This window comes from Hippopotamus amphibius, chromosome 9, assembly GCF_030028045.1.
Source record: "Hippopotamus amphibius kiboko isolate mHipAmp2 chromosome 9, mHipAmp2.hap2, whole genome shotgun sequence".
NCBI lineage: Eukaryota > Metazoa > Chordata > Mammalia > Artiodactyla > Hippopotamidae > Hippopotamus > Hippopotamus amphibius.
Window position 1 is genome coordinate 129,665,540 of NC_080194.1, and position 108,312 is coordinate 129,773,851.

The 108,312-nt window shown below is 38.4% G+C and overlaps 1 protein-coding gene across 7 annotated transcripts; it reads left to right on the forward strand.

Moving 5' to 3' along the window:
- Positions 1-11,726: 11,726 nt before the first annotated feature.
- Positions 11,727-90,292, forward strand: ATF7IP2 (activating transcription factor 7 interacting protein 2). 7 transcript variants are annotated; one of them, XM_057748455.1, is made up of 14 exons: positions 11,758-12,116; positions 12,946-13,096; positions 13,184-13,299; positions 14,258-14,306; positions 27,687-28,537; positions 29,588-29,712; positions 33,442-33,576; positions 34,134-34,232; positions 37,594-37,754; positions 64,081-64,151; positions 65,175-65,236; positions 65,670-65,739; positions 88,083-88,168; positions 88,734-90,292. In XM_057748455.1, exons 5-14 carry the CDS (start codon positions 27,697-27,699, stop codon positions 89,145-89,147), a joined length of 2,064 nt encoding a protein of 687 aa, XP_057604438.1. In that variant the 5' UTR covers positions 11,758-12,116; positions 12,946-13,096; positions 13,184-13,299; positions 14,258-14,306; positions 27,687-27,696; the 3' UTR covers positions 89,148-90,292. The 7 variants fall into 7 exon arrangements, with proteins under 7 accessions (XP_057604436.1, XP_057604440.1, XP_057604437.1 ...); XM_057748453.1 differs by lacking the exon at positions 14,258-14,306 and having other exon boundaries at positions 11,727-11,807; XM_057748454.1 differs by lacking the exon at positions 14,258-14,306 and having other exon boundaries at positions 11,755-12,116.
- The last annotated feature ends 18,020 nt before the right edge of the window (positions 90,293-108,312 follow it).

The following is a 108,312-nucleotide window of genomic DNA, read 5'->3' on the forward strand; positions in this document are numbered from 1 at the left end:
TGTACCACGACTACTGAGCCTGTGCTCTAGAGCCCTCAAGCTACAACTACTGAGCCCATGTGCCACAACTACTGAAGTCCACGTGCCTAGAGCCTGTGCTCCACAACAAGAGAAGCCACCATAATGAGAAACCCTTGTACCTTTGCAACTAGAGAGAGCCCACATGCAGCAACAAAGACCCAACACAGGCAATAAATAAATAAATAAATTAAATTAAATTAAATTAAATTAAAAATCTTAAAAAAAAGAGAGAGGTAAAATTTAATTCCCCACCTCTTGAATGTGGGAAAGTACAGCTCCAGGTTAAGCTGTACTTTCCTGCTCAGAACTGGAATCAACTATTTTTCTAGGAAGCTCTAGTTTCTTGGAGTGGGAAATAACACATAGACTGAACCCTGGAGGAGTCCATTACCATTAGATTAGTCATTATTTCTTGGCTTTTTCAGTGGGGAAAGTTAGAAATACATATTTCTTTTGTTTTCAAAAGCAAAAATAGATTATGAATTCACAGTGTACAAAAAAAGAGTTATTTGTATGAAGGTGCTCTCATTGCGTAGATGAACATGCATTTTCCTATTTTCTTTTTTTTTCAATTGCCTTTTTAAAATTTAGTTGCTAAGGACACACCATCAAATAATTTTTTTCTCTTGGTAATGAATCTTCTATTTTAGTTGGAAAGACAGAAACAATTATCCTCTCTTTTTCTAATATAGTTACTTCTCTCTGAATCATTCAAATTAAATTGAGCTGTTGCATAACCAAAATTAGTATCTTTTTTTGGTCTAGCTAAATATTTTTAAAATAATATTTTTGAGACAGAAAAGTAAAAAGAACAAAAATATTCTATAATCTCAGTCCTCAGAGGATCACTATTAATATTTTTAATAAAAATTATACATATGCATGTCAGAGTGTTAACTGCTCATGGATTGGAAGACTGAATATTATGGTGTCAATTTTCTGTGTATTCAACACAATCAAAATCAACATTTCTGCAGTTTTTTTATGTAAAGTGACAAGTGGATTCTATAATTTACATGGAAATGAGAAGGGCCTAGAATAGGCAAAACAATTTTGAAAAAGAAGAACAAAGTTGGAGGATTTACACCCTCTGAATTAGAGGCCTACTATGAAGCCACAGTAATCAAAACCATGCGATATTGGCATGAGGATAAATATATAAACCAATAGAAACAAATAGTGAGTCCAGAAATAGTTATGTATATGGTTAAATTGCTTTTTGATAAATATGCCAAATAACTGAAAGAGGGAAAGAATAGTCTTTTCAACAAATGTTACTGAGACAACAAGAAAAACAGTATGAACAAAAAAATGAACGTTGATCCTAACTTCACACCATCAACCAAAATTAACTCAACATTGATCTAGATTTAAATATAAAAGCTATAGCTATAAAATGTCTAAAAGAAAACATGGGTGTGAACCACTGCAAAGTTGGTTGCCAGGGCTCAGCAAACTATGGACTGCTGACCAAATCTGAGCCACTACCTGTTTTTGTAAATAAAATTTACACCGACACGTTTACTCAATTATATATTACCTGTTGTTTTGCTTTCACACTACACTAGCTGACCTGATTAATTGTAACAGAGACCCAGTAAAAGAAGACTTTTGCCAACCCTTAAAGTCAAGCATATGCTTATTACATGCCTTCCCATGTGGAAAAGAAACACATGATCTCTGAAAGCCTTGTGCACAAATGTTCAGAGCAACTTTATAGACATAATCAGCAAAACCAGAAATAACCAAGATGCCCATCAGTGGCTGAACGGATAAACAAAGTGTGGCCCATCTATACAATAAAACTCTACTTCTCACTAAAAAGGAAAAAAACTACTAAACACAAAGCAAGATGGTTGGATCTTAAAAACGTTGTGTTGAATGAAAGATATAAAAGAGCATATACTGTGTAATTCCACTTATATGAAATTCTAGAATAGGCACAGTAATATATCTTGATTAAAAGCAGATAAGGAGTTTCTTAGGGCTGAGGATCAGAGGTTGGGAGTGATTACAAAGGACACAGTGAATTTTGGGGGGTGATCTTGACCGTGATGATAGTTACATTTCTCAGAACTCACTGTTTGCTTAAATGTGTGCATTTTATTTTATGCAATTTTTATACCCATGAAGTTGATTTTGAAGTAAAAAAGAAAAATATTTTCTTTTTGATATTTTTTTTATTTTATTATTTATTTGGCTACACCAGGTATTTGTTGTGGCACGTGAGATCTTCATTGAGGCATACGGGATCTTTTTTCTTTTTTTTTTAGTTGTGGCACATGAACTCTTAGTTGCAACATGTGGGATCTAGTTCCCTGGGCAGGGATCGAACCCGAGCTCCCAGTATTGGGAGTGTGGAGTCTTAGCCACTGGACTACCAGGGAAGTCCCGAAAAAGATTTTTGATGAATCAAATTTGAACTCATAGAATAGAAACAAATATTAAAGCAACGTCTCACTTTAGGACAACATTGCAATAATCTGTGCAGAAATGGACCACAGGTCTGAAGCCTACCACTGACATAAGCATCTTGGAGACTAACCCTTGATCCCATTAAGTAAATGTGGATCAGGAATGTGCTGAGTTGGTTTGTGCTTGTTACCAACTGACCAGCATAAAGTCATGTAAATGTGTTGGCTTGTGCTGTATAGATTTCCCATCAACACGCTGGAGACCAGAGACTTGTGATAAGCATATGATAAATGAGCAGACATATAAACATAAGTCTACCCTCTAGGGGAATAAAAAAACTTATACAGACTCTCAAATCAGGGGGTGGGAAATCATCTGTGGCCTGCAGAGTCCTCACTCTAATTGGGCGTTATCATCCACAGCCATTCAACCACTGGGGAAGTCCAGGGAACCAGAACCAAGTACCTTTACCTGTTTACATATTATCGCCCTGTGGATGTTTCCATACATAAACTTTGTTACTAGAGTGTAGGTTTTTTGTTTCATTACAGAAAGTAATCAGAGATAAGAAGTGGAGGTCAAGTAGGCGAAATAAGTATTTTCTAAGAGACAGAACACTCTCAGGAGGGAAGGTTGAGTTCCTCCTGGCAAGCTGCTTATATGGGGTGTGAAAATGATTGGGCAGAATATTCATTGAGGAGGGTTTGGTGGGTAATTTCATGGGTTTTGTCCCAGCTCCACCTTCCAGAGGGGAGGAAGAGATTTTGTCCTTAGTTGGTCTTCTCTGGGTGTCTCATGGTGTCAGTACATGATGGGTACTGCTCTGGTTGCAATGCTAATTCTATTGAAATGAGGGTATAATGAGCAACAGGTTACTTTTGAAAAGAAAAATTTTTATTGGAGTATAATCGCTTTACAGTATTGTGTTAGTTTTTGCTGTACAACAAAGTGAATCAGCTATATGTACACATATATATCCCCATATCCCCTTCCTCTTGAGCCTCCCTCCCAACCTCCCTATCCCACCCCTTCAGGTCTTCACAAAGCATCAAGTTGGTCTCCCTGTGCTCTGTAGTAACTTCCCACTAGCCATCTATTTTACATTTGGTAGTGTGTATATATCAATGGTACTCTCTTACTACGTCCCAGCTTCCCCCCCCACCCCATCCCCACCCCCGGTGTCCTCAAGTCCCTTCTCTACATCTGCATCTCTATTCCTGCCCTGCCACTAGGTTCATCAATAAAAAGGTTACTTTCTGATGCTGGAGATTCCCACTGTTCTTTGTTTGCCTCTAGGACCCCTGTCATCACAAAATGTATGGTTTCCTGTCACATGACTCGTGCCTCGCTTCCCTGCCGAACTGCCTGCTCTACAGCTTTACCATCAATGACACCTTATATTCTGTAACACGATCTGTGGGCATCTCTTAACCACATCACAGTCCCCAACTCTGATAACCATGTGGTATAAATCCCCCAAAACTAAACCTTTGACAAGAGTGGAATAATTTCAGAGTTGGCAGACTGAGTGCATTCTAATGTATATTAGCTCTTAATATTTCAATTGCTAAATAGACACGTAGTCCTTTATCAAGATTAGACTTGCAACATGTATGTTTCATTGTCTGCAAATTCATCAGGAGAGCCTAAAGTAGGAAAATGTCATGGTCCTAGTAGCCTTCACCAGCTTCCGTTTTCTCACTGTTCTGTAGGCTGGGAAGTCAAGATGACAGCACCAGCAGATTTCGTGTCTGGCAAAGCCCTACTTCCTGGTTCATAGACGGCTATCTTCTGTGTCCTTACAAAGCAGAAAGAGCAAGATAGGGCCCTCTGGGGATTATTTTATAAATGCTCTTTATTATGTTGAGGATTTCTCTTCTATTCCTAGTTTGTAAGAGTTTTTGTGATGAGAAGGTGATGGATTTTTCTCAAATGCCTTTTCTGCATCTATTACGTGATCAAGCGGTTGGTTGTTTTCTCTTCATTCTGTAAATGTGATGCTTTACATTCATTGATTTTTTTATGTTGAACCATCTTTGCATTCCTGGGATAAATGCCAGTTGGTTATGGTGTCTCATCCTTTTAATATTCTGCTAGATTTGGTTTGCTTATATTTTGCTGAGGATTTTGCATTTACATTAATAAGGTATATTGGCCTGTAGTTTTCTTTTCCTATGCTGTCTTTATTTGGCTTTGGTACCACAGTAGTTCTAGCTTAGCATGAGCTAAAGCATGTTCCACATCTATTTTGGGGGAAGAGTTTAAGAAAGATTGGTGTTAATTCTTCTTTAAATAAGTGGTAGAATTCATCACCAAATCTATCTTGTCCTGGTCTTTTCTCTTTGGGGAGGTTTTTTATTATTGATTCAATTTGCTTACTTCTTAGGCCTATTCAGATTTTCTATTTCTTGAGTCAGTTTTGGTAGTTTGTGGATTTTTATGAAGTTTTCCATTTCATCTAGGTTATCTAATTTGTTGGCATTACAGTTTTTCATAGTGTTCTCTTATAATCCTTTTTATTTCTATGTGGACAAAGAATGCTGCCAGCCTTATCAGTAAACAAAGGATGTTGTGACCATCAAGCCATCACTACAGGCACCCCAGAAGCTGTAACTTGAGAGGATTCAGGATGGAGAAAAACAGTATATTGGCCATAGATAGTTAAGGTGGATATCAAAGGAATAATTTCATTAAGCTCAGACTTCTGCAACTCCCCATTCTTGGAATGTGCTAAATTCATTAACTTGAGCTGTCTGAGGTTTTTTTTTTTTAGTTGGCTGTTGTTGGGTCTCCATTGCTGTGTGCAGGCTTTCTCTAGTTGCAGAGAGCAGGTGCTACTCTTCGTTGTGGTGCATGGGCTTCTCATTGAAGTGGCTTCTCTTGTTGCAGAGCACAGGCTCTAGAGCACAGGCTTAGTGGTTGTGGCACACGGGCTTAGTTGCTTCACAGCATGTGGGATCTTCCCAGCCCAGGGCTTAAACCTGTGTCCCCTACATCGGCAGGCACATTCTTAACCACTGCACCACTAGGGAAGCCCTGTCTGGTTTTTCTTGAATTAACAGTAAATTTTGATGTTTTACTATTTGGTATTTTGTGAAAAATCCTATGTATCCTGGATCTTCCCTTATCTCTTTGGAAAAGTCCATCAGAGCTATCTGAGAGGCTGTATCCAGGCTTAAGTCCTCAGTAAAGCCCCAAATAAAACATACTTCTCAACTTTCAGATTGTACATTTTTTTCCAGTCAACTTCTATAAGGGTAGTAGTAATATTCCCACAATCATTCCTGATTTTAGTAATGTTAGCTTTATTTTTTCCTTGATCAGTTTAGCTAAAGATTTGTCAATGTTGTTGACCTTTCTAAGTAACCAATTTTTTTTTTTACTCTGTTGATTTTCTCTATTTTCTGTTGATTTTCTAGTCTCTATTTCCTCTATCTCTTCTCCAATTTTTATTCTTCCCTTCCTTCTGTTGACTTTTGGTTAGGTTTAAGAACTTTCTCTAGCTCCTTAAAGTGTAAAGTTCAGTTATTTATTTAAAATATTTTATCTCTTTTAAAGTAGGATTTTACAGCTATAGATTTCTCTTGGAGCACTGTTTTTGCTGCATCCCATAAGTTTTGGTATATTGTGTTCTCATTTTCATTTGTCTCAAAGTATTTTCTGATCTCCCTTGTGATTTCTTCTTTGGCTCACTGGTTGCTTAAGAACATGTTAAGTTCAACATGCATCTGAATTTTCCACTTTTCCTTCTGTTACTGATTTCTAATTTTATTCCATGTGACCAGAGCATATATTTTCTGTGATTTCAAACTTTTTAAATGTTTTTAAACTTGTATTGTGGCCTAACATATGGTCTGTTTCGTAGAATTGTTCCTGAAGCACTTGAGAAAAATGTCTAGTCTGCTGTTTTTGTGTGGAATGTCCTGTATGTGTCTGTTAAATCTGGTTGGTTTATACTATTGTTCAAGTCTTTTATTTCTTCATTGCTTTTCAGATTAGTTGTTCTATCCATTGTTGAAAGTGGGGTATTAAAGCCTTCAACAATTATTGTAGAATTATCTGTTTCTCCCTTCAATACTGTCAATTTCTGCTTCATATATTTTTAGCTCTGTTGTTAGGTGTGAATATGTTTATAATTGTTATATATTCTTGAAGGATCGACCCTTTTGTCAAATGCAATGGCCTTCTTTTTCTCTTGTAACAGTTTTTGACTAAAAAAACTATTTGTCTGACATTACTATAGCCACCCACCTCTCGTTTGGTTACTAATTGGCATGAAATATTTATTTTTATCTTTTTCATTTTCAACCTACTCGTGTCTTTGGATCTAAGGTTTGTCTCTTATAGAGAGGATATAGTGAGATCATGGTTGTTTTTTTTTAATCTATTTTGTCAATCTATCTCCTTTTTTAATCAGAGAGTTTAATCCATTTACATTGAAAATAGTTATTGTTAAGGAATGCCTTCTCTATTATTTTGACATTTGTTTTCTGTCTTTTTTTCCCCCTTTAGTTGCTCCTCAATTTTTCTGTTACTCCCTTCTTCTGTCTTTACATTTTTCTTTTTTAAATGGTGTACCATTTTTATTCTTTTATCATTTCCTGTGAACGTTTTAAGTTATTTTCTTAGGGGTTACTTTGGGGGATTACAATTAGACTCTTACACTTATAACAATCTATTTTGTATTAATACCACTTTAACTTCAATGGTATACAGAAACCCTGCTCTTTTACAGCTCTTTCCCTCCCCTCCCCTGTGTGTTTTTGTTATCACAAGTTTCATCTTTACACATTGACTTTACTTAAAGTCAACTTATTTGTAGCTGTTAATCATATCTACAAAATACTTTCACAGGAACATCTTTTATAGTGTTTGACCAAACAACTGTGTACCATAGCCTTGCCAAGTTGACAGATAAAATTTAACCATCACAACAATCACACCAACAAAAAAATTCTTCAGGATAATAGTTTTAACCCATGACTAAATGTTGTATTCATAATCAGCAATTATGTTTTTGTCTGTAATTTCCCTTAAATAAAATTTAGTTGTTCTATTTTGATTTATGCTAATACAAATGATACTATAAATGATAGGTTGAAAAACTCCTTCTGACTGAATTCATTCATTTGCTTTCATTTTATGAACTTTTAATGAGCATTTATTATGTACCAGATAATGGAAATAGGACTATATAATGATAATGAGAGGGTGGCAATGATGATTTCATTAGTAATAGTAGTTTTAAACTTTTATTAAGTACATACTGTGGGCCTGGCATGTCTTATTTAATATGATACGTAAAAGATCAGTCACTGATCTCAAGATGCTCATAATCAGTGGGAAAAGACAAATGAAAAAGGGAACAACACAGTATAGGCATAATGCTGTGGATAAAGATGGAACCACTTGACTTAACATGTGAATAGACATCAGCCAGGTGAAGAAGAGGAAAAAGACTTTTCCAAATAGTTGGAGCAATTATGCAACAAATGAAAATTCCCAAGTCTTGATTTAATATGGTATTATTCTCTCAATAATAATAGAGACTTTGGAAAGGCTGGAGATCAAGGAGATAGAAATAAGAATGGTTAGGTAGGCAGGCGTTACTTCTCTGGAAAATTACCACAAAAGTGTTTTCTCTCTCTGCAATTTCAGGCTTCCAGACTTCTCCTATGGCTTTTCAAAAAGATGCAATAAAGACTGGTATAAAATAAACTGTCTAACCCCAGAGATGTTTTTCATAGTTGACAGTGCTGAGAATTATATATAATCCCAAGTTCTTATGTTATAAAGTACTTTGTGGCTGCTAAAACTTCTCAATAGAGAGAGTAGTGACAGTGTGTATGTTTTCAAGATAGGAACGATGATGATAGGTTTGGAAAAAGGTAGAATAAATTGGCATTTGGTAGTGTCAATTTGGTAATCACATGAATAACCCTTTAGATAATATAGTAAATTTATTGAGCACATACTGTGTGTTCAATATTCAGCACTTTACATGGATTTATCCATGTAATTTAATCCACACAACAATCTAAGAGGCTACTTTTTACTCTATGTCACACATTATTGGTAATTTCACTTTACAGATGAGGAAACTGAGGCATGAAGAAGTCTATCAGTAGGGTTCAATTGTGAAAATAGAAACTGCTTCAGATATTTCAAGCATAATGGGATTTAGGACAGAGAATTAGGTGCTTAAAAGCCTTTGGAAGGGCTGAAGGAGCTACTGTCACATTTGTGCCACTACTTCTATGGTTGGTCCAGAGGACAGAGAAGTTGCTGCCACTGCCACTCAGAAGCCAGAAAAGTTCAGAAAAGCACTGTTGACAGTTATAGCTACTGAGACAGGGACTGGCAGGGAAGCAAGCCAAAGTCCAAGCAAAAAACACTGAGCAATAATTTATGTCTTTCTGCCACTTTCCAGATCTCAGGAAGTACATTCCAAAATGTAAATGAATCCAGAACACTGGTGGTAAGGGCATCTGGGAAATGTAGTTCCCAGGATTCCAGTATGCCTTGGGGAGAGCTAAGAAGAGTATGAGAATGAATGCTATTATTAGTTTTCTATTTTTGTCATAAACAATTACCACAAACTTAGTGGCTTAAAACAATACCCATTCATTATCCTACAGCTCTATAATTCAGAAGCCTAATGAACTCAGCTGGGAGCGCTGTTTAGGGTCTCATAAGACTGGAATCAAGGTGTCAACCAGCCAACACTCTGGGAAGGAATCTGCTTCCAGGCTTGTTCCAGGTTGTGGGCCGAGTTCATTCCTTTCGTGTGGTTTTCAAATGGTTCCTTCCATCTTCAATCCAGTACCCATGGGTTGGGTCCTCCTGATGTATGAAATCTTTATGAATTTCCTTTCTGCTGCATCTCCCTGACCTATTATTTTGCCTCTAGGGGGTTCACCTGGAAAACCCAGGCTAATCCCTCTATCTTAAGGTGAGTTGTTTAGTAACCTTAATTATATTTGCAAAATCCCTTTTGCCAATAATGTAACATAACCATGAGAGGAATACCAGGGGACAAAGATCATGGGAGCCAAAATTCTGCCTACCACAATTCTCATTGGAAGAAAATAAACATCAAACAAAAAGATTCCAACACAAAAGGCTAAGAGATTTGCTGAAGATCATCCATGTTATTCAGCTTTATCAATTTTAATAATAATACCTACAGCATACCAAGTGTCTACTATAAGTCTGGAAATATGCAAGGAGGTGTATCCCTACTATCCCATGTATTTTTTTAAATCAAATATAGACAATATTTTATAACTATAGAGTTTAACCTTTAAAAATTGTGAATCACTATATTGTACACCTATAACATTTAATACTGTAAATCAATTATACTTCAATAAAAATAAATAACATAAAAATCAAATAGCAAATTGAGAGACTTTGTGGTACTTCATGTATTGCATTATGAGAAATAATTTAAATAACATGGATAAGTGCTTAGTGCTGTGCCCGGGACAATTAAGAACTCAATAAATCATTTGTTTTAGAGACAAGATCATTGCTGCTCTGAGAGGTGGCCTAACTTGCCCAAGACTACATGGCTAATAAGTGACCCAGCATAATCTTGAATACAGATTATCCAATCTTAAATGTGGAAATAAATGGGAAAAATGCATACAATGAACTTAATTGACATAATACCCAGTAAGAATCGATTGTTATTAAAACGGCACACAAGATACCCAATCACCCCAAATAGACATGGCATTTCTAAAGGCTACTTCCTGTTGACTGAATTAAGCCTAAATTCCTCATTTGGCTCCAATTTACTTGCCTCACACTCCCTCCCACAGCAACCTTCTCTCTCAGCAACCCTATATATACCCTATATATACAATTACATTCAAAATTGTTATTTTCTTAAGTGATCAGATTTGTGGTTACCAGGGGAGTGGGGGGGGGGGGAGCTCAGAGGGAAGCATCAGGAATCAGATGAAGCCAGTCAAAAGGTACAAATTTCCAGTTATAAGATAAATAAAGTTATAAGATAAAGGATGTAACATAACAATGTTAAACACAATTAACACTGATGTATGTTACACATGAACGTTGTTAGAGTAAATCCTAAGATTTCTCATCACACAAAAATTTTTTTTTCTATTTCTTTAACTTCGTATTTATATATGATGGATGTTCACTAAAATTATTGTGATAATCACCTTGTGCCATATGTAAGTCAAATCATGCTGCACACGTTAAACTTACACAGCGCTGTATGTCAATTATATCTCAATAAAACCATGAGAAAAAATTATTTTATGAAACAAAAAAATTGCAGATTGGCAATGATTTACATTTTTGCCAATTTCTCTAGCATTCCATGCAGAACAGCTGGATTTTCCTGTTTGTTTCTGTAGTCAATCTGTTGCAAAAGACATGTCAATTTTCTAGAAGCTTCTGGAAAATTCTACTGAACACTCTCGAGACTATGAGAATGAAAAAGGCCAATAACATCTTCCTATTGTTATGAAAATAGTAGTGACCTTGTAGACCTCCAGGGATCCCTGGGCCATATTTTGGGAACAAACTGGGTTAGAATATGTTATTCCGTGAATGAGCTATGTGTCCCACCTTGACTGATTTTTCTCTTGGTCAGTAGTTACTAGTACAAGGCAGGCAGCTCTACCCTCCGCAACGAGGAGGCCTTCATCAAACTAGTTGGGGATATTTCCTACACCAGGCACAGCGAGGGTAACTATTCAGTGAATGCAGGATAATCACCAAAAGCGTGGTTATTCGGCAGCAGGGTGGGTCTCATGAAGTCTGACGGAGCCTAGCGTGGCAGGTCACTGGGACGGTTTAGGAAGCTAGAGAAAACACAACAGGCCACGACCACTCGCCTGGGTCGCAAAATTTAAGGAGTTGTCACAAAACTCCGAAATCGAGATTAATGATATTTTACTGCAGTATTTAAAAAATCTAAATGGGGTGGCCAAAGCTTGCAGACGAGCCTCCTGTTTTTGTAAACATAGTCTTTTTAATAGTGATTTTTGGAAAACTTTCAGTCGCTCAAGGGAAAGGCCCACCTCAGGCGCATAGTCGCGCGACCGGCGGGTAACTCCAACCCGCTGACAAAAAAACGCGCGCCTAGATGCGAACTCTCCCCACCCCTCAGCCGGCCTCCACTTCCCCACGGCCTTCTCCCCTCCCCCTCCATCCGGTGATCTCTGATTGGCTGGGCTGCCGCAAGTGCGCGCTGCCATTGGCTGAAAGTCCATCGTGGGTGGGCGCAAGGGAGGCTTACTTCAGCCGGTCCGCGCAGAAGCGTTATTGTGCTTGGCGGTTGCTGCTCGTGGCGGTTGTGTGGAGAGAAAGCGGCTAGCGCGGCGCCGCTCTAGGTACGTTGGGGCCGGGCGAGAGCTCGGCGCGAGCGGCGGTGGGCCGGGACGGCGGTTTCTCAGGCGCCGCGTGCCTCTCTGAGGGCCGGCTCCGGGAAGGTTCGGAGCGCCGCGCGAGCCGGGCGGTTGCGGCAGGGTTGACTCAGAGGTGTCCGCGGAGTCGCTGGGGCTCCGACCCGGCCGGGAAGACGGCGGCGAAGGGTGAAAGGACGCGTCTCCACCCGCTGTCGGAGCGGGTGGCGGGCGGCGGCTCGTGCGAGTTGGGGCCGCGGAGGGCCGTTGCCTCGGGGTTTGGTACTCGCGGAGTAAGTAAGTACACGCCTGGGACCCGACCGGGGTACTTTTACAACCTAACGGAGAAAATGTAGTCGTCCCCCGCCCCGCCTCCCAACTTTGGGATTCCTTTGCCAAATTTTGAGGAATTGTTTTAGTTATAATTTATCTGAAGAAACCGGGTGCCAGAACAGTTAAATGGTCTTCACCAGGCGGCGGGGAGGCTTTCCTTGATGTCTATTTTATGTAGAAGTCACTAGAACATCAGGGAAAATAGAAAGTCTGAGCCTTATGCACAGATGCCTTTTTAAATGAAAGCACCTGGAGGACAAACGTGTAACGTACACCTGTGGAGCTCGCCAGTGTAGGGATGCTGTGATTGAAGGATGAAAGCTGTGTACCGGCAGGCGTGGTTCTTTAACACAGTTTATTTTTGAGTAAGTTTAAAAAAAAAACCAAAAATCACTTCCTGCTTCTCGCCCCTCCCCCACCTACTTTCCCCAGTTTTGGCAAGTTCAAGAACCTGTCGTGTGCAGAGGAAGCAATTATTTTGCTTTGTCTCTCTGACTAAAACCTTGAAGTGCTTGAAAAGTGACTTCCGCCTTTCCGTATTACTGTGTTGAAGATGAAGTTTCCAGCGTTGTAAGCCAGCACGTGTTGCTTGTTTTTGTGACGAGCTAGTATTTACTGCTCTGAAGACTCATAGATGGTCAAGACGTAGAAAAAGATGATCGTACTGAATAATTCATTATAAATAAAATGTTAAAATTAGAAGAATTATGTGAAATCCACTTAAACGGGCTGTTATGCTAGATTGGGATTTAATACTCTTTTCATTATGATTTTGCCATATATTTACTTGTAGCCAGTAAATGACCGGAGACATAACTATTTGCAAAACAAATGGGGAAGAACATTCAAGATAAAGATAATTTGTGTCACAGGAAAGCTATTGAAAATACAAAAATGAAACGTCTGGCTGAAGGACTAATTACACTGAATTCAACTCTTGTGAAGTACGTCGTCTTAGTTTGTTCATCCTTCAATACATTTTTGGAAATGTTGAGTCTGACCCTAATCAAATTAATCTACTGAATTCTCAGTCTTATCTGCAGATTTGTACAGACTACATCCAGAGATTGACTTCTGCCTCAACAGAAATGCATGAACAGTATCTTATTGGAAATGATTTGCGTCTTTTAAGAACTGGTGTATCTAGGTACATCTTGAATTTTCTGCTCTGCTTATCGACTCTTGTACTTCACCTCAACCTTCAATTCTGCTGTATTTCCTTGTTACTTAATATCTTGAATTCTGGTATGAAAATATTGCATGATCCCTGCATCTTTGTCTGTGCATATCATGTAGTTCTCTTATAGTGGGTGTGTATGGATGTATTCATTTGATGTAATCAAACTTTAAATAATATATTGGATAGTTGTTAAAAATAAAAATGAACTTTATGATTTTAAATGCACAAGAGTATTCTCATTAAGCTGAGTGAGATTATATTAAATATAAAATACAAAGAAACATATTCTTAGTCTGTCTCATATTCTTACATATTTTAAATACTTATTCTGTTCTTTGAGGCTTATTTAAACCTCGACCCATACCATTTAGTATCTACTAAATGTGGTACCTTTGGAGGTTCTACTGTATAGTGCTGCTGCTATGAAAAAGCTATGGTAAAGCTACGGCAAAAGTTGCTGAGGCCTCTTCTGGTACTCTTTATCAAGGAAAACAGTAACCCTGGGTGGCTTTCCAGAGATTTGTTTTTATAAGTTGAGTGTTTATTTAAGCAGCATTTTATAAAACTTCTACATGAAAGGCATCTCACTGATGATATAAAAATAAGACACATCTCTGCCCACAAAGATCATGACTGAAATGTATATTTCTAATAGGAAATTCAGATAAGGGAGTAGTTCTCTTGGGGGAGGGCTTTCTCTGAAGAGATGATCTTTAAATGTGACCTTGAAGGAGTGGGGAATAAGTGGTATATGACAGTTGTGATGAATTTGAAGAAAAAAAAAAGTGAAGGATAGGTTTATAGGAAATTCAGAGATAAAATTTGATAGTTTTAGGGAAAAGGAAATATTAAAGATAATGCAATCGTGATTCTCTACCTGGTTATGTATTTGCTTCTAACAACTCACGTGTTGATTTAATTACAGATGTGATGAAAACATGTATAGGGTATAGAAAAGAGCTAAATCCTTACCTGTAAGTATAAGACCTTGATAGTGGCTGAAATTTGTAACTCAAGAAATACTACTGTGAACATATTTTAAAATACTACGATTTAAAAAGAAAATTAGTTGAAAGTGATTGCTACTAGGCATTGAATGTTTTCACAAGCAATTACTTTATTTCATCTTGAGCATTATATACTGCTTAATTTTATACTATTACATCAAAATTTTTTTAAGTATAAGCAAGATTCTACTAGCACTTAGAAGATGCTAATGCTGCTGGTCTGTGGACTACACTTAGAGTAGTAAGGATTAGTTCATGCTCATTATAAGATTGTCACCTGGCACAAGTTGGTTATGTTTTGTCCTTTTATTGACCATTATATATCCCTTACAGGTAACCTTGTTACTTCATAATATCTGATTTGTACTTGTGATATGAGATTTCATTGAGTCTTAAGATCCTGGGTTTAAATACTGGCTCTGAACTGTGTTTTTTTTGTTTGTTTTTTGAACAGGTTAAACAAGCTAACTTAGATTTGTTTTGGTGTAAATGTAAAATATAACAGTAATTGTGCTTTGTTTAGGATTTATAATGTATTAAGGTAATATCTCAAGAAGAAGCATCACTAGAGATAGACATTTTGTAATCAGGAAAACTGGTCCACCACCAGCAATAGAGAAAATAAACTCAATCAGTACGTACCCATGCCTTCAAACTTTGTAAGGGGGAGAGACAGTGATTCAGTTAAAAGAAATAGATAAGTCCACAATTGTAGTGGATCACTCTGAATACACTCCTGTTTTAATAGCTAGAAGATTATGAACAACACAGCTAAGAAATTTGAAGTAGTTGGCATTGACAGAATTAACACTGTAACTGATAGTGTTGGAATACATGTTTTGCTTTAATATGTGTGGAGCTTTTGGAAAAATTGGCCATGAAACTAGCCTCAACAAATATTACAGGATTGAAGTTATTCAGAGGATATTCTCTGATTACAGTGGAATTAAATGAAGATAACCTCCAATAACAAAAATGCAACTCAGAAACCTGCAATTGCCTGGAAATTAATGTATTTCTAAATAATGCACAGATCATAGAAGGAATTACAATGGAAATTAGAAAGTATTTTAAACGAAGTGATAATCAAGAGGGCTTATCAGAATTTGTGAGATTCAACCACAGAAGGACTTAGAGGAAATTTTGTAGTTTTAAATACAAAACAAAAAACAAGGGACTGAAAGTTAAAGATCTGACTTTTTATCTCAAGCTGGAACAAAAATCAAGCCTGAAGAAAATTGAATCATAAAGTGAACAGGAAATGATGAAATGGAACACTACATACAGTGGAGAGTCAGGAAAGTCAGAAGTCAGTGCTTTGGGGAAAGTATTAATTTTTTATTTATTTTATTTATTTTTATTTTTTATTTTTTTGGCCATACAACATGTGGGATCTTAGGTCCCCGCTCAGGGATTGAACCTACACCTGCTGAATTGGAAGTGCAGAGTCTGAACCACTGGACCGTCAGGGAAGTTCCTGAAAGTATTGATTAAATGGGTAAATTTCTAGTAAGAGTGACCAAGAAAAACAAAACTCATTACTAATATCAAGAATAAAAAAAGACACCACTACAGATCTTTCAGATATTACAAATTAGAGAATATTATGAAGAACTTTATAAATTTGAAATCTGTTAAATTTTGAAGTTTTGTGTGAAAAGACAAAATTAACAGAAAAAGATAAAATATGAATGATTCCTATATCTATTTTAAAAAATTCAACCATAATTGAAAACCTTTATCACTAAGTTAACTGTAAGCCCAGATGGCATTATGAAGAATTATTTCTAATATTTAAGGACAGAGTAATACTGTTTGCAAACACAAACTCTTCAGAGAATAGAAAAAGTCTTTCCAGTTTTTATATGAAGCCAGAATAACCCTGATTTCAAAACCTGATAAAGGAAAAGAATGACTCATCTTTCTCATAACATTGATACAAAGTCCTAAACAAAATGTTAGCAAGTTGAATACAGGAACATGAAGCAAAAAATATGTGCATATTTTATGTTGAATGAGGTTTATTTCAGAAATAACCTAGGCTTTATATTTTAAGAGCTTAACAAATATGATGCAAGTTAATTGAAAAAATGCGATTATATGATCATCTAAATGTATATGAAAAGGATAAAATTGAAAATGCATTAATGATAAAATCTTTGGGAATAGAAAGGTATTTTATTAACTGGTATAGATCATCTGCAAAAGGTATGCAAAAATCATATTTAGTGGTGGTTGTGAAACCCCACATCCTCTTCAAGATTGGTAATGAGAGAGGGATGCCTGCTAACAGTGTATCTATTCATAGCATACTGGAGGTTCTAACTAATGCAGTAAGAAAGAATAAATGAAATAAGGATCAGCAAGAAAAATTATGATATTACATAGAAAGTTCAAAAGAATTTATTTGGTTTATTAAGTGAATTTAATGAATTGTATTTCTATATGATACCAGGCAGAAAAATGAAATTTTAAAATGCTATAGAGAGAGCATTAAAAAATGAATACCTGTGGCAGTAAAGGAATAGAGGAACAAAAGACATGAGATATATAAAACAAATTAAAATGGCAGCCATAAATCCAAGTATATCAATATTAATGTCAAATGTGAATGGATTAAACAATCCAGTCAAATACCAGATTGTCAGACTAGAGGGAAAATAGCATCCAAGTATATGCTGTTTCTAGGAGACACACTTAGATCAAAAGATACAATTATGTTGAAAGTAAAAGTATAGGGAAAAAAATGCAAATAGCAACCATAAAGAAACTAGAGTAGTTATACTAATTTCATACAAAATAGACTTGAAAATAAATATTAGAGGTAAAGAGGGACATTTTATAATAAAAGATTCAGTCCCTTAATAAGTTATAACATTTACAAACATGCCACTAATAACAGCACCAAGGGACTTCCTGGGTGGCATAGTGGTTAAGAATCTGCCTGCCAGTGTAGGGGACATGGGTTCAATCCTTGGTTTGGGAAGACCCCACATGCCGTGAAGCAACAAAGTCTGTGCACCACAACTACTGAGCCTGTGCTCTGGAGCCCGTGAGCCACAGCTACTGAGCCCACGTGCCACAAATATTGAAGCCCACATGCCTAGAGCCTGTGCTCATCAACAAGAGAAGCCACTGCAATGAGAAGCCTGTGTACCACAACAAAGAGTAGCCCCTCAGTGCAACTAGAGAAAGGCCTATGCAGCCAATAAATAAATAGCAATGAAGAGCCAATGCAACCAATAAATAAATAAATTTGTATATATAAAAAATAACAGCACCAAAATATATGAAGCAAACATTGACAAGAATAGAACAGGGAAGTAGAAAATTCAGCAATAATAGTTGGAGATGTCATTACAACACTTTCATAATGGAAAACTGGTGAAAGATCAATTAGAAAAGACTTGAATAACACTGTAAATCAGTTAGACCTAAGAAGCATCTTTTGAATACTCAGCCAAACAAAAGCAGAATATATTCTTCTTAAATGTACATAGAGAAATTTCCAAAATAGACATTATACTAGGCTATAAAACAACACAATTTAAAGGACTGAAGTCACAACAAAATACATTCTCTGACCACAGTGGAATGAAATTAGGACTTAAGAAATGCACAGATATGTGGAAATTAAACAACACACACCTAATTAACCAGTGGGTCAAAGAAATCCCGAGTAAAGTTAGAAAATACTTTGACATTAATGAAAATGACGTACAAAACATTTTGAGTGTTATTAAAGCTTTTCTTAGAAGGAAATTTGTAGTGATAAATGCCTGTTTAAAATTAAGAAGACTTCAGATCAATAAACTTTTAACCTTAATACAAAAAGAGGAAACTAAACCTAAGCAGAATGAAGGAAATAAGAATTAGAGGATGTCCCTGATGGCACAGTGGTTAAGAATCTGCCAGCAAAGCAGGGGACACAGGTTCAAACCCTGGGCTAGGAAGATCCTACATGCCATGGAGCAACCAAGCCCACGCACCACAACTACTGAGCTTGCACTGTAGAGCCCACATGTCACAACTACTGAAGTGCATGTGCTCTAGGGCCTGCATGCCTAGAGCCCATGCTCCCCAACAAGAGAAGCCACTGCACTGAGAAGCCCACACACTGCAACAAAGAGTAGCCCCCACTCACCACAACTAGAGAAAGCCTGCATGCAGCAACAGAGACCCAAATGCAGCCAAAAACAAAACAATAAAAAAGAAATGAGTGGATATTATTAATAAAATGAAGAAAGAAAAAAGAGGAAATGAAAACTTGTTTTTTAGAAAATCAACAAAATTGACAAACCTTTGCCTAGAGTGACCATGAAAAAGACTCAAATTACTGAAATCTGGAATGAAGGGATGCATTACTACTGATCTTGCAGAAGTAAAAAACATTATAAGAGACTCCTATAGAACGATTCACTTATATACCAATCAATTAAGTAGATGAACTAGGCAAATTCTAAAGACGCAAATGAACAAAACTGACTCAAGGAGAAATAGAAAATCTGAAAAGCAAGTAAAGAGATTGAATTAGAACACAAAGGAAAACCCAGTATCAGATGATTTTATTGTTGAATTCTACCAAATATTTAAAGGTACCAACTGTTTTACAAATTCTTCCAACAAATAGAAGAGGAAGGCACACTGTCCTGATCATCAAGGCCAGTATTACCTGATAACAAAATCAAAGACATTATAAGAAAAGTACAGAACAATCTCTCATGAATATAGATGCAAAAATTGTCAATAAAATACTGGCAAGTTGAATCCAACAACATCATGACCATGTGGGATTTATCCCAGGAATGCAAGGTTGGTTTCACATCCGAAATTATATAATTGCCATATCAATTATATTAATTGCCATATCAGTAGAATAGAGAACAAAGCCATATGATTATGTTAACACTGAAAAACATATTCTGACAAAAACCCAAGATTCTTTCATGATAAAAAAAAAAATGAAAGAAGTAGGTATAGTTGGGAAATTTTTTAACCTGATAAAGGGTGCCTTGTGAAAAATCCACAGTTAACATCATACATAATGATTAAGGACTGAAGGTTTTCCTCCTAAATCAGGTACAAGGATGTCCACTCTTGCCACTTCTATTCTACATTGTAGAGGGTCTAGTCAGGACAGTTAGGCAAGAAAATGGAATAGATTGGAAAGGAAGAAATAAAACTGTTGACAAATGACATGATTTTGTATGGAGAAAATCCTAAGGAATCCACAAAACTGTTTTGAGATGAAAACAAGATCACTAGTGTTTTAGAATACAAGATAAATATGCAAAATTCTATTGTATTTCTATACACTTGCAGTGAAAAATTTTAAGAGTTCATTAACAATAGTATCAAAAAGAATACAGAACTTTAACTCTGAAAAGTAAACATTTTTGAAAGAAATTAAATGTCTAAATAAATGGAAAGACATCCCATGTTCAAGGATCAGAACACTAGATACACTCAAGTGTACATTGATCTAAAGATTCAACACAGTCCCTATTAAAGTTCTAGCTAGCTTCTTTGCAGAAATTGTTAATCTGGTCCTAAAATTCATAGAGATATTCAAAGAACTCAGAATAGCCAAACAGTATTGAACATTGAGGACTCACACATCCTGAATTCAAAACTTACTAGAAAGCTATAATAATCAAGACAGTGTGGTACTGGCATAAGGACATACCTATATATCAGTGGGATAAAATTGAGAATCCAAAAATAAACCTTCACATTTATGTGGGCAATTGGTTTTTGATGAGAGTGACAAAACAATTCAATGGGGAGAAGGAATGGCCTTTTCAAAAGATGCTGGAATAGCTGTGTGTCCACATGCAAAAGAACAAATGTGAACTCCTCCCTCACTCTATTATTAACACACATAAAAGGTCAAAATGGATCATAAATCTTCTTGACCTTGGATTAGGCAATGATATTTTTAGGTATGACACCAAAAACACAAGCAACAAATGAAAAAGTAAATTGGGCTTTATCAAAATTTAAAACTTTAGTTTCTCAAAGTAAATACCATCAAGAAATTGAAAAGACTCACAAAATGTGAGGAAAAGTTTGAGAATCATGTCTGATAGGCACTGACATCTAGAATATATAAAGATCTCTTACAAATCAACAAAAGTCAACCCAATTTTGAAGTGGACAGACGAGCTGAATAGTCATTTCTCCAGAAATGATATACCAGTGGCTAATAAGCTCATGAAAAGGTGCTCGTCATCATTAGCCATAAGGGCAATGCAAATTAAAATGACAATGAGGTCCTCACTCACACCAAGATGGCTATACTAAAACAGACAAATGATAATCAGTGTTGATGGATGAAGAGGTGCTAGAATTGGATCCCTTATACTTTCCTGGTATGAATGTAAATTGGTCCAGACCTTTTGGAAAACAGTCTCTTTCTCAGAAGATTAAATGTAGAGTTATTGTATTATCAGTAATTCCATTCTTAGGCGTATACCCAAGAGAAATGAAAACCTGTTCACACAAAAATTTGTACATGGATGTTTGTAGCATTATTCATAATAGCCAAATTTGGTTCTTCAGCAGGTTTTGAATATCAAAATTTTTCTTGAAAGTACAGTTTACTCTTAAACAACGAGTTTCGACTATGCAGATCCACTTATGTGGATGTTTTTCAACAGTAAATACTATAGTGCTACATGATCTGCAGTTGTTGAACCTGCTGATGGGGAACTGTGGATATGAAAGCGTCACAACTGCATATGTGGAGGGCCGACTGTAAGTTATACGTGGAGTTTCAACTGCATGAAGAGTTGGCAACCTAAACCCTGTGTTGTTCAAGGATCTACTCGTGTGTGTGTATCTGTATAAATATAATGTGAAAGTAAAGTAAAACCTGGGATATAAAATTCTAAATTTAATGAAAAGAAGTCTCTTTACCTCAATGGTTAATGAAATGTTGGCTGAAAAATGCTTTTAGAAAATGTTTAGGGACTCCCCTGGTGGTGCAGTGGTTAAGAATCTGCCTGCCAACACAGGGGACACAGTTTCAATCCCTGGGCCAGGAAGATCCCATGTGCCACAGAGCAACTAAGCCTGTGAGCCACAACTACTGAGCCTGTGCTCTAGCCTGCATGCCACAACTACTGAAGCCTATATGCATACAGCCCATGCTCCACAACAAGAGAAGCCACAGCAACGAGAAGCCCATGCACTGCAAGGAAGGGTAGCTTCTACTCACCACAACTAGAGAAAGCTCCACGCACAGCAACAAAGACCCAACACAGTCAATAAAGAAATTAGTAAATAAATAAATAAATTTATTTTGAAAAAAAAAATTTGAATATATTAGACTCCATGGAACTGTAAAGTGTCTGTAGACCTTAAAAAATAGGACATTTTCATACTAAAATGACATGGAGGTAACATAAATAACAAAATGTAAAACATAACAGCAATGTTATAAAAATCAGAGGGCATAAAACCAAATGTAAAGTAAAGCTTTGTGTTATTTACAATAAATGTAATTGGATTAAATTCTCCTATTAAAAGACAGATTCATTAGTTTAAGATATCTTTAATAAGTTTTACAAGAGACATCTAAAACAAATGGACAACAGTATTCAGCATGAGTTACATCATCAGATAAAATAGAATAAAAGGAACAGATTAGATTATGTTTTTAAAGTTTAAAATTAGCAGGATGCTTTCAAACAATTACAGGCATGCCTTGTTTTATTGTGCTTCTCTTTATTGTGCTTCGCAGATACTGTTTTTTACAAATTGAAGAGTTATGACAACCATGTGTTGAGTGAGTCTGTGGTCACCATTTATCTAACAGCCTTTGCTCACTTGTGTGTCTGTCACATTTTGGTAATTCTTACAATATTTCAAACCTTTTCATTATTATATTTGCTATGGTGATCAGTGATCTTTGATGTTCCTGTTGAAATTGGCATTTTTTGGGGAATACAGTATTTTAAAGTTAAGGCATGTACATTGTTCTTTTAGTCTGTTGTACACTACACTACAGCATAAATAGCTTTTTTATGCACTGGGAAACCAGAAACTTCCTGTGACTCACTTTTTTGCAGTATCTGCAGTGGTCTGGGACCAAACCTGCAGTATCTCTTAGGTATGCCAGTATACATCTGAGGGAAGAGCAAAATTAGATCCCTTCCTCTAATTATATCCTAAAATCTAGATGAATTGAGGACATAAATTATAACTGACAGATCTTTAAGACTTGAAAAAGTGTACATGACCTGTCTTTCCAACCTTGTGCTGCAGGACAGTACCATGATTCCAAAGAGCTCTGTGAAATGTGGCTTACTTGCAGCAAAGCATTCAAGCTGGTTGAAAAGTCAGGATCCTGATGCCAGCGATCCCCCAATTAGACTGAGTTATTACTTTTTATGCTCCCAGTAATAAATTAAATTTCACTCAACTTCTCTATAACATGTAAACTATTTCTTCACCTTTTAGGCAGTTACCAGTACAGTTAACCCTTAGAACAACACAGGTTAGGGGTGCTGACCCTCCACAGTCAGAAATCCCCATATAACTTTATAGTTGGCCCTCAGTATCTCTGGTTCTACATCCTCAGATTCAACCAACTGTGGATGAATCTGGTAGTACTGAGTATAAGTGAACTCACTCATTTCAAACCCATGTTGTTCAAGAGTCAGCTGTACGTAACTTCTCTGAGCCTTTTATAAGTTTTAATTGTACCCTTAAGCATTTTGATGCAGAGCTTTTCCTGGTGAAGTACCTCTCCTCAGTGTCTTAAGTTTTATCAGCTACAAGTTGCACACTGTTATGACCAAGTATAATGTTGTTTATAAACTTTATGAATAATTCACTCTGAGAAATCATGGCTATTATATATTCATTCTGAGTTCTGCATTCCTGTTATATATTTTTATCCTTGTGCAGCCATGGTGTAGCTCCATGTCCTCCAGTAAAGTAGATCAGAAAGCTTCTCTACCACCAGTAGGCCTCACTGTTTCACACATTATCATGGGGTAGGGAAGAATTTCTCAAAGAAGAGAGATTAAGTTTTGGTATAAAAGAAAATGGATAAATTTGTCTGTATTAAATTTAGGAAGAGTGAAGACAAATCACAGAATAAGCACATATACATATAACTCATATGACAAAGGATTATTCATATACATAATATATTCATAGTTTATTGAGTTCTTGAGAAAAGACAACCCAGTAGAAAAAAATGAGCAAGACACACCAGGAATTTTGCAGACAAGGAAACATGTATAGCCAGCAAACATGAAAAAAATGCCAGTAATTAGGGGAATGCAAATTAAGACAGTGAGATACATATCTATATCCAACTAGATTGGTAAAAAAATTAACTCTGGCAATACCAAGGGCTCAAAAGGATGTGAATAATGGTAACTTTTACACATTTCTTTTAGGGATGTAAATTGGTACAGCTGCTTTGGAAAATAATTTGGCTCTCCTGAGAAGTTTAAAATTTGTGTAACTTATTGTTACCCAACAAATCCATTCAAGAAATGCTTACAGATATACACCTTGAAACAAAAATATTCACAGCAGCAATGTTAGTAAGAAAAACAAAAATGAAAAAACTGGAAATGACTCAAATTACTTCGTAGGTAACTGAATAAACAAATTTTGTTTTACTGACCCAATGGGTTATTATAATGCCATGAAAATGTATGAAATATTTCTACACATAACCATATGCATGAATTTGGGGGATATGAGTGAAAAAACAAGTATTAGAAAACTGTATAGTTTGCTCAAAAACAAGTATAATTAAACTACATTGTTTACACATAACATTTTTAATGAAACTATAATTTGCAAAAGGCAATAAAAGTATAAACTCAAAAATCAGGATACAGATTACCTCAGGATGGAGATGGAGGGGGAAGTGGCACAGTATGGGGAAACATAAGGGTAAATGCAAGTTACTAGTAGTATTTGGTTGAATGGTGGGTGGTTCAGACATATTACAGTATTTTCAGTGTGTTGTTATGCTTCATAATTAACATATATTATGTCTTTTTTTATGCATAAAATGTAGAGGCATATTTATCTCAAAGTTTTTAGAGCTTTTCATTAGTTTGGGCCTTTTCCAAAGGCTATGAGAAGGACCACAGCAATGTGTTCACGTGGTTGGTGCTCACAAGATTTACAAAAGGAATAAGATATTTTAACTGTAATCATTTAAGACTGCTATCTCTCTTCATCTTGATTTCTCCTTACCTTTGCTTTACCTGGCAGTAGAATGGCTTCAGGCATTTTGTGATTGGGGATATACTTAGTGTGGCTTTAATAGGATACATTTGTGGCTCACAATCACTTTTGAGTGTAGGCAATTATTGACTGTCAGCTTGATTGTAACAGGAATGTGTTCTGTGGTGCCTGGCACCTGAAACATGTGAGTAGTGAAGAAGCCAGGAATTGTAATTTATGAAGCCAGAAGATAGGAAAAAATTTTCCAATTATTTGATGTTTAAAATTTTTACTATGGGATTTAGTTCTCATAGATTTCCACTCAAAAGAGAACTTTTCTCCTGTTAGAAATATACTCAATAACATAGCACATTCAATTAGAAATTCACCCTATGCTTTTTTTTGATAGGACTTCTGCCTTTTTTTTTTTTTTTTTTAATTTGTTAACAGGGTAGATCTCTTTTTTTAATTAATTTGTTTTTCATTATTGGCTGCGTTGGGTCTTCGTTGCTGTGCGGGGTTTCTCTAGTTGTGGCGAGCAGGGGCTACTCTTCCTTGTGATGCACAGGCTTCTCCTTGCAGTGGCTTCTCTTGTTGCAGAACATGGGTTCTAGGTGCACGGGCTTCAGTAGTTGTGGCTCGTGAGCTCTAGAGCTCAGACTCAGTAGCTGTGGCACACGGGCTTAGTTGCTCCGCAGCATGTGGGATCTTCCTGGACCAGGGCTCAAACCTGTGTCCCCTGCATTGACAGGCGGATTCTTAACCACTGTGCCACCAGGGGAAGTCCTCTGCCTTTCAAATAAAATAAAAATTTTTGTGTTTTTATAGGGCACAAAGCTGTAGCAGTATCAATAAGAATTTATGTCTTTAGGTGAAGTTGATTGTTTTATGCATCCTGATTTTTTTTATTTAAAAAGTAATCAACCCAGAGCGGATTGTGGCATATTCAATTGATAAAATACTGTACTGTACAGCAATGAGAAAGAATGATCTGCTATTAAACAGCATGCATGAATCTCACATACCATAAGAAAGAGTGAAAGAAGCTAGACACTAAAGTACTTACTATACAATTTCATTTATATAAAATATAAAAACTGGCGTAAACTCATTTATGATTTTAGAAGGCAGGATGGTGATCACCCCTGGGAGAGGGGAAGCCAGTGACTAGAAGGAAAAATATGAGGAGACTTCTGGGGGACTGGAATTATTCTCTCTCTCTTTTTATTCTTTTATTTCTATAGCTCTTTTTTTTCAGACTTCATTTTTTTAGAGTAGGTTTAGACTCACAGCAAAATTGAGAAAATACAGCGATTTCTCATATATCCCCCCGACCCCCACATGCATAACCTCCCCTGTTATGACTATCCCCCACCAGAGTGGTATATTTCTTATAATTGATGAACCTATGGATCATCATTCTTTTCTTGATCTAGATTCTAGTTAAATGGGTGTATTCAGCTTGTGAAAATTCTTTTAACTGAACACATATGATATGTGCACTTTTCTGTAGGTACTTCAGTAAAATGTTTGAAAAAGAAAAAAAAACCCAAAATAAAAAAGTTAAAAATTTATCAGCCTGGCTAGAGAGAAGACTTGGTTTGTCCTTGGGGAATAATACAAAAATTGTATTAATGGAAAGGCAATCAAATATGTAGCCATAGGGAAAATAGAATTCTATGTTGTATCAGGCCCTTAATTAAAGTGTGCTATTTTTCTGGGTTTTCTGATTTTTATGTATACATAACAGGTTTCTTTTTTTAATTAATTAAATTATTTATTTATTTATTGGCTGCATTGGGTCTTTGATGCTGCACACGGGCTTTCTCTAGTTGTGGCAAGCCAGGGCTACTCTTCATTGTGGTGGGCAGGCTCCTCATTGCAGTGGCTTCTGCTGTTGTGGAGCACAGGCTCTAGGCGCATGGGCTTCAGTAGTTGCAGCACACAGGCTCAGTAGTTGAGGCTCACCAGCTCTAGAGCACAGACTCAGTAGTTGTGGTGCATGGGCTTAGCTGCTCCCTGGCATGTGGAATCTTCCCGGAGGAGGGATTGAACCCGTGTCCACTGCATTGGCAGGCGGATTCTGAACCACTGCTCCACCTAGTAAGTCCCATGACATGTTTCTGAAATTTGAATTTGTGATTTTTATTCTTCTAAATAAATATTCACTCAGCCTTCAGGTCTCACAAATCCTTTAACTGTTCCTGATCAAATGCTGTATTGAATGAAAAGAATATAGTAACTGAAAGCTTCAAATAAGAAAATAGATAAGGATAAATCAAAAAGTTATTCAGGTAGCTCTGACAGGGTTATTTGCACCTTAAAAGGTCTTAGAGTCTCTCTTTGAGTTTACTAAGTGCTCTATAGTTTGTTAGGTAGCTAGTCTATCATGTATTTATATATATATAGTGTGTATATATATACTATATATTTTTTTGCTTATATAATGCATTTGTTTGCCTTGTAATTTGCCAGTTTTCCTTTTAAACCATTTACCTACCTATGGTTCACATCAGACTCAATGTGGATACGGAGAGAGAAATACTAAAATTTTTCCCTGCTGTGTAGTAGATTTTTCTTAAATTAACAGAAATAATTCAGAATTAAGAATGTAAACCTAACTCGGCTTTGTTATTTGAACTAGCATCACGTTATGTATTTTAGTGCTCATTTCATATTGATGACTGTTGAGAATTACTCCTGCAGTACCATTAATTTGGAATTTTGAACATTAGGAAAACTTTAAAAAGGTAGCATGGTATGTGGAAAATGGAATGTTCCACACAAAACATTATTCTTTGTTTTTTGAAGAAATGCAACTTAATCTTTAGATCACCTAAAGCATGGCCTGCTTGGATTATTTACATCAGAACTTAATGGTGATAGTAGTGAGGTGATATAACAAAAAGTGGCCAGATCAGACTTAGTATCAAATAGAGGCTTACAGGCAGTATAAATTTTGACTTTATATAGTTAGAGTTATAGGACAAAATTAAAATTGTCAATGACACAGATGGAAATGGGTATGAATTCTCAATAAAAATAATTAAATCTGGAAAGATAGTCAACATTATTTTAATATTGCAAATAAATGTTAATTTTTTTCTGCTAGAGAAATGCATTTAAATATGTTATCTTAAATTCTAGGATATGAAAGATGGCGAGTCCAGATAGAAGTAAACGGAAGATTTTAAAAGCCAAAAAAACAATGCCTGCAAGTTGCCGGAAGCAAGCAAAGATCCTCAATAAGTTAAAGAATGCTGAAGCACTAAAAACAGCAGCAATTGGGAGTAATGTGTCAAGTGGTAATCAGAATTCAAGTACTGGTGTCATAAGTAGCAAATGTGGACATTCTGAAAATGATACTTCCTCATTGGACTCTTTCAAAAATTCAGTATGTGCCCCAAAAAGTAAAGTATTTTCTCAGAATTTAATAAAACCACTAGAAATTGTTGATTCAGAAACAAGATTGGAATACACTGAAGAACAAGTTGTGTACCCTTATGAGAAGCCAAGTAAAACAATAGAATCTCCCAGGAAACTCTTTACACAAAAGGCAAAGGATTCACAAAACACTTCTGAAAACCATCTTGAATGTCAGGCAAGTGTAACAAGATCCTTTTTTGAACATGAAGAGGATTGTAATCTGAAATCCATTTGCTGTCCATCCAGTGTATTGAGTGGTGTAGGTCAAATGTCAAAGTCTACAATAACCAATACCTTGGATGATAAGAGAATTGACAAGATAGTTTCCTATTTAGAAACAAACTCCAATTCTGAGTTACATGATAAAAGGCAAAAAGACATTTTAAGTTCAGATACCCATTTTGTGCCTGTTGATAAAACACCTAAGTTGGTGAGTTCAGTCATTTCCAGTAACTTTGCTGCTGACATTTTGAAAAGTGAAGAATCCTGTAGAACCTGTCATTCCAGCATTTTAAGTTGTGAAATTACAGATGCAAAGTGGCTGTCCTCACTTGACACTGATAGTAATGACAGTAAGTGCATACTTATGTATCTCTTGGAGAAATTAAAATAGTTATTTTGCTTTGGGGGATTTTATAATCCCAGAAACAGTAGAGTACATATAGACAGGAAAACAGTAAATGATGACAGTGATTCTTTCAGAGTAACTTGTTTCTGAACCATTCTTGGTGGGGGAGGGGGATTGGTATCTTTTATGTCCAAAGGGAAGTAAATTCTGGCAAGGAAGGAATCCATCACTTTCCTTTGAGAGTACAACAAAATCAGAAGGTGGTTTACAGAAATTGTTTGGTTCATTTCATTTACACCTTTTCCTTTTTTGAAGTTTTATTAAATTAATAAGGAGGCTAGTTGAAAGAGAGAGTGGGTTTTTTTTAAATAGTTGGTGAACCCATTTCTGTCTATAGGATTGACCTGTGTATCACATGTCAAGGATAAGCTGGTAGATAACAAGAATACATACATACAGGTTTGTGTGTAGAGTGAGAAACCAAATAATTAACCAATGAAGTTCTAGGGTTATAAAGTCATTAGAATAGCATAAGTAAATTTCACTAAAAGTAGTATATTTTATTTGTAGGTTAATGAAATACAAGAAGAAATTGATTTCATAGGATAAATTGTATTTGTTTTCTTGTCTATGCTACAGAGTGATCATTTAACAAGGTGAATTTAAATTGCTTAAAAATAATAGTAGGATCACCTATTAAAAATATGTAGGACTGCCTAAGTAACTATTTATAAAAATAATGTAAGACCACTTAAGTAACTCTAAACAGAAGATCAAATGCTATAATTTATTCAGTTTTTGTTAGTATTAAATAAGTATTAAGTGTGTATTAAATAAGGTGGAAGGAAAGTATATCTGCGACCAGGACTAAGATATTCTTTTTTTTTTTTAAGAATTAGTTTGTCCGAATTTTTTATACAATGACATTTTCTAAAAACTGCTGCCATGGTCACATTTTAGTTTTTAAGTTTGCTTAGGGGTCCCTAAATTAGAGAATTCCCATTTCCTTCATTAGAAGGAATATTTTTATCTCTGATGTTTCCATCTCCCCAAGGCCATAATCAGAAGAAGAGGATGTTTTCAGAAAACAAGGAAAATGTTAAGCGTGTGAAAACTTCAGAGCAAATTAATGAAAATATTTCTGTAGCTCTGGAAAAGCAAACAGCATTGCTGGAACAGGTAAAATATTGGGCTTAAATATTTGCTTCTGAAACTTTTGATTAGTAAAAAATGGTAAAAGTTAATTGATCTACACAGTGAGTACAAACAACTTTCATGAGGCAGATTTGGTATATAAAAACTGAATTAGCAGGTGGAGGTATTAGGGGAAAATAATTATTTACATCACCAAAACATTTCAAGATCCTTGTAAATGATCCTATGCAGAGTAACCTACAGAATCATGTGAAGGTAGAGTGCTATGGTAGAGAATGGACTTTTCAGTCAATATTAATGCTCAAATCTCTTCAAGTCAGACACTACACGACCTTGAGCTTTGTCTCTTTTGTACTGGTCATGGGAGTTCTTTGATCTGCAGCTATAGACGGTTGTTGTCACAATTGACCACTACTTCATAGACCCAGGCAACTCAGAAGTCATTAAAAAGTGCTGCTACATTCAGGTTTACTTGCCCTAATTTCCAAGTTTACATAGATATGTTGCATTATCTGACATTTTGCCTTTATAGCATCATTAAGTATATTTTTCCTTGTTGCCCCATTTCATCTCATTGTACTACAGTTTCCATACATATCTGATCAACTCTGAGTTTAAATGTAATGAGCTTCAATTTTAGTAGAGCCTATATCAGGACTTGTTTTGAGGATCATGTTTTGCTATTTTATTACCACTGAAATGCCCCAACTGAAAGTCATTATGTGATAGATTAATACCTGTCATCAACTATAATGGACCAAAATGTTCCCATCCAAACTATCCTGCTGTTTCAGAAACAAAAACACTGTTTCTAAAACAGACCATTACATTTACATAGTTACATTCACATAATAAATGGAAACCCTTTGAAAGACTCATGCAGAATCAACTTAAAAGGTGAGTGGACACTTCCCCTTTCTACCTCTTATTTTCTTCTGCAAGACCAAAGGAGACATTAATGAAAAAATATGTAAATATTCTGTTGTTTGCAGGGATGGGGTAGTGGAATTATGTTAAGCATGGATTTGGTTTAAGAGGTTGGGGCTTGTGGCTGTGTTATTCCCAGTGATTAGTAGCTGAATTCAGAAATAAGTTCTGATATGGACATATAAAGACACAGTTTGAACATTTTAATTTCACTGGCATGGAAAAATCAAGGTTTTCATTCACTGCTGTTACCCATCTCACAAAATACTTGGTCCAAGTTGACACAGAGTATGGTCCTTCCCAGTGAGGTTTAAGGAATGCAGTTTACTTGTTATCCTCCCTCACCACTACCACCAGAAGTTTCTTGTATTGTCCAGAAGATAGCGTGGGTTTTAGCGAATTCCTTTTATCCGTCTCTCAGTAACTAGCTCTTCCTCACTTGACATTTTAATTCCTATTTAAACAGTTAACTCCCTAAATCACGTTTGTTTTTCTTGTTTGAATCCCAGTGGAATAAGGCCTTTCATTCTGACATTGTTCTTCCCTGAGAGAGTCCCAGAGCTTTGACTCTTTTTGTTGTTGTTATTGTTTTGCTTTTTTGTTTTGTTTTGTTTTATGCTCTTTATTGGAATATAATTGCTTTACACTGTTGGTTTCAGAAGGATCTTGGCCTGGTTGATTGCAATTAAATTACTGAAGTAGAGGGGATTTTCTTAAGTCCAAGTTATTCACCCTACCCACCATTGTAGAAAGTTGAGGCAGATAGGGAATATATATATGTAGTTGCCAGTCTTTCTCCAAACTTTAGGCCACTTTGCCTACCATCTGCAAATTGTAGCTAGGACTTCATTTGTTTCCATAACTTTAGACACTTTACCATTGGCAGAAGACACTTATGAGGTATTTGGTGGAGGTCATTGTGTCTTTCTTTTGTTTGAGAAAAATGTCTGCTCTACACTAGAGGAATCATGCCTTGGTGGGCAATTAGTCCAAAATAACCAGGTTTTAAGAGTCTGCCTCCATCTGAATTACTGGAAATACTTGTAAATTGTGGTGTCTTGAGCTTACTAATAATTGTTTTAAGCTTCTCTTTTCTCATACTTACCTGATAAGAATCATTAGCGGTGCCTGTTAAATATATAACTTTGCAGGCCTCTTTTCAGGAAATTATTTGGTGAATCAGGGTAGGGCCTAGAAATTTGTGATTTTAACAAGTATTCTATGTGATTCTTCCTCACCAGGGAAGTTTGACGAACACTGTGTGGTTTTTGCTTCTTAGCAAAACAGTATTTCCATATTCAAAACAGTTAGATATGTTTTTCCAAGATTCATCAGGGTATGAGCTTCACGTATTGATGCCAGCCAGTGAACTGGCAAGCATGCAATAATTCATAAAAACCACACGCGGGTGACAGGTAATGGCTGTCAGTAAAAATAGTATGAGTTTCTGAGCATTTATTTACATAATATATATATTTTGAGCAGTTATTAATTTAATCAGATATTTAAAAGTTGTTAGAGTAGAAATGAAAATTATGTCTAATAATGTTGAAACACTGCTGAAGGAATGTTAATGAAGCATCATAGAAGAAATCGAGTAGACGATAATGTGGAAGAGCAAGAACAATTGGGAATGAGAAGGAAAAACCTTGGGAATAATCAAATAAAATTACTGAATATGACATCATCCAGGTGACATCAGTATAAAAGAGTTTAACCTAGAAACTGTGTGTTCAATTTTGAGCACCAAGGAACAAGATATTATGGGAAGATATAAATATTACTAATAAGTACCTTAAATATATCATGACAGGCTTTGTTATTAAGAGAGACTAGCTCCTCCATTGTGAAAGTTGCTTTAAGGAGCATATACATTGAGCAAACACCTGCAGTGGATATTTCTGAATTTGTGGCTCAGCAGAGCTTTTTGTATCAGTGGGCATTGAGATTAATTATGCTCCCTGAAAATAGGCCAATCTATTTTCTAAAAACCAGCCAGATAATGAAATTCATTAATGTTTCATGTGCTAACTACTATAATCTGATAGAATAGCATGCATTATGCCAGATAGCATTAGTCACATAATTGTCCTAGCTTCTTTCAATTTTAACAGTAAGAAAGTCATTCCCCCCCCTCCCCCCCCAAAAAAAAACTAAGTAAAGGAGATTATCTTGCATATTTATTTCCTTCATTTCAATTCATTGTTTTCCATTTTATGGAGCTCGTATGCATATTATCTTTTTATGTTCTTTTGAAATCCTATGAGCGTCACTTGTTCAACATTGTATGACATCTACCCATTTGCGGACCACGCAAATGAAGCTCAGAGATGCTGTGACTTCCTAAAAGTCATATAGCTTGTTAATGGAAGGGTCTAGCCTCAGATTTTCATAGTAAGCTTTATATCTACTACAGATCAACCTGTCATTTTCACTGGGCTCTGGTTTTCAGATAAGTGGAGTCCCTTTTCATAGAATACTGGTTTCAGTTATGGTCACTAAAAAGTATAAATGGGGTATATATAGGCTTTTATTGTTCCTTTAATTTGCATTATGGAATTCAACTACTAAAACTGTGTAGGAAACTAAAATTAGCACTAGGAGAAATTTAATTTCTAACTTACCCATATATTTAAATATTAGATGTGTTCGGAATTTGCTATTTAACTTTTATAAAACATTGGTATAGTAATATAAATATATAAAGTACCTTTTATTAGTTACAATAAATCCAGAATAAAGCAAAGCTGTTTTTAAGAAGTAGAAAATAAAATTGCTTTTAAATTTGAAACGTGGGGTGTTTTGGTTTTTATTTTAAAATTCTAGGTCAAACATTTGATTCGACAGGAGATCTGTAGTATAAATTACAAACTATTTGATAACAAACTGAAAGAATTGACTGAACGCATTGGGAAGACACAGTGCAGGAATAAACATGAAGCAATAGCTGATGAACTCTTCGTAAGTTTCTAATTTCATTTGATTTCATTTGAGTCCTTTTAAAAAGTAGAATTTAATGATATTTTACATGTTAGGAAAGGAAAACAATAACATTGGACCCAAATCTGATCCCTGGCCACAACCTGATGTACTATACCATAAGTAATAGAATTTATTGTATCTCAGCTATATTGGCCCTTGAGAAATACTTTCTATAACAGCCATTCTGTATAAATTCAAAATATATTCTGTATTAGAGCTTGTATAACCTGTTTCAAGTTTTCTTTAGGTTTTTTGTTTTGTTTTGTTTTACTCTTCTAGGGTTACTTGCTGATTGGTGTTTCTACCAACATTAATTTTATTGTGAACTGATTAGAAGTTTAATTCTTTTTATCTTCCATTCTTGAACCTCTTACACTAGCATCAAACCTGATTTAAATGTTTGGCTTACATAAGAATTTCTCATTTATTTGATGGATGCCTAAGTCTCACAAAACTATGTTGGCAGATAGTTTTCTCTCCATCTCTATATGATATTTTGTACTCTGGTTTTGTGTTTATTTGTTTTTCTCTTCTAGGCAAGAATAGCAAAAGTTCAAAGACGTATTAAAACAGCAGCGTCATCTCACAGCAATTGTGCAGAATCAAACGCGGTATCCAGCAGTACAGCTTGTAAGGTTGGTATAAACGTATAGGAGTTTTAATAACTTACTTGACCCACATTATAAGTAGTTGGATTATAAGAGCAGAGTATACTTCCAAACGAAGACACAGGCTTAGAAGACAATAAATTTATACTTCGAATGTTCCTGTGACTCTATCTCTGGAGAAGATACCCTCAGACAGCCAAAAGTAAATGCCACTTGTGTTTCTTTCATGAAGTGAGTAGAGAGGTGATTTGTGATTGCCTAGACTGTCTCCCTCCCCACCATTTTATCATGATGAAGAATATCAAGCATACACAGAAAAGCTGAGAGAATTTTACAGTGAATGCTTGTATAGTCAACGTCTAACTTCCACCTTTACTATTTTAATATGTTTATTTTTGTCATGTCTTTGTCAATCTACTCATCCCCTAAGCCATCTTTATATTTGGTACATTCACAAGTACTAATGTATTTTGTATCAAAATACACTTTGCAGTGTATACTTGCAAAATATTTCAGCATGGGTATAATTAATTAGTTTAGTATCTGTTTATAATTTTTAAATAAAATTTAAAATATAAGTTTTTTATATAAAATTTAAAATCTTAAATTATTCACTGAATTTTTTTTTTATTCCTTTTAGTATCATATTTGCACTAGCCTTAATAAATCAATTGGGGAGCATTTTCTTTCCTGTTTTCTGAAAGTTTATGTATGGTTTTTATTACTTCCTTAAATGTTTGATAGACTCCACTTCTGAAAACTATCTGGGCAAGGAGCTTTCTTTGTAGGAAGACTTCTTCCTGAAAATGTGATTCTTTAATAGGTATAAAGCAATTCAGATTTTCCTGTTTCGTTTTGTGTATTAGTTTTGTAAGTTATCTTAGCAAGGAGTTTGTCCCTTGTTGACTTTGTTGGCTTATTGATAAAATTCCCTTGTCCTTTTAGTATTTGTAGATCTGTAGCAATATACTGTATTTCATTTCTGATGCTAGTATAATCTATGTTTTCTTTTTTTCTTGATCAGTCTTACTTTGGATATAATTTTTTCTTCTTTTTCCAGCTTCTTAAGAGAGAAAGAACATTAGTTTTTAACCTTCTTTTCTACCAGAAAACATTTAAAGCTATAAATTTTCTTCTAAGCACTGCTCTTTCTAAGCATCTTCTTAGTGCTTACTTATACTGTGTACTTCTCAGTGTAGAGAGTATAATATAATCTGTATTATATTGTATTTTTGTTTTCCATCAGTTAAAAATGATTTCTAATTTCTCTTGTGGTATTGTTCTTTGACTCATGGGTTATTTAGAAGGATATTTTTAATTTCCAAACATTTCTAGGTATCTTATTTTTATTGATATCTAATTTCATTTTGGTCAGAGAACACACTACATAAAATTTCAATCTTGAGAGTTATTGACACTTATAGCCCAAGATATGCCTTCCCTTGGTGAATGTTCCATGTACACTTGAAAAGAATATTGGGTGTCATATTCTATAAATGTCACTACTGTGCTAGTTGTGTCAAGATGGTTGATAGTGGTGAATCATGGACCCCAAAAGATGTTCATGACCTAATCCCCAGAAGCTGTAAGTATCTTACTTAATGCGCTAAAAGAAGCTTATGGATGGGAAGATTATCCTGGTGGGCTCAATATAATTACAAGGATCCTTATAAAAAGGAGTCAGAAAGGTTAAAGACAGAAGATGGAGATGGGACAATGAAAGCAGAGGTTGGATGAGTGCACTGAAGACAGAGGCAAGGGCTACAAGCCAAGGAATGCTGCCAGCTTCAAGAAGCTGGAAAAAAGGAAACAGATTCTCCCCTGAAGCCTCCAGAAGGGATGCAGCCCTGCTAACAACTTGATCTTAATGAAACTGATTTCAAACTTCTGGCCTTCCGAAGTATGACAGAATAAATTTTTGTTATTTTAAACCACCCAGTTTGTGGTAATTTGTTATCACAGCCTCGGGAAACTAATACAGAATGTGGTACCAGGAAATATATGGCATGCTGTTATAACAAATACCTAAAAATGTGGAAGTGGATTTGGGACAGTAGAGGCTGGAAGAATACTGAGGAGCGTGAATTTTTCAAAAGCCTGGATTGCCTTGAACAGACTCTTAGTATTACAGAAATATAGATGTTAAAGTCTGCAAGTGAAAGCTTAGGAGGAAATGAGGAATGCCTTAGAGAAAGCCTATATAGTCTAAGAGAATACCTAAATCTTCACAAACAAACGGTTGGTAGAAATACGGACATTTAAAAGCACTGTTGGGACTTCCTAGGTGGCACAGCGGAAAAGAATCCGCGTGCCACTGCAGGGGGACACGGGTTCGAGCTCTGCCCTGGGAAGATTCCACATGCCACGGAGCAACTAAGCCCGTGCGCCACAACTATAGAGCCTGTGCTCTAGAGCCCATGAGCCACAACTATTGAGCTCATGTGCCGCCACTATTGAAGCCCACGCGCCTAGGGTCCGTGCTCCACAACAAGAGAAGCCATTACAATGAGGAGCCCCGCGCACCACAATGAAGAGGAGCCCCCACTCTCAGCAACTAGAGAAAGCTGGTGTGCAGCAATGAAGACCCAATGCAGATAATAAATACATAAAATAAATAAATAAATTAAAAAAAAAAAATAAAAGCACTGTTGGTGAGGACTCAAATGAGGAACATGTTACTGGAAACTGGGGGAGGGGAGGGGGTTCTTGTTACATAGTGGCAGGAAGCTTAGCTGAAATATGACCTACAGTGATATGGAAAGCAGAATTTGTAAGTGATAAACTTGCATTTTTATTAGACTGACGAGATTTTTGAGCAGAGTATTAAAGGTTTTGCTTGGTTTCTTGCTCCTTACAGTAAAATGTGAGAAAGAAGAGATAAATTGAAGGAGAAACTTTAGTAAAAAGGAACCAGGATTTGATTTAGGAAATTCTTAGCCTGTCCAAAACTCATCAACTAGAAGAGCAAGTTGGAAAATTGATTTATTTCTCGTCTTCACTCTGATTAGAAGTAAAACAAAAGTAAAAGTTTCCTTGTTAAAGTCTAATGTTTATTAGTTCCTAAACTTTAGTATAATAGGAATAAAATGTTATCTAAGTACTTACGTATTTGTTTCTGCTTCTTTCCATTCAACCTAGGAAGTTGATTTGTGCTGTCATTACTTCCATTTCTTTTGAAGTATTTTTTTTGATTCATTTTGGCAGAGTAACTGCAGTCATGGTCATCAGCCATTGATATACATATAACTTAATGTATGTTTTACCATATGTATGCAAGAATATTTTGAGAACACTTTCCAAGTGGAATTTTAACCTATCATCAATTTTGTGTGGAAAAGCACAATTGGTAACCCTCCCCTCAACTGCTTTTTCCTTACCCAATTAACAGGTTGCAAATTCAGAGACTATGAACTTGGATCAGAATCCAGAGTCAGTTAATAGTCCACAGGAAAGAAAAACTTCTGTGAATTCTGAACCTTCTCACCCTTCAGGAAAAGCAAGTGAAAAGATTAATTTGTCACGGGAACATAATGAGGCTGTTTCTAAAAGGTAGGCATTTCTATAAAAATGCATAAACTTATCTAAATATGTTTGTAAACACATATACTCTTCTCAAGCATAAAATAGCTTAAAGCTTCATATTTATATGCACACTGTTTTTGGCCATTCTGAAGGAATTGGTTGTCTAAAGCTTTTATTGTTTCAACTGTACTAAATAACATTTTGAATTGGTTAGGTGATCAGGTTTTTCACTGTGATGCTTTCCATCTTTGGTATGGCAACTGGATCACTCCAGTAGTTTCCACTTCCACACATGGAAGAATCAAAGCCCTGTGAAACAGTGGTTTTAAAAAATTACACAGAAAAGTAAGATTAGGGAAAAAAGTGTCTAAAATTAGTTCCCTGCATGTTGAAAGTAGTATTATGAAAACTTCAAACTAGAGTGAATAGTTTAACTTATTCGTCTGGTTGATCACAAAGCAGCTGAGACACCTAATCTCCAATCTAGCCTAATAAAAGATTTGGGGCTAGTAGGGAAGGAATAGTTTAGTTTAACAAAGAAGCTTGATTGGGGATCCTGGCGTTCAAGGGTAGGGGGGTGGGGACATTTTAATGAATTCTTTTCACTGGTGATTCTCAACAGTTATGGAGCTTTATAATATTATTTATTCTTAACATTCACTCCTTAAAACATCATATGGTTTTGCTTTGATATGTTCAATTATACCTCAGCTTTTAAAAAGAAGAAAATATATAACCAAAAATAAGTGAATTAAATGATGGCTATTATTTGAAGAACATTACCCTTTCCCCCAAATAACTGTGCATACTCAAGGATGCTGTACACCCAAAGAGAAGCATTACAGATCTACAACCATTTACAGGAGATTCTTGGTATTTGGAAATTCACGTGCAGTTCTGACTCTTCAGAAGAAGCCCTAATATTCCATGATATCGAGGCCTGCATTTTAGTTTTGAGCCAGGACGCTGCTGTGAGGAAGGCATTTATTTAGTTGACAAAGGAAAGAGTCACATTTCAGTGAGTCTTTATTGTTACTACTTATCAATGCCTGTGCTGAAACTCATAAAATGACAAAAAAGAAAAATAAAATCCTGTTGATGATAGTGAAAAAGTGAAGAGTCTGCCATTAAAATAACATTTTATAGACTGATATGTTAAGTTTATCAGTGGCTTATATCCATGATGTGAACAATTCATCTCATGCTCTGTAATGAAGGAAGAATGTGCAATTTATGAAACTGTTTCAAGCAGCACTGTCAGCCCATGGTGAGTGTGAGAATAGGTGTCACAAATGTGTAACTTGACCCTGATGACTAGGTTCAGTGGTGAATTCTGTAAAACATTTAAGAAAGAAACAATACCAGTTTTAAACAAACTATTCCAAAGAATAAAAAAAGAGGGAATATTCTTCAGTTCATTTTGTGAGACTAGATACTAAAATTTAGTGTAACATACTTTGATAATAAAAATCAATTTTAAAATTTTACAGAAATGGAAGATTACAGTTTACTTGTACCCACAGAATGGATGCAGATATCCTAAACAAGAGACTGGTAAACCAAATTCAACAATCTAAAAGTTGAGTTTGTTCCAGGAATGCTGCAACATTGGTTTAACAATAACAAGTCAACTTCTGTAATGTGCCAGGAGAAGAATCATCATTAGCTCAAAATAGATGTAGGATATGATAAAATATATGTTTATGATTAAAAAGAAATTCTTGACAAACTTGGGAAAGAAGGTAACTTCTTTAATCTGATAAAGAGTATCTGTAAAAACCCTAAAACAAATCTGATGGTGAAATATTGGAAATATTCCCTTTGAGATAAAAAGAGAAGGATGCCTGCTGTTACCAGTTTAACGTTATACTGGATAATGCAAAAATGCAAAAAAAAAAAAAAAAAAAGAAAGAAAGAAAAGTAAAAATATAAAAGATTCAACAAGAAGGAAAAGTATTATTACTATTCTTAGATAATTGGGGGTATATATGTAGGAAATCCAAAGGAGCTTACAGATAAACTATTAGGATTAATAAATTTAGCAAAATTGCCAAGCTCAAATATATAAGAAATCAATTGTATTCCTATATATGAGATGTAAAAAATTAGGAAATGAAAATTTTTTGAACATATAATAATATTAAACATATCAAGTACCTAGATATACAATTAACAAGGCATGTAATAATTCTGAAGAAAACTACAAAACTTTGAGATATCAAATAAGAATTCATTGGAGAAACATACTGTGTTTATGGTTTGGACAATGCAGTATTATAAAATGCTTTTACTTTTGTTCAAATTAATTTATAGAGGACAATTACAGTCAGTTTCCCAGTGTGTAATTTTATGGAACTTAAGCTGATTTCATTCTAAAATGTATATATAAATGCAACAGGTTAAGAGGCCAAGATACCCTTTAAGTAGAGAAACAGAATGGAAGGAATTTGCCATCAGATGGCAGGACGTTATGAAACTGCAGTAGTTAAGATAATGTGATATTGGCAAGTGCTAAACAAATAGAGCTGTGTAACAGAGTCTGGAAACCTATGCATATATGTATATGTGATTTGTGTCGGAGATTGTATGGCAGATCATTTGGGAAATGATTGACTTTAGTAAATTCATATTGCTATTCATATTGTGGGAAATATAAAAGAAGTTGGATCCCTGAGTCAGGCTATACATCAGTCTCAAGTGAATTAAGGAACTAAATATCTAAAGGAAAATTATAAATCTTTTAGAAGGTAACAAAATATCTTCATGAACTTCGGATAAGGAAAGATATCTTAAGACAAATACACTTGCCATAAAAGAAAAAATTGATCAATTTTACCACATTAAAACTAGAAACTTCTCAAAAGGCACTATAAAGATAGTGAGAAGACAGGCCATCAAGTGGGAGAAGATACTCGCAGCACATATAACTTATAGAGGACTAGTACCCAGAATATATATAAAGAACTTCAACAAATCATTGAGTAAAAGCCAGATAATGCAAAAGAAAAATGGGCAAAAGACTTGTACATCTACTTCACAAAAGAGGAATTCCAAATGGCCAATAAACACATGAAAAGGTACTTATCTTCACTAGTAATCAGGGAAATGCAAATTAAAACCACAATGAGATACCATTTCATATCAGGTAAGGAAAAGTAAAACATTTTAAAATCTGACAATACCAGGTAATGGTGAGGTTTTGAAATAAAGGGAATTGGTTTTATTTAATATTTTATTATTGGGTGAGTAAATTGGTATAGTACTTGAGAAAAAATTTGTCATTACATAGAAATATTGAAGATCTGAATATCCTTTGATCTAGCAGTCCTGTCTCTTGATATATACCCTAGCTAGAGACACGTTCACATGTGCAGTAGGACATATGCGAGGGTGTCAAAAATTATCTGCACTCCAGTTATATTAAAACTTCTGTTGGCTGCACCTGTTGGCTGCACTGTCTTAGCGCTTTCCGTTCAAGGCTGCTGTCTCCCCAGTCACTGCTGTGCAGTTGTGAATGTGTTACATCAGTTCATTTGTAACTGTGCTGTGAGCAAAAATGGATGCCCCACTTGTGATGTACATGAAAGAACAGCAGTGTGCAATGATTCATTTTTTTGTGGTCTGAAGGTATACCTGGTGCCATTATTTATCTGAGACTTTGTGCACAGTATGGAGAAAGTGTTTTGTCATGAAGAAGTATGTATGAATGGATAGAGAAGCTCAAGGAAGATCTCACAGTGTTAGCCATCAAGAAGGAACTGGGCACCCGTCCACATAAAGACATGAAGACAGCAGTGCTTTTGTGGCTTGCAGCTCAGCCTAAAACATTTTTTAATGAGGGAATATGAAAGCTTGTTGACAGATGGACAAAGTGTATTGAAAAGCAAGGAGATGATGTCAAAAATTGGTGTATTTGTCTTTTCTAAAAGTTAATTAGAATAAATTCTACAGCCAGAGTGCGGATAATTTTTGACTCACCCTCATATATAGGAATGTTCATCAGCAGCATTGTCCACAATAGCCAAAAACCAGAAGGAAAAATGTCTATCTACAGTTGAAAAGAAGAATAATTGCTGTAAATCCATATGGTAGAATTCTGTACATTAACAAAAATGAAGGAACTACAGTCACATGAAACAGTATGAGTTACTCCCGCAAAAAATATTGGAAGGCAGCAGACACAAGGAATATTATGGTTCCATTCAAATGAAGTTTAAAAATAGCCAGCAAAGAGTACATTATTTATGAATTCAAAGCTAGATGGTAAATCTAAAGAGTAAAACAAGGGGATTAGTACCACAAATGCTATTTATGGAGGAGATTTATGATTCAAGATAGAGGCACGTGGGTTTCTGAAGTGCTGATAATTTAAAATGTATTTATCTGAGTGGTGGTTACATGGATGCTTGCTTTTTAATTATTTATTAAGCTGAACATGTATTTTTAATCCAATTTGAAAATAATTATTGGAAATTTTAGATTATGTTTAATGTAATTTTACTGATATATGTGGGTTTATAATGATAATCTTAATACTTGTTTTCTCTTTGTCCCATTATTTTGTGGCCCTTTTCCCTTGTCTGTGCCTGTCTTTTTCTCTACTTATTTTAGCCTTCTTTTGGATTTTTTTTCCCATTCCCCATTACCTCATTAATTATACATCTTTCATTGTACCTTTAGAAGTTATCCTAAGGGTTATGATATGGATTCTTGACTCTAACATTAGAGTCTAATATGAATTGCTACTTGTACTATTTTATAGGCAGTGCTTGACCGTAGAACACGTTTAACTCCATTTACTGCTCCCTTCCATTGTTTGTTTCATGCATTTAAGTTTTACAGTATTTTAAATCTCATAAGACAACCTCATTACTTTGTACAGTCATTCATTTAGAATTACCTACACACGGTTGACTCTTGAACAACAAGGGTTTGAACTGCTCAGGTCTACTTACATACATGGATTTTTTTCAATAAATATAGTACCTGTAAACAAATAAGAATTTCTTTTTCACATTTTCTTTTCCTATTCTTTTTGTCTGCGTTGGGTCTTCGTTGCTACACACGGGCTTTCTCTAGTTGCAGTGAGCGTGGTCTACTCTTAGTTGCAGAGTGCAGGCTTCTCATTGCGATGGCTTCTCTTACTACAGAGCATGGGCTCTAGGCACATAGGCTTCAGTAGTTGCCGCACGCAGGCTTCAGTGGTTGCAGCACATGGGTTCAGTAGTTGTGGCTCACAGGCTTAGTTGCTCTGCGGCCTATGGGATCTTCCTGGACCAGGGATCAAACCCGTGTCCCCTGCGTTGGCAGGCGGATTCTTAACCACTGCGCCACAAGGGAAGTCCCTTCGTTTCGTTTTTGATCTAGTGTTAGTAATACATATAACGTCTATGGTGTTTGTATCATGTAGGACAGTATTGATATAGGTACTAACAGACGATTCATCTTGTAAACAGACAGTGTAAATTTACAGTATTAATAAATACCAGACAGTACTGTAACTGTATTTTCCTTATGATTTTCTTAATGTTTTCTTTTTTCTACCTTTATTGTAAGAATACAGTATGTGATATATATAACATACAAAATACGTGTTAATTTTGTTACCAGTAAGCCTTCTGGTTAACAGTAGGCCGTTACTAGTTTTGGGGGGAGTCAAAAGTTATACTTGGGTTTTCAACTGAGAGGGGGGTGGGCACCCCTTATTATGCAAGGGTCAACTGTATTTACCTTTTCTGTTGCTCTTTATTTCTTCCTATATTCCCATCTAGGATGATTTTTCTTCTGCCGGAAGAATTCCATTTATTATTTATTTTTTAAATTCTGTTCAGGATAGATTGTTTTTATTTGTCGGGAAATAACTTCATTTTCTCTTTTTTTTTAAATTAATTTATTTATTGGCTGCATTGGGTCTTTGTTGCTGCATACGAGCTTTGTCTAGTTGCAGTGAGTGAGAGCTACTTTTTCTTGTGGCGTGTGGGCTTCTCAGTGCAGTGGCTTCTCTTGTTGCAGAACACAGGCTCTAGGCACATGGGCTTCAGTAGTTGTGGCACACAGGCTCAATAGTTGAGGCTCACGAGCTCTAGAGCACAGGCTCAATAGTTGTGGCACAGGGGCTTAATTGCTCCACTTAGTTGCTCTGCAGCATGTGGGATCTTCCTGGAGCGGGGATCGAACCTGTGTCCCCTGCATTGGCAGGCAGATTCTTAACCACTGTGCCACCGAGGATGTCCCTCTCTTTATTTTTAAAGGATATTTCAACATGGATATTGAATTATAGGTTGGCATTTAATTTTATCACTTTCAAGATGTAATTACGTTCTTTTCTGACTTTTATAATTTCTGTTGAAAAGTTAGATATCCATTTTATTGTTCCTTCTTTGAGGGTAGTGCCTGTATTTCTCTAGCTGCTCTCAAGATAGTCTCTATATCTTTGATTTTCACCAGTATATTCTGTGATGCTTGGAGGTGGGGTTAATTTATCCTGATTGGGGCTCATAGTTCTTGAATCTGTGACTTCATGTCTTTTATTATCTTTGGGAAATTCTTGGCTATTATCTTTTTAGATATTGCTTCTGTGCCATTCTGTCTCTTCTCCCCTTTTGGTATTCCAATTACACTCTTCTCTGTACACTCCATCTTTTTTGTTCTCCATGCTTTTGTCTGGATATTTTCTACTATTTTCTAGTTTTTTAATTCTCTCTTCAGCTGCATCCAAGTGACTGTTAAACTCAGGTATTTAGTTCTTAGTTTCAGTTTGTTTAATTTTTCAGTCTCCTCTTCCCACTGGATCCATTTTTATACATTCATGTCTTCTGGTGAAATTCTTCATCTTGTAATCCACATGTTGAACATTTTAATCACTTATTTTCTGATTTAATTCTTATGGGTCACTTTGAGCTCTGTTTCTACTATTTACTAAACAGGTCATCTTTACCCTATTACTTACTACACTTACTAATCTTGGATATTATGTATTGAAAATTTTGGAGGCTCTAAATAATATCTTTTATCAGAGTAGATTCACCCTGTATTCTGGCAGGTGTCAGAGAGAGGGGACACAGCCCCTTTATTGAAGGTTTTAAAATATGCCCATGAGTTCTTTGATAGTCCTCCCATTAAAAGGTGGAGCCCTGTTGCTGGCTTGGGCGATACTTAATGACAGCAAATAGAATACAAAAGTGGCAAAGTGACAGTATGTAACTAAATCATAAAAGCCATTGTAGCTTCCTTGTTTTCTCTTGGATTGCTTGCTTGCTCTGGGGCAAGTTCCCATGATAATGTGGGAACAGCATAGGTTACTTGAGGACGTCAGGTTTCTTGAGGACATCAAACAGCCTGTGCAGTCCCACATGGTGAGGCACCCTGCCATCAACCTTGTGAGTAAGCTGTTTTGGAAGCAGAACCTGCCACCCCAGTCATGTCTTCTGATGACTGTAGCCCTGCCAACATCCTGACTGCAACCTCATGAGAAATCCTGAGCTGAAACCCCCCAACTAAACAGTTTCCTACTTCTTTTCCCACAGAAACTGTGAGATAATAAACGTTTATTTTTTTAAAGCCATTATGTTTTGGGATAAATTGTTATAGCAATAGGTGAATAGTACAATGTTTCAATCCAATTAGGAACTGAGTAGAACTGAGGCTTATTTGTAGTCTTTATGAGACTCAATTTATTCTGATTTTCCTTCATTCCTTTGGTCTAGCTGATCTTTGATATTCCAGTTTTTGTCTCCCCAATACAGTTCACTCTGATGTTAGCCACTTTCTTCTTGGCTTCTTAGGATTTTTGTATGGCTTAGTTGGCAGATGCCTTGAGAGGACATCAGTGGCAAGTGTCTTGCCCACTTCTCTCTGGGATCTTAGTTCTTTAAGTCCTGGCTTCCATCACAGCTTTCTAATGTCTTCAAATAGATATTTCAATTTTTCTTTCTTTACTTAAAAATTTTTTTTTAATATAGCTTCTTAAATTGTTCATGTGTGGGGCCTCCACCATAGCTATTCTATGTAGCAATTTATATATGTAAATTTTCTATACATTTGGTTTTTAAATGTTTTTAAATATTTAAGAAATGAACTTTATAGAAAGGAAAAAGCAACATGTTGTTCTGTCTATTGTTATAACTCTAGAGAAAGCCAGAAGGCTGTATAATTGTTTCTTCTGATACCCCAAGTGTTGAAGAAATTAGTGCCACTACTAACTTTCTATGTCTGTAGTAATGGTTTGATTTAGAAATTTAAGCATTTTATTTTTAGAATGTGAACAAAATGGTAAAGGCAGTAACAGCTGAGCTGAAGAAGCTCATAGAAGAGAAGGCTTATGGACAAGAACACATATTTGATGAAGAAGGAACTTGCTTAAATAGGAAGAAAATGCCTTTATATGCAATCATGTCCAAAGATGAAAAGTAAACATCAAGGTTTAAGGCACCCAAGAACAGACCACTTCACCAGTGTTGATGGAATGAAACATTAATATTGTCTAAAAAATGTCTTACATTAAACTTCATGTGAAGAAACGTTTACAGAGATACAAAGGAGAAAAAAGTAGTTACCAGCCATAGTATTATAAGAAATTTTCCACTGTTTTGCATGTGCTCCTTCCTACTCATTATTAACACTTATTTAATCTTACACTTATTAGATGTCCCTCTTTAACAGATGAGGAAACCAAGTTTCCTGCCTTCAAAACACTCAGCTGGTAAATGGCAGAGTCAGGATTTTGACCCAGACAATTCCATCATGTATTGAACTATGTACTATATTATAACATTACCTGGAGAATTTTAGTTACTAATATTAGACACAGAAGTTTTTCTCCAAGGTAGAATACAAGTAGAAAAATAGGTACATCTAGAAGACCATGAAAATAATCAGTGTCCTCAGTTTTCCTCCCAAATATGGTTCATTAAAAAAAAGAGCCATCATTGGAAGCAGTCAGTGGAACAGTTTCATGAGAGTTACATATCATTAAATGCACATGGAATTCCAATTTTTAGTATGTAGATGTATAGATGAATATCTCAGGATAAGCATTAGCAGCTTTACATACATACATACACACATAATTTTTAAAATAAATTGACATACAATACCCACTGAAAACTGCACAAACAGTAAATGTATAGCTTGGTGAATTTTGACAAAGTAAACACATTTTGTAAATATCACCCAGATCAAAAAAGACAACACCAGTGGCATCTGTTTTGCCTCATGCGCTCTCCCGTCCCACCCCACCACACTGACTTCGGTAAACATCATCCTAACTTCTAAGACCATAAGTTGTTTTTGTTTCCTTTTCACCTTTTTTTTTTAATTTATTTTTTTATTTTTTTACTTTTTTGGGGGTACACCAGGTTCAATCATCTGTTTTTATACACATATCCCCGTATTCCCTCCCTTCCTTGACTCCCCCCCCCTCGAGTCCCCCCCACCCTCCCTGCCCCAGTCCTCTAAGGCATCTTCCATCCTCGAGTTGGACTCCCTTTATTATACAACTTCCCACTGACTATCTTACAGTTGGTAGTATATATATGTCTGTGCTACTCTCTCGCTTCGTCTCAGTTTCCCCTTCACCCCACGCCCCCTCCCATACCTCGAGTTCTCCAGTCCATTCTCTGTATCTGCATCCTTATTCTTGTCACTGAGTTCATCAGTACCATTTTTAGATTCCGTAGATGTGAGTTAGCATACAATATTTGTCCTTCTCTTTCTGACTTACTTCACTATGTATGACAGATTGTAGTTCTATCCACCTCATGACATATAGCTCCATCTCATCCCTTTTTACAGCTGAGTAATATTCCATTGTATATATATGCCACATCTTCTGTATCCGTTCATTTGTTGATGGGCATTTAGGTTGCTTCCATGTCCTGGCTATTGTAAATAGTGCTGCAATAAACATGATGGTACAAGTTTCTTTTGGGATTATGGTTTTCTTTGGGTATATGCCCAGGAGTGGGATGACTGGATCATATGGTAGTTCTATTTGTAGTTTTTTAAGGAACCTCCAAATTGTTTTCCATAGTGGCTGTACCAACTTACAGTCCCACCAACAGTGCAGGAGAGTTCCCTTTTCTCCACACCCTCTCCAACATTTGTTGTTTCCAGACTTTGTGATGATGGCCATTCTGATTGGTGTGAGGTGATACCTCATTGTGGCTTTGACTTGCATTTCTCTGATGATGAGTGATGTTGAGCATCTTTTCATGTGCTTGTTGGCCATCTGTATGTCTTCTTTGGAGAAATGTCTATTTAGGTCTTCTGCTCATTTGTGGATTGGGTTATTTGCTTTTTTGGTATTAAGCTGCATGAGCTGCTTGTATATTTTGGAGGTTAATCCTTTGTCCGTTGTTTCATAGGCAATTATTTTTTCCCATTCTGAGGGTTGCCTTTTAGTCTTGTTTATGGTTTCTTTTGCTGTGCAAAAGCTTTTAAGTTTCATGAGGTCCCATTCGTTTATTCTTGATTTTATTTCCCTGATTCTAGGAGGTGGGTCAAAAAGGATCTTGCTTTGATGGATGTCATAGAGTGTTCTGCCTATGTTTTCCTCTAGGAGTTTTATAGTATCTGGCCTTACCTTTAGGTCTTTAATCCACTTGGAGTTTATTTTTGTGTATGGTGTTAGAAAGTGTTCTAATTTCATTCTTTGACATATTTCTGTCCAATTTTCCCAGCACCACTTATTGAAGAGGCTGTCTTTTTTCCATTGTATACTCGTGCCTCCTTTGTCAAAGATAAGGTGCCCATATGTGTTTGGGCTTACTTCTGAGTTCTCTATTCTATTCCATTGATCGTCCTTTCTGTTTTTGTGCCAGTACCATACTGTCTTGATCACTATGGCCTTGTAGTATAGTTTGAAGTCAGGAAGCCTGATTCCACCAACTCCATTTTTCCTTCTCAAGATTGCTTTGGCTATTCGGGGTCTTTTGCATTTCCATACCAATCGTAAGATTTCTTGTTCTAGTTCTGTGAAAAATGCCATTGGTAATTTGATCGGGATTGCATTGAATCTGTAAATTGCTTTGGGTAGTACAGACATTTTCACTATGTTGATTCTTCCAATCCAGGAACATGGTATGTCCCTCCATATGTTTGTGTCGTCTTTGATTTCTTTCATCAATGTCTTAAAGTTTTCTGCATACAGATCTTTTGCCTCCTTAGGCAGGTTTATTCCTAGGTATTTTATTCTTTTGGTTGTAATGGTGGATGGGAGAGTTTCCTTAATTTCTCTTTCTGCTCTTCCATTGTTAGTGTATAGGAATGCAAGAGATTTCTGTGCATTAATTTTGTATCCTGCTACTTTACTAAACTCATCAATTAGTGCTAGCAGTTTTCTGGTAGAGTCTTTAGGGTTTTCTATATATAATATCATGTCATCTGCAAAGAGTGACAATTTTACTTCTTCTTTTCCAATTTGGATTCCTTTTATTTCTTTGTCTTCTCTGATTGCTGTGGCTAAAACTTCCAAAACTATGTTGAATAATAGTGGTGAGAGTGAACACCCTTGTCTTGTTCCTGTTTTTAGGGGGAATTCTTCCAGTTTTTCTCCATTGAGAACAATGTTGGCTTTTGGTTTTGCATATATGGTTTTTATTATGTTGAGGTAATTTCCTTCTATGCCCATTTTCTGGAGAGCTTTTATCATAAATGGATGTTGAACTTTGTCAAAAGCTTTTTCTGCATCTATTGAAATGATCATATGGTTTTTATCCTTCAATTTGTTGATATGATGTATCACGTTGATTGATTTGCGTATATTGAAGAATCCTTGCATCCCAGGGATAAACCCCACTTGATCATGGTGTATGATTTTTTAAATGTGCTGTTGGAGTCTGTTAGCTAGTATTTTGTTGAGGATTTTTGCATCTATATTCATCAGTGATATTGGTCTGTAGTTTTCTTTTTTTGTGACATCTTTGCCTGGTTTTGGTATCAGGGTGATGGTAGCCTCGTAGAATGAGTTTGGGAGTGTTCCTCCTTCTGCAATATTTTGGAAGAGTTTGAGAAGGATAGGTGTTAGCTCTTCTCTAAATGTTTGATAGAATTCGCCCGTGAACCCACCTGGTCCTGGGCTTTTGTGTGTTGGGAGATTTTTAATCACTGCCTCAATTTCCGTACTTGTGATTGGTCTGTTCATGGTTTCTATTTCTTCCTGGTTCAGTCTTGGAAGATTGTATTTTTCTAAGAATGTATCCATTTCTTCCAGGTTATCCAATTGATTGGCATATAGTTGCTTGTAGTAGTCTCTCATGATCTTTTGTATTTCTGAGGTGTCCGTTGTGACTTCTCCTTTTTCATTTCTAATTCTGTTGATTTGCATCTTCTCCCTTTTTTTCTTGATGAGTCTGGCTAATGGTTTATCAATTTTGTTAATCTTCTCAAAGAACCAGCTTTTAGTTTAATTTATTTTTGCTATGGTTTCCTTCCTTTCTTTTTCATTTATTTCTGCTCTGATCTTTATGATTTCTTTCCTTCTGCTTACTTTGGGGTTTCTTTATTCTTCTTTCTCTAGTTGTTTTAGGTGTAAGGTTAGGTTGTTTATTCGGTAATTTTCTTGTTTCTTAAGGTAGGACTGTATTGCTATAAACTTCCCTCTTAGAACTGCTTTTGCTGCATCCCATAGGTTTTGGGTTGTTGTGTTTTCGTTGTCATTTGTTTCTAGATATTTTTTGATTTCCTCCTTGATTTCTTTAGTGATTCCTTGGTTGTTTAAGAGTGAATTGTTTAGCCTCCATGTGTTTGTATTTTTTGCAGTTTTTTTCCTGTAATTGATATCTAGTCTCATGGCGTTGTGGTCTGAGAAGATGCTTGATATGATTTCAATTTTCTTGAATTTGCTGAGGTTTGATTTGTGACCCAAGATGTGATCTATCCTGGAAAATGTTCCGTGTGCACTTGAGAAGAAAGTGTAGTCTGTCGTTTTTGGATGGAATGTCCTATAAATATCAATGAAGTCGAGATGGTCTAATGTGTCATTTAAAGCTTGTGTGTCTTTATTTATTTTCTGTTTGGATGATCTGTCCATTGATGTAAGTGGGGTGTTCAAGTCTCCCACTATTATTGTGTTACTGTCGATGTCCCCTTTTATAGCTGTTAGCATTTGCCTTATGTATTGAGGTGCTCCTATATTGGGGGCATAGATATTTACCATTGTGATATGTTCTTCTTGAATGGATCCCTTGATCATTATGTAGTGTCCTTCCTTGTCTCTTTTAATAGTCTTTACTTTCAAGTCTAATTTGTCTGATATGAGTATTGCTACTCCAGCTTTCTTTTGACTTCCATTTGCATGGAATATCTTTTTCCATCCCTTTACTTTCAGTCTATATGTATGCCTTGGTCTGAAGTGGGTTTCTTGTAGGCAGCATATAGAAGGGTCTTGTTTTTGTATCCATTCAGCCAGTCTGTGTCTTTTGGTTGGAGCATTTAATCCATTTACATTTAAAGTGATTATTGACATGTGTGTTCCAATGACCATTTTCTGTATTGTTTTGGGTTTGTATTTGTAGGTGTTTTCCTTTTCTTGTGTTTCCTACTTAGAGAAGTTCCTTTAGCACTTGTTGTAAGGCTGGTTTGGTGGTGCTGAATTCTCTTAATTTTTGCTTGTCTGGAAAGCTTTTGATTTCTCCCTCAAATCTGAATGAGATTCTTGCTGGGTAGAGTATTCTTGGCTGTAGGTTTCTCTCTTTCAGGACTTTCAGTATATCCTGCCATTCCCTTCTGGCCTGCAGAGTTTCTGTAGAAAGGTCAGCTGTTATCCTTATGGGTTTTTCCTTATATGTTGTTTGTTGCTTTTCTCTTGCTGCTTTTAATATTTTTCCTTTGTGTTTAATTGTCGTTAGTTTGATTAATATGTGTCTTGGTGTATTTCTCCTTGGGTTTATTCTGTATGGGACTCTCTGTGCTTCTTGGACTTGGTTAATGATTTCCTTTCCCATGTTGGGGAAGTTTTCCACTAGAACCTCTTCAAATATTTTCTCAGACCCTTTCTTGTTTTCTTCTTCTTCTGGGATGCCTATAATTCGAATGTTGGTACGTTTAAGGTTATCACTGAGGTCTCTGAGACTGTCTTCTAGTCTTTTTATTCTTTTTTCTTTTTCCTGCTCTGTGGCAGTTATTTCTCCCATTCTATCTTCCAACTCACTTATTCGTTCTTCTGCCTCAGTCATTCTGCTGGTTATAGCATCTAGAGTATTTTTAATTTCAGTTATTTTGTTATCCATTGCTGTTTGTTTTTCTGAGTTCTTATGAACTGTTTCTTGTACTTTCTCTATTTTGTTATCGAGATTTTGTATCATTTTTACTATCATTACTCTAAATTCTTTTTCAGGCATTTTTCCTATTTCCTCTTCATTTATTTGGTCTTGTGGGTTTTTTTCCTGCTCCTTTGCCTGCATGGTGTTCCTTTGTTTCCTCATGGTTGTGCAAACTTTTGGGGTTGCTTGTCCTGGCGATAGAGGTGTTTATAGAAGACTGTCCAAGCCTCAGACTAATGTCCAAGTATTGGATTAAACGAATATTAAGTCTAGGGAACACATACATGTATAAGACACACAATTACTGAATCCGTTAGGACATAAGGCTCTAGAAAGACCTGACAGAACCCCAGTGTGCTATCAGATATTCAAAGAGAAACCCAGCAGAAATTGACAACTGAAACAGAACAAATCAGAGACAAAAGCAAAAGCAAACAAACAACAAATAACACCCTACACATACAAACATCAATCCAGGGAGATTTTGTAAGCTAGGATCAAATATAGAAAAGAGCTGGAGTACCACCAGAGAGAATGGAGATTCTCAGAATGTAATTAGACAACTGTACTAAGAACTAAGATAAAGACAAAAGCTTAATATTAAATACCAAGGCAGTGCGTCATCTGGAGAATAGAGCAAGGAGTCTGAGCAGATCGATAGTGTTGCTTATAAGTATGTTAAGATAAAATAAACTTAAAAAGGCTGGAAGAAAGGGGAACAGAAGAGCGTAACGTGGTTGGAAATATGCAAATATAAAGAAAGGAATAGAAATGTATAAAAGATAGGGATGAAAGGAAAGTATGAGAGATATATTGTCCATACTACCAAAAACTTAGCTAGATATAGAAGTATATAAAAAGGCAAAAAACAAAGAAACAAAAAAAAACAAAAAAAAAAGAATAAAAAAATATCATTAAAAAATTATGTTATAAAACTTGCAGATCCCTTAGGGCTAAGAGCGTATTTAATAAATCAAAAAATAAAAAATAAAAAATATCGTTAAAAAATTATGTTATAAAACTTGTAGATCCCTTAGGGCTAAGATCGTATTTAATAAATCAAAAAAAAAAAAAAAAGAGAGAGAGAAAGAAAAAAAAAAAAAAAATCCAGAACTGATCCCAGAATGGACCAGTTCAATAGGTATTGATACTACTATTTCTGTTTCCTTAGCGTCTCAGCTGTAAGTGTCCTTCTCCTTGCCTTGGGTTTTTTTTTTTGCGTTATTCTGTGACCAGCAGAGGTTCCTTTATTGTTCGTCTGTAAGCGTCGGTGTGTGGGGAGGGAGAGGGTACAATAGTGGCTCCTTCTCCTGGGAGTGAGTGAGCAGTGGCGCACTGTTGTTTCAGTCAGGCTTGGAGGTGCCTGTTGCACAGGGCGCTGGTGGCTCAGGCGTAAACAGAAAGTCTTAGAGTTGGGCCTCTCTCGGGTTTTTTTTCTTTTTGATGCTGTTGTTTTTTTTTTTTTTTTTCTCTCGGCAGCCTCTCTGCTGCTGGCATTGCAAGGGGTTTTAATCTAGCCCCGCCCGAGTGTCTGAGGGTGCTTGTTATCCCTGAGCGCCTTAGGTGGCCCGCAGGGCGTCTCTCCACTGCCTGTTGCAGAGGCGCCAAAAGAGAGGGAGAGGCTACTTGCGCGGCTCCTCCCCCCTGCCCTTGAGCCTGCAGCCTCCAGCCGCCATCATGGCCAGGCAGCTCTCAGGGACGGGCACTCCTCTCCGCGGACCTCCTCCCTCCTGTCCTCTCGGTCCGTCACCCTACCGGCAACAATGTTTCTCACCCTGACCCAGCTCCCCGGTTCCCACGCTCCTGCTCCTGGACCCTCCGTTCAGCCGCGGATCGATGTCTCGGTCCGGGAACGCTGAGCTGCGCTGCGGACCCTCCGTATGTTTCTCACTCCCTCCCGTCTGCCACAACTCCGCCGCTTCACCCTCTTTGAGCCCTCGTAGATGCCTCCCTACCGGCTATGTCGGGCTCCCCGCAGCCCTTTCTGGTGTCCGAGGCCGTCTGCTGGTGTTCAGCTGGTTCTCTGTGGGAATTACTGCGTCCTTCCGTGCATTCCCAATGCATCTGTGGAGAGGGATTCACTCCACGTCTCTCTACTTCACCGCCATCTTTTCTCTCCCCTCCTTTTCACCTTTATATAATCGGAATCATACTTAATGAACTCTTTGGTGTCTTGCCCCTTTTTTGCCCAACTTTATGTGTTGAGAGATTCATCCGTGCTGTTGCTTAGCAACAATAATTTGATCATTCTCATTGCTATATAATGTCCATCATATGAATATACCACCACTTATTCCATTCACAACTGAACTGTTGATGGGCATCTAAGTTATTTGCAGATTGGAGAAATTATGATTAGTGCTGCTATGAACATTCCTTTATGTGTCTGTTGGTGAATGTACACATATGCATTTCTGTTGGACTTTTGACTGAAAGTGGAATTTGTAGGTCATAGAGTATGTGTATTTTACTAAACACTTTACCAAGTAAGTTGTACCAAGTTACACTCCCAATGAGAATATGTGAAATTTTTGTTATTCTGTATCCTTGTCAACACTTGGTATTATCTGTTTGCACTTTAGCCACACTGATATATTTATAGCATCACATACAGGCATGCCTTGTTTCATTGTGCTTTGCTTTATTTTGCTTCACAGATATTGTGGGGTTTGTTTTCTTTTTTTTTTCTTTTTCCTTTTTTGTCTTTCTTTCTTTCTTTCTTTTTTTTTTTTTTTACAAATTGAAGGTTTATGGCAACCATGCATCAAGCAAGTCTTTTGGCACCATTTTTCCAATAGCATTTGCTCACTTTGTGTCTTTGTGTCACATTTTGGCAATTTTCACAATATTTCAAATTTTTCCATTATTATATTTGCCATGGTGATCTGTGATCAGTGATCTTTGATGTCACTATTGTATTTATTTTGAGTTGCCACAAACCACACCCATATAAGACAGCAAACTTAATAAATGTGTGCATCCTGACTGCTCCACTGACCCCATCTGTCTCCCTCTCCTCAGGCCTCCCTACTTCCTGAGACATAACAATATTGAAATTAGGCCAATTAATAACCATACAACGGTGTATAAGTGTTTAAGTGATAGGAAAACCCACACATGTCTCACTTTAAGTCAAAAGCTAGAAATGATTAAGCTTAGAGAGGAGGGCATGTTGAAAGGTGAGCCAGGCCAAAAGCTAGGCCTCTTGCACCAAATAGTTAGCCAAGTCGTGAATGCAAAGGAAAAGTTCTTGAAGGAAATTAAAAGTGAACATGTGAATGATGAGAAGGCGAAATAGCCTTATTGCTGATATAAAGAAAGTTTTAGTGGCCTGGATATAAGATCAAACCAACCACAACATCCGCTTAAGCCAAAGCCTAATCCAGAGCAAGGCTCTTTAACTTTTCAGTTCTACAAAGGCTTAGAGTGGTGAGGAGGAAGCTGCAGAAAAAAAAGTTTGCAAAGATTCGTTCATGAGGTTTAAAGCCATCTCCATAACATAAAAGCGCAAGGTGAAGCAGCAAGTGCTGATGCAGAAGTTGCAGCAAGCTATCCAGAAGATCTACCAAAGATAATTAGTGAATGTGGTTACATTAAATAAAAGATTTTTCAGTGTAGATGAATCAACCTTATATTGCAAGAAGATATCATCTAGAGCTTTCATAACTGTAGAGAAGTCAGTGCCTGGCTTCAGAACTTCAAAGGACAGGCTAACTCTCTTTTCGAGGGCTAATGCAACTGGTGACTTTTAAGTTGAAGCCATTGCTCATTTACCATTCCAAAAATCTTAGGGCCCTTAAGAATTATGTTATATCTACTTTGCCTGTGCTACATAAGTAGAACAGCAATGCCTGGCTGACAGCATATTGAGGCTTGAATTACTGAATATTTTACTCAACTGAATGTTTGAGACCTACTGCTCAGGAAACAGATTCGTCTCAAAAATTTCCTGCTCATTGACAATGCGCCTGGCCACCCAAGAGCTCTGATGGAGATATACAATGGGATTAATGTTGTTTTCATGGCTGCTAACACAGCATCCTTTCTGCAGCCTGTGGATCAAAGAGTAATTTCAACTTTCAAGTTTATTATTTTAAGTATTTTGTAACGCTACTGCTGCCATAAACGGTGATTCCACCAATGGATCTGAGCAAAGTAATTTGAAACCCTTCTGGAAAGGATTCACCATTCTAGATACATTAAGACCCTTCATGATTTATAGCAAGAGGTCAAAAGATCAACATTAACAGAAGTTTGGAAGATGTTGATTCTAACCTTCATGGATGACTGAGGGATTCAATACTTCAGTGGAGGAAGTAACTGCAAATATGGTAGAAATAGCAGGAGAACTAGGATTAGAAGTGGAGCCTGAGGATAACTGAATTACTGCAATCTCATGATAAACTTTAACGGATGAGCAAAGAAAGAGGTTTCTTGAGATGGAATCTATTCTTGATGAAGATCCTGTGAAGACTGTTGAAGTGACAGCAAAGGATTTAGAATATTACATAAACTTAGTTGGGTTTAAGAAGATTGATTCCAATTTTGAAGGAAGATTTACTGTGGGTAAAAAGCTATCAAACAACATTGCATGCTACAGAAAAACCAATCACTTATGAAAGGATGAGTTAATTCATGCAGCAGATATCATTGTTTTCTTACTGAAGGCTCAGATGATGGTTAGCATTTTTCAGCAATAAAATATTTTTAAATTAAGGTATGTACATTGTTTTTTTAGACATAGTGCTATTGCACATTTAATAGACTACTGTATACTATACAGCACAGTATAGTAAACATAACTTATATGCATTGGGAAATCAAAATTTCATGTGATTCACTTTATTAAGATGTTTGCTTAATATTGCCATGGTCTGGAATCCAACCTGCAATCTCTCTGAGGTATGCCTGTATTAGTTTTAATTTGTTTCCTTCTAATAATGAAATTAAGCACCTTAAAATGTTTGTCATTTGGATATCTTCTTTCATAAAGTTCCTCTAAGACTTTTGCATGTTTTCCTTTTGAGTTGCCTGTCTTTAAGTTTTTTGTCAGATATATTTACCACAAATAATCTTTTCCCATTCCAAGTCTTTCCACTTTCATAATAGTGCCTTCTTAATTGACTCTTCTTAATTTCATTGGTCTTTTTTTCATAGATTATACTTTTCTGATGAATGTTCCATCTGGTTTTAATTATTTTCTCCATCTTCCCTCAGTATTCTTAAAACTACTCGTCATTGTTTGTTTGTTTTAGTCCTTTTTTTTAACTCCAGTATCTCAACCATCAGTGTATATGTTTTTATTGTTTTTCTCTGTTTCCACTCATTGATTCTGTCTGTTAATGTGCTTGATAATTTCCGAAGTATTGGTTAGGCTCTGAATAATATCTTCCTATAGACAAGATTTATTCTGTCCTCTGGCAGATAGAGTAGGGCCTGGTCACCTAATCTGCTCAGGGAATGGTATAAATTCAGGCCTGTTGTTATTTTGGTAAGTCACCTTCTATATCTAGTTTACTCTGGCTTTTAAGATATAGCCCTCAATGGATTCCAACTGAAAGCTTGGAGTGTTCACCTGGGCCTCTCCACCTTGGTGGCTTCTAAATCTTTACCTTACATCCTCAGCCCAAAATTCCAATGAAATTGCCAAAAATTTCACTCTGCATTTTAAACTCTTTCTGCTTAATGTCTTAGACTCCTAAATAACATTATATTTGATATACTATAGCAGCAAATAAAGATATTAAAAACATTAGAAATGTAAAAATTTTAAATGAAGAATTTTGAGATTGATAAGAGATTTTGACTATAGTGTAAAGAACTTCTGAAAAGAATTGCTTATAATTTTCTTGTAGTTAAGCAACAAAATAAATACAGCTATTAGTCTTTCATCCACTATTTGACTATTATTGAATACTAGTAGAAAAAAGTGTATACAAAATAAACTTTGTAAGTTTTGTTAGAGGCCTGAAATGAATAGAAGAGTAAAATACTATTGATAAAATTTAGATCTGAACCTTTTTTCGTTAATTGAGCTTAGAAATAATAGCTTTTTTCAGAATTTCTTATTGATAAATTTGATATGGAAAAATTATTGAATTAAATCTGTGTTTAAAAGTGTACATGAAAAAGTTGATTTCACAAAATGGAAATCAATGTGTGGGAAATGTTTCCTTTTGCTCATGAAGTATTAACTGCTATATGAATTGTTCTTTTGCTATAAACAACCAGAAAACTAGACTAAAGAAAAAGAAATGTTCAGACATTCAACAGGGAACACAAAACTATGATCCCTGTGAGAAAGGAAACAAATGAAATGCACCCTACTATTGTGCCAGCTCTGCCTAGAGGCATTTCCCAAGTTGAAAAGCAAGGGTGCGAGGAGCCCAAACAATCTGGTGGTCTTGGTGCATTTAGATCAGATATTGGAGAATCTGAGTTATCTAGAATTTGTGAGGCAGAGCAATGAAGAGGGGTAACTGCATAAAGGTAGAGCTCTGGAGATCTGCAAAGAGAACCCCTTGAATCATTGGCTGAATACAGATCTGCACGTGCAAGGGTGAAACTACAAGAGGCTGGGGTAAGAACCATTGAAAAAAAGAAGGCCAAACATTTTTTTGGAGATTGCACAGGGCTAGGAACATTTTGCTTTCTCACTGGCTATAATGAAGAGACTTTATCATGGACCAACAGGTAGAATCTTTGGATGGGTATAGCTGTAAGGGGGCTAAATTAGTTCTAGACTAAAAGACTTCAGTGGACCTACGCCCAAAAGCTAAAAGGACTCAAAGGAGTCAAGCTAATCCTAGGAAATTTAACTGTATGCCAGAACAAAGTCCAACACTCTCTGATGGAATGAAACAGCATTGTAAATTTTACAATGTCTGACATCTAATAAAAAACTACCAGGCATGCAAAATATGAAAAATACAACCCATAACAAGGAGAAAACCAAAATGATCGAAACAGAACTAGAATTAGTATGGTTGTTGGACTTAGCAGACAACAACATAAAATAGCAATTATCAATATATTCTTCACATTCCAACAACATAGAGGAAAATGTCAACATGATGAGAGAAATGGAAGATAAAAAAAAAAAGACCCAGATTGTACTTGTAAAGATAAGAAAGACAATAACTAAAGTGAAAAGTACATGGATAGGATTAATAACAGAATAAATAATTATTAGCTTTTTTAAAATAAGTGAAATAGCATTAGAAACTGTTCAAACAAAAGCATGGGGAGAAAAAGACTCACAAAAAATGAACAGAGAATCAGAGACTTGTAGAACAGTATCAAGCAGTCTAATGTGTATGTGTGTGTGTATTTATCATTGAAGTCATCACTAGGCAGGGAGCAGGCAGGGGGACAGGAAAATATATCTAAAATTTTTCCAAATTTGATGAAAATTCTAAACTCATAAATAGAAGAAAGAAAGGTTAACAAACCTAAGCAGAAGAAGCATAAAGGAAAAGCACATTATAACCAGATTGCTAAAAATCAATGGTGACAAGAAAATCTTAAAAAAGCAGCCAGAGAGAAAAGACACATTACATAGAAAGGAACAAAAAATTAGACAAGAATTCTCACTGTAAACTATTCAAACTTTAGAGATGTCGAAAAGAAGACATTTCTAAAGTGCTGAAATGGAGAGACACCTCTAAATCATTAAAAGAGAAACCGTCTACAGTTTCTAGAGTTCTGCACTGAGTGAAAATATCTTTCAGACGTGTACAAGAAAATCAACTTTTTCACACTAAGAGAAAGTGAAAGAATACATCAGCAGCAAGCCTGCACTACAAGGAATGTTCAAGGAGTTTCTTCAGGTAGAAGGAAAGTAATACCAGATGGAAATCTGGATCTGTGCAAAGGTAAAGTAATGAAGAATGCTGGAAATTATAAATATGTGGATAAATATAAAATCTTTTTTTGTGTTTCTACATAGGGTATATATGTGTGTATATATCACTATTCCTCTATACTATGTGGTGTGTGTATTGTCTGTTACATATATATAACTTTCTCTATAGTATTTCTGTGTATAGGCAACAAATAGTTGGTATTTTAAATTTTAAATTAATACCATTTACAATAATAGCAAAGAATATGATAGACATAGTGGTAAATTACCAAAATATATATAAGACCTAACTTCAAAACTACAAATTAGACTTCAGGTTTCTGGTCCAGCAGGTAAGGTGTCATCACAGCATACTAACAAGTAAAAAGCTAAACAAGGGAAAAAAAAACAACAACACTCTTCTTTGCTCCATCAGAGAAGTAAGGGCATTAAAGCAAACTACTGCCCCTCCAAATTGGAGAGAGAAACAGGAGGCTGAAATGGAGAATCGAAACGTCCTGGAACTGCAGCAGAAACCTCCACAGCAACCACTGCTGGGATAGGGAAACCTAAATTGTAATTGCTGGAGGTTCAGAGTGGATAAATCACAGAGATAAAAACTCCAAGGTGGGGGGAGTGTCCAGGTTTTCAGGGCAGGGAAGCACAATTTTGTGAGTTTTACCTCTAGGAGCTTTACTGATCTTCACAGTGGATATTGGAGAAAAATCCTCTCGTGCTTCCAGCAGGGGGCAAGGTAAAAAGAAGCTTTTGAAATACACCAGAGCACTCTGTTCTTAACAAGGCCTGCTCAAGGGAGAAACTATCAATATTACCAGAGATTAACCTACCTGGGGGAAAGGAAATATCTAACACCTGCTCCCTCTAGCCTTCCACATGGAGGAAGAGAAATACCAAACTCTAGCTCCCTCTAGCCATCCTGTTCCACCTAAGAGGGGTGTGGAGACTGAGATACGTTAGTGACTTTCACCCTCTAGGGGCACAAGCTCACTAAAAGACTGAGACCTAGTCTTAGGACTAGTGGAATGCTTCCCCTTCCCCCACATTTTACCACTACATTACTAAAGGCCTGTTTACCATAGTTCTTTTTACCTAGTACACCATGGCTACCTTTCAACAAAAAATTACAAGACAAACTGAAAAGCAAAAAACATGATTTGAAGAGACTGAGCAAGCATTAGAACCAGAGTCAGACATTGCAGGAATGTTCAAATTACCAGACCGGGAATTTTTTTAAACTATAATTAATATGCTTTAATGGAAAAAGTAGACAATGCCAGAACTGGTAGGTAAGGTAAGAAGAGAAATGGAAATTCTAAGAAAGAGTGCTTGCGATCAAAAGTACTGACAGAATTGAAGAAAGCCTTTGATGGGCTCATTAGTAGGCTAGGCATAGCTGAGGAAAGAATCACTGACCTTAAGTATATGACAATAGAAACTTCCAAAACAGAAAACCAAAGAGAGAGAGAAAAAAAACGCAGCAACCCAGAATATCCAAAAACTTGGGACAACTACAAAGGCCGTTACATATGCCTAATGGGAATTCCAGAAGGATAAAAGAAAGGAACAAAAGCAATATTTGAAGTAACAGTGACTAAGAATTTCTCCCAAATTAATGTTTAAGGCACCAAGCCACAGATCCAGGAAGCTCAGAGGACACCAAGCAAGATAAATACCAGAAAAAGTACACCTAGACATAATCATATTTAAACTTCAGAAAATCAAAGCTAAAATCTTGAAAGAAGCCAAGGGAAAAACACCTTACTTAGAGAGGAAACAAAGGTAAGACTCACATCCAACTTCTCCTTAGAAACTATGCAAACAAGAAGAAAGTAGAGTGAAATATTTAAAGTGTTGAGAAAACAGAACTTAGCAACCTCAAATTCTTTACACTGTGAAATTATCCTTCAAAAGTGAAGGAAAAATAAAGACTTCTTCAGACAGACAAAAATTTAGGGTATTAGTTGCCAGTAGATCTGCCTTGCAGGAAATGTTAAAAATTCTTCACAGAGAAGGAAAATGATATGTCAGAAAATCAGATCTATATAAAGAAAAGGAAGATCATCAGAGAAGGAAAGAGTGAAGATAAAATAGAACCTTTTATTTTTCTTATTAATTGGTTTAGCTGACAAGACTGTTCAAATTAATAGCAACAATGTATTTGATTATGTATTCTTGTGTGTGTGTGTGTGCTCACACACTTATATGTAAGTGAAATGAATGGCAGCAATGATTCAAGGAATGGGAAAAAGGAATTAGGAATATTTTATTATTATAAGGTACTTGTACTACTTGTATAGTATTCTTTGACAATTGACTTGGATTAGTTGTCAATGTATATTGCAAATACTAAATATAGAAGTATCATGTGCCAGAAAAGGAGAGAAAAATGGAATCATATAAAATGTAGTTTTATTCATAATTGCCAAAACTTGGAAGCAACCAGGATGTCCTTCAATAAGTGAATGGATAAACAAATGTGGTACATTCAGACAATGGAATACTATTTAGTGCTAAAAAAAAAAATGGAGCTTTTAAGCTATGAAAAGACATGGAGGAAACTTAAGTGTATATTATTAAGTGAAAGAAGCCAATCTGAGAAGGCTGTATATTGTATGATTTCAACTGTATGACATTCTAGAAAAGGCAAAACTGTGGAGATAGTCAAATGTTGCCAGAGGTTAGTGGGGAGGGATGAAAAGGCAGAGCACTGGGGATTTTTAGGGTAGTGATACTATATTATACTGTAATGGCGGATACATGTCATTCTACATTTGTCAAAATCCACAGAATGTGCTAACACTAAGAGTGAATGTTATAGTAAACTATGAACTTTAGGGATAATGATGTTGTTAGCGTAGTTTCATCAGTTTTAACAAGAATACTACTGTGGTAAAGTATTTTGTGGGAGGTTGTGTGTGGGAGGCGATGGGGGTATATGGGAAAACACTGTACTTTCTACTCAATTTTGCTATAAACCTAAAACTGCTATTAAAAAGTTAATAATAATAGTGCTATGAAAAATTAAAGGAGATATAAATATATGGTGAGATAATGCCATGTTTACAAATCAGAAAATTCATTGTTAATGTCACTTCACTCAAATTGTTCTGTATATTTAATGCAGTCTTAATCAAAATCCTAGCATCCTTTTCTGTAGAAAGTAACAAACTGATTAAACGCTTACGTGAAATGCAGAAGACCTTGAAGATGAAAACAGTGTTATAAAAGAACAGTGTTGGGAGATATACACTACCTGAGTTCAAGACTTACTATAAAGCTATACTAATTAAGAGAATGGTGCTGGCATAAGGATAGAAATATAAATGAATGGACAAATTAGAAAGTATACATAGAGTCCATTGGTTTTCAACAAAGATGCCAAGGTAATTTAATGGGGAAGAGAGAGTCATTTCAACAAATGTTGCTGGAATAACCAGAAGGGAAAAGTGAATCTCAGCTCTTACACCATATACAAAAATAACTTGAAATGGATCATAGACCAAATACAAAAACTAAAAATTAAAAATGTATAAGAAAATGGTACAACCCTGTGTGTAGAAAATTCACATAGCAAATTATATAGGCTTACTGAAATTTGTATCAAGGTTTTCTTAACATAAATTCTGATTTTAAATACCAAATTCAAAAAAGTGAAGTCCGGGTCAAATGGGAGCAAAAGACAGTCTTCTGACTCAAAATATTCTGTAGCCATAATCAGCGTCATTTAGCATCATTACCTCAGTTTAGTAAATGTGTGGTAGATATTGCCACTATAGTGATATAATGTAGAGTAGTGGCAGAATTAATTTGTTAATATCTTTATTTTATATAGTTCTACATCTGTAACAGTTTTAATCAGTTTCTCTTATACATTGTTTCATTTTCATGAAGGCAAGTATATGTGCTAGAGTGACATAAATTTTGTACATTTATGTATCTTCTATACTTACAGATGATACATTTGGATTCATTGTAAATGGATCTCTACTAAATTTTAAGCATCTGTGTTTATTGTATATCATGAACTTCTGGTCATATAAATAATTGGTTATACACAGGGTTTCTTGGGTACTTGGTTTTATCATCTTCATTCTGCACCCTCCCCCCAGTTGTTAGATTAAAACATATCAGTTATAAAATGTTAAATTAGAGGAATTATAACCATTAAATTGCATGTCTCAGCATAATAATGTGTGTTTATTTTATTTTTTCATTTATTTCATTATAGTAACGATGATGTCATGTTGATTTCTGCGGAAAATCCTAATTTGACAACTCCAATTACATCAAATCTAACAGGTATCTTAAGTTGATTAAAATGTGACCTATCAAGTCAGATAGCTTCAAATCAGTATTTGTTTAAAATAGAGAATTGAATATTATCTTTTAATAAAATAATTTTAATTTTACTCTCAAAAATATTTAATTTATATCTGATTAATATTACCTGAATAAACAAATGATTGCTTAATAAAATTGGTTTCTTTTTAACCTCATGTTTATCAATTTGTGGACTTTTGTTTCTTTACTGTGTTTAATGGCTTTGTAAATTACCTTTCATATCTGTTATTTGCACTTGTTTGCTGTGGGCTTGTGGGTAGTAGTGATGGTTTATTTTTTATTTATCTTTTGTTTTATCTATCATGTTATCTTATAGTTTACCTAAGATTTAAAGTTTGGCTAATTTTTAATATCTTTGATTTTTTTTTTAACTTGTAAAAATAATCTTTTGTTACTCTTTAGAGTTTCTCATTACGTTTATGTAAAAATCTTTAACCTTAGATTTCCACCTTTCCCTTAAAATAGCCATCTTGTTGGCTCATAATTTATCCTTCAAAATTCCCCATTTCCTTTTCATTTTTACTATATATTAGAGAATTTAATTTGCATCTTAATTTCAGAAAGCTTTGTCTCCGGTTATATAGCTACTTAATTGCCCCCATGATTTGGGCTGTTAAGATTGTGAATCAAATAGTTAAGGGATATTAAGCATTTATCTGAGACTTTTACTGGTTCTATGAAGAATCCTCTTCAGCCATCTTAGGTGGTCTAGTCCAAAGATACTATGAATAAAAAATATATATATTTCCAAGTTTATTTCCTGAAATGCTATAGTAGTTTACAAATAGATACTCAGAAAAGAGTTACTAATATAGTTGTAAACCTACAGAAGGACAAAATCTTTTGAACCAAAATTAGATTTTGCTTTTTAAATTAGCATCCCCACTGTTGTTGTTTCAGCATTCGCATATTGTAAAGTCTGTAAATATTTAATAGTTAATAAACTTGTCAAATGTTCATATTTTCATAATTTTCTTTTAGATACTGGAAAAATTACATCAGGAAATTCTAACAATTCACCTGGTACTGAAACTGAAGCTATGGTAGGTACTAAATATTGTCTCCGAATGTTGTTTATTTGAATATGTTAGTTCTAGGAATTTTAGTGTTGCTACGTGTTGGATGACTCATCTTTGTCATTCATTCTTTGGGAGATTCTTTCTCTGAGAAATTAATGTCTGACTAGTTAGCATGACCAGGTTCCAGTCCAGCTTAAACATTAAAAAGCAAACAGCTAATGATAAACATATTTCACAACCATATTTATTACCAAATTAACTCATTTAGACTCTACCTAGTCACATTCACAGAAACCATATAGTATTTCACGAGCTTCTCTTTCATAGTGGAGTTAAAGCATAAGATTTATAGACTCTTCAATTCCTAGCTTCTAAATGGTAATTTTAAATGGTATGTTTTATTTTTAAAAAACATCTTCTGTTGAAGCAAAATCTTATTTTTTTAATAAATTTTCAGGCTGTAGAGAAGAAGAAGCTTGATTCTGTGATTGATCTGACAAAAGAAGGGCTGTCAAACTGCAACACAGGTAAAGGATTTGTCTTTTTCAAAAAAGAAGGAAGGATAACAACTCAAAATATATTTGATCCACTTATGAAGTTTTCTGTGTGTGTTAGTGTGTGTATATTAATGGCTCCATGCAATTTTATCACATGTAGATTTGTGTGACTGCCACCACAAATTACACAACTGTTCTATCACTACAAGGTTCCCTTATGCTACCCCTTTATAAGATTTTTTTAGGGTTTGCCTCCAGTCTCTAAACCCTGGCAACCAAATCTGTTCCTCACTATTATAATTATATACTATCTCCTGGATGTTATAAATGTGATAGAAAAGGTATTCTTCTGAGATTGGCTTCTTTCATTTAGCATAATTTCCCCCAAGGGTCATCCAAGTTGTTAAGTGTTCCTTTTTATTGCTGAGTAGTATTCCATGTTGTGGGTATATAATAGTTTATCCATTCACTCAATGAAAGACATCTGGGTTGCTTGGGACTATTAGAAATCTCTTTTCTACCTGTGAGACACACCTTTTTACTTAACCATAACAATAGTGGCTGTGAGAGGATGCTAGATGAAAATGTAGGAGAGTGACAGCAGTGTGCTCTTCCTCAGATTTTAACAAAAAGAAGTAAAATAGTCTTCTGGGGCTGGTAATCAATTATAAGGTTTCATCTCTTAATTGCACTTGAATGTTTATGCACTCTTTTGATGAAATATTTGAATTCCACTTATTAGCATTAGTAAATTATGTAATATTAAAAAATGGAGATTACTATAGGAACTATATAGTCCAGTTCATTCTCAACTGCAGATCCAAACAAAGGTTGGAACCATTGGAATCTTCAGGCACCTCGTGATAGAATTAAAAAACCCTTCAGTTTCCAATTTCATGAAGATTAGAATAAACTGAAAAATGAATTGGAGTCCATAATGAAGTAATCATTAATGATTAACAATTTTAATGTTAATTTTAACAATTAAGATTACTAAATATTTTTAAACTACATGATACAGGATTCGAGATGCAGAAGTAAAAAGTAAGAACACGGATTCATTCAGTGCTTGATAAAATGAGTTTTACCTGTAATGGGGTTGAGGTGGGGGCGAGGGGTGTTTCACTTTGAAATTGAGCAATTGGAAAGATAGATCATGCTAATTCAGGATGCTAACTCATGGTGATGTGAATGTGAATTTGTCTTGTCGAATGTTCAGTTCTAAATAAGGGTATAGTAAGTTAGTCACATCAAACTTGGACCATTTCCTTTATTCCCAGGCTTCATGAATGGTATCACCAACTCATCTAGTTTCTCAAGCCAGAAGCGTCACTTTTGACTCATAGATATGCCTCGTTTCACTATCTAGTCAGTTTTCAAGTTGTCATCAGTTGTCTCCTGAAAAGCTAACAGATCTAGTCCATATAGTTCCTTATTTCAGAAATCTATCATTTTTAGTCTATTGCCGTAACTTAATAACTATTATTTCTGCCCTAATTTATTGCTTTTAAAGAATCTTCTAAGTTGCCACTACAATATTATTTCCTGTATACAAATCTGGTTATGTTTTTGTCTTTAGGAAAAAATCCAAATTCTTTAACAAGATATGCAGAATTCTTAATGACTTATACCCTGAAAACTTGTCTAGGTTTATCTTCTACAAATTCCTTACGTCTGCCTTAATAGCTTCTCAGTAGATAGTGCTTCTTCTCTCCTTGTCAACACTACATATGCCTTTCTCTTTGCCAGGAATGCTCTCCCCTCTGTACCTCTCCAGGCTTATCTGATGACCATACTTCTCATCCTTCAGTATTCAGTTTGGACACTTACGTCAAACTGTTCCTTCCAGGCAGAAATTGACATTCTTTGCTCTCCTTACCCTTGGTATTTTGTGCATGCCTATATTATACCTTCATTTCATTGTTTCTGTACATATCTGTCTTCCTAAAAGTACTTGAAATTCTTTTCAGCAACATCAATATTTTTCATAATCTGTATGTTTTCATCTGTTTAACACAGTGTTTGGCAAACAGTATACTTTCCAAAAAAAAAAAATATTGAATTAACGCCTATTTTCCACTAAATAGTTTTAAAGGAAATGTAAGTTTATATATTGTGAATGGGAGTAGAAATTAATTTCTCTGGAAGACATTTTGTCAGCATCAAAACTTTACATATATGCAAGCCTTGTGACTCAATTCTTTGAATAGTTACCTGAAGAAACTAAAGTATAGGGGAAATATGAAAATGTTCATTGCAGTGCTTATTCATGAAAAAACTTTGGAAACCCTTAAATTTCTATAAATAAGGGATTAATTGCAAAAAATAGATTTATATGGTGCAGTTATGTTCAACAACTAAAAATAATGTCAAAGAAGTATGTGTATTGATGTAAACGTGTTAATAACAAGAGAAAAAAGTTATGAAACTGTATATGTAGAGCCATGGTGGAGTAAATGGGATCAGACTTAACTTTTCTGCAGTAAACAGGTAGAAAACTAAACAAGCTAAAAGAAATAAGATATAAGAAAAAAATTTTCAGATATTGTAGTACACGACTGCAGTCCCTGAGAAATGAATGAGAGGAGCCCTATGGGCTGTCCCAGCTTTCTTCCTAAATTGCGGTGCACTGATAGAGATCCCAAGCAGAGAATGACTATCTTGCTGAGGTAAAGAGACAGAGATTGGCATTCAGAGAGGCTGAGGCAACTGGAATGAGGGAAAGAGTACTATCAGGTGAGGAAGCCACTTGGAAGAAGTGCTCCAAGAGGTTAGCATAGGAGTCCTCTTGAGTCTTTGCTGAAATATTAAGTCACACATACATAGTGTGAAATTGCATGAATCTGGGCAAAGAATGACTGGAGAGCTTTATGCTAAACAATTTCCAGAGCTCAAACAGCAGTGGCAGATTCTTAATACATGGGTATAAACTCATCTTAGAGCAAAGGCAACTCTAGCCTTGCCCTAATAAAACTGAACCCAGTGGCTTATCACACAAAGCCCACTTTCTCTTCAAAGAAGACAACAGAATTCAACACACAACCATGTAAAATTCATAATATCTGTATCTGGTTTTCAAAAGTCACAAAATACGAGGAAGAAAAATGGAATCCGTAACCAAGAGAAAAATCAGTCAAAAGAAACAAACTTAGAAATAACAGATGACAAAGAAATTGGTTCAAGATAGTGGAGTAAAAGTGTGCTCACTCCCTTGTGCAAGAACACCAGAATCACAACTAAATGCTGAACAATAATCTATAGGAAGGCACTGGAACTCACCAAAAAAGATACCCCACATCCAAAGACAAAGGAGAAGCAGCAGTGAGATGGTAGGAGGGGTGCAATCACAATAAAATCAAATCCCATAACTGCTGTATGGGCAACTCAGAAACTGGAGAGCAATTATACCACAGAAGTCTACCCACTGGAGTGAAAGTTCTGAGCCCCACATCAGGCCTCCCAACCTGCAGGTTTGGCAACAGCAGGAGGAATCCCCAGAGAATCAGACTTTTGAGACCAGCAGGATGTGATTGCAGGACTTCCACAGGACTGGGGGAAACAGAGATTCCGCTCTTGGAGGGCACACACAAAGTAGTGTGCGTACCAGGACCCAGGGCAAAGGAGCAGTGACCCAATAGGAGACTGAACCAGACCTACCTGCTAGTGTTGGAGGCTCTCCTACAGTCTGTGGCTGTGGCTCACCATGGGGACAAGGACACTGGCAGCAGAAGTTCTGGGAAGGACTCATTGGCATGAGCCCTCCTGGAGTTTGCCATTTGCCCCACCAGAGAGCCTGTAGGCTCCAGTGCTGGGTCGCCTGAGGCCAAACAAACACCAGGGTGGGAACACAGCCCCACCCATTGGCAGACAAGCAGATTAAAGTGTCGCTGAGCTCCACCCACCAAATCGGATTAAAGTTTTACTGAGCTCCGCCCACCCAGCCCAACCCACCATCAGTCCCTCCCATAAGGAAGCACCCACAAGCCTCTAGACAGCTTCTTCCACAAGAGGGCAGACAGCAGAATCAAGCAGTATCAGCAGTATTTCATCTTGTGGAACTGAAAATCAGCCACAGAAAGACACAGAAAATGAAAAGGCAAAACACTTTGTACCGGATGAAGGGACAAGATAAAACACCAGAAAAACAACTAAATGAAGATGAGATAGGCACTCTTCCGGAAAAAGAATTCTGAATAATGATGGTGAAGATGATCCAGGACTTTGAAAAAAGATTGGATGCAAAGATCGAAAAGTTGCAAGAAAAGTTTACCAAAGACCTAGAAGAAGTAAAGCACAAACAAACAGATATGCAACACAATAACTGAAATGAAAAATACACTGAAAGGAACCAATATCAGATTAACTGAGGCAGAAGGGCGAGTAAGTGAGCTGGAAGACAGAATGGTGATAATTACTGTTGCAGAAAAAAATAAAGAAAAAAGAATGAAAAAAACTGAAGGCAGCCTAAGAGACCTCTGGGACAACGTTAAACACACCAACATTCGCATTATAGGGGTCCCAGAAGGAGAAGAGAGACAGAAAGGACCAAAGAAAATACTGGAAGAGATTATAACTGAAAACTTCCCTAACATGGGAAAGGAAATAGCTCCCCAAGTCCAGGAAGCACAGAGAGTCCCAGGCAGGATAAACCCAAGGAGAAACACACCAAGACATATAGTAGTCAAACTGACAAAAATTAAAGACAGAGAAATGTTATTAAAAGCAACAAGGGAAAAATGACAAATAACACACAAGGGAACTCTCATAAGGGTAACAGCTGATTTCTCAGCAGAAACTCTGCAAGCCAGAAGGAAGTGGCACGATATATTTAAAGAGATGAAAGGGAAGAACCTTCAACCAAGAATACTCTACCCAGGAAGGATCTCATTCAGATTCGATGGAGAAATCAAAAGCTTTACAGACAAGCAACAGCTAAGAGAATTCAGCACCACCAAACCAGCCCTACAACAAATGCTAAAGGAACTTCTCTAAGTGAGAAATGTAAGAGAAGAAAAGGACCTATAGAAACAAAAACAAAACAATTAAGAAAACAGTAATAGGAACATACATATCAATAATTACCTTGAATGTAAATGGGCTAAGTGCCCCAACCAAAAGACACAGGCTGGCTGAATGGATACAAAAACAAGACCCATATATATGCTGTCTACAAGAGAATCAGACTTTTAAGGCCAGCAGGATATGATTTCAGGACTTCCACAGGACTGGGGGAAACAGAGACTCCACTCTTAGAGGGCACACACAAAGTAGTGTGCACATCAGGATGCAGGGGCAAGGAGCAGTGACCCAATAGGAGACTGAATCAGATTTACCTGCTAGTGTTGGAGGCTCTCCTGCAAGGAGTGGCTGTGGCTCACCATGGGGACAAGGACACTGGCAGCAGAAGTTCTGGGAAGGACTCATTGGCATGAACCCTCCTGGAGTTTGCCATTTGCCCCACCAAAGAGCCTGTAGGCTCCAGTGCTGGGTCGCCTCAGGCCAAACAACCAGCAGGGAGGGAACTCAACCCCACCTGTCCGCAGACAAGTCTATTAAAGTTTTACTTAGCTCTGCCCACCAGAGCAACACCCAGCTCTACTCAACACTAGTCTCTCCCATCAGGAAGCGTGCAGACACCTCTTAGATAGCCTCATCCACCAGAGAGCAGACAGCAGTAGCAAAAAGAACTATAATCCTGCAGCTTGTGGAACAAAAACTACAATCACACAAAGATAGACAAAATGAAAAGGGAGAGGACCATGTACCAGATGAAGGAACAAGATAAAACCCCAGAAAAACAACTAAATGAAGTGGAGATGGAAGCCTTCCAGAAAAATAATTCAGAATGATAGGGGAGATGAACCAGGACCTCAGAAAAAGATTGGCTGCAAAGATTGAAAAGATGCAAGAAAAGTTTAACGAAGAACTAGAAGAATTAAAGAAAAAGACAGAGATAAGCAATACAGTAACTGGAATGAAAAATACATAGAAGGAATCAATAGCAGAATAACTGAGGCAGAGGAATGGATAAGTGACCTGGAAGACAGAATGGTGGAAATTACTGCTGCAGAACAGAATAAAGAAAAAAGAATGAAAAGAAATGAAGACAGCCTAAGAGACTTCTGAGACAACATTAAACACACCAACATTCACATTATAGGGGTCCCAGAAGGAGAAGAGAGACAGAAAGGACCAAAGAAAATATTTGAAGAGATTATAGTTGAAAACTTCCCTAACATGGGAACAAAAACAGCCACCCAAGTCCAGGAAGCACAGAGTCCCAGGCAGGTTAAACCCGAGGAGAAACATGCCAAGACACATACATACTAGTTAAATTGATGAAAACTAAAGACAGAGAAAAGTTATTAAAAGCAACAAGGGAAAAACGACAAATAACGTACAAGGGAACTCCCATAAGGTTAACAGCTGATTTCTGAGCAGAAACTGCAAGCCAGAAGGGAGTGGCACGACACATTTAAAGTGATGACAGGGAAGAACCTACAACCAAGAATACTCTACCCAGCAAGGATCTCATTGAGATTTGATGGAGAAATCAAAAGCTTTACAGACAGGCAACAGCTAAGAGAATTCAGCACCACCAAACCAGCCCTACGACAAATGTTAAAGGAACTTCTCTAAGTGGGAAACACAAGAGAAGAAAAGGACCTACAAAAACAAACCCAGAACAATTTTAAAAAATGGTAATAGGAACATACATATCAATAATTACCTTAGATGTGAATGGATTAAATGCTCCAACCAAAAGACACAGACTGGCTGAATGGATGCAAAAACAAGACCTGTATATATGCTGTCTACAAGAGAACCACTTCACACCAAGGGACACATACAGACTGAAAGTGAGAGGATGAGAAAATATATTCCATGAAAGTGGAAATCAAAAGAAATCTGGAGTAGCAATACTCATATCAGATAAAATAGACTTTAAAATAAAGACTGTTCCAAGAGACAAGGAGGGACACTACATAATGATCAAGGGATCAATCCAAGAAGATATAAATTATATATGCACCCAATATAGGAGCATCTCAATACATAATGCGAAAGCTAACAGCTATAAAAGAGGAAATCAACCTCTTTTAACACAGTAATAGTGGGGGACTTTAACACCTCACTTACACCAATGCACAGATCATCCAGACAGAAAATTAATAAGGAAACACAAGGTTTAAATGACACAATAGACCAGATAGATTTAATTGATATTTATGAAACAGCCCACCTGAAAACAGCAGATTATACTTTCTTTTCAAGTGCACATGGAACATTTTCCAGGATAGATCACATCTTGGGTCACAAATCAAGCCTTGGTAAATTTAAGAAAATTGAAATTGCATCAAGCGTCTTTTCCAACCACAACACTATGAGATTAGAAATAAATTACTAGAAAAAAAAAAAAAAACACAAACACATGGAGACTAAACAATATGCTACTGAATAACCAAGAGATCATTGAAGAAATCAAAGAGGAAATAAAAAAATACCTAGAGAGAAAGGACAAGGAAAACATGATGAACCAAAACCTATGGGATGAAGCAAAAGCCGTTCTAAGAGAAGTTTATAGCAATACAGTTCTACCTCAAGAAACAAGAAAAATCCCAGATAACCTTACACCTAAAGAAACTAGAGAAAGAAGAACAAATAAAACCCAAAGTTAGTAAAAGGAAAGAAATCATAAAGATCAGAGCAGAAATAAGTGAAATAGAAACAAAGAAAACAGTAGCAAAGATCAATAAAACTAAAAGCTGATTCTTTGAGAAGATAAACAAAATTGATAAACCTTTAGCCTGACTCATCAAGGAAAAGAGGGAGAGGACTCAAATCAATAAAATTAGAAATGAAACAGGAGAAGTTACAACGGACACCACAGAAATACAAAACATCATAAGAGACTACTGCAAGCAAATACATGCCAAAAAAAATGGACAATCTGAAAGAAATGGACAAATTCTTAGAAAGGTATAACCTTTCAAGACTGAACCAGGAAGAAATAGAAAATATGAACAGACCAATCACAAGCACTGAAATTGAAATTGTGATTAAAAATCTCCCAACAGGGACTTCCCTAGTGGCGCAGTGATGAAGAATCCGCCTGCCAGTGCAGGGGACAGGGGTTCGAGCCCTGGTCTGGGAGGATCCCACATGCCACGGAGCAACTGAGCCCATGACCACAACTACTGAGCCTGTGCTCTAGAGCCCGTGAGTCACAACTACTGAGCCTGTGTGCCATCACTACTGAAGCCCCTGTGCCTAGAGCCTGTGCTCCACAACAAGAGAAGCCACCACAGTGAGAAGCCTGAGCACCACAATGAAGAGTAGCCCCCACTAGCGGCAACTAGAGGAAGCCCACACACAGCAACAAAGACCCAACTCAGCCAAAAATAAATAAATTAATTAATTAATTACAATCTTCCAACATACAAAAGTCCAGGACCAGATGGCTTCACAGGTGAATTCCATCAGACATTTAGAGAAGACCTAACACATCCTCCTCAAACCCTTCCAAAAACTTTCAGAGGAAGGAACACTCCCAAATTCATTCTACAAGGCCACCATCACCCTTATACCAAAACCAGACAAAGATACTACAAAAAACAATATCACTGATCAACATAGATGCAAAAATCCTCATCAAAATACTAGCAAACAGAATCCAACAACACATTAAAAGTATCATACACCATGATCAAGTGGGATTTATCCCAGTGATGCAAGTATTCAATATATGCAAATTAGTCAGTGACACCCCATATTAACTAAATGAAGAATAAACCACATGATCATCTCAATAGATGCAGAAAAAGCTTTTGACAAAATTCAGCACCAACGTATGATAAAAATCTCTCCAGAAATTGGGCATAGAGGGAACCTACCTCAACATAATAAAGGCCATATGTGACAAACCCACAGCAAACATCACTCTCAATGGTAAAAAACTGAAAGCATTTCCTCTAAAATCAGGAACAAGACAAGGATGTCCACGCTTCTTCAACATAGTTTTGGAAGTCCTAGCCACAGTAATCAGAGAAGAAAAAGAAATAAAAGTAATACAAATTGGAAAAGAAGAAATAAAACTGTCATTGTTTGCAGATGACATGATACTATACATTGACAATCCTAAAGATGCCACCAGAAAACTACTTGAGCTAATCAGTGAATTTGGTAAAGTTGCAGAATACAAAATTAACACACAGAAATCTCTTGTATTCCTACACACTAACAACGAAAGATCAGAAAGAGGAAGAAACAATCCAATTTGCCATTGCAACAAAAAGAATAAAATACCTAGGAATAAACGTATCTAAGAAGGTAAAAGACCTGTACTCAGAAAATTATAAGATACTGATTAAAAGAAATCAAAGATGACACAAACAGATGGAGAGATATACCGTGCTCTTGGATTTGAAGAATCAATATTGTGAAAATGACTCTACTACCCAAAGCAATCTACAGATTCAGTGCAATCCCTATCAAATTACCAATGGCATTTTTTACAGAACTAGAACAAAAAATCCTAAAATTTGTATAGAAACACAAAAGACCCCGAATAGCCAAAGCAATCTTTAGAGAAAAAAAAATGGAGCTGGAGGAATCAGACTCCCTGACTTCAGACTATACTACAGAGCTACAGTTACCAAGATAATATGGTACTGGCACAAAAACAGAAATATAGATCAATGGAACAGGATAGAAAGCCCAGAGATAAATCCATGCACCTATGGTCAACTAATCTATGACAAAGGAGGCAAGGATATACAATGGGGAAAATACAGTTTCTTCAGTAAGTGGTGCTGGGAAAACTGGACAGCTGCATGTAAAAGAATGAAATTAGAACACTCCCTAACACCATACACAAAAATGAATGCAGAAGAGATTAAAGACCTAAATGTAAGGCCAGACACTATAAAACTCTTAGAGGAAAACATAGCAAGAACACTGACATAAATCACAGCAAGATTTTGTTGACCAACCTCCTAGAGTAATGGAAATAAAAACAAAAATAAACAAATAGGACCTAATGAAACTTAAAGGGTTTTGCACACCAAAGGAAACTATAAACAAGACAAAAAGACAACCCTCAGAATGGGAGAAAATATTTGCAAACAAATCAACAGACAAAGGATTAATTTCCAAAATATATAAACAGTTCATGCAGCTCAATATCAAGAAAACAAACAACCTAATGAAAAAATGGGTGGAAGACCTAAATAGACATTTCTTCAAAGAAGACATACAGATGGCCAAAAGGCACATGAAAAGCTGCTCAACATCACCAATTATTAGAGAAATGCATATCAAAACTACAGTGGGGTATCACCTCACACTGGTTAGAAAGGGCATCATCAGAAAATCTACAAACAATAAATGCTGGAGAGGATGTGGAGAAAAGGGAACCCTCTTGCACTGTTGGTGGGAGTGTAAATTGATACAGCCACTATGGAGAACAGTACGGAGGTTCCTTAAGAAACTAAACATAGAATCCATGTGACCCAGCAATCCCACTACTGGGCATATACCCAGAGAAAACCATAATTCAAAAATACACATGCACCCCAATATTCATTGCAGCACCATTTACAATAGCTAGGTCATGGAAGCAACCTAAATGTCCATCAACAGATGAATGGATAAAGAAAAGGTGGTACATATATACAATGAAATATTATTCAGCCATAAAAATGAATGAAATTGGGTGATTTGTAGAGACATAGATGGACCTAGAGACTGTCATACAGAGTGAAGTAAGTCAGAAAGAGAAAAACATATATCATATATTAAGGCATATGTGTGAAATCTAGAAAAATGGTACAGATCAACCGATTTGCAAGGCAGAAATAGAGACACAAACATGGACACCAAGGGGGGAAAGTGGGGGGTGGTGTGTGTTGTGGGATAAATTGGGAGATTGGGATTGACATATATACACTAATATGTATAAAGTAGAAGACTAATAAAAAATATCAAACTTTACACTTTAAATGTATGCAGTTTATTGTTTACAAAAATGACAGATGACAGAATTAACAGAAAAGGACTTCAAAAAAACTGATAGAAATATATTCAAAGGTTTAAAGGAAAACAGGAACATAATAGAAATAAAAGATATAAAAGAATCAAGTGAAATAAGAAAATATTTAAAGTTCATTGAATGGAGTAAATAGCATATTAAACAAGACAAAAGAAAAACTGGTATACTGGAAGAAATATTACCTGACCATATAGTTTGGAAAGGAGCTATCCAAATTAAGGAAAGAATATGAAAAAAAGAAAAAGTAAAAAAAGGCTTAGGAAAAAGGAATCAGACCTTTAGTAAACTGTGGGACAATAGCAAATGGTCTAACATACATGTATGGTCAAAATTTTTCATATTTAGTGGAAAGTACAAGCCCACCATAACCAAGAACTTCAATACACTCCAAGCAGAATAAATACAAGGGCAACCATATAAAGGAACATCATAATCAATTCCCGAAAACCAGTGATTAAGAGAAACAACTTTAGAGCGATCAGAAACACATGATATATATATGTAGGATATACAGAGAAGAACAAAGAATGCACAGTTTTCTCAATTGGAACTATGCAAAACAAATCAAATGACATCATTAAAAGTCTGAGGGAAAATAGTTGTCAGCCTAAAATTCTATATCCAGTTAATACATCTTTCAAAAATGAAAGCAAAATTAAGACTTTTTCAGATATACAACAGTTGTTGCCAGCAGACCTTCACTGTCAAAAATAAAGGAAGTTCTTCAAGCAAAGGGAAGATATCAGATGGAAAGTGGATCCGCAAAAAGGAATGTAACACTATATTGTGGAGTTTAAGTTATTAAAGATACTAGATACCTACATACAGCAATGCCTAGAGCAATATTTTTTTTAAGTGGAAGTATGGGTAATAGACCAACAGTGGAGGTAAAATGGAATTCTTTAAATATTCAATCCAGGAGAAGCCACAAAAGAAGCAAAGAACAAATGACACTAAATAGAAAACAAATTGCAAGATGGTAGATTTAAACCTGACTATATTGATAGAGTAAGTATAGCAGGTCTAAATATTCCATTAAAAAGCACATATTGCTGGACTGGATAACAACACAAGACCCAACTATATGACAACTACATGATGTACATTAAATATAAATATATGGATAGGTTAAAATTAAAAGGATGTAAGAAGATAAGCCATGCAAAAACATGCAAACACTAATCATAAGAAAGCTAGAGTGACTATATTATTATCAGATAGACTTCCAGAACAAGGAACTTTACTGGGACTAAAGAGGGCTGTTTCATAACAGTAAAACAGTCATTTCATCAGAAAGACACACTACGCCTACGTTATGCACATAATAGTAGAACTTCAAAATTCCTGATATAAAAACTGGTCAGACTGAAATTATAGATAGAAAAATAAACAATTATATTTGGAGGTTCCAACACTCCCTTCTCAGTAATCGGTACAATATGTAGTCAATAAAGTTATAGAAGCCTGAGCAACACTATCAATCAACCTTCTTGACATTTATAGAACACCCAAACCCAGCCACAGAAGAATATACATTCTTTTTAAGTGCATGTGAAAACATATCAGGTTCTGGACCATAATGCTAGTTTCAGGATATTTAAAAGGATAGAGAACATACTCTATATGATTACAGATACAATTAAATTAGTAATAACAGAAAGCTAGTTGGGAAATCCCTAGATATTTGGAAACTAAAGATTACATTTCTAGATAACCCATGAGTCAAAGAAGAAATCAAAAGGGAAGTTTAAAAATATTTTGAACCGAAGGAAAATGAAAACACAGCATATCAAAATCTGAGGGGTGCAGCTAAAGCAGTGCTTTGCTGGAAACTACTAGCATTAAATGTTTATATTAGGAGAAACAGGAAGTCTAAAATGAATAATCTAAGATTCTGCCTTAAGATGCTAGGATAAAAAGAACAAATTAAACTCAAAGCACATAGATGACACTTCACTAGAGAAGATATGGGGATGGCAAATAAACACAAGAAGACTTCCTCAACATTGTTATTCTTTAGGGAAGTTAAGACCACAATGAGATAACACAAGACATCCACTAAAATGGCTAGAATGAAAACAACTGAAAATATACAAAGTGTTGGTGAGAATGTGGAGTGACCTGGAATTCTCATGTTTTGCTGGTAGGAGTGTAAAATGGTAAAACCACTTTGTAAGTGGTTTGGCAGTTTCTCAAAACAGTAGCTATACTCTTACCAAGTGACACTGTTAATCCATCTTTAGGTATTTGTCCAAGAGAAATGAAAACCTACATCTACACAAAGACTTTTACACAAATGTTTGTAGCAACTTTATTCATAATAGTCCCAAACTAGAAACAGCCCAGATGTTCATCATTAGATAAATAAGTTGTGGCATGTCTATCTATACAGCTAAGTACTGCTCACCAAGAAAAATGAACAAAATATTATTATATGCGACAACGTTGATGAATCTCAGAAACAAAATGTTGAGCAAAAGAATTCTACATACTGTGTGATTTATGTCAAATCCTAGAAAAGGCCATTCTAATCTGTTTAGTTGAAACAGACCTATGGTTTCATGGGGACAGCAGTGAGAGAGGGAGTGAGAATGTTACCAAGTCCAAGCTCATACTGCTCGCAGCACAGCATGCCAGTAAATGGAGAGACAAGTTGTTGGGGCAAGGAATAGCAACTTTATTTGGAAAGGCAGCAGCCCAAGAAGATGGTGGACTAGTGTCCCAAAGAACCATCCTCTCCGAGTTAGAATTCCGGCTTCTTTTATACTAAAAGGGATGGGGGTGTGGTTGGTTGCCACAAACTTCTTGGTGCCAGAATCCTTTGTTCTTGGCAGCTAGCTGTCCACATAGGTTGAGTCACAATGTTCCTATAAACCCCCAACGAGACAAATGTTATTCACTGTTCTGCAATTTTTTATCTCTATGTAAATGGAAAGTATTATACCTTTAGAGGTCAGGGCCTTGAGAATGGGCTATCCTGTATATTTCAGGCTGTAGGCAACATTCTTATAGCAAAAGCAATGGAATACAAAGGTTAAAGTAAAAGAAATAGATCCGATATGGAGTCAGATTTGTTCTTCCCTATTACAATTTCACACTGTCAATGTCCATTCCGTAATCTTGTGGGAAAGGGGACAACAACCACCCTGGCTACTTTCTGCTGAACAAGGGCAATGATGGGGTGATCGTGGAATGGAGCTGATTAGCTTGGGACTGGAAGTATTCCTGAGTACTTGGTTGGACATATACATGGCTCCCCTTTTTATGGCCCTGTCACAACACTTAGACAAGCACTTGGACATATACATAAACTCCAGCACTTGGGTACCCAGGATGCTCTGTTCTATGTTTTCTTTATATCCTGCCAAACATTTTACGGGGGGCAGAGGTGTATTTCCCTCTTTGGTCCTTTCCAGCCGGTGGCTGTCACCAGTGTAGTGAAACAGAAGAGCAAAAGTCAGCATTACTTATCTGGTAGGAGGTTTGGCTCGAAACAGCAACTTAAGATCTTCCAATAGCTCTCAAGACCAAATCTGCCTTTCTTCATTCTGTCCAGTTTCTGGAGGAGCAAAACTCAGATGTGGTACATCATAGTCTTATCCAGGCTAATTCAACAGAGGAGTGAGTGTTCAGCAGCACTTTGTATGGTCCTGTCCACTTAGCAGCAAGTTGTTGTTTGAGTCCTGTTCTCTCCTGGTTTTGAGGATGCCTTGATCTCCAGACTGGAAGGGGTGCAAGACCATCTCAGTTGGGTCGGTAGACCTGTTGCAAGCAAATTCACTAACAGAAGTTAGTATAGTGCCTACAGTCTTAACATAGTTGGTGATGCCAGGTCCTTTAAGACATCTGCAGATTCTCCTGCCTGAGCAGACACCTGGAATGGGCTACCATACAATATTTCAAAAGGTCTTAATTTCAGCTTGCTCCTAAGGGGCCACTCTAACCTGTAGCCGGCAAACTGGTAAAACCTTATCCCAAGTTAATTAGTCTCCTGACATACTTTAGCAATGTTCTTTTTAATGTATGATTCATTTTTTCCAATCAATATGCAGTACTTTAGGTACCTCTTGGGTTATGCTAGAGATAAAAGCAGGCCTGTTATCACCTTGAAGGGTGTTAGGCAATCCACATTGGAGGATAATTTCCCTAAAGAAGGTTTTAACCACTTTAGAGGCTTTTTTCTGTCCAGGTGGGATATGCTTCCACCCATCCTGAAAAAATGTCCACAAACACTGGCAGATATCTGAAATTTCCTGCAGCTCAAGGTATTTGAATAAAGTCTACTTGCCATTCCTCAGTGGGGCAGGTTCCTCTGTGTTGAGTCCCATCTGGGGAGGTCTAACACAGTCCTTGGGTTATTTTTAGCACAAATCATGCAATTCTCAGTGGTTCACCACATGCTCTTTCATGGGTTAGGCCCCATTTTATACTTTCGAATCCATTGTATGGTGGCATCTCTCCTGTAATGGGTATCTTGTAGCAGAGTATCCACATATTAGAGTAAAAGTTTTTCATCCAATATTAAGTTAAGGTCCCTAGCCAACATTTCCCCAAACTATGTAGGGGAATTCTTAAATCCTTGAGACAGGACTGTCTAACAGTACTGTTCGACTACCTGTGTTTCTGGCTTCTGCCATTCAAAAGCAAATAGCCGCTGTGATTCTTCTGCAAAAGGAATGCAGAAAAAAGCATCTTTCAAGTCCAAAACTGGGAGCCAGCTGTATTATTCCAGAATGGTTGGGATCAGAGTGTATGGATTTTAGGTACCACAAATCTTATACTACTTCAATAAAAGCCCTTAGATCTTGGACAAAGTGATAATCTGCTGAGTTTGGCTTTTTGACCTGGAGAATAGGGGTGTTGTTTGGGGACCTAGAGGGTTTAATCAGTCCTGTTTTCAAAAACTTTTCGAGAATTGGCTGAATTCCTTTTTTGCCTCTTGCCTCAAAGTATATTGTCTTCGATTAGGTGTCCCATTGGCCCTTTTTAACGGGACCCGTATTGGCCATGTGTTTTTGGCCTTCCCTGGGGAGCTGTCAGCCAGTACTTCTGGTCTTACCTTTTTGTAGACCTGGGTGGGAGGGGAAGAGCTCTGTCTTCTTTTCTGGGGTTGTCATTAGCATCATCAGTAGGCTTAAGGTGTATTCTAATGGGACTCTGATGTCAAGCTGTTCTGGTGAAAAAGCTACTTGAGCATTTAATTTACGAAGGTGATCTCAGCCCAGAAGAGGGATCCGACAGTCTGACATATATTAGAAACTATGTTTCAGGGTAAGGTCCTCTAGTTGGCATTCCAAAGGTTGTACAAATGAACAGTTTTGTACTTCTCCAGAGTCTCCTGTGACCAGGATGGACTGTGTTTTCTGTGCTACCTTGGTGTTTACCAGAGAATATGTTGCACTGGTATCTATCAGAAAGTCAGTCAGCTCATTCTACTATCAACTTTACCCAGGGCTCCTGTGGGGAAATTGAAGTTGGGCACCTCAAGCCTGAGGGAGCCCCCTGGCCTCTTCATTCATCATCAGAGGGTTCATCTTTTTTTTTTTTTTCTTTTGGCTGTGCTTTGCAGCATTCAGGATCTTAGTTCCCTGACCAGGCATTGAACCTGTGCCCCCTGCAGTGGAAGCACAGAGTCCTAACCACTGGACTGCCAGGGAAGTGCCCATAGTGTTCCTCTCTTTCTACCATATGAGAAGACCCCAGCTTTCTTTCATTGTTTTCCTTTTTATGTTTTAGCCTAGGGCAGTCTACTTTTGGACAAGAACTCTGTTCCTTCCCTCCATTTGACATCAGTAAAAGTTTTATACATCACAAAACTGATTTGGTTGTAAATGGAGAAACGTTACCAAAACAAAATGAAACTTCAAACCCAAAGAACAAACTGAAAACTCTAAAACCGTAAAGACCAACTTGGGGTTTTATATATCACAAGAACCATCAATTCAGCCCTCATGCAATGTGACTTATTGGCCAGACCAAAGACACAGTAACCACAAATGATATAATTGACAAAGCAAGGGTGACAGTATATGGTACACAGGGTCCCAGGATAACCCTGCATAAACCCATTGTGGAGATTCTAACAGGTACAGTGGCCACACATTGTTACAATAAAATATTATCTTTCTCTTAGTCATAGGTTCATAGCTGTAACCAGACCACTTATCCAAAATGCACTCCAGAGAACTTTCTTTAGGTAGAATTGACACATTCCCCAATTTTTAAAGACAGAAATATAAGACAGACAAAACACAAATGATGCATACAAATGCTAGCATCCAAAGAAATAAGCCAGTTCACAAATTGAGTAAGAGTCCAGCAACTATTTCCTCATTCCAGCAGGGTACCCCAGTCAAATTGGCTTATTCCAAAGGAAAAAAGCCCCAAAAGGAGAGGAAATAAGGTTTCTGGCTGTACACACTGGAGTGACTTGCCCTACTGTATTGAGTCCGTCAGCGCCCAGATTTCTTGTTCCAAATGCCAAGCGCTGGGGCAGCTGGTGCCGCTTCTGGGAATTTTGAAGGGAAGATCCTCAAGACAGGTGGTCTTGACAGCTGCGAGGGCCTTTCCCCAAAATTCTCCAACCAGGGCCAGCTGGCCACAAGCAGCAAGGCCCCTGGCTAGCTCACCAAAATTTGTACTGAGTCCGAGCTCAATAAACCAGGCCAGTATGGGGCTTCCTAGGTGGCGCAGTGGTTAAGAATCCGCCTGCCAATGCTAGAGCTCACGGGTTCGATCCCAGCTCCAGGAAGATCCCACATGCCGCGGAGCAACTAAGCCCGTGTGCCAAAAAAAAAAAAAAAAATAAACCAGGCCAGTAAACCAAGAGATGAGTTGTTGCGGCAAGGAATGGTGACAGCCGACTGAGAAGCTGGTGGACTAGTGTCCTGAAAAAACATCTTCTCTGAGTTAGAATTCAGGCTTCTTTTATACTAAAAAAGGAAGGGGTGTGGTTGGTTGCTGCATACTTCTTGGTGCTGGAATCCTTTGTTCTTGGCAGCTGGTTGTCCAAGTAGGTCATTTCACAATGTTCCTATAAACCTCCAAGAAAACAAATGTTATTCTCTGTTCTGCAACATTTTATCTCTGCGTAAATAGAAAAGTGTTTTATCTTTAAAGGTCAGGGCTAACTATCTTGTATATTTCAGGCTGTAGGAAACATTTTTAACTTGTAACAAAAGCAATAGAATACAAAGGTTAAAGTAAAAGAAATAGGTCCAATATGGAATCAGATTTGTTCTTCCCCATTACCAGAAGGGACACTATTTGGGGTAATAAAAACATTCTGTTTTGATTTTAATGATGGTTTCACAGTTGTACATGTCAAAACTCAAAGAATTGCATATTTAAAATGGGTACATTTGTCGTACCCTGGTTGTCCAGTGGTTAAGACTTCACCTTACAATGCGGGGGCGCAGATTCAGCCCCTGGTCGGGGAGCTAAGGAGCTGAGGTGCCTCATGCGGCCAAAAGACCAAAACAAAACAGAAGCAATATTGTTACAAATTCAATGAAGATTTTAAAAATGGTCCACATCAAAAATAATGATGACGTTGACGATGATGATGGTGATAATAGATAAATAAAATGGGCACATTTTATTGTATGTAAATTAAATCTGAATAGTTCATTTTTAAATACAAACTTTAAAAATCATGTCTATAATATAAATATTTGCATGAGTGAGTATATGTCTGTTGCAGAAATCGGTCCGTTAAGAAACCAAGCACCACACTTGGAGGGTTGGAGAACTCAAGTTTATTAAGCCGGCGGTCCCAGACAAGCTAACGCTCCAAAGTTCTGGGGCCCCAAGCTCAGGGTGAGCTTTACTTTTATAGGGGCCAGTGCACATGTTTACAGTTAGCGTTGGTAGATTGGTTACCTAGTTGCTATGGGCTGTGGGCAGTTACAGAGCATGGGAGTTGCTGTGGGTTACACGCAGGGAGTTCCCAAACAAAAGCTTGCAGGAGCAGAAGCAGAACATTGCGTACTTATCAGAACATGTTACAGTTGATTGCTAGGTCATCTTGTTCCTATCTCTGCGCAGCAAGCATATCTTACAGAAGCAGACCGAGCATGAAGCTATTTTTAGCTGAGTGCAGGTTTCTAATTTTCCTCTTCATGTCTACCTGGGCATGTACATGCAGCAAAGGATCTGGAAGGTCAAACACCAAAAGGTTATGTTGAGACCAGAGGCCACAATTCTCACCTAGCAGTTGAATGAAGAAAAACCTTAAAATATACTGGCTACTCTTTTTTTTTTTTTAATTGACCATTGCCTTTTTTTTTTTTTTTTTTTTAGAACTTTTATTGAGTTACAGTTTACAGACAATAAACAGCATATATTTAGAGTGTACAATTGGTATCCCAATCTCCCAATTCATCTCCTCCCATCCCTCCCCGCTTTCCCCCACTTGGTGTCCATGTGTTTGTTCTCTACATCTGTGTCTCTATTTCTGCCTTGCATTTCCTCTTTCATAGTTGTTAGCATTTGCCTTATGTATTGAGGTGCTCCTATATTGGGTGCATATATATTTATAATTGTTATCTCCTCTTCTTGGATAGATCCCTTGATTTTTATGTAATGTCCTTTCTTGTCTCTTGTAACATTTTTTATTTTAAAGTCTATTTTATCTGATGTGACTATTGCTACTCCAGCTTTCTTTTGATTTTCATTTGCATGGAATATCTTTTTCCATCCCCTCACTTTCAGTCTGTATGTGTCCCTAGGTCAGAAGTATGTCTCTTCTAGACAGCATATATATGGGTCTTGTTTTTGTATCCATTCAGCCAGCCTGTGTCTTTTGGTTGGGGCACTTAGCCCATTTACATTCAAGGTAATTATCGATACGTATGTTCCTATTACTGTTTTCTTAATTGTTTTGTTTTTGTTTCTATAGGTCCTTTTCTTCTCTTACGTTTCTCACTTAGAGAAGTTCCTTTAGCATTTGTTGTAGGGCTGGTTTGGTGGTGCTGAATTCTCTTAGCTGTTGCTTGTCTGTAAAGCTTTTGATTTCTCCATCGAATCTGCATGAGATCCTTGCTGGGTAGAGTATTCTTGGTTGTAGGTTCTTCCCTTTCATCTCTTTAAATATATCGTGCCACTTCCTTCTGGCTTGCAGAGTTTCTGCTGAGAAATCAGCTGTTACCCTTATGAGAGTTCCCTTGTGTGTTATTTGTCATTTTTCCCTTGTTGCTTTTAATAACATTTCTCTGTCTTTAATTTTTGCCAATTTGACGACTATATGTCTTGGCATGTTTCTCCTTGGGTTTATCCTGCCTGGGACTCTCTGTGCTTCCTGGACTTGGGGAGCTATTTCCTTTCCCATGTTAAGGGAAGTTTTCAACTATAATCTCTTCCAATATTTACTCGGGTCCTTTCTCTCTCTCTTCTCCTTCTGGGACCCCTATAATGCGAATGTTGGCACGTTTAACATTGTCCCAGAGGTCTCTTAGGCTGTCTTCAGTTCTTTTCATTCTTTTTTCCTTATTCTTTTCTGCATCAGTAATTTTCACCATTCTGTCTTCCAGGTCACTTTTTCACCCTTCTGCCTCAGTTAATCTGCTGTTGGTTCCTTCTAGTGTATTTTTCATTTCAGTTATTGTGTTGCATATCTCTGTTTGTTCTTTACTTCTTCTAGGTCTTTGGTAAACTTTTTGATCTTTGCATCCAGTCTTTTTTCAAAGTTCTGGATCATCTGCACCATCATTATTCTGAATTCTTTTTCTGGAAGGGTGCCTATCTCCTCTTCATTTACTTGTTTTTCTGGTGTTTTATCCTGTCCCTTCATCTGGTACAAAGTCCGCTGCTTTTTCATTTTCTCTGTCTTTCTGTGGCTGTGGTTTTCAGTTCCACAAGACTAAATACTGCTGATACTGCTTGATTCTGCTGTCTGTCCTCTTGTGGAGGAAGCTATCTAGGAGGCTCATGCATGCTTCCTGATGGGGGAGGGACTGTATACTGGCTACTCTTGCTTTGAGAATACAAAGTGTTAAAGTAACGATTATTCATTTTTCTATAGGTAAGGACAAGGGCTGCAGAGTATTTACACGACATTGACATTGATGACAGAAAGGATCTAAACATTAACTGGTTTGGGATAAGGTCCTATTTTGTCTCTTATCATCATAAAGTTGAGTTTCTGTCCTAGCCTGTTTTAATTTGCCAAGGGCTTGTTGACTTACTACCTTGAAAGAAGGAATGCCAGTTACAGGAAGTTATATCTATTAGATTTTTTTTTTTTTGGTATGAAACTGTTCACTTGAAAATTTAAAGGTTATTTGTATCAGCTCTTGTGCATTGATTAACCTGCAGATTATGATTTCACAAATCCAGTCCTAATTAACAAACCAGTCAAAAAGGCTATATAGATTCTTTTACAATTAAAAGTGTAAAATCGTTACCTCTTCTAAAAAGGTTTTTTACACCAGTAAATAAAGTCACTAATAACTTATCTTTGAACACAATGCCAAATCTTAATTATCCTTCTCAGTTAAAACAAAGATACAAATAAAAGAAATTTTATTTGGGGTGATTCATAAAGTGTATTAAACAGTTCTATCACTGCACACACAATGGATCTAAAATTGTTTTTACTGCTTATTAGATACATTCAAACTTCTGGAATTTTTAGCTATCTGGCCCTACTAACTTACAACACGGAACCCCTTTTCTTACCATCCCCATAATACTCTTCCAGGTTGTGCTCAAACCATTCTTGCACCTACGAAACCTTCTTTCTCTCCCTCACACCCACACTTTCTCTGTTTTCCTCCTTTTCTTTCTTCTTCTAACCATCTCTCTTTCTTCCATTCTCTCTTCTGTCTCTCCTCCCTCCCCCTCCCTTTCAAGAGTCCACAACCGATGTCTGATTCCCTCTTTGCTACCATGGGATACCTCCAACCCCAGCCTGCATGAGTTGTAATTTCAATTCCCAGGCCTTGTTTTGTATCACACGTTCTTACAGGATTGTAAACAGTTCTGTGTTTGCAAACATCCTTGTTTCCCTAACAGCAAAATTCTTCTCTAAGACTGCTAAGCAGGAATCCCTCTCCCATGGGTAATTTTTCCTAGTTACCAGTTGCATCATGACATAAGTGTTTACCTTAACAGGGGAATTTTTGTCACATTGAAGAAAAAGTCTCTATATTTGATACCTTTGGGTCTTGAACTTTTACCAAAAGTTTATCTTCTTATTTCACAGTTTTATAATTTTAGTTCACATTTACTTATTACCCAAGATGTAAACTACTGTTTGCTTTAAAGGCTATGGGATTGATTACTGCAAATAATCTTTTACTTTTAAACCTTGTGTTTTTCACAGAAAGTCGAGTATCCACCCTTGAGTCACCTACGAAAGCTATTTCAGTCTCAAAAGAGACAACCCCAGTGGCACAAAATGCAGCCCAGGTACTGAGATGAGATGTTCTGTAAGGGATATTCATTCCACATTGAGTGGAAGTACCCATTTTACTCATGAAGAAACATTTGGGTCACATTTCAGCTTAGAAAGCAGTTTAATATGCTTTTTTAAATGTGCTGTTGTGAGTCTACTTATTTACTCAATTAAAATAATTTAATTGAATTTTCCAGAAGCTCAGAATTAAAACAACTACAGTTTTTAATCCAACAAATTGGAAAAGATTTTTAAGAGTAATAGCCATTGCTGATGAGGGTGGATGGATATTTGGGAACACAGTTTGGAAATGAGACAGGATATTCCTCCAGAATGTCTGGGACCTAACCCATTCTGGAGTGATAGTCCAGAGTGTAGAGATCTTAACTCCAAAAGAAGCTTATGCTGGAAAAAACTGGATCCAGCCTTCACGAATCCTTGAAGTATCCTTCTGTCCTTATGATTTTGATAAATGGATTGAGGAATGGGAAATATATATTGTATTACTGCAGTTGACCACTTTAAAAAAATCAGAACTCACCAATCCAGTTTGCTAAACATTTTATAAATGTGTTTTAGGTTCTTGAGTCCTTTGAGCACCTGCCACCTCTTCCAGAACCACCACCACTACTACCCGAACTGGTAGACAAAGTGCGAGACACACTTCCTCCTCAGAAGCCTGAGCTCAAAGTAAAACGAGTGCTGAGACCCAGGGGCATTGCCCTGACTTGGAACATCACCAAAATCAATCCTAAGTGTGCCCCCGTGGAAAGCTACCACCTCTTCCTGTGCCATGAGAACCCTGGTAATAAGCTGATCTGGAAGAAAATTGGAGAAATTAAAGCTTTACCACTCCCAATGGCCTGTACTTTATCTCAGTTTTTAGCTTCCAACAAATATTATTTTACTGTCCAATCAAAAGACATTTTTGGGCGATATGGACCATTTTGTGATATAAAATCTATTCCTGGGTTTTCTGAAAATCTTACCTAAAAGTAAGAAAAGTATTTGCTAACTGTATATTGTACTACATTTTGTTTTGTTTTTTTCATATTTGAGTTGTTTGTTTACAATGTTTCTCTAACACTATTCGATGTCTTAAAGGGCCAGTTCAGATTGTGAACCCTTTTTATACAGGGACAGTCCTCTTCCCTATGTTGTAAGTGGCCTCTAGTTTCGTGAATTTCTGATTTGCATTCAATAAGTATTTCTGATGGATATGTTCTAAGGCATACACTATCATGAACCCATGTCACTAAGCTGTGTTAGGTACAATACATCTGGTGACTGTGGAGCTGCTGCTTCTATCAGAAGCCCTAGGATGCAAGCAGCCACCATTTCCTTGTTGACAGTCAGCTTTTGGTGACCTGCTTGTGGTCAGTTATAGGTACAGGAAAGTTCAGTTCTTTACTGAGGCCAGATCATCCCTGGGGTGCATCTCCACCCAGATTTTATGAAAATAGATGTCTTCCAAATTCTGTTCAGATTCTAAGGGCTATTAATTTGTGCCCCTTCCCAACTCCCTCCTTTTGTTTTGGGCCATGTCAATCATTTGGGGAAATAATCTAGAGGTTTTCCCTAAATTAGTTTGTATACTTTACATATATAATAATATTAGTTAAACATTGTGTGCTGTGTACACAAAAAATATAGTATCTCTTGTAAAATAAAAAAGTATTCAACCTGTATTTCAGTTGAGGAAAATGGAGTTGTCTGCCTTAGATTTAAGGCTTTAATTTGCTGATTCCCCAGTGTGACCCTTTGCTCATTTCCTGGCTACTGTCATTACTTAGAGAAAGAACATAACACTGAGGGGCTCCCACAGATGTATCCTGCCTACCTCTATCTGAGGGAACACTGATGCGAGCTGTGGCTCCTACAGGTAGCCCAAGAAACTCGACAGATGAGCACACTGGATAAGTGTAAGTCAGGACCCAATGGGACAAACTGTGGATAAGTAGTGCCAGGACATGGGGAAAACAGAAAAACAACTGTTAGTGCAGAAGTCTGTTCAAGAGAGGCATTCTTTCCTGGTACATAGTGAAAGTTCAGGCCTCAGAGGCTCTGAGATTTAAAAAATTGAACAGGGATTGGCTTTCCTTGGCATTTTGTGAATGCTGTCACATCTTTGGTCATAAATAAAGATGTTATTTTTCAGTCTCCTGTGTCTTTACCTTTTAAAACATTATGGCTGGAAGAGCCAGATTCTGAACTCAATTTGAAAGATGAGCTGCACTCTGTAAGGTCCTTTTTCAGCTTCAGAGCAGTGGAGGGCATCCTGCAGCACAGGCTGAGGGCTTCACTTGGGGACAACTGCACCCTTGGGTTGGTGTCAACTAGACGTTCACTCACTAAGCGAAGCCCAAAGCACTGAAGCCATAACAAGACTTCAGTGCGCATCAGCAGAGTGAAACCACGTCCCAACCAGATCTGGAATGTTGGTAGGTGCAAAATGTTGATAGGTGGAATGTTGATAGTAGGATGAGGAGGAACACTGAAAGCAAGCATCAGAAAACATTAATGCTTCTCACCTTTTGGAGGGGCAGGGGCAAGATCCTCTACTGTTACCTCTCAGGGATACAAGAAGAGAACCAGTCCAGGGATGAGGCCCAGGCTGTGCACAGTTACAGAGTACAGAGTAAACACCCCACCCCACCCAGAAAATATTTCACGTGGTTTTGGTGGAAAACCTCAATGCCTCCTTTAAGCAACACAACAAAACTCTGATTGATGAGCTGAAATTGAGGATATTGAGAAAAGGCTGTGGGGTGGTTCATGGAGTCACCAGGGAGCTGAGAGACTTGGAAAACAGGAATGTGGAAAAAAGATATTTTGTAACAAATTCCCATGAGGTTTTAAACTTGATACCGTTTATGCAATTTTTACTGTACCATGTAATGATATGTTAAGATGTTTTCTGCCCATTTTAAAGATGTGTAAACAGGTCTGGGGAGCTTAGTTGGCTTGCCTGAGTCACAGAGACCCAGCCCATTCACACGTGGTGCCCTGGTCCTGGGTTCCTGCTGCACAGACAGGCTGTGCTGCCTCGTGTGGATGACAGGCAGAACAGGAAGCCATCCCCACTGCCCTTGCTGCCCTGTGGCTCTAGAAACAAAACCCCAGACACATATCTGATTGGCTTATCCTAGGGCGTGCGTCAAAGCTGCAAGGGGAACAAGAAAGCAAAACTCCAGCAAACCTCTGGCCTTTTTGGTCCATGAGAGGTGTACTGCACTCCTCTTGACACTCAAGGTAGGTGTGGTGGCTTTGGATCGTGTCCATGTCACTAAGCTGGAACCATCTTTCCCAGGATGTCTTTCTGAAGAGGAAAATTAGAAACCTGCGCTCAGCTAAAAATAACTTCATGCTCGTTCTGCTTTTGTGAGATATGCTTGCTGTGCCAAGAAAGAAACAAGATGACCAAGCAATCAAATGTAACCATAATATGTTTTGATAAATATGGAATGTTCTGCACCTGTTCTTGCAAGTTTCTGTTTGGAAACTCCCATGCTCTGTAACTGCCAGCAGCCCATAGCAACCAAGTAAACAAGTAACCAGTCCACCAATGCTAACTGTAACCATGTGCATTGACCCCTTAAAAGTAAAGCTCACCCTGAGCTCGGGGCCCAGAACTTTGGAGGGTTAGCTCATCTGGGGCCACTGGCTTAATAACCTGAGTTCTCCAACCCTCTGACTGTGGTGCTGGGTATCTCGATGGACCAATTTCTGCAACACTTCTGGAGGCCCTAGCGAGATTCCAACCATGCCAGCCTCTTGAGCCGCCGGACAGGTGGCTCGGCTGAGTCGGAGCGAAGGAGCTCCGAAACGAATGAGGAGGCACACCACTTGATGGTTTTCCGGGTTCTCTTTCGGACCGGTGCTCTAACTCTTCAGACAGCCAGGCCCCAACCAGACTCATTGGAGGGACGGACCAACTCACCAGGAACGGCCACAGGATCAGGTAAGACCCCGGGGCACTGAACCCAGTCAGGTCCCATCTCCAGATGAAAGAGGAGCTTGATCACCTCCTACGGTCTTCAGTAAGAAGACCGCCAGTTAGAGACCCTCCCAGAGGTGGGAGGTGCTGTGATAAACTCTGGTCTGAATGAGTGTGTGAGTGAGCACTCTGGTTTGTTCTTATTCCAGGGCAACTGTCTGGCTCCATGGCCTTCGTGGCTACGGAGTCTGAGTGGGCCCTAACCTGCGGTTCCATGGTGACCTCATACAGCTCAGGGTGGTGTCTGTCTCCAGGGTACCTGGTCTTTCCCTGTGAGTCAGATCCAGGCCAGGATTTTACAGTTGCCCCGCCAAAGCTAAGAGGCACCTAAGTTCCCCGTGGGGATGTGGCCAGGTGGGCACCTGATCTCCTTTTGAGGGGGCACCCACCCTTGTTTGTTTTTGTGCCACCAGCAGAGGGTGGGATAGACAGGGAGGGGGGAAGCAATTGATTACTGATTTGATTTAGAAATTGTCTATGTCCAAATGGCCTTATTGCCTTAGGGCCCTCCACCAAAATTATTTTCTTAAAATTTTAAGGCTCACTATCCCCTTCCGTCAGCTGACTCTTTGAGCCAACTTATTGAGGCATTAGGTTTTCCCTGAAAGACTTGCCCCATTAGCCAGACAGATCAGTACCTCCCTCTCTCTTGGTCCCCTGGACAGGCCCATGTAGAGCAGCACATTCTGATGTGTTCTTGTATACTTTTGGATTCTCATTACAAGGCTGCCTTCCTCTGTCACCTTTTCTTCATAATCCCCTGATTCCCCAAGGATTTCATGCTCTTCACTTAGGTGAGGAGTACGCATACTGCTCCCTCTACCTGCTCAGGGCCCTCGAGGTGATCAATCACCCCGGACCCCCCTCCAGAGCCCCACCTGACGTTATTCCTCCATGAACCCCATTACAAGGGACCGCCTCCTTTCAGCTCTGTCTCCCTGAGACATTTAATGATCAGGGCCATCTTCAAGGAGGCACATAATTGTGCTGTCTGGGAATACTGGGCTTTCCAGGAGTGGCAACATCAGCGCTTCCTGGGGTATAAGGCCCTAAGACAAGGCACTTCCCATGCGTGCCCCTCTCCTTCCTGGTCATAGGGGCAGATTATGCTTGTCAACATGGGGGAAGTTCCTCTAAGCTGACTGTTTTGGATTGTATGATGAAAAACTTTAAGAAAGGTTTTTCCAGAGACTAGGGGGTTAAGATGTCCTCAGGAAGGCTCTGCACCCTGTGTGAGTTAGAGTGGCCCACCTTTGGGGTGGGATGGCCTGCAGAGGGTACTCTAGACCTTCCTACGGTTAGAGCTGTATACCAAGTGGTGACAGGGACCCCCAGGCACCCAGACCAGTTTCCATACATAGATTCCTGGTTGCAAATCTCCATTCAGCTGCCTCCTTGGGTTTAGTTCTGTGGGAGTAGGCAGGGACAGTGTAGGATCTCCGTGGCCCAACCAGCTCCGAGAAAAGGCAAAGAAAAGCCAGCAAAGGTTATCCACCAAGAGGACCCTGAAGAAGAGCCCCTGTGCCTCTGCTCTATATGCCAAGCTGCTCCGCCAGTTCCTGTTTGGCCTCCTCACCCTTTACCAGACAGCCCTCTGTCATCTGTGTCTCCACTGTCTCTAAATCCTGAGAACCCTCCAAGCCCATGGTGACTTCGCTCGACCAACAAAACAGCTCAACAGCCCACAGTCCTGCTGATGCCCTTGTGAGAGGCCCAAGGCCCACCCCAGGTCAATGAGGATGGCTTCGTCCAGCCAGGTCGCCTGGTCCTTTATTATCAACCCTTTAGCATCACCAACCTCCTCAACTGGAAACACTACACCCCATCCTATTTGAATAAGCCACAAGCAATGACTGACCTCCTTGAGTCCATTTTTCACACCCACCAACCTACCTGGAATGATTGTCACCATCTCCTCCTGACTGTCTTCAATACCAAGGAACACTGCCAGATCCTGTCAGAGGCACAGAGATGGCTCCAAGGGCAGACACCAGCTGGTACAGTAGATCCTGCAGCCTGGGCCCTGGGGGCTGCACCGGACAATCGACCCAGCTGGGGCTCCAATGCCCCAGATGAGGACTCCTTTAATAAATACTGACAAGCCCTGCTGCAAGGACTGAGAGCAAGAGCCAGAAAACCAACCAACATGTCCAAGACAACCGAAGCGCACCAAAAGCCAGATGAATCACCCAAGGAGTTCTATGAGAGACTGTGTGAGGCATTCTGGGTTTATACCCCTTTTGACCTGAAACACAGGAAAACCAACCCATGGTCAATGTGGCATTTGTGGCCCAGTCTCAGGCTGACATCCGCCGTAAGCTTCAGAAGCTTGAAGGCGTCACTGGAATGAATGCCACCCAGCTGCTGGAAGTCACAAACAGAGTGTTTGTGAACCACAACCGAGAAGCCCAAAAGGTGGCTGACAAGTGCATGAAGCAGAAGGTGTCCCTGCTGGCCGCTGCACTGGGGAACCCAGGCCCTATAAGGCAGACAGCTCCCCCGTGCAAAGGGGAAGCCAAGAGGAGATCGCCTCTTTGCTGCGACCAGTGTGCCTATTGCAATGAGACCGGACACTGGAAGAATGAATGTCCCCATCACAAAGGGACATCTGAAGGGTTAAAGAAATTCAGTCAACCCAGCAGAGGAAGGTACCCGCCTGAGCCAGTCGTCCAAGACCTTATCGGCCTGGCCGGAGTAGAATCGGGATAGAAAGAACTGGGTTCCCTGATCCTGGGCCCCAGGAACCTATGGTCACAATGAAAGTAGGGGGCCAATCAATGACTTTTATGGTGGACACTGGAGCTGAACACTGTAGTGACCACACCTGTGGCTCCCCTAACAGGTCAAACAACAAGTATCATCGGGGCCACAGGGGACAGGACTGTCCGCTCATTCTGCAAGGCCCGCTCATGTCAGCTAGGGGGCCACTAGAGACTCATGAATTCCTGTACTTACCAGAGTTCCCCATTCCCTGCTGGGCAGACACTTGCTGACAAAGCTTGGGGCACAGATCACCTTTGTCCCCGGGAAGCCCACAAGCCTCACCCTGGGGAGACAACCAGCTCTGAGGATGGCTGTGACTGTGCCCAGGGAAGATGAATGGCGTCTCTATTCTTCAGAAAGAGAGCAAACAAATCCAATTAGCCTGCTAGAAGAGTTCCCTACTGTCAGGGCAGAAAAGGGGCCCCCAGGTTTGGAAAAAAAACCATGCACCCATCATAGTGGACCTGAGGCCAGGGGCCACTCCTGTCAGGCAGAGGCAGTATCCAGTACCGCGAAAGGCATGTCTGGGAATTTGGGACCACGTCCAACGCCTGTGTGATGCCAGAATTCTGACTGAGTGTCAGTCTCCCTGGAACACTCTGCTCCTACCAGTCAAGAAGCCTGGAGGGAATGACTGTCGCCCCGCCCAGGACCTCCACACCATCAACAACGCAGTGATCACCATCCATCCAGTGGTCCCAAGCCCTTACACCCTCTTGAGCCTCCTACCCTCCCAAGCAAGCTGGTTCACCTGCCTGGATCTCAGAGACGCCTTCTTTTGCCTCTGGCTCTCAGCAGCCAGCCAGCCCTTGTTTGCCTTTGAATGGAAAGACCCACACACCGAGAGAAAGACACAGTGGGCTTGTACCTGACTGCCACAAGGCTTCAAAGACTCACCTATGTTGTTTGGTGAAGCACTGGCTGCGGATCTTGCTGCCTTCCCTGGAGAAGCTTTGAACTGCACCCTACTCCAGTACGTAGATGACCTGTTGCTAGCCAGTCCCACCCAAGAGGACTGCTGGAAAGGCACCAAAGCCCTATTGGCCCTACTCTCCACCACGGGATACAAGGTGTCATGGAAAAAGGCACAGATCTGCAGACAGGAGGTCAAGTACCTTGGATTTGTCATCTCGAGAGGGCATCTGGCACTCAGACATGAGGGGAAGCAAACCATCTGCTCAGTACCTCAGCCAAGTACCAAGAAAGAGGTCTATGAGTTCCTCAGGGCTGCCGGATTCTGCCAGATCTGGATACCAGGTTTCTCTGAAACTGCCAAACCATTGTATAAGGCCATGGCAGGGTCTGGTAAGGGCCCACTTGAGTGGAGGCCTAAACAAGAAAAGGCCTTCAAAGAGATAAAAAGACCCTTAACCAGCACTCCAGCAATAGGGCTGCCAGATGTGACACGGGACTTTACCCTCTTTGTGCATGAGAAAAATCATATTGCACTGGGGGTCCTCACACAAACAGTTGGGCCATGGCAGCACCCGGTCACATATCTGTACAAATGACTGGATCCTGTGGCCGTGGGATGGCCGCCATGTCTCCGGGCATTAGCTGCTACAGTGGTCCTGGTCAGAGAAGCAGACAAACTTATACTGGGGCAGAATATAAATGTAGAAGTTCCCCATGCTGTTACCACGCTGATGAACAGCCAGGGACATGAATGGCTGAGCAACACCAGAATGACTCACTATTAAGGACTGCTCTGCGAAAACCCACAGGTCTGCCTCAAGATTGTGCAGACGCTGAATCCTGCCACCTTCTTACCTACGGAGGTGGGAACCCCCAGTCAAGACTGTGAAGACTTCCTGGATGAAATCTACTCGAGCAGGCCAGACTTGACGGACACTCCCCTTCAGAACCCAGAAGTGGAACTGTTCACTGATGGAAGCTGTTTCCTCCAGGAAGGACAACGCAAAGCAGGCTATGCAATAACAACAGCAGATGAGATAATAAAGGCGGAGGCCTCGCCACAGGGGTGGTCGGCACAATGGGCTGAGCTGTGGGCGCTCATCCAGGCGCTAAGGCACGCCGAAGGGAAGCAAGTCAACATCTACGCAGACTCAAGGTATGCCTTTGCTACTTTACATGTTCATGGAGACATCTATAAAGAAAGGGGACTACTAACAGCTGGGGGGAAAGGGATCAAAAACAGAGAAGAAATCCTTCAGCTGTTAGAGGTAATTTGGAAGCCTTTCCAGGTGGCAGTTATCCATTGCAAAGGCCACCAGAGCGGAACTGATCCAGTCAGCAAAGGAAATCAGTTGGCTGACCAGGCAGCCAAGGAGGCAACAACCCAAACGAGTCCCACACTGGGCCCTGAGCTGATCTGTAAGGTCCTCTTGGCACCAGAATTGCCCCTGTCCCTGAGGTAAACCAAAGAAGAAGATCAATGGGCTTTAGGTGAGGGAGGAACTAAAGGAAAAGAGGGCTGGTGGAAGCTTCCAGACCAAAGATTCTTCATCCCCAGTGCTATAGCAGTCCAGCTGGTGAAGCAACACCATGAGACAACTCACTTAGGGAAAACTGCACTAGAAAGTCTGCTGAGCCGCTACTATTTTGTTCCTAAGCTCCCAACGCTGTGTGCCCAGATCAGTGCTAGGTGTGTGACTTGTGCATGAAACAATGCCAGCTAAGGACCAAGACCCAGCCCAGGGGTGCAGACAGTTGGGACACAGCCCTTTGAAGATTTAGCAGTGGACTCTACTGAAGTCAAGTCTAACTGGGGCTCTGAGTATTTGCTTGTGATCGTCTGCACCTACTTGGGATGCACTGAGGCCTACCCCATGCACACTGAACGGGCAGGAGAGGTGGCCAAAGCCCTACTGAGAGACATAATCCCCAGATATGGGCTACCTCTCTCCATGGGGTCTGACAACGGGCCAGCCTTTGTATCTGAGATAGTCCAGACTTTATCCAAGTCACTGGGAGTCAAATGGAAGCTCCACACTGCTTACAGACCACAAAGCTCAGGGGAAGTTGAATGCATGAATCAGACCCTCAAGACTATGTTTGCTAAACTCTGTCAGGAGACCCAGTTTCCTTGAGTCAACATGCTACCCCTAGCTTTGCTCCGAGCCTGATGTACCACGAGATCTTCAGGCTATTCTCCCTTTGAGATTTTATACAGGAGACCTCCTCCAGTGATAGGGAAGCTCAAGGGAGATCCCCAACAACTAGCAGACTTGGAGATGTTTTGACACCTCCAGGCCCTGGGAAAGGTGTTCCAGCCTATTTCTCGAGAAACCTTAGAAAGGACTCCCATTCCCTTTGGCAATTGGGTTCATCCCTATCAGCCAGGAGATGAGGGGTGGGTAAAAGATTGGAGGAAGGAACTTTGGACTGGCCCTCATATGGTCGTCCTGGCAACCCCTACTGTTGTTAAAGTTACAGGAGTCACCCCGTGGATCCCCCACACCCAGATGAAGAGAGCAGCACCTCTAGAAGGGTGAGGGACCTGGACTACCAAAGCTCATCCAAACCAGCCGCTTCGGGTCTTCCTACGGAGACAACCGAGTCCCATCTGAGATCTTCAGCCCTGGTCCAGTCACTCCAGGGCTGACTGGTCTACACACGGCGGAAGCTTGAGGAATTTGACGAGGGACATCTGAGAGTCAGGGTTAAGATGACACCCTGCCTTGTAGGGATTGGTTGCATCACTGGCCTTGATGTTTTCTCTGGGCCAAACACAAGGGGTCGTTTTGGCTACAATCTACCCAAAAATAATAGAATTACTAAGTGGGATCAAACGTTTTGTGTAGTAGCAATTTATATCCTACTGAGCTATAGCACATTGGAAAGTAAAATAGACCCCTCGTGTACTCCATGCATTCGCAGGACTAGATCAGGTAGGGAGTCACTTGGAGCTTACTTTACCATACTCACTTCTCCTGTCGAGGGGAAGTCCAAGGAACCTGTGAACATAACAAAACAACCTACTCTATTTGCCAACAAGCAGGCCAATGTATCTGTTTTGACCCCCGATCCCCTCCACAGTGAAGATTGGTTAGAGGTAACCGGCACCAACAGGGGGGTTTCTGCTCAATCGGACACGAATTACAAATCTAGAATGTCTGGTATCGGTACACTTTGATGTGTGTGCTGCTGTTAACAAGAACCCTTGGGTAACTATAAAATGTGGGAACTTGTCGTGGGAACAAGAATACAGGCTCAATGACAAACATATGTGTGAACAGGCCCCAGCCCACTCCTCCTGCTATGGTAGCTGCTGGGCTTATTGCCCTTACTGGAGCTGTGTCACATGGGCAACTTGGGAGAATCAAAGTAAAATAACTCTTCTTCAAAAGGGAACTGTTGACCCTAGTTGTAAATGAGGGACACGCACTCCTGTCAATTTCACTGTCTTCAACCTCGGAGACTCAGAATGGAAAAATGGTCTCAAAATCGGTATTTATATCAATGAGAAAGGTGTTGACCCAGGAACTGTGTTAGATTTCCAGAGTATTTCTGTTCCACTCCAGGCTTCTACACACAAGCTCTTCCATTCTTTTTATGAAGAGATAGAAAGTGGTCCTCCTCCTAGTTGTCAAAGCTAAACCTATCCTTAGCCCTAGCAGAAACCATAGCCCAGACATTGATGATTACTTCTTGCTATGTGTGTGGAGGAACTAATATGGGAGATCAATGGCCCTGGGAAGCTAAAGAATTAGATTCCCAGAGACCCTTCCACAACTCAGGGGAATTCAAGAAAACCAGGGTTGTTGGCATTTAAAGACTTCCATAATCGGCAGGAACTGTCTGGTGCGATGGGGCCCATTGTTCAGTGTTCCAGTAGGAAACCTTACTTGCCTAGGCCAAAAACACTATAATACAACTACTCACACTTCTGACTGGTGGGGGAGCCCAAACTATACAGAGCCTAATCCTCACCCTCTAGCAAGCTTCCCCAATTTAAAGACCAGATGGAATGACTTGTCCACAGAAGGCTGGTGGCCTGCTCCAGAAGGATTATATTGGATATGTGGGGCTAATGCATATTCAGTTTTGCCAGCCAATTGGTCAGGGGCATGCATAGTGGGGACTATCCGCCCTCCTTTTTCCTACTTCCCTTAGCCCAAGGTGAATCATTAGGGGTCCCAGTTTATGAAGACAGAGGCCTCACCAGGAAGTGCAGGTCTCTACAGATTGGAAACTGGAAAGATGATGAGTGGCCTCCTGAACGTATAATCCAATATTATGGGCCAGCCACTTGGGCAGAAGATGGGTCCTGGGGCTACCGAACCCCAATTTACATGCTTAACAGAATTATCCGGTTCCAGGCAGTGGTTGAAATCATTACTAATGAAACGGCCAAGGCTCTTAATTTGTTGGCAGGACAACAAACCAAGATGCATAATGCTATTTATCTGAATCGCCTGGCCCTAGATTACTTACTGGCTGCTGAGGGGTGCGTCTGTGGGAAGTTCAATCTCAGTAACTGCTGCCTACAGATAGATGATATGGGCAAGATGATAGAAGAAATAACCGACAAGATGACTAAAATAGCCCATGTCCAAGTCCAGATTTGGAAGGGATGGAATCCCAGAGAGCTATTTGGGGGTTGGTTTTCTTACCTAGGGGGATTCAAAACTCTTGTGGGAATAGTCCTACTGCTCCTTGGGACCTGCCTCCTTTTACTTTGCCTCTTGCCATTATTCATGAAGATAGTTTCCAACCTAGCTGAGACCACAGCGGATAGGAGGACCACCACACACCTCCTAGCCCTGAGAGGTTATAAGACTCTGGGCTTAGACGGTCAAGAGGTTGATGCCTTATAAGATTTAAGGGGCATCAAGAGGGGGGATTGAAGAAGAAAATTAGAACTTGCACTCAGCTAAAAATAACTTCATGCTCGTTCTGCTTTTGTAAGATATGGTTGCTGTGCCGAGAAAGAAACAAGATGGCCTAGCAATCAAATGTAACCATAAGATGTTTTGATAAATATGGAATGTTCTGCACCTGTTCCTGCAAGTTTCTGTTTGGAAACTCCCATGCTCTGTAACTGCCAGCAGCCCATAGCAACCAAGTAACCAATCCACCAATGCTAACTGCAACCATGTGCGCTGACCCCTATAAAAGTAAAGCTCACCCTGAGCTCAGGGCCCAGAACTTTGGAGCGTTAGCTCATCTGGGGCCACTGGCTTAATAAATCTGAGTTCTCCAACCCTCCAAGTGTGGTACTTGGTTTCTCAACGGACCGATTTCTGCAACATTTCCATAGCTGGTTCAAGTTTAGCATTGGTCACGAGACGCTGCATGAGATTTGGAGCAGAAGCAAAACATCAGTTCTATGTTCTATGTTCTGAAGGTGGATGCAGGGCATCAGAGCATGGAGGCTTCCATGTTTTGCTGGTTCACAGATGTGCAGCTCCTGCAGCTTCCCTCAGAGCCTGTCTCCAATTGCAGGGCACTTCCATGTGCTGCTCTGTGCCTTTTCTATAGGCCATGTTTCCTGGGGCTTCAAGGCTGGAGGTGGTCACACACAGATGTGCTTCCAGGTTGTACTTGCTCCTGTCCACTTCCTTCATTCCTTCCTGACGGCCACCTGGCTGACCTCTGGCAACTCCAGACTCAACACTAGGCCCAGAGGGAGCAGTTTGTATAAGCTTCTCTACCTGCTCTTCCACCCACACTGGGCCAAGTCTAGCCCCTCTAATCAGTTCCCAGTTCTGTCACTTCAATGGCTTCCTCACCGAGACCATGGGCGTCCCCACCCAGACAGAGGAGGCACATTCTTACTCTGGGAGCTGAGTAGGGCATAGCTTGTCTGAATGTCCTGGAAAGTAAACAAATCTTACATTGTTCTTGTGGAATAAGGAATTCACAGATAGACCCTTGAGTCTGAAAGCCAGTTCCAACTCTTGTTCACTGTGAGGTCACATCTCTCTGAGCCTCCTCTTTCTCAATGTGTAGAATGCAGGCAGCGCTGACTCTTTCCCTCTCCCTCTTTCTCCCTCTCTTTCCTTATTTAACTGGTTCTGCTGCATGAGCTCAAGAGGGATTCAGAGTTATTGTAAGGAGTTAACAATGTAACGTAGACTACCTAGGACAAAGCAAGTCCTTTATTAGTAAATGGCAGAAAGCAAAAATAGATAAATAAATAAATAAATAAATAAATAAATAAATAAATAAAACCTTTGCTAGGGGATAGAAAAATTAGAAATACCTTGTTTCTGAGGTAACTGCTAATATACTGGGGCAAAAGGGTCAGCAGGAGACAGCATGTCACTCAGAGGTGGCCATGGACATAGAAGAAAATCCTTTAAGAATCATAATGTGAACATATTTCCAACATGGAGATAGAGGCAGAGATTGGAGTGATGCAGCCACAAGCCAAGGAAATGGAGCCACCAGAAGCTGTAAGAGGTGAAGAAGGACTGTCCTGCAGAGCCTGTGGAGGGAGCACAGCACTGCCAACATCTTGATTTCAGACTTCTAACCTCTAGAGCTATGAGAAAATACATTCCTCTTGTTCTAAGCCACCAAGCTGGTAATTTGTTGCAGCAGCCCTAGGAAAACTAATACAATCACTCATTACTGGGGACCACGATTTGTTCAAAACAATGACACCTGGCCCTTACCCAAAATGCTGTGCAGGTGGGGCTTTCTGGGTGCTCCTAGACACTTACATTGGCTGGGGAGTGGTTTTATGCCCCCAGCAAGAAACATGCAAAGCCCCTGTCGATCATTTCACAATGTCTTCCGTCAGTGAGATGTGCCCGACATCACCAGATCAGATGGTGGCTTTATCTTTAACTGGCAGCGGGTGGTTATTGAACAATAATCAGCATCAAGGCTTCAAAGAACAAAGAGCCTTACTTGGGGTCCTAAGAATCGCAATTCGGGAGACACAGACTCAGGTAAAACCAAAAGCGTGTTCTAGAGACGAGGGAGTCAGGGGCTTATAAAGGCAAAAGTCACAAGGTTATTGTCTGGTGAGGATTATGACTGACGCAAAAAGGAAATATTTGTCCTTAAGGGATAGGCTGTAATGAGTTATTTAGGGTAAGGGTCTCACAGGTATCTTGAGTTTCTGGAACATTGTGCAAATGTTCTGGATGCCTACGTTAAGATACTAAGTGGTCAAAAGGTCAGATTCCACCTGGAATGAGACATGCATAAGTCCCACTTCCTTGATGACCTCCTAGCCCTTTTTCAGAGAGATCTCTTAGCAACACTCACTCCATCTTTTTGTTTGTTTGCTTGTTTATAATGTGGGAAATATTTATGTTTTATCAAGCATTAAAAAGGACACAGAAGTACAAAATTTAAATTTGGGGATAGCAAAAAGACAGAAATGCAAGAAAATGAAATGAATAGAGACGGGTTTTGGGGAGTGGGAAAAGGATAATTTTTCTCTATCCAACAATACTCACTCCATCTTGATTTTCCTGTGACATAGCTGAAGTGGCAAAAGCTCAGAGATAAATTTACATTACCTATTACCACAAATCCAGAGGGTAGAGTTAAATCATTAGTTTTAAAAACAACAAGAGTTCTATAACACAGACAAATCTAATTCAGTCAGTTCCTACCTTCCAGCCTCCTGAGATTTCCTTGAGGGGGAAGGATGCAGCTACTTGATTTTTTTAATCCATGTTGAAAGGGATCAGAACATGCCACCACAAATATGCCACTTTGGCATAAGGATTACATTCAGCTGAAAACATTTGAGAAAAGCAAAGACAGGGAGAGCTCCCCTTTTCTGCCTAAAATAAGGGTGTAAATTTCCCTTTGTAAAGGTGACATATATTTCCATTTGTAAAACGGTTTCCCTCTCCAGTACCTGGAAGACTTGAGAGTAATCTGCATAACAAACCTTACTAAGCAAACCTTATCTACCATAAATTTCCTAGTCACCTTCCCACAATTTACCACCTCCAGGAGCCCCAAATCCCTTTCCTTTGTCACTTCTCCATAATTTAATTGCCCTTTGTTAAAGCCCGCCAATCTAATCACTTCTTTGGGATTTCACGTGTTTTCTCTGAAACCTCTGTGCATGTAAAATATTAAAATTTGTATTCCTTTTCTCCTGTTAATCTGTCTTCAGTCAGTTTAATTCCCAGGCTCCATTCACAGCCCCTAAAAGAGAAGAGGAAGGGTTTTCTTCCTCTACAATGTGAACTATGGGTGGTAGAACTGTGTTAGGTTGAGGAGTCCCACCCACTGGGATCTAAGCCTCCAAATGCACAGACAAAGTCTAAGATGACAGAGACCACGGGAATTACAATGGGTGGTGGGAGATCTTAACAGATTAGCTATTTAGATAGTGGAAAAGAACAAAAATCAGTTAAAACTCAAACCATCACTGGTCAACAAGCAACAACTCTTACACATAGACAATGAAATAATAATCCATATACCAAGATATTTTTCTCAAATGTCTTTGAAAGGAACAATTTCTTAAAATTTTAAAATTAGGGCCAGGGGTTTGTGAATTGAAAATGAGCAGGACCCTGCAGGGCCTTCTTGGTGGCAAATCCCTCTGTGTCCCCTGTGTCCTGTTTGTAGGAGAAAGGCTTTCATTTCCTAGGCCTTCCCCAGGATCCAAAGAGCAGACTCAAGCAGTTATTAATTAGAAAAGTGAGGGAATGCAGGAACAAAGGAAAAGCAGTCAAACAAGAAAAGTAATTGTGGAGCCCTATACCAAAGTCACAGAACAAGATTCCAGAGTTAATCCAACCCTCACAGCAACCAAATTCCAGAGTTATCTTGACCCCCATAGCAATCTTTGACTCATGACTTGGGCCAGCTGACCCCAATAGGGAAGGTATTCACCATATAGGACCCTAGCCTAACACCTAATGATACCTGTCACCTTTGGCTCACTGACCAATCAATTAGTGCCATTTTCTTAGCAGGAATTTTCCTTGTTTTGGGGTTATAAAAGCTGGCTGTGAGCCCACCAGAGCATCAGCTCTCCCTGGTCTGCCAGGAAGTCGTCCTGCTGTCTTTACAGCGTCCCTTATCTCTAATAAACTCTATCTTCCTTACATGCTGCCTTGTGTCTGGAAATTCTTTTCCAACCCATGCTCAAGCCACAACAATAATGATAGCTTAAACAATAGGTCAGCCATAAAACAGAGTCACGGGACCTCAGTTCCTCCTCAAGGCATATAGATGATAATTTGACACATATCCTTGGGTTGTTTTACGGAAACCAGGGCCCCACTGGATAGAAATTGCTGACCACGAGCATGTAGACCCCAGATTGGTTGGAGTCAGAAGATTGATGGTTAAGTTTCCCTGAACACCTCCCTGTTATCTCACCACCAGAAGAACATCTATGAGCTGATCACATACCCTGCAACCCTCACCCCTAATGTTGCCTTTAAAAATCCTTCACTAAAAGCCATTGACGAGTTCAGGTCCTTTTGAGCATAAGCTGCCCATTCTTCTTGCTTGGCACCGTGCAATGCGCCACAACTTGGTGTGGGTAGATTGTCTTTGCTGTGCTTCTCACAAGTGAACGCAAGTTCAGTTCAGTAACAAGATGGACAACTGTTTGTCAATGCAAGTGAAATAAAATTCCTTAAAGATTAGTAAGTTGGGATCAATAAGGGTGATATCAGGGAACATATCTACAGATGCTGTGACTGACCACAGGGACAAAGACACCTGAAGTTTCTTTTCATTACTTTGATGGAGGGAAATGATGTGTGATGTATGAAGACAATATTTCTACATTCAAGATTTATTTATAAAATGATTTCTAACCCAATTATGTTTCCTTGGATTTTGGTTGCAGGGGAATATAGTAAAAGCAATTGGACCAGTTAGGATGGAATTTGAGCCAAGATAATACAAAAGGCAGATAGATCATATTTGATTTTTGCTATACAGAGTTTTAACTATTCACATTAAAGAAAGTATTGAGGGCTTTTTTTTTTGGGGGGGGGGGGATTGGTCCTAAAGACCCGAGTAATCTGTGGGTTGGATGTCCAGAGTGCCTATGAAGGAAGGATACAGATTCAGCACAGCTGGTTCTGTAATGATAGCAAATGGCCAGTTCAAACTCTGCTGCCATGGAAATCACACATGGTGGTAATTATTTGGGATCATGGGGGAGTGTGAACTTCCTACAAATTGCCCCCATCATCTCTACAGCTTGAGGTCAGTTCCTTTTGAGCTAATTGTACTTATTTACCACTTCTCGCTCCAGGAAAAAAAGTTATTCCTTAGCCTGGGGCTATTCACACATCTCTTGCTCACAGACTGGGATCCCTGTGCAGCAAGCAGAGATCTTTGGGATAGTTTAAGTAGTAGGGTTGAAGGCCTTGTTTCAGGCCAAATAGGCTCTGTGTAAATGCGGTTTGGTAAATTTGTGGGCAGGGGCCAAGCTTAGGTAGGCTGGATCGTAGCCCAAGACACAGGAGAAATTCTTAGCAGCTGTGTTAAGAGGTTTACAACATGGTAAAAGTTTGGTAAAGACATCAGCCCCGGCAACCCAAAACTCTATTTTCACCCATTGGTTAAAATTTCACAGTGAACTATTCATGTGTTCACTCATCGAGGGATCTACTGGAAGCCAGACACGGTGCCAGGCGCTAACGTGGAGAACAAGACTGATCACAGTCCCTGTGGGGCTGACCTAGTGGGGGACACAGGAGATTAACAAATGGAAAGTACACACGTGAGATTTTCAGAGAGTGATGTGATGTGGTCCATGTGAAAATAAGCAGGGAGATATGGTTCTGCATGATGGGGGCGGTGAGGTTATGTGAAACAGGCTGGTCAAGAAAAGCTTCCTGGAAGAGGGGGCACTTAAGCGGAGGGATGATAAAGTGAAAGGCATGAGAGTGCCTGGGGGAAAGGCTTGTGCCAGACCAAGGGGCTTAATGCACATCAGGAAAGTCCTCTGAGGGAAAAGGATTTGGGTGTAAGAGGGGATCCCTTGGGACAATGAAATGCAGTGCCTGACCCTCAGCGGATCCTGGGTTTAGAGGACATGATTTGGACCTTGGTGAAGTCTGACTGTGGGCTGTGTGGATAAGTGTTACATCACCTGAAAGTGATCATCGTATTGGGCTTATGTAGGAAGATACTCTTGTTCTTAGGGGATACTGCCGAAGTCCTTGGAGGCAAAGTGCCTTGATTTCTGCAGCTGACTCGCAAGTGGTTCATAAAATATTTACACATACACAAAGAGAAAGATAAAAGCAAATGTGACAAAAATGTTAATAGTTGGTGAATCTAAGTGGAAAGTAATGTTATTCTTGCAACATTTCTGTATGTTGAAAGTTTTCAAAATAAGCAGTTGGGAAACAAAACAATGGATCATGGACTCTTAGCGTTCATGGAGGGTCAGGCGAGACCACCCTCCGGAAATCCTGATTTAGCTGAAATCTGCAGAATGGGTAGAACTCACCAGCTTAAGCGCACAGGTAAGAACATTTTCAAGAGGTAGTTGGTTCAGGACAGTCTGGTTTGGGGCCTGTGGGAGTGGGCTAGACCACCTAGTACCTCCCAGGCCACTTGCTTCTCTCTCCCATCTGGAGGTGGAGTTGGAGGTGGAGTCTCTCTCTCCACCTCCTTGATTCTGGGGAGATCGTCGATGGCTTTGACCAATAGAATACAACGGAAGCAGTGCTGGGCCGGCTCTGGGAGCTGGCCAGGTGGCTTCTACTTCCTGCCTCTCAGACGCCAGCCACCACGTAAGAAAAGCAACCACCCTGAGATCACCAGGCTGTGGGAAGCCCAGGCCGTGAGACCCTGGAGGACAAGATGCCACGTGGAGATAGAAAGAGGCCAGGGAGAATGAGACGGCAGACCCGTGAGTGAGGAAAACATCTTTGGAGCAGACCCTGGGTTGCAAATGCCCCAGATGAAGCCACGTGGAGCAAACAACCCGAGTCCTATCCAAATCTGGACCCACAAAACTGTGAGCAAAATAAAATTTTTTTAAGCCACTAAGTTTGGGGCTTGTTTATGAGGGAGCAACCGCACCTGGGACACTGCTAGAGACTCTTGTCCACGTTAAGAAGTTTGGTCATAACACAACATTGTTATACAATGTAAATCAGCTATACTGCAAAAAAATTAAAATAAAAAGATTTAAAAAATAAAATGACTGGCTCACAGTTCATTCTCTCTCTCCTTCTCTCTCTCTCTCTCTCTCTCTCACACACACACACACACGCAGAAGTTTGGTCATCATCTTGGGATAAGAGAGAGCCACTGAGGCTTTCAATCCAGATGGGTGACAGGACCAGACAGGAGGTTGTGATCACACTGGCTGCCACATAGAAAATGTGCTGGGGGAGGAGGGGGTGGGGGCAATGAGTAGGGGGGGACCAGGATGACACATTAAAGTCTATCGCAATGGTCAGGGAACGTGACAGCAGCTGGGACTAGGTTTGTGGAAGTGATGTCCAGAGGTAGGGGAACTGAAGAACA

Coding starts and splice junctions, on each gene's coding strand:
- ATF7IP2 (XM_057748453.1), top strand. CDS start 27,697: ATGGCGAGTCCAGATAGAAGTAAACGGAAGATTTTAAAAGCCAAAAAA. Junction 28,538..29,587: donor TGACACTGATAGTAATGACA/GTAAGTGCATAC, acceptor CATCTCCCCAAG/GCCATAATCAGAAGAAGAGG. Junction 88,169..88,733: donor TGGCACAAAATGCAGCCCAG/GTACTGAGATGA, acceptor AATGTGTTTTAG/GTTCTTGAGTCCTTTGAGCA.